The sequence below is a fragment of the Nesoenas mayeri genome (assembly GCF_963082525.1).
Source record: "Nesoenas mayeri genome assembly, chromosome: 31".
NCBI classification, from domain to species: domain Eukaryota; kingdom Metazoa; phylum Chordata; class Aves; order Columbiformes; family Columbidae; genus Nesoenas; species Nesoenas mayeri.
Genome location: NC_137567.1, coordinates 1280545 through 1414352, shown reverse-complemented (window position 1 = coordinate 1414352; position 133808 = coordinate 1280545). Strand labels below are relative to the sequence as shown.

Below are 133808 nucleotides of genomic sequence, written 5' to 3'. Positions count from 1 at the left end.
CTAACCCTAGCCCTAACCCTAACCCTAACCAAACCCAGACCCTGACCATAACCCTGACCCTAACCCAAACGTAAGTTTAACCATAACCCTAAACCTAAACCTAACCCTAACCTAGGCCTAATCCTAATGCTAAGTCTAACCCTAAAACAACCTGAATGCTACCCCTAAGTCTAACCCTAAGCCTAAATGTAACCCTAACCCGAACCCTGACCCTAACGTGAACCCTGACCATGACCCTGACCGTAACGCTGACCAGAACCCTAACATATGTTTAACCATAAGCCTAAACCTCACCATAGCCGTAACCTATACCTAACCCTAACGCTAAGTCTAACGCTAAACCAACTCTAACCCTGACTCTAACTATAATCCTAACTCTAGCCCTAACCCTAACCCTAGCCGGAACCCTAGCCCTAACCTGACTCTGACCCTGACCATAACACTGACCAGAACCATAACATATGTTTAACCATAAGCCTAAACCTCACCATAGCCGTAACCTAAGTCTAACCCTAACGCTAAGTCTAACGCTAAACCAACTCTAATCCTAACCCTAACTATAATCCTAACCCTAACCCTAACCCTAACCCTAGCCGGAACCCTAGCCCTAACCGGACCCTGACCCTGACCATAACGCTGACCAGAAACCTAACATATGTTTAACCATAAGCCTAAACCTCACCATAGCCGTAACCTAAGCCTAACCCTAACGCTAAATCAACTCTAATTCTAACCCTAACTGTAATACCAACCCTAACCTTAACCCTAACCCTACCCCTAAACGTACCCGTAACCCGAATCCTAACCCTAATCCTAAGCTGACCGTGACCATAACGCTTACCAGAACCCTAACATATGTTTAACCATAAGCCTAAACCTCACCATAGCCGTAACCTAAGCCTAACCCTAACGATAAGTCTAACGCTAAACCAACTCTAATCCTAACCCTAACTGTCATCCTAACCCTAGCCCTAACCCTAACCCTAACCAAACCCGGACCCTGACCATAACCCTGACCCTAACCCAAACGTAAGTTTAACCATAACCCTAAACCTAAACCTAACCCTAACCTAGGCCTAATCCTAATGCTAAGTCTAACCCTAAAACAACCCGAATCCTACCCTTAAGCCTAACCCTAAGCCTAAATGTTACCCTAACCCGAACCCTAACCCTAACCCGCACCATAACTTGAAACCTGCCCATGACCCTGACCGTAACGCTGACCAGAACTCTAACATATGTTTAACCATAAGCCTAAACCTCACCATAGCCGTTACCTATGACTAACCCTAACGCTAAGTCTAACGCTAAACCAACTCTAATCCTAACCCTAACTATAATCCTAACCCTAGCCCTAACCCTAACCGTAGTCGGAACCCTAGCCCTAACCTGACCCTGACCATAACGCTGACGAGAACCCTAAAATATGTTTAACCATAAGCTTAAACCTCACCATAGTCGCAACCTAAGCCTAACCCTAACGCTAAGTCTAACGCTAAACTAACTCTAATCCTAACCCTAACTGTAATCCTAACCCTAGCCCTAACCCTAACCCTAACCAAACCCGGACCCTGATCATAACCCTGACCCTAACCCAAACTTAATTTAACCATAACCCTAAACCTAAACCAAACCCTAACCTAGGTCTAATCCTAATGCTAAGTTTAACCCTAAAACAACCCGAATCCTACCCCTAAGCCTAACCCTAAGTCTAAATGTAACCCTAACCGGAACCCTAACCCTAACCCGAACCCTAACCTGAACCCTGACCATGACCTTGACCGTAACGCTGACCAGAACCCTAACATATGTTTAACCATAAGCCTAAACCTCACCATAGCCGTAACCTAAGACTAACCCTAACGCTAAGTCTAAGGCTAAACCAACTCTAATCCTAACCCTAACTACAATCCTAACTCTAGCCCTAACCCTAATCCTAGCCGGAACCCTAGCCCTAACCTGACCCTGACCATAACGCTCACCAGAACCCTAACATATGTTTAACCATAAGCCTAAACCTCAACATAGCCGTAACCTAAGACTAACCCTAACGCTAAGTCTAACGCTAAATCAACTCTAATCCTAACCCTAACTGTAATCCTAACCCTAGCCCTAACCCTAACCCTAACCAAACCCGGACCCTGACCATAACTCTGACCCTAACCCAATCGTAAGTTTAACCATAACCCTAAACCTAAACCTAACCCTAACCTAGGCCTAATCCTAATGCTAAGTCTAACCCTAAAACAGCCCGAATCCTACCCCTAAGCCTAACCCTAAGCCTAAATGTAACCCTATCCTGAACACTAACCCTAACCCGAACCCTAACCTGAACCCTGACCATGACCTTGACCGTAACGCTGACCAGAACCCTAACATATGTTTAACCATAACCCCAAACCTCACCATAGCTGTAACCTAAGACTAACCCTAACGCTAAGTCTAACGCTAAACCAACTCTAATCCTACCTCTAATTGTAATCCTAACCCTAGCCCTAACCCTAACCCTAACCAAACAAGGACCCTGACCATAACCATGAACCTAACCCAAACTTAATTTAACCATAACCCTAAACCTAAACCTAACCCTAACCTAGGCCTAATCCTAATGCTAAGTCTAACCCTAAAACAGCCCGAATCCTACCCCTAAGCCTAACCCTAAGCATAAATGTAACCCTAACCTGAACACTAACCCTAACCCGAACCCTAACCTGAACCCTGACGATGACCTTGACCGTAACGCTGACCAGAACCCTAACATATGTTTAACCATAACCCTAAACCTCACCATAGCTGTAACCTAAGACTAACCCTAACGCTAAGTCTAACGCTAAACCAACTCTAATACTACCTCTAATTGTAATCCTAACCCTAGCCCTAACCCTAACCCTAACCAAACCCGGACCCTGACCATAACCATGAACCTAACCCAAACTTAATTTAACCATAACCCTAAACCTAAACCTAACCCTAACCTAGGCCTAATCCTAATGCTAAGTCTAACCCTAAAACAACCCGAATCCTACCCCTAAGCCTAACCCTAAGCCTAAATGTAACCCTAACCTGAACCCTAACCCTAACCCGAACCCTAACCTGAACCCTGACCATGACCTTGACCGTAACGCTGACAAGAACCCTAACATATGTTTAACCATAAGCCTAAACCTCACCATAGCCGTAACCTAAGACTAACCCTAACGTTAAGTCTAAGGCTAAATCAACTCTAATCCTAACCCTAACTACAATCCTAACCCTAGCCCTAACCCTAACCCTAGCCGGAACCCTAGCCCTAACCTGACCCTGACCATAACGCTGACCAGAACCCTAACATATGTTTAACCATAAGCCTAAACCTCACCATAGCCGTAACCTAAGCCTAACCCTAACGCTAAGTCTAACGCTAAACCAACTCTAACCCTAACCCTAACTGTAATCCTAACCCTAGCCCTAACCCTAACCCTAACCAAACCCGGATCCTGACCATAACCCTGACCCTAACCCAAACGTAAGTTTAACCATAACCCTAAACCTAAACCTAACTCTAACCTAGGCGTAATCCTAATGCTAAGTCTAACCCTAAAACAACCCGAATCCTACCCCTAAGTCTAACCCTAAGCCTAAATGTAACCCTAACCTGAACCCTAACCCTAACTCGAACCCTAACCTGAACCCTGACCATGACCCTGACCGTAACGCTGACCAGAACCCTAACATATGTTTAACCATAAGCCTAAACCTCACCATAGCCGTAACCTAAGCCTAACCCTAACGCTAATTCTAACGCTAAACCAACTCTAATCCTAACCCTAACTACAATCCTAACCCTAGCCCTAATCCTAAACATAGCCAGAACCCTAGCCCTCACCTGACCCTGACCATAACGCTGACCAGAACCCTAACATATGTTTAACCATAAGGCTAAACCTCACCATAGCGGTAACCTAAGACTAACCCTAACGCTAAGTCTAACACTAAACCAACTCTAATCCTAACCCTAACTGTCATCCTAACCCTAGCCCTAACCCTAACCAAACCCGGACCCTGACCATAACCATGACCCTAACCCAAACTTAATTTAACCATAACCCTAAACCTAAACGTAATCCTAACCTAGGCCTAATCCTAATGCTAAGTCTAACCCTAAAACAACCCGAATCCTACCCCTAACCCTACCCTAAGCCTAAATGTAACCCTAACCTGAACACTAACCCTAGCCCTAACCCTAACCCGAACACTGACCATGACCCTGACCGTAACGCTGACCAGAACCCTAACATATGTTTAACCATAAGCCTAAACCTCACCATAGTCGTAACCTAAGCCTAACCCTAACGCTAAGTCTAACGATAAACCAACTCTAATTCTAAACCTAACTGTAATCCCAACCCTAACCCTAACCCTAACCCGAACCCTAAGCATAATCTGACCCTGACCCTGACCGTAACGCTCACCAGAACCCTAAAATATGTTTAACCATAAGCCTAAACCTCACTATAGCCATAACCTAAGCCTAACCCTAACGCTAAGTCTAACGATAAACCAACTCTAATCCTAACCCTAATTGTAATCCTAACCCTAACACTAACCCTAACCCTATCCGGGACCCTAGCCTTAACCTGACCCGAACCCTGACCATAACGCTTACCAGAACCCTAACATATGTTTAACCATAAGCCTAAACCTCACCATAGCCGTAACCTAAGCCTAACCCTAACGCTAAGTCTAACGCTAAACCAACTCTAATCCTAACCCTAACTGTAATCCTAACCCTAGCCCTAACCCTAACCCTAACCAAACCCGGACCCTGACCATAACCATGACCCTAACCCAAACGTAAGTTTAACCATAACCCTAAACCTAAACCTAACCCAGGCCTAGGCCTAATCCTAATGCTAAGTCTAACCCTAAAACAGCCCGAATCCTACCCCTAAGCCTAACCCTAAACCTAAATGTAACCCTAACCTGAACACTAACCCTAACCCGAACCCTAACCTGAACCCTGACCATGACCTTGACCGTAACGCTGACCAGAACCCTAACATATGTTTAACCATAAGCCTAAACCTCACCATAGCCGTAACCTAAGTCTAACCCTAACGCTAAGTCTAACACTAAATCAACTCTAATCCTAACCCTAACTGTAATCCTAACCCTAGCCCTAACCCTAACCCTAACCAAACCCGGACCCTTACCATAACCCTGACCCTAACCCAAACGTAAGTTTAACCATAACACTAAACCTAAACCTAACCCTAACCTAGGCCTAATCCTAATGCTAAGTTTAACGCTAAAACAACCCGAATCCTACCCCTAAGCCTAACCCTAAGCCTAAATGTTACCCTAACCCGAACCCTAACCCTAATCCGAACCATAACCTGAAACCTGACCATGACCCTGACCGTAACGCTGACCAGAACCCTAACATATGTTTAACCATAAGCCTAAACCTCACCATAGCCGTAACCTATGCCTAACCCTAACGCTACGTCTAACGCTAAACCAACTCTAATCCTAATCCTAACTATAATCCTTACCCTAGCCCTAACCCTAACCCTAGCCAGAACCCTAGCCCTAACCTGACCCTGACCATAACGCTCACCAGAACCCTAACATATGTTTAACCATAAGCCTAAACCACACCATAGCCGTAACCTATGCCTAACCCTAACGATAAGTCTAACGCTAAACCAACTCTAATCCTAACCCTAACTGTCATCCTAACCCTAGCCCTAACCCTAACCCTAACCAAACCCGGACCCTGACCATAACCATGACCCTAACCCAAACTTAATTTAACCATAACCCTAAACCTAAACCTAACCCTAACCTAGGCCTAATCCTAATGCTAAGTCTAACCCTAAAACAACCCGAATCCTACCCCTAAGCCTAACCCTAAGCCTAAATGTTACCCTAACCCGAACCCTAACCCGAACCATAACCTGAACCCTGACCATGACCCTGACCGTAACACTGACCAGAACCCTAACATATGTTTAACCATAAGCCTAAACCTCACCATAGCCGTAACCTAAGCCTAACCCTAACGCTAATTCTAACGCTAAACCAACTCTAATTCTAACCTTAACTATAATCCTAATCCTAGACCTAACCTTAACCCTAGCCGGAACCCTAGCCCAAACCTGACCCTGACCCTGACCATAACGCTGACCAGAACCCTAACATATGGTTAACCATAAGCCTAAACCTCACCATAGCCGTAACCTAACCCTAACCCTAACGCTAAGTCTAACGCTAAATCAACTCTAATCCTAACCCTAACTGTCATCCTAACCCTAGCCCTAACCCTAACCCTAACCAAACCCGGACCCTTACCATAACCCTGACCCTAACCCAAACATAAGTTTAACCATAACACTAAAACTAAACCTAACCCTAACCTAGGTCTAATCCTAATGCTAAGTTTAACGCTAAAACAACCCGAATCCTACCCCTAAGCCTAACCCTAAGCCTAAACGTAACCCTAACCCGAACCCTAACTCTAGCCCTAACCCTAGCCCGAACACTGACCATGACCATGACCGTAACGCTCACCAGAATCCTAACATATGTTTAACCATAAGCCTAAACCTCACCATAGCCGTAACCTAAGCCTAAACCTAACGCTAAGTCTAACGATAAACAAACTCTAATCCTAACACTAACTGTAATCCCAACCCTAATCCTAACCCTAACCCGAACCCTAAGCATAACCTGAGCCTGACCCTGACCGTAACGCTCACCAGAACCCTAACATATGTTTAACCATAAGCCTAAACCTCACCATAGCCGTAACCTATGCCTAAGTCTAACGTTAAGTCTAACGCTAAACCAACTCTAATCCTAACACTAACTATAATCCTAACCCTAGACCTAACCCTAACCCTAGCCCGAACCCTAGCCCTAACCTGATCCTGACCATAACGCTGACCAGAACCCTAACATATGTTTAACCATAAGCCTAAACCTCACCATAGCCGTAACCTAAGCCTAACCCTAACGCTAAGTCTAACGCTAAACCAACTCTAATCCTAACCCTAACTATAATCCTAACCCTAGCCCTAACCCTAACCCTAATCAAACCCGGACTATGACCATAACCCTCACCCTAACCCAAACGCAAGTTTAACCATAACCCTAAATCTAAACCTAACCCTAACCTAGGCCTAATCATAATGCTAAGTCTAACCCTAAAACAACCCGAATCCTACCCCTAAGCCTAACCATAAGCCTAAATGTTACCCTAACCCGAATCCTAACCCTAACCCGAACCATAACCTGAACCCTGACCATGACCCTGACCATAACGCTGACGAGAACCCTAACATATATTTAACCATACGCCTAAACCTCACCATAGCCGTAACCTATGCCTAACCCTAACGATAAGTCTAACGCTAAACCAACTCTAATCCTAACCCTAACTGTAATACAAACCCTAGTCCTAACCCTAACCCTAACCAAACCCGGACCCTGACCATAACCATTACCCTAACCCAAACTTAATTTAACCATAACCCTAAACCTAAACCTAACCCTAACCTAGGCCTAATCCTAATGCTAAGTCTAACCCTAAAACAACCCGAATCCTACCCCTAAGCCTAACCCTAAGCCTAAATGTTACCCTAACCCGAACCCTAACCCGAATCATAACCTGAACCCTGACCATGACCTTGACCGTAACACTGACCAGAACCCTAACATATGTTTAACCATAAGCCTAAACCTCACCATAGCCGTAACCTAAGCCTAACCCTAATGCTAAGTCTAACGCTAAACCAACCCTAATCCTAACCCTAACTGTAATCCTAACCCTAGCCCTAACCCTAATCAAACCCGGACCCTGACCATAACCCTGACCCTAACCCAAACGTAAGTTTAACCATAACACTAAACCTAAACTTAACCCTAACCTAGGCCTAATCCTAATGCTAAGTCTATCCCTAAAATAACCCGAATCCTACACCTAAGCCTAACCCTAAGCCTAAATGTTACCCTAACCCGAACCATAACTTGAAAACTGCCCATGACCCTGACCGTAACGCTGACCAGAACCCTAACATAAGTTTAACAATAAGCCTAAACCTCACCATACCTATAACCTATGCCTAACCCTAACGCTAAGTCTAACGCTAAACCAACTCTAATCCTAACCCTAACTACAATCCTAACCCTAGCCCTAACCCTAACCCTAGCCAGAACCCTAGCCCTAACCTGACCCTGACCATAACGCTGACCAGAACCCTAACATATGTTTAACCATAACCCTAAACCTCACCATAGCCGTAACCTAAGCCTAACCCTAACGCTAAGTCTAACGCTAAACCAAATCTAACCCTAACCCTAACTGTAATCCTAACTCTAGCCCTAACTCTAACCCTAACCAAACCCGGATCCTGACCATAACCCTGACCCTAATCCAAAAGTAAGTTTAACCATAACCCTAAACCTAAACCTAACCCTAACCTAGGCCTAATCCTAATGCTAAGTCTAACCCTGAAACAACCCGAATCCTACCCCTAAGCCTAATCCTAAGCCTAAATGTAACCCTAACCCGAACCCTAACCCTAACCCGAACCATAACCTGAACCCTGACCATGACCCTGACCGTAACGCTGACCAGAACCCTAACATATGTTTAAGCATAAGCTTAAACCGCATCATAGCCGTAACCTATGTCTAACCCTAACGCTAAGTCTAACGCTAAACCAACTCTAATCCTAACCCTAACTACAATACTAACCCTAGCCCTAACCCTAGCCCTACCCGGAACCCTAGTCCTAACCTGACCCTGACCATAACGCTGACCAGAACCCTATCATATGTTTAACCATAAGCCTAAACCTCACCATAGCCGTAATCTAAGCCTAACCCTAACGCTAAGTCTAACGCTAAACCAACTCTAATCCTAACCCTAACTGTAATCCTAACCCTAACCCGAACCATAACCTGAACCCTGACCATGACCCTGACCGTAACACTGACCAGAACCCTAACATATGTTTAACCATAAGCCTAAACCTCACCATAGCCGTAACCTATGCCTAACCCTAACGCTAAGTCTAACGCTAAACGAACTCTAATCCTAAACCTAACTACAATCCTAACCCTAGTCCTAACCCTAACCCTAGCCGGAACCCTAGCCCTAACCTGACCTTGACCATAACGCTGACCAGAATCCTAACATATGTTTAACCATAAGCCTAAACCTCACCATACCTGTAACCTATGCCTAACCCTAATGCTAATTCTAACGCTAAACCAACTCTAATCCTAACCCTAACTATAATCCTAACCCTAGCCCTAACACTAACCCTAGCCCTAACCTGACCCTGACCGTAACGCTGACCAGAACCCTAACATATGTTTAACCATAAGCCTAAACCTCACCATAGCCGTAACCTATGCCTAACCCTAATGCTAAGTCTAACGCTAAACCAACTCTAATCCTAACCCTAACTACAATCCTAACCCTAGCCGGAAACCTAGCCCTAACCTGACCCTGACCATAACGTTGACCAGAACCCTAACATATGTTTAATCATAAGCCTAAACCTCACCATAGCCGTAACCTAAGACTAACCCTAACGCTAAGTCTAACGCTAAACCAACTCTAATCCTAACCTTAACTGTAATTCTAACCCTAGCCCTAACCCTAACCCTAACCAAACCCAGACCCTGACCATAACCCTGACCCTAACCCAAACGTAAGTTTAACCATAACGCTAAACCTAAACCTAACCCTAACCTAGGCCTAATCCTAATGCTAAGTCTAACCCTAAAACAACCCGAATCCTACCCCTAAGCCTAACCCTACACCTAAACGTACCCGTAACCCGAACCCTAACCCTAACCTTACCCTGACAGTAAGGATGACCAGAACCCTAACATATGTTTAACCATAAGCCTAAACCTCACCACAGCCGTAACCTAAGCCTAACCCTAACGCTAAGTCTAACGCTAAACCAACTCTAATGTTAACCCTAACTGTAATCCCAACCCTAACCCTAACCCTAACCCGAACCCTAAGCCTAACCTGACCCTGACCCTTACCGTAACGCTCACCAGAACCCTAACATATGTTTAACCATAAGCCTAAACCTCACCATAGCCGTAACCTAAGCCTAACCCTAACGATAAGTCTAACGCTAAAACAACTCTAATCCTAACCCTAACTGTAATCCTAACCTTAACCCTAAACCTAACCCTAGCCGGAACCCTAGCCCTAACCTGACCCTGACCCTGACCGTAACGCTCACCAGAACCCTATCATATGTTTAACCATAACCCTAAACCTCACCATAGCCGTAATCTAAGCCTAACCCTAACGCTAAGTCTAACGCTAAACCAACTCTAATCCTAACCCTAACTGTCATCCTAACCCTAGCCCTAACCCTAACCCTAACCAAACCCGGACCCTGACCATAACCATGACCCTAACCCAAACGTAAGTTTAACCATAACCCTAAACCTAAACCTAACCCAGGCCTAGGCCTAATCCTAATGCTAAGTCTAACCCTAAAACAGCCCGAATCCTACCCCTAAGCCTAACCCTAAACCTAAATGTAACCCTAACCTGAACACTAACCCTAACCCGAACCCTAACCTGAACCCTGACCATGACCTTGACCGTAACGCTGACCAGAACCCTAACATATGTTTAACCATAAGCCTAAACCTCACCATAGCCGTAACCTAAGCCTAACCCTAACGCTAAGTCTAACACTAAATCAACTCTAATCCTAACCCTAACTGTAATCCTAACCCTAGCCCTAACCCTAACCCTAACCAAACCCGGACCCTTACCATAACCCTAACCCTAACCCTAACCCTAACCCTAACCCTAAACCTAACCCTAACCTAGGCCTAATCCTAATGCTAAGTTTAACGCTAAAACAACCCGAATCCTACCCCTAAGCCTAACCCTAAGCCTAAACGTAACCCTAACCCGAACCCTAACCCTAGCCCTAACCCTAACCCGAACACTGACCATGACCATGACCGTAATGCTGACCAGAATCCTAACATATGTTTAACCATAAGCCTAAACCTCACCATAGCCGTAACCTAAGCCTAACCCTAACGCTATGTCTAACGATAAACCAACTCTAATCCTAACCCTAACTGTAATCCCAACCCTAACCCTAACCCTAACCCGAACCCTAAGCATAACCTGAGCCTGACCCTGACCGTAACGCTCACCAGAACCCTAACATATGTTTAACCATAAGCCTAAACCTCACCATAGCCGTAACCTATGCCTAAGCCTAACGTTAAGTCTAACGCTAAACCAACTCTAATCCTAACCCTAACTATAATCCTAACCCTAGACCTAACCCTAACCCTAGCCGGAACCCTAGCCCTAACCTGATCCTGACCATAACACTGACCAGAACCCTAACATATGTTTAACCATAAGCCTAAACCTCACCATAGCCGTAACCTAAGCCTAATCCTAACGCTAAGTCTAACACTAAACCAACTCTAATCCTAACCCTAACAACAATCTTAACCCTAGCCCTAACCCTAACCCTAAACAAACCCGGACCCTAACCATAACCCTCACCCTAACCCAAACGTAAGTTTAACCATAACCCTAAATCTAAACCTAACCCTAACCTAGGCCTAATCATAATGCTAAGTCTAACCCTAAAACAACCCGAATCCTACCCCTAAGCCTAACCCTAAGCCTAAATGTTACCCTAACCCAAACCCTAACCCTAACCCGAACCATAACCTGAAACCTGACCATGACCCTGACCGTAACGCTGACCAGAACCCTAACATATGTTTAACCATAAGCCTAAACCTCACCATAGCCGTAACCTATGCCTAACCCTAAAGCTACGTCTAACGCTAAACCAACTCTAATCCTAATCCTAACTATAATCCTTAACCTAGCCCTAACCCTAACCCTAGCCAGAACCCTAGCCCTAACCTGACCCTGACCATAACGCTGACCAGAACCCTAACATATGTTTAACCATAAGCCTAAACCTCACCATAGCCGTAACCTATGCCTAACCCTAAAGCTACGTCTAACGCTAAACCAACTCTAATCCTAATCCTAACTATAATCCTTACCCTAGCCCTAACCCTAACCCTAGCCAGAACCCTAGCCCTAACCTGACCCTGACCATAACGCTGACCAGAACCCTAACATATGTTTAACCATAAGCCTAAACCTCACCATAGCCGTAACCTATGCCTAACCCTAACGATAAGTCTAACGCTAAACCAACTCTAATCCTAACCCTAACTGTCATCCTAACCCTAGCTCTAACCCTAACCCTAACCAAACCCGGACCCTGACCATAACCATGACCCTAACCCAAACTTAATTTAACCATAACCCTAAACCTAAACCTAACCCTAACCTAGACCTAATCCTAATGCTAAGTCTAACCCTAAAACAACCCGAATCCTACCCCTAAGCCTAACCCTAAGCCTAAATGTTACCCTAACCCGAACCCTAACCCGAACCATAACCTGAACCCTGACCATGACCCTGACCGTAACACTGACCAGAACCCTAACATATGTTTAACCATAAGCCTAAACCTCACCATACCTGTAACCTATGCCTAACCCTAATGCTAATTTTAACGCTAAACCAACTCTAATCCTAACCCTAACTATAATCCTAACCCTAGCCCTAACACTAACCCTAGCCCTAACCTGACCCTGACCGTAACGCTGACCAGAACCCTAACATATGTTTAACCATAAGCCTAAACCTCACCATAGCCGTAACCTATGCCTAACCCTAATGCTAAGTCTAACGCTAAACCAACTCTAATCCTAACCCTAACTACAATCCTAACCCTAGCCCTAACCCTAACCCTAGCCGGAAACCTAGCCCTAACCTGACCCTGACCATAACGTTGACCAGAACCCTAACATATGTTTAATCATAAGCCTAAACCTCACCATAGCCGTAACCTAAGACTAACCCTAACGCTAAGTCTAACGCTAAACCAACTCTAATCCTAACCCTAACTGTAATTCTAACCCTAGCCCTAACCCTAACCCTAACCAAACCCAGACCCTGACCATAACCCTGACCCTAACCCAAACGTAAGTTTAACCATAACGCTAAACCTAAACCTAACCCTAACCTAGGCCTAATCCTAATGCTAAGTCTAACCCTAAAACAACCCGAATCCTACCCCTAAGCCTAATCCTACACCTAAACGTACCCGTAACCCGAACCCTAACCCTAACCTTACCCTGACAGTAAGGATGACCAGAACCCTAACATATGTTTAACCATAAGCCTAAACCTCACCATAGCCGTAACCTAAGCCTAACCCTAACGCTAAGTCTAACGCTAAACCAACTCTAATGTTAACCCTAACTGTAATCCCAACCCTAACCCTAACCCTAACCCGAACCCTAAGCCTAACCTGACCCTGACCCTTACCGTAACGCTCACCAGAACCCTAACATATGTTTAACCATAAGCCTAAACCTCACCATAGCCGTAACCTAAGCCTAACCCTAACGATAAGTCTAACGCTAAAACAACTCTAATCCTAACCCTAACTGTAATCCTAACCTTAACCCTAAACCTAACCCTAGCCGGAACCCTAGCCCTAACCTGACCCTGACCCTGACCATAACGCTGACCAGAACCCTAACATATGTTTAACCATAAGCCTAAACCTCACCATAGCCGTAACCTATGCCTAACCCTAACGCTAAGTCTAACGTTAAACCAACTCTAATCCTAACCCTAACTGTAATCCTAACCCTAGCCCTAACCCTAACCCTAACCAAACCCGGACCCTGACCATAACCATCACCCTAACCCAAACGTAAGTTTAACCATAACCCTAAACCTAAACCTAACCCAGGCCTAGGCCTAATCCTAATGCTAAGTCTAACCCTAAAACAGCCCGAATCCTACCCCTAAGCCTAACCCTAAACCTAAATGTAACCCTAACCTGAACACTAACCCTAACCCGAACCCTAACCTGAACCCTGACCATGACCTTGACCGTAACGCTGACCAGAACCCTAACATATGTTTAACCATAAGCCTAAACCTCACCATAGCCGTAACCTATGCCTAACCCTAACGCTAAGTCTAACGCTAAACCAACTCTAATCCTAACCCTAACTATAATCCTAACCCTAGTCCTAACCCTAACCCTAGCCGGAACCCTAGCCCTAACCTGACCCTGACCATAACGCTAACCAGAACCCTAACATATGTTTAACCATAAGCCTAAACCTCACCATAGCCGTAACCTAGGACTAACCCTAACGCTAAGTCTAATGCTAAACCAACTCTAATCCTAACCCTAACTGTAATCCTAACCCTAGCCCTAACCCTAACCAAACCCGGACCCTGACCATAACCCTCACCCTAACCCAAACGTAAGTTTAACCATAACGCTAAATCTAAACCTAACCCTAACCTAGGCCTAATCCTAATGCTAAGTCTAACCCTAAAACAACCCGAATCCTACCCCTAAGCCTAATCCTACACCTAAACGTACCCGTAACTCGAACCCTAACCCTAACCTTACCCTGACAGTAACGCTGACCAGAACCCTAACATATGTTTAACCATAAGCCTAAACCTCACCATAGCCATAACCTAAGCCTAACCCTAACGCTAAGTCTAATGCTACACCAACTCTAATCCTAACCCTAACTGTAATCCCAACCCTAACCCTAACCCAAACCCTAAGCCTAACCTGACCCTGACCGTAACGCTCACCAGAACCCTAACATATGTTTAATCATAAGCCTAAACCTCACCATAACCGTAACCTAAGCCTAACCCTAACGCTAAGTCTAATGCTACACCAACTCTAATCCTAACCCTAACTGTAATCGCAACCCTAACCCTAAACCGAACCCTAACCCTAACCTGACCCTGACCCTGACCATAACGTTGACCAGAACCCTAACATATGTTTAACCACAAGCCTAAACCTCACCATAGCCGTAACCTAAGCCTAACCCTAATGCTAAGTCTAACGCTAAACCAACTCTAATCCTAACCCTAACTGTAATCCTAACCCTAGCCCTAACCCTAACCAAACCCGGACCCTGACCATAACCCTGACCCTAACCCAAGTGTAAGTTTAACCATAACCATAAACCAAAACCTAACTCTAACCTAGGTCTAATCCTAATGTTAACTCTAACCCTAAAACAACCCGAATCCTAACCCTAAGCCTAACCCTAACCCTAATGTAACCCTATCCCTAACCGGAATCCTAACCGTAACCCTGACCATGACCCTGACCGTAACGCTGACCAGAACCCTAACATATGTTTAACCATAAGCCTAAACCTCACCATAACCGTAACCTAAGCCTAACCCTAACGCTAAGTCTAATGCTAAACCAACACTAATCCTAACACTAACTGTAATCCTAACCCTAACCCTAAACCTAACCCTAACCCAAACCCGAACACTAACCTGAACCCTAACTCTAACCCTGACCCTGACCGTAACGCTGACCGGAACCCTAACATATGTTTAACCATAAGCCTAAACCTCAACATAGCCGTAACCTAAGACTAACCCTAACGCTAAGTCTAACGCTAAACCAACTCTAATCCTAACCCTAACTGTAATCCTAACCCTAGCCCTAACCCTAACCAAACCCGGACCCTGACCATAACCCTGACCCTAACCCAAGCATAAGTTTAACCATAACCCGAAACCTAAACCTAACCTAGGCCTAATCCTAATGCTAAGTCTAACCCTAAAGCATCCCAAATCCTACCCCTACCCCTACCCCTATACCTAACCCTAACCCGACTCTGACCCTGACCATAACGCTGACCAGAACCCTAACATATGTTTAATCATAAGCCTAAACCTCACCATAGCCGTAACCTAAGCCTAACCCTAACGCTAAGTCTAATACTAAAACAACTCTTATCCTAACCGTAACTGTAATCTTAACCCTAACCCGAACCCTAACTCTAACCTTAACCCTAACCCTGACCGTAACGCTGACCAGAACCCTAACATATGTTTAACCATAAGCATAAACCTCACCATAGGCATAACCTAAGCCTAACCCTAACGCTACATCTAATGCTAAACCAACTCTAATCCGAACCCTAACTGTAATCCTAACTCTAATCCTAACCAAACCCGGACCCTGACCATAACCCTAACCGTAACCCAAACGTAAGTTTAACCATAACCCTAAATCTCAACCTAACCCTAACCTAGTCTTAATCCTAATCCTAAGTCTAACCCTAAAACAACCCGAATCCTATCCCTACCCCTACCCCTAACCCTAACATATGTTTAACCATAAGCCTAATTCTCACCATAGCCGTAACCTAAGCCTAACCCTAACGCTAATTCTAACACTACACCAACGCTATGGGAGGTAGACCTGGGGTCCCGTGGTGGTGGGTATACCTGGGGCCCCCGGGGTGGGGGGTGGACCTGGGGGTCCTGGTGGGGGGGTAGACCTGGGGGTCCTAGGGGGTTTTGGAGACCTCCACTTAGCTTTCAGAGTGCCAAGGGACCGAATCCATCTTCAACAGAGGAAAATGCCACGTGTGCGAACGGCCGTCTTCCTGCATCGCCGGGTTCACAGAATCACAGAATCACAGAATCAACTGGGTTGGAAAAGACCTCAGAGATCATCGAGTCCAACCCTTGGTCCAACTCTAGTCTGTTTACTAGATCATGGCACTAAGTGCCATGTCCAACCTCACTTTAAAAACCTCCAGGGACGGCGAGTCCACCACCTCCCTGGGCAGCCGTTCCAATGCCTGACCACTCTCTCTGTAAAGAATTTCTTCCTAATATCCAGCCTAAATTTCCCCTGGCAGAGTTTAAGCCCATGCCCCCTATCCTATTGCTGACTGCCTGGGAGAAGAGACCAATCCCCACCTGGCTATAACTTCCCTTCAGATAGTTATAGAGAGTGATGAGGTCACCTCTGAGCCTCCTCTTCTCCAGACTAAACAACCCCAGCTCCCTCAGCCTCTCCCCATAGGTCTTGTGCTCAAGTCCCTTCACCAGTAGTGTCGCTCTTCTCTGGACCCACTCCAGCACTTCAATGTCTTTCCTGAACTGAGGGGCCCAGAACTGAACACAGTACTCCAGGTGTGGCCTCACCAATGCAGAGTACAGGGGAAGGATCACTGCCCTTGTCCTGCTGACCACGCTATTTTTGATACAGGACAGGATTCCATTGGCCTTCTTGGCCACCTGGGCACACTGTTGGCTCATGTTGAGCTTCCTGTCAATTAGTATCCCCAGGTCCCTTTCTGCCTGACTGCTCTCCAGCCACTCTGTTCCTCTTCAGTGTCTACAGGAACATGAGAAAACACACGCTCGCTAAGCCGTGCCGGCACACGGTATCGTGGGGTAAACGCCGACCCCTTCCGCAACACCTACCTCCTGCTAAGTTCCACGGCGTTCCGTTCGACGCGTCGTGCCGCAGGCGCGGTCACAAACCCCCATCGCTCGTGACGCCTAAGACGGCGAGAAGGAAAAGAACTGCAGCGCCTGGAACGAGTCGCCGGCCCCACGGTCCTCGCCCCCAGCCCGGCTCACCGCAAATGCTCCTCCCAGTCCAAAGGGCCTATGAAGCGCCTGCAAAGTGAGAAGGAAACGCTGAACCCAGTCACCAGGCAATACTGGGCTCCTCCACGCCCTCCGCCGCCTCACCTTCTCGGCTGCCGGCCCGCCTGCGCGTTCACCCCTCGCAGCTCATCTGCGGCACCTGCAGAACCAGAGGCACGTGCTCGGACGCCGCCCGAAAGCGCAGCCTGCCCGCAGACGGTCCCATCTCGCCCTCCCTTACCTGGGCCGCTCGCCCAGCCGGCCGCCCTTGCTTTTGCCTGCCACGCTGTTGACCACGAAGACATTCAGCTACCGCCTCTAAAACACAACCAAAGGACGCTCAGACCCGCACCAGCAACACGGGACCTGAAACCAGCTGCCGCTTCAGCCCAGCACTCCGTGCTCACCTTGCCCGAGGAGCTGCGCTGCCGATACCCAGCTTTCCTCTCTGCTTCACACCTAGGAAAGAGAGAAACGACCCAGCTCAGCGAGAGCCACACGGCACAGCTTCCCTCTGGCGCCACGCACCGACCCACCTGCTTACAGCGCGCAGCTCACCTCCACCATCGCTCTTCCGTGCCAAGTTGTTCCTCTGCATCTGAAATCAAGGTATTCAACAAGTCACCCAGGAGCTCATCAACAGCTTGCCCATCCCACAGGTCTGCTTTCTATTCAGGAATCCCACCAGAATGTCTAAGTCCCAAAGAACACTGGGGAAGGGACAGTCCCCTCCCCTGCCCACAGCTACTCCAACCCAGATGACTGCACAACCTTTGCCTACACAGGTTAACATGTCCACAGATTAACTGTGCACCCCTAGAGCTCCGTTCACCCACCCCTGACTCCACGCCTCCGGGCAGAGCAGCTCCAACCAAATGTGCACGTGCACAGACAGACCCTCCACACAACGTTATAGACGACACCACGGCAACATCACCAAAAACGCTCTATAACAAGAACGATTCCAAACCAGAGACTGCATCGACCAAAAGAACCTGCAGGGAGGCAGCGGTGAGGCGGGGAGCCTCTACTGCGAGCCCAGAAAAAAATAAGAGCCGAACATCATGGCCCCTTAAGAGATGGCGGCGCTGGCGCAAAACACACACAGAGATGGCAGCGCTGGCGCACACACACACAGAGACAGTGGTGCTGGCGCACACACACACAGATACGGCGCAAATACGAGAAGCTGCTGCAAGACTTAAAACCTTCAAGATGCTGGAAAGAAGTGCCACTCCCTTAGACTGGATGGGTAGAAAGCAGAGCGGCTGTTGCAGCCCAGAACTACACCATAAAACACAACTGACCAGAAACGTTCAAGTAAGCAGTTACAATAAAAAAACACCAGGACCCTGGAATTTCCAGGAAAACCCACCGCAGCGCCTCGACGTGTCCAGAGACTGTTGGTGCCGGCTCCACCAACAACGCGTCCAACGAACCCCACGGTGCTGCCGAGGCTGCGGCAGCGTGATGGAACTGACCAGAGCGCGGGGAGGAGACTCAGCCCAGCATGTACCGCACGCAACGTGAAACACCGGGCAGCGCAACTTCATTTCAAAGGAGGAACACACACACGGAGCACAAAGGATGTTCAACGCTCTGTCCTTAACAGCTGCACAGCAACATTGTGACTTGGAGATCTGGTGGCAAATGAGGGAGCTCCACACGTTGCACCTTTCAAACCTGCACACGGAATCATACTTCACCCCACAGGTGACACCAGAAACTAGGAAGCCTCCAAAAAGCATTGACAACCCCACACCCAAACCAGTTCCACTCACCTCCACAACCAATCCTGCTCTACACACATCTCCTTCTCCTTCACGCACCCTTCCACAGCCAGATCCACAGCCGTCTCCTGACGGTCATTGGCTGCACTAAACGCAGTGAACGAAAGCTAAAGGAAATGTATTAAAAACTCCCTGTGGTTTTTTTCGGTGGCATTTTTGGCGTTATTTTTGTTGCGGGACACATTGGGGTATTTTTAATTAAGGAAACTGCTGTTTGTTGAAATAAATAACTTACGCTTTTTCTATGGATAAACAACTTTTAATCCAATTCCTTAATTGTATTCCTTAAACACGTGTTCATTAGAGCACAAGCAAAACAGCGCTGGGTGCGCGGGGGATTCGCTCCGCCCAACACGCACACCTTTAAACAATAAGAGCTGTGCTTAAATACAGTAAGGTGTTACATATTCATAATGACCCCAGGAACGCCTGTACATATCCATAACCTATCCCAGTTCTCATTAAAGTGAGTCTCAGAGAACCATTTCCATAGACGCTCCCCTGTTGGCCTGCGCAGTGCCACTTGGTGAATTTGAGGAGGGGTCTTTGGATGAAGCTCCTTCAGCTTCATCACAGTGAACTTTGTACCTTTGGCTCATTATGTTGAATTGACTGGGACCCGAGCGGCCAAGTCAATTGAAACCAGACTGGTGCCCCTTTTTGCTGTAAATCTTCGTTATCTTGTCTCCTCAAGTTTACAGCTGGTGCAGTAAAACTTCTTATCTTGGCATTCAATGGGGTTCTGTTCTTCTCAACACAAAGCTCTAAACTAAGCATTTATTGTGTGGCTAAGCCTTAAAGAGTTAGTTCGTTAGCAGGCACCCATTATATGTTTAGTTAACTGTCGCGGTTGAGACGGACAAACGACATGGACAAAATGAAAGGAATAGATGCCATTTATTGCTACAAGTGCATTTTCATACAATTCTATCAGTTCATGTGTCTTTTCACTCTTGGTTACAAGTTACAGCACTAACTAATAAATCCTGCAAGAATCCGTCTCTAAAATACCGTAGATCAACAATGACAGTCGTAAGTCACAGAGACTCCTCGTTTTCTCTCTGACTCTCACAACAGTAATAAGTAAGTCCCGGAGGATGGAAAACACCAGGATCGGCTGGGAACAACAACAAAGGTAGGTCAAAGAAGGTAAATGGGGGCTCTCGGAGCAATGGAATGCTTACCTGTTGATAGGGACAGATTCACATCTTGCAAGAGGGGCAACAAGAAACAGGTGACCAAGAAACTGACCAACTGTGTATAACATCCCATTCACGTGAATACTTCATACAAAAGTGGGAGATCACGAGGATCTTGTCCTCTTGGCCCTTTTTGGTCCCTTCTGCTTATGGTGACATTAGGAGAGGACCTTGCTAGTCGTCCCTGCGAACTGAGGCCTAGTGAGAGACTGAATCCAGCTCCAGTTGGCTGCAGAGTCCAGTCCAGGGCTTCAGGTGCCTGCCCTGCAGTTGCTGAGACATTCGAGATTGGTTTTGTATATATTGTATGATTTTCTCTATACCTATTAGTAGCATTAGTAAAACATGGAGGAGCGCGGGACGAGAGCGCGGCGGGGACGAGAGCAGAGCCAGGACAGGAGCGGAGCGGCGGGGACGGGAGCAGGGCGGCGGGGATGAGAGCGCGGCGGCGGGGACGGGAGGAGCGCGGCAAGGACGAGAGGAGCACGGCGGGGACGAGAGGAGCACGGCGCAGATGATAGTAGGGCAGCGGGGTCGGGAGCGCGGCGGCGGATACAAGAGCGCGGCGGCGGATACAAGAGCGTGGCGGTGGGGACGGGGGGAGCGCGGCGGGGACGGGGACGAGAGGGGCGCGGCGGCGGGGACGAGAGCGTGGCAGCAGAGACAGGAGCACGGCAGCGGGGATGGGAGGAGCGCGGCTGCGGGGACAAGAGGAGGACGGCAGGAATGAGAGGAGCACGGCGGGGACGAGAGGAGCGCGGCGCAGATGATAGTAGGGCAGCGGGGTCAGGAGCGCGGCGGCGGAGACAAGAGCGCGGCGGCAAGGACGGGAGCGCGGCGGCGGGGACGGGAGAAGCACGGCGGGGACGGGAGCGGGGCGGCGGGGACGAGAGGAGCACGGCCGGGACGGGAACGGGGCGGCGGGGACGGGAACGGGGCGGCGGGGACGGGAGGAGCGCGGCGGCGGGGACGGGAGGAGCGCGGCGGCGGGGACGGGAGGAGCGCGGCGGCGGGGACGGGAGGAGCGCGGCGGCGGGGACGGGAGGAGCGCGGCGGCGGGGACGGGAGGAGCGCGGCGGCGGGGACGGGAGGAGCGCAGCCGGGACAGGAGGATCGCGGCAGAGACGAGAGTAAGGCAGCGGGGTCTGGAGCACGGCGGAGGGGACGGGGGTCGCGCGGCAGAGGGGACGGGGGTCGCGCGGCCAGGACAGGAGGATGGCGGAGGGGACGGGGGTCGCGCGGCGGAGGGGACGGGGGAAGAGCAGGGACAAGAGCGGGGCACCGGGGACGCGAGGGGCGTGGACGGGAGGGGCGCGGCGGGGACGCGGGTCGCGCGGGGACGGGGGAAGAGCAGGGACAAGAGCGGGGCACCGGGGACGCAAGGGGCGTGGATGGGAGGGGCGCGGCGGCGGGGACGAGAGGGGAGCAGGGACGAGAGGGGAGCAGGGACGAGAGGGGAGCAGGGACGAGAGGGGAGCAGGGACGAGAGGGGAGCAGGGACGAGAGGGGAGCAGGGACGAGAGGGGAGCAGGGACGAGAGGGGAGCAGGGACGAGAGGGGAGCAGGGACGAGAGGGGAGCAGGGACGAGAGGGGAGCAGGGACGAGAGGGGAGCAGGGACGAGAGGGGAGCAGGGACGAGAGGGGAGCAGGGACGAGAGGGGAGCAGGGACGAGAGGGGAGCAGGGACGAGAGGGGAGCAGGGACGAGAGGGGAGCAGGGACGAGAGGGGAGCAGGGACGAGAGGGGAGCAGGGACGAGAGGGGAGCAGGGACGAGAGGGGAGCAGGGACGAGAGGGGAGCAGGGACGAGAGGGGAGCAGGGACGAGAGGGGAGCAGGGACGAGAGGGGAGCAGGGACGAGAGGGGAGCAGGGACGAGAGGGGAGCTGGGACGAGAGGGGAGCTGGGACGAGAGGGGAGCTGGGACGAGAGGGGAGCTGGGACGAGAGGGGAGCTGGGACGAGAGGGGAGCTGGGACGAGAGGGGAGCTGGGACGAGAGGGGAGCTGGGACGAGAGGGGAGCTGGGACGAGAGGGGAGCTGGGACGAGAGGGGAGCTGGGACGAGAGGGGAGCTGGGACGAGAGGGGAGCTGGGACGAGAGGGGAGCTGGGACGAGAGGGGAGCTGGGACGAGAGGGGAGCTGGGACGAGAGGGGAGCTGGGACGAGAGGGGAGCTGGGACGAGAGGGGAGCTGGGACGAGAGGGGAGCTGGGACGGGTGGAGCGCGGTGGGGACGGGAGCAGAGTGGCGGCGGGGCGGGGAGGAGGGCAGGTTTACCCCCCACCCCGGGGGCCCCCAGGTCTACCTCCCCTGGGGGGCCCCCAGGTCTACCTCCCACCCCACGCCCCCAGGTCTCTCAGCAGTCTCATGGAGTCTCTAAAACACTGGGGAAGGGACAGTCCCCTCCCCTGCCCACAGCTACTCCATCCCAGGTGACTGCACAACCTCTGCCTACGCAGGTTAACAGGTTTACAGATGAACCGTGCACCCCTAGAGCTCCGTCCACCCACCCCTGACTCCACGCCTCCGGACAGAGCAGCTCCAGCCAAATGTGCACGTGCACAGACAGACGCTCCACACAACGTTATAGATGACACCATGGCAACATCACCAAAAACGCTCTATAACAAGATCGACTCCAAATCAGAGACTGCATCAACCAAAAGAATCTGCAGGGAGGCAGCGGTGAGGCGAGGAGCCTCTACTGCGAGCCCAGAAAATAATAAGAGACGAACATCACGGCCCCATATGAGACGGCGGCGCTGGCTTAAAAACCACACAGAGACGGCGGCGCTGGCTTAAAAACCACACAGAGACGGCGGCGCTGGCTTAAAAACCACACAGAGACGGCGGCGCTGGCTTAAAAACCACACAGAGACGGCGGCGCTGGCTTAAAAACCACACAGAGACGGCGGCGCTGGCTTAAAAACCACACAGAGACGGCGGCGCTGGCTTAAAAACCACACAGAGACGGCGGCGCTGGCGCACACACACAAGGCTGCTGCACGACTAAGAACTTCTTCCCAGCATCTTGAAGGGCCAGTCCCTTAGACTGGATGGGTAGAGAGCAGAGCTGCCGATGAAGCAGCCCAGAACGATGCCATAAATCACAACTGACCGGAAACATCCGAAAAGCAAACACCATCCACACTCTCGGCTGCTGATACAAGAAAACCAGCACCCAATTGGCGCTACGCCAATCGGCACCGGTGTTCCAGATCCCAGGACGGCACCTGAGATGCCTTTCGTGGTCCTTAAGCACAACGAGACCCCAGCATCGTCTGACAGGCGCAAGGCAGGCTTCCCGAACTACACCACAACGCAGACACAGGCTGGAGCTGCCCTGCCCGGCACACGCTGGCATCGCACTGTAAGGTTCTCGGGGCCCTTTACCCACTCAAAGGGGACTGTTCCTGGACGGCCCTTTCCCTTATCAGAACTTTACCCCTGTCCCTGCGATTCCAGCCCCTTGCCAGCCCCCGTGCCTCCACTTAGCTTTCAGAGGGCCAAGAGACCGAATCCATCTTCAACAGAGGAAAACACCACGTGCAAGAACAGTCATCTTTCTGCATCGCTGGGTTCCTCTTCAGCGTCTACAGGAACACCTAGGAAGCAGAGAAACGACCAAACTTAGCTAGAGCCACACGGCACAGCTTCCCTCTGGCGCCACGCACCGACGCACCTGCTTACGGCGCACAGCTTGCCTCCTCCGTCGCTCTTCCGTGCCAAGTTGTTCCTCTGCATCTGAAATCAAGGTATTCAACAAGTCACCCAGGAGCTCATCAACAGCTTGCCCATCCCACAGGTCTGCTTTCTATTCAGGAATCCCACCAGAATGTCTAAGTCCCAAAAAACACTGGGGAAGGGACAGTCCCCTCCCCTGCCCACAGCTACTCCAACCCAGATGACTGCACAACCTTTGCCTACACAGGTTAACATGTCCACAGATTAACCGTGCACCCCTAGAGCTCCGTCCACCCGCCCCTGACTCCACGCCTCCAGGCAGAGCAGCTCCAGCCAACTGTGCACGTGCACAGACAGACGCTCCACACAACGTTATAGACGACACCATGGCAACATCACCAAAAACGCTCTATAACAAGAACGACTCCAAACCAGAGACTGCATCGACCAAAAGAACCTGCGGGGAGGCAGCGGTGAGGCGAGGAGCCTCTACTGCAACCCCAGAATAAAATAAGAGCCGAACATCATGGCCCCTTATGAGATGGCGGCGCTGGCGCAAAACACACACACACAGAGACGGCGGCGCTGGCGCACACACACACACAGAGACGGCGGCGCTGGCGCACACACACACACACACAGAGACGGCGGCGCTGGCGCACACACACACACACACAGAGACGGCGGCGCTGGCGCACACACACACACACACACACACAGAGACGGCGGCGCTGGCGCACACACACACACACACACACACAGAGACGGCGGCGCTGGCGCACACACACACACACACAGAGACGGCGGCGCTGGCGCAAAACACACGAGGCTGCTGCACAACTAAGAACTTCTTCCCAGCATCTTGAAGGGCCAGTCCCTTAGACTGGATGGGTAGAGAGCAGAGCTGCTGATGATGCAGCCCAGAACGACGCCATAAATCACAACTGACCGGAAACATCCGAAATGCAAACACCATCCACACTTTCAACTGCTGATACAAGAAAACCAGCACCCAATTGGCGCTACGCCAATCGGCACCGGTGTTCCAGATCCCGGGACGGCACCCGAGATGCCTTTCGTGGCCCTTCAGCACAACGAGACCCCAGCATCGTCTGACAGGCGCAAGGGAGGCTTCCCGAACTACACAACAACGCAGACACAGGCTGGAGCTGCCCTGCCCGGCACACGCTGGCATCGCACTGTAAGGTTCTCGGGGCCCTTTACCCACTCAAAGGGGACTGTTCCTGGACGGCCCTTTCCCTTATCAGAACTTTACCCCCGTCCCTGCGATTCCAGCCCCTTGCCAGCCTCCGTGCCTCCACTTAGCTTTCAGAGGGCCAAGGGACCGAATCCATCTTCAACAGAGGAAAACACCACGTGCACGAACAGTCATCTTTCTGCATCGCTGGGTTCCTCTTCAGCGCCTACAGGAACACCTAGGAAGCAGAGAAACGACCAAGATCAGTGAGAGCCACACGGCACAGCTTCCCTCTGGCGCCACGCACCGACCCACCTGCTTACGGCGCACAGCTCGCCTCCACCGTTGCTCTTCCGTGCCAAGTTGTTCCTCTGCATCTGAAATCAAGGTATTCAACAAGTCACCCAGGAGCTCATCAACAGCTTGCCCATCCCACAGGTCTGCTTTCTATTCAGGAATCCCACCAGAATGTCTAAGTCCCAAAAAACACTGGGGAAGGGACAGTCCGCTCCCCTGCCCACAGCTACTCCATCCCAGATGACTGCACAACCTCTGCCTACGCAGGTTAACATGTCCACAGATTAACCGTGCACCCCTAGAGCTCCGTCCACCCACCCCTGACTCCACGCCTCCAGGCAGAGCAGCTCCAGCCAAATGTGCACGTGCACAGACAGACGCTCCACACAACGTTACAGATGACACCACGGCAACATCACCAAAAACGCTCTATAACAAGAACGACTCCAAACCAGAGACTGCATCGACCAAAAGAACCTGCGGGGAGGCAGCGGTGAGGCGAGGAGCCTCTACTGCGAGCCCAGAAAAAAATAAGAGCCGAACATCACGGCCTCTTATGAGACGGCGGCGCTGGCGCACACACACACACACAGAGACGGCGGCGCTGGCGCACACACACACACACAGAGACGGCGCAAATACGAGAAGCTGCTGCAAGACTTAAAACCTCCAAGATGCCGGGAAGAAGTGCCAGTCCCTTAGACTGGCTGGGTAGAGAGCAGAGCTGCTGTCGCAGCCCAGAACTACACCATAAATCACAACTGACCGGAAACATCCAAAATGCAAACACCATCCACACTGATGATACAAGAATCCAGGACCCAATTGGCACCAGCGTTCCAGAACCCGGGATGGCACCCAAGATACACGTTGTGCCCCTTGAGCACAACGAGACCCCAGCATCGTCTGACAGGTGCGAGGCGGGCTTCCCGAACTACACAACAACGCAGACACAGGCTGGAGCTGCCCTGCCCGGCGCACGCTGGCGTGGTGCTGTAAAGTTCCCTGACCCCATTTATCTGCCCAAAGGGGGCTGCTCCTGGACTGCCCTTTTCTGCCTGAGAACTTTAAACCCTCCCTGCAGTTCCCAGCCCCTTCCCAGCCCTCGTGCCTCCACTTAACTTTCAGAGGGCCAAGGGATCAAATCCATCTTCAACAGAGGAAAACGCGACGTGGGCTAACGGGGATCTTCCTGCAGTTGTCACTTTCTCCATCATCACCTACAATAAGGAAAGCAAGGACATGCGTACGATTAGGCGCCCGAATAATATTTATCGGTAGCAGTCTACGAGTCATTGCTCGCCTTGGCTGAGCTCCGGGAGGTACGTTTGAACGATCTACCGGGGGCCGCTGCACGATGCAAAGGTCCTGGAAACAAAACACTCTTCTAGGAGAGGAGATTATATTAACACCTATTAATAGAGCAATACAAACCAAAAAACAACACTCCATCTTCATCATAGTCAGGAATTACTGGAAAATGCAAAGCACCCGGAACTGAATCAGCCAATGAAACACAATGACAAACAACCTTTCTACTACAGCTGCTACTGAACCTTTGCTGAGCCCAAAGCTCTTACCTCAATCGGACACCTCTGCTTCTCCTAAGACGTCTGCCCACGTAGCTGAAACAGCTCAAAAGCTGCCGACTGCTGAAGGAGCAGCAGAGAACCAGCACTGAAGCTGTCCTGGAGCTGAATGAGCTCCCTACCTGGGGACTGGGGCTCAAATACCCTGAGCCCCGCCCACCCCTTCCCACAATCCCCTGGGAAGGGGAGGGATCAATCACCCCAGGCCCCACCCACCACCCTGATCAAATCACCTAGAATCTCACTTGAAGTGACAGCACCTGCAACTTATTACTGCTATTGCATCTACAATGAGACTCAGTATGGATGTCAACTTAGGTTTTCTAGGGAGCAGATAGAAGAGGAGACACAATAACCAACACTCCATCATGATCAGGAATTACTGGAAAGTGCAAAGCACCTGGAACTGAATCAACAAATGAAACAATGACAAACAACCTTTCTACTACAGCTGCTACTGAACCTTTGCTGAGCCCAAAGCTCTTACCTCAAACAGACACCTCCACTTCTGCTAAGACGTCTGCCCACGTAGCTTAAACAGCTCAAAAGCTGCCGACTGCCGAAAGAGCAGCAGAGAACCAGTACTGAAGCTGTCCTGGAGCAGAATGAGCTCCCTACCCGGGGACTGGGGCTCAAATACCCTGAGCCCCGCCCACCCCTTCCCACAACCCCTGGGAAGGGGAGGGATCAATCACCCCAGGCCCACCCACCACCCTGATCAAATCACCTGGACCCTCACTGGAAATGACAGCACCTGCACTCCTGTCGGGCTTTTTCTACGGATAAACAACGTTTAATTGTATTCCTTAAACACGTGTTCATTAGAGCACAAGCAAAACAGCGCTGGGTGCGCGGGGGATTCGCTCCGCCCAACACGCACACCTTTAAACAGTAAGAGCTGTGCTTAAATACAGTAAGGTGTTACATATTCATAATGACCCCAGGAACGCCTGTACATATCCATAACCTATCCCAGTTCTCATTAAAGTGAGTCTCAGAGAACCATTTCCATAGACGCTCCCCTGTTGGCCTGCGCAGTGCCACTTGGTGAATTTGAGGAGGGGTCTTTGGATGAAGCTCCTTCAGCTTCATCACAGTGAACTTTGTACCTTTGGCTCATTAGGTTGAATTGACTGGGACCCGAGTGGCCAAGTCGATTGAAACCAGATTAGCGCCCCTTTTTGCTGTAAATCTTCGTTATCTTGTCTCCTCAAGTTTACAGCTGGTGCAGTAAAACTTCTTATCTTGGCATTCAATGGGGTTCTGTTCTTTTCAACATAAAGCTCTAAACTAAGCATTTATTGTGTGGCTAAGCCTTAAAGAGTTAGTTCGTTAGCAGGCACCCATTATATGTTTAGTTAACTGTCGCGGTTGAGACGGACAAACGACATGGACAAAATGAAAGGAATAGATGCCATTTATTGCTACAAGTGCATTTTTATACAATTCTACCAGTTCATGTGTCTTTTCACTCTTGGTTACAAGTTACAGCACTAACTAATAAATCCTGCAAGAATCCGTCTCTAAAATACCGTAGATCAACTATGACAGTCGTAAGTCACAGAGACTCCTCGTTTTCTCTCTGACTCTCACAACAGTAATAAGTAAGTCCCGGAGGATGGAAAACACCAGGATCGGCTGGGAACGACAACAAAGGTAGGTCAAAGAAGGTAAATGGGGGCTCTCGGAGCAATGGAATGCTTACCTGTTGATAGGGACAGATTCACATCTTGCAAGAGGGGCAACAAGAAACAGGTGACCAAGAAACTGACCAACTGTGTATAACACCCCATTCACGTGAATACTTCATATAAAAGTGGGAGATCACGAGGATCTTGTCCTCTTGGCCCTTTTTGGTCCCTTCTGCTTATGGTGACATTCGGAGAGGACCTTGCTAGTCGTCCCTGCGAACTGAGGCCTAGTGAGAGACTGAATCCAGCTCCGGTTGGCTGCAGAGTCCAGTCCAGGACTTCGGGTGCCTGCCCTGCAGTTGCTGAGACATTCGAGATTGGTTTTATATATTTTGTATGATTTTCTCTATTCTTATTAGTAGCATTAGTAAAACACTGTTAATTTTTCCAACTCTAATGGGGAGAGGAAGGGGCAAAAGGGGGAAGTGAGGGGGAGAGGGGGTTAACAATACATCTGCCAGGGTGTTACTGTCACCCTGCAATCTAAACCCTCGACAAGGGCCAACAGACGGGGGATCCTGAAAGGGGACAAGAGGGAACAATGAGGCCTCTGGGATGTGTCAAGAGCAAACGGGCACGTTTTGAGGGGAATTTAATGGGGCGAAGGTCAAACAGGCACCGTGATGCCACCAAAGAGCCTGCAGGGACCCAAAGGCAGGCAGGGTAATCGCAGAGGAACTGGAAGGAAATGGGTTTCTGAGGGAACCAGGGGGCGAGTAAGCTTGTGAGGGGTCCAGAGGCAAAGGGATGTGTCCTGAGGGGAACAAATCGAAAGGTTCTTACCTCTGACAAGTTCCCGTCTTCTATAACTTCAGCGCAGCATACGTTAACTTGGCAGCTTCTCTTCAAAAGCGAGAAGAGAAAACAGGGACAGGCGTCTGAAAACAAGGCAGAGAACAAAGAGTTTATAAATCCGCTCTTACCTTTTCGTCTGATCTCGACAGAGCGATCTCAGCTCCTCACGCCGCGAGGCACCGCTACCGTCCCGTCACCGGTGACAGCTTATTTGGACCCTAATTCTGATTCGGCTGTAAATCTCCTATTCATTTCTTAGCCTCTTTGTCACAGTTTCCTGATGGTGGTTGGAGGAGACAGCCACCTGGGATCAGAGACATGGCTCCTGTATCGGTCTCCGTCCTTTCCGTGGCTAGTTTTACAGCCAATTTATTTCCAGTTTCCTGATCGGTGTTTCCCTTTGCAACACATGGCGGTGACTTTTCAAGCCATTTTGTGCTGCTACTCGAGTAGCTCCTTCTACATTCAGTGGAACGTTCCGTTTTACCAGCCTGCGAGCCAAGGACGTCCCGCTTTGCCCCACCTCCAGTCCCTATAGAGCTAGTTTTTCTCCGTTAGGTTTCCGTTACGTTAGGCCCAGTCTTGCTGCCTTATGCCGAGGGCTTTCTAAAAGATTCTTGTTCCTCCTGTCAACGGGAAGCACGAGGGAGAGCAACAGGCACAGAGAGAGAAGGCGAAGGCAGGGAGGTAGGAAAGAGAAAGACAGGAAGGTCGGGGGACAGAGCAGCACGTACAGACACAGAGAGGAAGAGAGCAGTGGGGGCGACAGAGCAGCGGGGATGAGAGCGGAGCGGGAACGGGAACGGAGCGGGGACGAGAGCAGAGCGGGGATGGGAGCGGAGCGGGGACGAGAGGAGCGTGGCGGGAACGAGAGCAGAGCAGGGACGGGAGGGCGGCAGGGAGGGGAGCAGAGCAGGGACGAGAAAAGAGCAGGGACGAGAAAAGAGCAGGGACGAGAAAAGAGCAGGGACGGGAGCAGAGCAGGGACGGGAGCAGAGCAGGGACGAGAAAAGAGCAGGGACGAGAAAAGAGCAGGGACGGGAGCAGAGCAGGGACGGGAGCGGAGCGGGAACGAGAGTGGAGTGGGGACGGGAGCATAGTGGGGACGGGAGCGGAGCGGGGACGGGAGCGGGGACGAGAGGAGCGTGGCGGGGACGAGAGTAGGGCAGCGGGGTCGGGAGTGCGGCGGCGGGGACGGGAGCGGGGCGGCGGGGACGGGCGCGCGAGGACGGGAGCGCGACGGCGGGGACGGGCACGTGGCGGAGACGAGAGCAGGGCGGTGGGGACGGGAGCGGGCGGAGACGAGAGCAGGGTGGCGGGGACGGGAGGAGCGCGGCGGGGACGGGAGGAGCGCGGCGGGGACGGGAGGAGCGCGGCTGGGATGGGAGGAGTGCGGCGGGGACGGGAGGAGCGCGGCGGGGACGGGAGGAGCGCGGCGGGGACGGGAGGAGGGGGGCGGGGACGAGACGAGCCGGGGGGGACGGGAGGAGCGCGGCGGGGACGGGAGGAGCGGACGGGGACGGGAGGAGCGCGGCGGGGACGGGAGGAGGGCGGCGGGGACGGGAGGAGCGCGGCAGGGACGGGAGCAGAGCGGGGATGAGAGCGGGGACAAGAGCGGGGCGCCGGGGACGCGAGCGGGGCGCCGGGGATGGGAGGAGAGCGGCGGGGACGTGAGGAGCGGGGCGGCAAGGATGGGGGGAGCGCGGCCGGGACGGGGGGAGCGCAGCGGCGGGGATGGGGGGAGCGGCGGGGACGGGGGGAGCGGCGGCGGCGGGGGGAGCGGCGGCAGCGGGGTCAGGGGGAGCGCGGCAGGGAAAGGGAGCAGAGCGGGGACGAGAGCGGGGCGGCGGGGACGAGAGCGGGGCGGTGGCGGGGACGGGAGGAGTGGGGCGGCGGCGGGAGCAGAAAAGGGACAAGAGCAGAAAAGGGACAAGAGCAGAAAAGGGACAGGAGCGGGTGTACCTCCCACCCTGGGCCCCCAGGTCTCTCGGCACTCTCATAGAGTCTCTAAAACACTGGGGAAGGGACAGTCCGCTCCGCTGCCCAGAGCTACTCCATCCCAGGTGACTGCACAACCTCTGGCTACGCAGGTTAACATGTCCACAGATTAACCGCGCACCCCTAGAGCTCCGTCCACCCGCCCCTGACTCCACGCCTCCGGACAGAGCAGCTCCAGCCAACTGTGCACGTGCACAGACAGACGCTCCACACAACGTTATAGACGACACCATGGCAACATCACCAAAAACGCTCTATAACAAGATCGACTCCAAACCAGAGACTGCATTGACCAAAAGAACCTGCGGGGAGGCAGCGGTGAGGCGAGGAGCCTCTACTGCGAGCCCAGAAAAAAATAAGAGCCGAACATCACGGCCCCTTATGAGACGGCGGCACTGGCGCACACACACACAGAGACGGCGGCGCCGACGCACACACACACGGAGACGGCGGCACTGGCGCACACACACACAGAGACGGCGGCGCTGGCGCAAAACACACAGAGACGGCGGCGCTGGCGCACACACACAAGGCTGCTGCAAGACTAAGAACTTCTTCCCAGCATCTTGAAGGGCCAGTCCCTTAGACTGGATGGGTAGAGAGCAGAGCTGCTGCTGATGCAGCCCAGAATGACACCATAAATCACAACTTATGGGAAAAATCCAAAATGCAAACACCATCCACACTTTCAGCTGCTGATACAAGAAAACCAGCACCCAATTGGCGCTACGCCAATCGGCACCGGTGTTCCAGATCCCGGGACGGCACCCGAGATGCCTTTCGTGGCCCTTCAGCACAACGAGACCCCAGCATCGTCTGACAGGCGCAAGGCAGGCTTCCCGAGCTACACCACAACGCAGACACAGGCTGGAGCTGCCCTGCCCGGCACACGCTGGCATCGCACTGTAAGGTTCTCGGGGCCCTTTACACACTCAAAGGGGACTGTTCCTGGACAGTCCATTCCCTTATCAGAACTTTACCCCCGGCCCTGCCATTCCCAACCCCTTGCCAGCCCTCGTGCCTCCACTTAGCTTTCAGAGGGCCAAGGGACCGAATCCATCTTCAACAGAGGAAAACGCAACAGTACTCTGAGTGCCCTGTGAGTGCTGTGAGTGCCCTGTGAGTGCCCTGTGAGTGCCCTGTGAGTGCTGTGAGTGCCCTGTGAGTGCTGTGAGTGCTGTGAGTGCTGTGAGTGCCCTGTGAGTGCTGTGAGTGCTGTGAGTGCTGTGAGTGCCCTGTGAGTGCTGTGAGTGCCCTGTGAGTGCCCTGTGAGTGCCCTGTGAGTGCTGTGAGTGCCCTGTGAGTGCTGTGAGTGCTGTGAGTGCTGTGAGTGCCCTGTGAGTGCCCTGTGAGTGCTGTGAGTGCTGTGAGTGCCCTGTGAGTGCTGTGAGTGCCCTGTGAGTGCTGTGAGTGCTCTGTGAGTGCTGTGAGTGCCCTGTGAGTGCTGTGAGTGCTGTGAGTGCCCTGAGTGCTGTGAGTGCTGTGAGTGCCCTGTGAGTGCTGTGAGTGCCCTGTGAGTGCCCTGTGAGTGCCCTGTGAGTGCTGTGAGTGCCCTGTGAGTGCTGTGAGCGCTGTGAGTGCCCTGAGTGCTGTGAGTGCTGTGAGTGCCCTGTGAGTGCTGTGAGTGCCCTGTGAGTGCTGTGAGTGCCCTGTGAGTGCTCTGAGTGCCCTGTGAGTGCTCCAACGACTGGGCGTTCTTGCATCACTTATATTCACATAATTCTTAGATACACGTTACAATTTTTGAAAAGTTTGACATACATCTACAGTAGGAAATATTTGATGACAATAGTTATAATTTAGTTTCTTACTGACAGTACCTCTGAGCTCTCGGCTTCTGCACAATGTGTTACTTGGCGCCATCTCCCTCTTGTCACGCAGAAGAGGCTAAAACGTGACAAATGTCCCCTCCTTGTGCAAGAGAGAGCGCAACAGGAAAACCCCTGGTGTCCCGAGGGAGGATCTCTGGGGGTCCCTCGGTGTCCTGGGGGAGGATCTCTGGGGGTCCCCTCGGTGTCGCTGTGGCCCTGGGGGGTCCCCGCTGTCCTTGGAGGTCATGGGGGGGGTCCCCATGACCTCCTCGGGGTGTCCCCCAGCCCCTATAGATTCTGCCCGTAGCCCCTCCTGGACCGCCCCATTCCGCACTGGGGGGGACGGGGCTGTGACCCCAAACAGCGCCGCACCCCCTGACCCCGCCCCCCAGAGAACAGAGACAGGGGTAAAATCCATCACTTTAATAGAGTGGGGGGGCCCCAGCAGGTGACCCTCCCCCAAGACAACACCAAGAGCCCCACGGCCCCCGCAGTCCCACACACCTCGGGGGGGCAACAGGAAATAAATAACAGAGAAGGGGGCCCAAGGACAAAGGGGCGCAGGGGGGAGGGGGTGTCGCCAAGCACAGGGTGCCGGGGGGTCAGGGGTCCCCCAGGTGCTGCGAGGGGGGCGGCTCACGGTGGCTCTTGAGCATGTGGAACTTGAGGCCCTGGGGGGTCCGGAAGCAGCGGGGGCAGCGAGGGCAGCGCAGGGGGGGGGGCCCTCCGCTCCCCCCGGCCCCCCCGTGGTGCCGCATGTGCCACGTCAGCGACGCGCGTTGGCGGCAGCGGAATCCACAGAGCTGGCACCTGGGGGGCAGCGGGTCAGGGGGCGCCCGTGCCGCCCCCTCACTGCAAGGGGGGTCTCCAAGCATCCCCACTCACTCCACGGGAGTCTCTGCGTCCCCATGTCCCCACTCACTCCACGGGGGTCTCTGCGTCCCCATGTCCCCACTTGCTCCACGGGGGTCTGTGCGTCCCCATGTCCCCACTCGCTCCACGGGGGTCTGTGTGTCCCCGTGTCCCCACTCGCTCCACGGGGGTCTGTGTGTCCCCATGTCCCCACTCGCTCCACGGGGGTCTGTGCGTCCCCATGTCCCCACTCGCTCCACGGGGGTCTGTGCGTCCCCATGTCCCCACTCGCTCCACGGGGGTCTCTGCATCCTCATGTCACCACTCGCTCCACGGGGATCTGTGTGTCCCCGTGTCCCCACTCACTCCACAGGGGTCTCTGCGTCCCCATGTCCCCACTCACTCCACGGGGGTCTCTCCGCTGTGTGTCCGTCTATGAACATCCAGGTGGTTTTTGCGCTTGAACGATTTCCCGCAGGTGTCGCAGGGGAACTCGCGTGTGCCTGGGCACGTGGGGACATGGTTGAGGGACACGGGGACATCGCTGGGGGACACTGGGGGACGCTGGGGACTCACCCGAGTCCACGAGCGTTTGCCGGCGCAGCTGTAAGCTCCTCCCAGGGGCCTGGGGACAATTGAGGGGACAACTGTGGGCACACCCTCGGGGATACCCCCATGTCCGTCCCTTGTGCTGCACCAAGCCCGGAGAGCGTGAGGGGGTTCTGGGGGGACACAAGGGAACATGGCGGGGCAGGGAAGGGACACAGGGGCTGTCAGGGGGGCAAGGGGTACAAAGGGTGTTGGGGGGTCTCAGGGAGCACAGGGGGTGTTGGGGGGTTTGTACCTGGCAGCTGCTGCGGAACCGTCCCCGTTTTGGGGGGGGGGCATCACCAATGGGCTCCGGGAGCCCCCCAGAGGGCGGGGGAGGGGCGCGGCCCCGCCGGCTGCGCCGCCTGCGCAGGGGAGGGGAGAGGGGTGAGACCCCCGCTCAGCGCGGGAAGGATTCATCCAGCCCCCTTAACGTGCCTCAACAGCCCCAAACCCCAAACGGCCCCCCAGAACAAACCCCCCAGAACAGCCCCTGGCCCCCAGGTTCCCCCATGACCCCCTGAACCCCCAATGGCCCCCCAAAACCTGCAGGCACCCCCCCGGCTCCCCCACTTCCCCAGGGACACCCCAAACTCTCCCCAGCCAACCTGAGCGGCTCCCGCGGGATCTCGTAGACAATGGTCAACCCGTCCTCCTCGGGAAGGGGGTCCTGGGGGGGCTCCGGGGGGGGCTCGACCATGGGAACTGGCGGCTCCTCCTGCTTCAGCCCCGGCACCTCCTGCTGCTCCTCTGGGGGGACGACTGTGACACAGCCCCCCAGCCCCTCCCCATCCCCATGACACCCCCACCACCCCATCCCCGTGACCCCCCCACCACCCTCAGTCCCTGTGACCCCCCATCCCTGTACCTGTTTTGGGGGGGGGGGGGCCCGAGGGGAGGGCGCCCCCCCCGTCCAGCAGCGCACAGGGCAGCTCGGCCCCTCCCACGTCCAGCTGCAGCCCCCCCAGCGCCTCAAACTGGGGGGTGGCCAGGATGAGCAGGGGGGGGCCCAGCGGGACGGGGGGGCCCAGCGGGACGGGGGGGCCCAGCCCCACACACAGCACAGCCTCCAGTGCCGCCCCCCGCCCCCCACTTGGGGGTTGACCTGGCCCTTCCGCACCCCCCGCTGCTGGGGGGGCCCCCCTGGGTGCAACCTCCGAGCTGGAGCTGCTGCTGCTGCCTGAGGGAGAGACGGGGGGGCTGGGACCCGGAGGGAAGGGAGCCCCGAGGAGGAACCCCCCACGAGGGGCAACCCCACAAAGGAATCCCCAGCCCCAAAGGGGAACCCCCGAGGTGTCCCCTGCACCCCCCACCCCCAGGCCAGGCTCCCCCACCACCGCCGCCCCCCCGCACTGTCACTGCTGTCCCCGCCCGCCACTGCCACCTTCGCTGTCCACCCCCACCCATCATGCCAGCCCCCCAGCATCCCTGCCCCCCCACACTCCCTGCTCACGGTCACCGTCCCCCCGGGACTGTCACTGTCCCTTTACCGCCACTGCCGTCCCCTCCGCCCGCCTCGCCGTCCTGTCCCCTGCCCCCCCACCACTGCCGGCGTCCCCGCCCCCTCACCGCCGTCCCCCCCGCTGTCGCTGTCGCTGTCGCTCTGGGCGCGCGGCGGGTGCAGGTCCTGGAAGTAGCGGTGCCCGCGCTCGCACTGCCACACGGCCGTGCTGCTGAGCCCCAGCGCCGGCTCCAGCTCCGCCAGCCGCGGCTCGGCCGGGCAGCGCCCGCGGTGATCCTGGTACCACAGCGCCGCGTGCCGCAGGCAGTTCACGTTGCGCCGCCGCCCTGGGGGGGAGCCTGACACCCCCAGAGCCACAGACCCCCCCGAGCCCCACGGACCGCCCCCAGGGCCCGCCCTGGGGAGAGCCTGACACCCCCAGAGCCACAGACCCCCCCGAGCCCCACGGACCGCCCCCAGGCCCCGCCCTGGGGAGAGCCTGACACCCCCAGAGCCACAGATCCCCCCGAGACCCACGGACCGCCCCCAGGCCCCGCCCTGGGGAGAGCCCCACACCCCCAGAGCCACAGGCCCCCGAAAGTGGGGAGCCCGACACCCCCAGAGCCCCTCAAAGTGGGGAGCCTGACACCCCCAGAGCCACAGGCCCCCGAAAATGGGGAGCCTGACACCCCCAGAGCCCCTCAAAGTGGGGAGCCTGACACTCCAGAGCCACAGGCCCCCGAAAATGGGGAGCCCGACACCCCAGAGCCCACAGACCCACAGATCCACCCCCCACACCCAGAGTTCCCTGACCCCCCCAGCGCCCACAGACCCCGCCCGGGGGGTCCTGCCCCCCTCGCCCCCTCCCCCCCAGCACTCACTTTTCTTCCGCTTGGGCATTTTGGGGATCTGTTCCCACGGCTTCCTGTGAGAGGGGGCGAGCGGGCGGTCAAACCGGGACCAACCCCCGGTCCCCCGGGGTCCCCGTGACCCCCAGTCCCGCCCGCCCGCGCCGCCTGGTTCCCCCGGTCCCTCCGGTTCCCCCGGTCCCTCCCGTTCGTCCCCTGGCCCGCTCACCCGGGCCGCCCGGTTCCCCCGGTCCCTCCCGTCCCCCGGTCCCTTCCGTTCGTCCCCCGGCCCGCTCACCCGCGCCACCCGGTTCCCCCGGTCCCTCCGGTTCCCCCGGCCCCTCCCGTTCGTCCCCCGGCCCGCTCACCCGCGCTGCCCGGTTCCCCCGGTCCCTCCGGTTCCCCCGGCCCCTCCCGTCTCCCGGTCCCTCCGGTTCCCCCGGCCCCTCCGGTTCCCCCGGCCCCTCCAGTCCCCCGGTCCCTCCGGTTCCCCCGGTCCCTCCCGTTCGTCCCCTGGCCCGCTCACCCGCGCCGCCCGGTTCCCCCGGTCCCTCCGGTTCCCCGGTCCCTCCCGTTCCCCCGGCCCGCTCACCCGCGCCGCCCGGTTCCCCCGGTCCCTCCGGTTCCCCCGGCCCCTCCCGTTCGTCCCCCGGCCCGCTCACCCGCGCCGCCCGGTTCCCCCGGTCCCTCCGGTTCCCCCAGCCCCTCCCGTTCCCCCGGCCCCTCCCGTTCCCCCAGCCCCTCCGGTTCCCCCGGCCCGCTCACCCGCGCCGCCCGGCGCGCTGCCCGCGCTCCAGCCCCAGCAGATAGGCCGCGAGCTTCGCGTCGCTCCAGCCGCTGCGGCGCCGCAGGTCGACCCAGGGCCCGTGCGCCTCGCCCAGGTACACCCGCCGCACGTCGTACTTCTTCCGCGACTCCAGCCGCCGCCGCGCCCGGTCCGACTCCGTCAGCCGCGGCCGCCCCCGCGCCTTCCGCCCGCCGACGGGCTCATCCGCGGGGCCGCCCCCGGGGCCGCCGCCCGGGCCCCGCTCGGCCGCGCTCATGCCGGGCCCGCCGCCCCGCGGCGCGCGATGATGACGCCACCGCCGCGTCGGCTGGACGCGCCGCCTGACGCGATACACCGCCCACGCGCGGGGGGAGCGCGGCCGGCAGCCAGGGAGCGTGCGCGCGCGCTTCCGCCAGGCCCCGCCCAGGGCGCGTCAGGACGGCCCGTGCGCATGCGCGGAGCCCGGAGTGCCCGCTCTCCGCGGAGCGCCTCCCTGCGGCGGCCCCGGGCGCTGCGCCCCCAACCCCGACACAGACCACCCCAAACCTGACACTAAACGTCCGAAACTCAACACTAATCATCCCGAACCCAACACAGGGCACCCCAGAAACGACACTAATCACCCCAAGCCCCACACAGTTCACCCCAAAAGCGACACTAAATACCCCCAAAACGACACAAATCACCCCGAACTGGCGTCGGTTCCTTTATTTCCGCGGAGGCTCCAGCACGGGGGGCTGGGGGGGCCCCGCCCGCAGTCGGAGCCCCGGGGGGGTCGTGGAGGGGTCCCCGCCCCCCAGGCGGAACACGACGGGCGTCTGTCCGAGCACCGGGTTGCTCCGCTGCAGCCCCGCGATCCAGCGGCCCAACGTGCGCCGGTCGCCCGCGCCCGCCATGCAGAGCGCGAACACGGGGCCCTCGAGCACTGCGGGGGCAGGGCGGGGCTGCGGACACGCCCTGCCCCGCCCAGCCCTGCCCGGCCCTGCCCCCTGCCTGGCCCCGCCCGCCGCCTGGCCCCGCCCACCAACCGGCCCTGCCCCACACCTGGCCCCGCCCCGCCCCCTGGCCCCTGGCCCCGCCCCCTGGCCCCGCCCCACATACCCTCATCCACGTCGAACTCGTCGTCGTCCCAGGGCCCGCGCTCCAGGTCCAGGTCCAGGCTCAGCGGGTAGTACAGGCTGCGCTCGGGGTCGGGAGGCTCGGCCTGGAGGGCAGGGGGTCCTACAGGTCCCCCACGTCCCCTGGGACCCCCCCGCTCCCATCCTGTTCCCCCGTTCCCCTTCTCACCCTCGGAGGGGTCCTGGTAGGTCCCCCCGTCACCCCCCTCCCCTGGGTCCCCTCGTCCCCCCTCTCACCCCCAGGGAGGGTTCCGGCGGGTCCCCCCTCAGCACGTGGTACTGGAGCCGGTGGCCGCGCAGCCAGATGGGGAATGGCCCCTCCACGAACACGGGCCGGGCCGGGCTGTGCTGGGCCAGCAGCTCCTGCTGGTCCGGGCTTTGTGCACCTGGGGACAAGAACAGCACCCCAAAGCTGACAGGGAACCCCAACATCCCCAGGGCCGGGCCGTGCTGGGCCAGGAGCTCCCGCTGGTTGGGGCTCGGGGAGCCTGTGGGGGACACCCTGAAATAAATACCCCGGGGACCCCCCACCCACCACCACAGGGCTCCTCCGAACGCCTGGGTCCCTTGCACAGGCCAGCGTCGCCAGCCCCACACGCTGGGTCTCCCCAAACACGAGAGGCCAGAAACGGGACCCCCATGACACGCAGGACCCCCTCAGGGGCCCCCAGGAGCCCCCCACCCCATCACTCACCCATGATGAAGGGCTGGACGGAACCTTCGTCACCCCCCTCAGGCGGCACCGGCTCCTGCGGGGGGGACATGGGGGTCACCAGCCCCCCAGCAACCCGGGGACATCCCTGTGTCCCACATCCCCCTGTCCCCCGTCCCGTCCCCGTCCCGTCCCCGTCCCGCCGCACCTGGAACACGGTGATCCGCGCGTCGGGGTCGCTGGCGATGCGCCGCAGCGCCAGGCGGGCGAGGGGCAGCCCGGGCGGGGGCAGCACGGGGGGCAGCGGGTGGGGGTCCAGGTGCCGCGCGCGGGGCAGCCAGTACAGGAGCCGCTGGCACTTCCGCACGGGGCGGCTGCGCGGCCCGAAGATCCCGAGCAGCAGGAACCGGGTCTCGGCGTCCGGCATCACACCTGACGGACCCAGGCGTCCGGGGGACACGAGGTTCAGGGGACCCAGGCGTCCGGGGGACACGGGGTTCAGGGGACCCAGGTGGCCGGGAGGAGCCCAGACATACAGCCGCCCCCTCCGCAGGGAACCGGCGACCCCCGCCCAGGGGACCCAGGAGCTTAGAGGAGACCCAGCAGCTCAGGGAGACCCAGGAGTCTGGGAGCCCCCTCCCCAGGGAACCGGTGACCCCCACCCAGGGGCTCAGGGGGACCCAGGTGTCCAGGAGCCCCCTCCCCAGGGAACCAGTGACCTCCCCCCACGGGCTCAGGGGGACCCAGGAGCCCCCTCTCCAGGGAACCAGTGACCTCCCCCCACGGGCTCAGGGGGACCCAGGAGCCCCCTCCCCAGGGAACCGGTGACCTCCCCCAGGGGCTCAGGGGGACCCAGGAGCCCCCTCCCCAGGGAACCAGTGACCTCCCCCCACGGGCTCAGGGGGACCCAGGAGCCCCCTCCCCAGGGAACCAGTGACCTCCCCCCACGGGCTCAGGGGGACCCAGGAGCCCCCTCCCCAGGGAACCGGTGACCTCCCCCCACGGGCTCAGGGGGACCCAGGAGCCCCCTCTCCAGGGAACCGGTGACCTCCCCCAGGGGCTCAGGGGGACCCAGGAGCCCCCTCCCCAGGGAACTGGTGACCTCCCCCAGGGGCTCAGGGGGACCCAGGAGCCCCCTCCCCAGGGAACCAGTGACCTCCCCCCACGGGCTCAGGGGGACCCAGGAGCCCCCTCCCCAGGGAACCAGTGACCTCCCGCCACGGGCTCAGGGGGACCCAGGAGCCCCCTCCCCAGGGAACCGGTGACCTCCCCCCACGGGCTCAGGGGGACCCAGGAGCCCCCTCCCCAGGGAACCAGTGACCTCCCCCCACGGGCTCAGGGGGACCCAGGAGCCCCCTCCCCAGGGAACCAGTGACCTCCCCCCACGGGCTCAGGGGGACCCAGGAGCCCCCTCCCCAGGGAACCGGTGACCTCCCCCCACGGGCTCAGGGGGACCCAGGAGCCCCCTCCCCAGGGAACCGGTGACCTCCCCCAGGGGCTCAGGGGGACCCAGGAGCCCCCTCCCCAGGGAACCGGTGACCTCCCCCAGGGGCTCAGGGGGACCCAGGAGCCCCCTCCCCAAGGAACCGGTGACCTCCCCCAGGGGCTCAGGGGGACCCAGGAGCCCCCTCCCCAAGGAACCGGTGACCTCCCCCAGGGGCTCAGGGGGACCCAGGAGCCCCCTCCCCAGGGAACCGGTGACCTCCCCCCAGGGGCTCAGGGAGACCCAGGAGCCCCCTCCGCAGGGAACCGGTGACCTCCCCCCAGGGGCTCAGGGGGACCCAGGAGCCCCCTCCCCAGGGAACCGGTGACCTCCCCCCACGGGCTCAGGAGGACCCAGGAGCCCCCTCCCCAGGGAACCGGTGACCTCCCCCCAGGGGCTCAGGGGACCCGGCTCACCGTGCCGCTCCATCTGCTCCAGCAGCCGCAGCCCGCACTCCTGCTGGCGCGGGAAGGGCCCGAGCAGGCGCTGCAGCGGCCCCCGGGGCAGCCAGGGCCCGCGGGGCAGCAGCCGCAGCAGCCGGTGGTAAAGCGGCCGCTCCCGCGCCACCCCCAGCGCCGGCATCGCCGCCAGCGCCGCCTCCACCAGCTCCAGCCGCCCGCGCCGCCCCGGGGCCGCCTCCAGCGCCGACAGCGCGGCCTCGAACGCGGCGGCGCCGGGGGGGGCGCCGGGGGGGTCACCGAGGGGGTCACCGGGGGAGTCACCGGAGGGGTCACCGGGAGCGCCGCCGGAGGGGCCGCCGGAGGGGTCCCCGTGGGCGTCCCCGTGGGGGTCCCCCCAGGCCGGGTTTCCCGCCGGGCGCTGCCGGAGGCTCCGGGCGGCCTGGGGGAGAACGGGGAAGGGGAGCGGTGACCCCCACGTGACCCCCACGTGACCCCGTGTCCCCCCGTGTCCCCTCCCTCCGCACCTGCGTGACCCCCCAGAGCCCCCGGGGCAGCGCGCGCGCCCAGCGCAGCCTCATGGCCGGAGGTCAGAGGTCGGAGGTCACGGCCGGACCGCGGGATCCCTCCGCTCCGCGGGCGCCGCCATTCGCCGCCGACACCGCCGGGCGGCCGCTTCCGGAACGGGAGGGGCGGGGCCTGCGGCGCAGCCAATCGCCGCGCGCCTCTGGCCTGGGGGCGGGGGCCGGGGCGGTGATTGGCGGTGTGGAGGGGCGGGGCTCGGAGGGGTTCCCCGTGACGTCGCAGGGGCCCCGCGGGTGAGTTCACAGACGGGGTTCCGCCGTGACGTCAGAGCCGGGAATACGCGATGACGTAGGGATGGGGACGCCGGGCACGGGGGGGGGACACGCACAGCCCGGGTTCGCGGTGACGTCACACGGGGCACTGTGACGTCAGAGCTGCAGCAGCTGCTATAAATGGAAATGGCAGCGCCGGACGCCTGGGTCCCCCCAGCTCCTCGGTTCGCCCCCCCCACCCCCGCCCCGGGTCCCTGGGACGCCCGCGTTCCCCCCCGCTCCCCGAACTCCTGGGTCCCCTCAGAACTCCTGGGTCCCCTCAGAACTCCTGGGTTCCCCGGACACCTAGGTCCATGGGACGCGCTCCCGGAGTGGGGGGGAGGGGGTGGTGGGGGACGCATTCCCCGCCCGTGACGAACCGTCCCCGTCCCCCCCCCACCCCCGGAGTCCGATCCGCTGACGGCACCGGGACCGCCCCGCCCCCCCGCTCCAGACTAGGGGGACCCAGGCGTTCGGGGGGACCCAGGCGTCCGGGGGGCAGAGAGGGCTGGGGGGGAGAGCAGGGCTGGGGGGAGGGGAGCTGGGGGGGGGGCGGGGGGGGCTGCCCGGGGCTCCCCCGCCCCCTCGGGATCCCCCCCGCTAAATGTGGAAAAAATGACGCCATCACCCGCCCCGCGGTGACGTCAGCGCGGCGGGCGGCGCGGATTGGCCGCGCGCGGCCCCGGCCCGGGGGGGCTCCGCGACTTTTAAAAGTGGCGGCGGCGCCGGGTCGGGACCGGGACGAGCGACCCGGGACGGACCGACCGACCCCACCGGGACCGACCGACCCGGGACCCCCCCGAACCGGCATCGACCGACCCGCCGGGACCCCCCGAGCCCCCCCGGGAACCCCTGAACCGGGACCCCCCACCGACCCCATGTCCAACGCGAACTTCAACCGCGGTCCGGCCTACGGGCTGTCGGCCGAGGTGAAGAACAAGGTGGGCGGAACGAACGGAACCGGGGGGAGCCGGGGGGGACAGAACCGGACCAGGGGGAACCGAACCCTGGAGGACAGAACCGGGGCGGACAGAACCGACCCGGGCGGGACAGAACCGGGCGGGGGCGGGGGGGCAGGACCGGCCGGAGCGGGCGGGGGGCGGGGGCAGGACCTGGCGCTGTCCCTGGTGCTGTCCCGCACGCCTGGGTCCCCTCCGCGGCGGTGATGCGCACTCGGACGCCTGGGTCCCCTTTGCGGGGGGTGATGGGCACCCGGACTCCTGGGTCCCCTCCGCGGCGGTGATGCGCACTCGGACGCCTGGGTCCCCTTTGCGGGGGGTGATGGGCACCCGGACTCCTGGGTCCCCTCCGCGGCGGTGATGCGCACTCGGACGCCTGGGTCCCCTCCGCGGGGGGTGATGGGCACCCGGACTCCTGGGTTCCCTCCGCTAGGGTGATACGCTCCCGGACGCCTGGGTCCCCCCTGCCGTGCCTCAGTTTCTCCCCGCAGACGCCCCGCGGGCCGCAGCGCGGGAAGGGTTAACCCGGGGGGGCTCTGAGCGGCCCGGTGGGGCTCGGAGGGGCCCCGCCGCCCCCGGCCCCGCCACGAGCCCTTATAAGGTGTCGCAGCGCGGCGGGCGCGCGGCTGCGGGCCGGGACTATATATGGGCAAAGGTTCGGCGGGCCCGGACGCCTGGGTCCTCCCGGCGGGGGGGGCGGGGCGGGGGGGCCCCGGATGCCTGGGTCCTCCCGGGGGGGGCGGGGCAGCCCCGGACGCCCGGGTTCTCCCCACCACCGCCCCTCCTGGCAGTGGGGGGACCCAGGCGTCCGGGGCTGTTCTCACCTCTCCAAAGGGGGCTGAGCCCCCATCTCCCCCGTGTCCCCTCAACTGACCATGTCCCCCAACATGTCCCCTGATGGTTTCCTCTCTGTCCCCTGACGTGTCCCTCATGTTCCAATGGTGTCCCCATGTCCCCCCAATGTGTCTCCATGTCCCCTGATGTCCCCCACCATGTCCCTTGATGTCCCTGTGTCCCCCCTGTCCCCTGCCATGTCCCCGGTGTCCACTGTTCCCCATGTCGCCTGCCGTGTACCTGCTGTCCCCTGCCATGTGCCCTGCTGTCCCCTGTCCCTATGTCCCCTGCCGTGTCCCCCATCCCCATGTCCCCCGCTGTGTCCCCCGTCCCCATGTCCCCTGTTCCCCGTGTCCCCCGCCGTGTCCCCCGTGTCCCCCGTCCCCCGTGTTCCCCGTCCCCCGCGTCCCCTGTTCCCCGTGTCCCCCGTCCCCATGTCCCCTGTCCCCCTGTCCCCTGTCCCCTGTTGCCCGTGTCCCCCGCCGTGTCCCCCGTCCCCAGCTGGCGCAGAAATACGACCCACAGCGGGAGCGGGAGCTGCGCACCTGGATCGAGGGGACGACCGGACGGCGCCTCGGGGACAATTTCATGGACGGGCTGAAGGACGGAGTCATCCTCTGCGAGTATGGCCCTGCCCTTGACCTCTGACCCCTGCCCTGACCCCCTGACCCTGCCCTGACCCCCTGACCCGCCCTTGACCCCAGGCTGATCAACAAGCTGCAGCCGGGCTCCGTGCAGAAGGTGAACGACCCCGTCCAGAACTGGCACAAGGTGAGGGGAGGGGGGTTGGGGATCCCGGGGGGGTCCCAGGGGTGTCCAGGGGTCCTGGGGGTGTCTGGGGGTCTCGGGGTGTCTGGGGGTGCTGGGGGTGTCCAGGGGGTGTTCGGGGGTCCCAGAGGTGTCCAGGGGTCCCGGGGGTGTCTGGGGGTCTCGGGGTTTCCGAGGGGTGTCTGGGGGTGTCCAGGGGCTGTCCGGGGGCTGTCCGGGGGTGTCCGGGGGTGTCCAGGGGTGTCCGGGGTCCCAGCTGCGCTGCCCCCCCAGCTGGAGAACATCGGGAACTTCCTCCGCGCCATCAAGCGCTACGGGGTGAAGCCGCACGACATCTTCGAGGCCAACGACCTGTTCGAGAACACGAACCACACGCAGGTGCAGTCGACGCTGATGGCGCTGGCCAGCCAGGTGACGCCCGCGGCCGCGGGGGAGGGGACAGAGGGGCAAGGCTGGGGGGCCGGGGGTGTTCGGGGTGGGGGGCTGTGCCCATGCCCCCCCAGCGCCCCCTCTCCCCGCCCCCCAGGCCAAGACCAAGGGGAACAACGTGGGGCTGGGGGTGAAATACGCGGAGAAGCAGCAGCGACGGTTCCACCCCGAGAAACTGCGCGAGGGGCTGAACATCATCGGGCTGCAGGTGACACGGACATGGGGGACACGGGGGACACGGGGACACGGGCGACACAGCAGGACAGGGGGGACATGGCGGGACAGGGCTGAACATCATCGGGCTGCAGGTGACAGGGACATGGGGGACACGAGGGACATGGGGGACATGGGGACACAGCAGGACAGGGGGGACATGGGGGGACAGGGCTGAACATCATCGGGCTGCAGGTGACACGGACACGGGGACACGGGGGACACGGGGACACAGCAGGACAGGGGGGACATGGGGGGACAGGGCTGAACATCATCGGGCTGCAGGTGACAGGAAGACGGGGGACATGGGGGGATGTGGGGAACAGGGGGTTTCGTGTCCACTGGATGCAGCTGGTGACAGTGTCCCCCGTGTCCCCCATGTCCCCAGATGGGCACCAACAAGTTCGCCAGCCAGCAGGGCATGACGGCCTACGGGACACGGCGGCACCTGTACGACCCCAAACTGGGCACCGACCAGCCGCTGGACCAGGTCACCATCAGCCTGCAGATGGGGACCAACAAGGGCGCCAGCCAGGTGGGACAGGGACGGACAGACGGGGGAGCGGGGGTACGGGGGGACACGGGCGGGACAGGGGGGAGATGGGGGTCCCCAGACGTGTCTCCCTGAAGAGCCCAAGGGACCCCTGGGGACACTGGGGGACCCTCGGGAGGACAAGGGACCCCTCGGCCTGCCGTCCTGTCCCAGCGCTGTCCCCGTCCCCGTCCCTCTGTCCACATCCCCGTCCCTCTGTCCCCATCCCCATCCCCGTCCCTCTGTCCACATCTCTGTCCCCCTGTCCCTCCGTCCCTGTCCCCAGCGCTGTCCCTGTGTCCCCATCCCCGTCCCTCTGTGCCCACCCCCATCCCTGTGCCTCTGTCCCTCTGTCCCTGTGCCTCTGTCCCTCTGTCCCTGTCCCGATCCCCGTGTCTCTGTCCCTGTGTCCTTGTCCCTCTGTCCGTCTGTCCCAGGCTGGAACGACGGCCCCCCGCACCAAGTGCCAGATCTTTGAACCCTCCCTGGGCACCGCGGGGCCGGCCCCGTGTCTGTGTCCCTGCGTCCCTGACCCCGTCCGTCTGTCCAGGCTGGAATGACGGCCCCGGGCACCAAGCGGCAGATCTTCGAGCCGTCGCTGGGCACCCAGCACTGCGACACGGGCACCATCGGGCTGCAGATGGGCAGCAACAAGGGCGCGTCGCAGACGGGGATGACGGTGTACGGGCTCCCGCGCCAGGTGTACGACCCCAAGTACTGCGGGGGCCCCGCGCTGCTGGGGGAGGACGGGCTGGACGGGCCCTTCGAGCACCAGTGACCGCGCGGCCCCCCCGGCACTGACACCCCCGCACCCCCGCAATAAACACACACGCAAAGCGGCCGCCTCGCGACTGTGGGGACAACGGGGGGACGAGGGGGACGACGCCTGAGACAACGCCGGGGACAATAAACACACGCAAAGGGGACGGGGGACAGCGCAGGGACAGCAGAGATGGGGGGACAACGGGGACAAGTAGTGAGGGAGGACAAGGGGGGACAATGTGGGGGGACAGTGAGACACAGGGACGAGCGGGAGGGACATGGGGTCCCCGAGGGGTCCCCAGGTCTGGGTGGGAGGGGGTGACAACGTGTCCCAGCGCGGCTGCCGAACCAGAGGAGACTCGTTAGCGCTGAGAGCTCGTTAGCGCCACAGACCCTCCCGGGGCCGTCACCACGTGTCCCCACAGACCCCACGTGTCCCCACAGACCCCACGGCGCCAACAGGGACCAGGACACGGACCCCGGCCCGGCCCCGCGAGGGCATTTATTGGGAGGGGGTCTGCCAACCCGCGCCCCCGCGGCGCTCGGGCCGCCCGGTTCGGTGTCCAGGGGACGCGCTCGGGGCCGCCGCCGGAGCCCCCGTGTCTGGGGACAGAAACGGGGAAAACAACGAAAACGCCACGGAGCAGCGCGGGGGGGCGGGGACAGCGGCGCCGGGGGGGTCGGGACGGCGACGTCCCCCGGACAGGGACGTCACTGGTTGGCGGCTTCGCAGGCGTCGATCCAGTCGCTGTAAACGTCCACGGGCTCCGACAGGTCTGGGGGGTCAAGGATCTAACGCAGCTGGGGGGCCCCGGGGGCGCCCCCGTTAGTGCTACAGGACACGGGGGGCGGGGGGCGGGTCGGGGCCGCGAAGGATACAGGTGATGGGCGTCTGGAACTCCTCCAGGCACACGGTGCACGAGATCACCCCGGTGTTGCGCGCGCGGTCCCTGCGGGCGGCGACACGGGCCGCGCGGTGACCCCGGCGGGCCCCCGGTGCCCCTGACCCCCGTGTCCCGCTCCCCCCGCGTCCCCGCCGGGCCCCCCCGCGTCCCGCTGCCCCGTGTCCCCGTTCCCGCCGTGTCCCGTGTCCCCGCCGGGCCCCCCGCGTCCCGCTGCCCCGTGTCCCCGTTCCCCCCGTGTCCCGTGTCCCCGCCGGGCCCCCCGCGTCCCGCTGCCCCGTGTCCCCGCCGTTCCCCCGTGTCCCGTGTCCCGTGTCCCCGCCGTTCCCCCGCGTCCCGCTGCCCCGTGTCCCCGCCGTTCCCCCGTGTCCCGTGTCCCCGCCGCTCCCCCGCGTCCCGCTGCCCCGCGTCCCGCTGCGCGGTGTCCCCGCCGCTCCCCGCGCTGCCCCGCTCACATCTTCACGTCGCAGGACTTCTCGTGGTTGCAGAACGGGCACGTGAACTGCGTCTCCAGCGTCCCCGTCACTTTCTTCTTGGGCGGCGGTTTCCGCTTCGATTTGCGGCGGCCCATGGCGGGGGGGGCGGGGGGGGCGCGGGCGGCGGCGCGACCCGGGCCCTCCGACACCCGGCCGCACCGGAAACGGCGCCCAGCCCAGCCCCGCCCCTTCCGCCCTCCCTCGCATCCATTGGGCGATGGGTGCGCGACCTCCACCCAATCGGCGGCGGGGGGCGGGGCCACGTGGCCGGAGCGCGGCGGTTTCGGGGCGAAACGCGGCGATTTCGGGGCGACCGCCGGCGGCTTCTCCCTCCAAAGCCTTTATTGTGGGGGCTCCCCGGGTCGCGGGGGTCCCGCCCCCGCGCGCAGCCCGGGGTCAGGGGTCAGGGGTCGCGCGGCGGCAGGGTCACGCGGTACAGCACGCGGCCCGTGCTCTCCAGGAAGGTCACGGTGGCCGCGCGCGGGTGCAGCCGCACGTGCGCGAACCCGCCGGGCGCCGCGGGGGCGCCGAAGAAGAAGCGCAGGGCGCCGGGCGGCAGCGCCCCCGCGTGGCGCCGCGACGCCTCCACGAAGTTCCCGGCGCCGCTCACCACGTAGGCCACGCCCCCCTCGTGCAGGAACTGCGGGAACGGGCGGCGCCGGGCGCCCGGGTCCCCTGAGAACTTCCGGTGCCCCCCGGGAGCCGGGGTCCCCACCCCCGAAGGTCCGGGCTCCCCAAAGTTCCGGGCTCCCCCAGAGTTCCGGGCTCCCCCAGAGTTCCGGGCTCCCTCCCGGACGCCTGGGTCCCCGAAGAACTTCCGGTGCCCCCCGGGAGCCGGGGTCCCCACCCCCAAAGTTCCGGGCTCCCCCAAAGTTCCGGGCTCCCTCCCGGACGCCTGGGTCCCCGAAGAACTTCCGGTGCCCCCCGGGAGCCGGGGTCCCCACCCCCAAAGTTCCGGGCTCCCCCAAAGGTCCGGGCTCCCTCCCGGACGCCGGGGTCCCTTCCTGAGCTCCTGGGTCCCGTATCCCGGGACACTGGGGGTTCCGATGTGAGGTTTGGGGGGTCCCTGGACACCACGGGGGCTCAGCGGGGTCCCATGTTCAGTTTGGGGGTCCCTGTACACTATGGGGGTTCAGGGGGGTCCCATGTCAGGTCTGGGGGTCCCTGCGCACTGTGGGGGTTCAGAGGGTCCTGTGTCGGGTTCAAGGGGTCCCCGTGGGGGTTCGGGGTCCCCGTGGGGGTCAGGAGTCCCTGAGGGAGTCCAGGGTGCCTGTGGGGGTTCGGGGTCCCCATGGGAGTTCAGGGCTCCCCGTGGGAGTTCAGGGTCCCCATGGGGGCTCGGGAGTCCCTGAGGGAGTCCGGGGTGCCTGTGGGGGTTCGGGGTCCCCGTGGGGGTTCGGGGTGCCTGTGGGAGTTCAGGGTCCCCGTGGGGGTTCGGGGTCCCCGTGGGGGTTCGGGGTCCTCACCTGCAGGTTGTGGTCGTGCCCGCTCAGGTATGCGGTGGCGCGGTGCGCGCGCAGCAGCGGGCGCAGCAGGCGCCGCAGGCAGCCCGAGGGGCCGTGCTCCCCGGCCGACCAGAGCGGGTAGTGCCCGGCCAGCAGCACGAACCGGTCCCCGCGCGCGGCCGCCAGCCGGCGCCGGAGCCACCGCAGCTGCGCCGCCGCCGCCGCCGCGTCCCGGGGACCCGCGGGGGCCCCCCCGGCGTCGTCCCCCCCCCCGCACAGCAGCACCGTGTCCAGCAGCAGCAGCCGCGCTGACGCGTTGGTGCCGGGCAGGGACAGCCGCAGGCTGTAGAAATAGTGCGGGAAGTGCCTGCGGGGACAGGGGACGCGTGGGGACATCGGGGGACACCCCAGGGACACCCCAGCACTGGGCATGGGCTGCAGAAATAGTGCGGGAAGTGCCTGCGGGGACATGAGGACACTTGGGGACATCGGGGGACACCCCAGGAGCACTGGGGACCCCCTGGGGACAGGGGCAGGTGACCGTGCCCGGCAGCAGGGGTGGCTGTGCCCATGGTGTCCCTCTGTCCCCATGTCCCCCGTCCGTACCACCGCGGCGAGCGCCATCTGTACACAGGGGTGGCTGTGCCCATGGTGCCCCCTGTCCCCCCGTCCCCTTGTCCCCGTGTCCCCCGTCCGTACCACCGCGGCGAGCGCCGTCCGTACGCCATCTGCGCGGTGACGTTCCCGGCATGGTCGTGGTTCCCAGCCAAGACGAACCAGGGAAGGTCCCGCAGCCCCGGGACCGAGAACACGCGCTCGAAGGTGTCCTGGGGACACGGGGACATACGGGACACGGGGGACATGGGAAGGACGTGGGGACACGGGGGGACAGACATGTGGACACGGAATGGGGATGGGGGCGGGGGCACAGGCGGCCACAACCCCCCCCGGGGACATTCAGGTCCTGGAGTCCCCTCGCTCGGGGTCCGTACCTGGAACCGGGGGTCCCACTCGTCCCGCACCCCCTTGTAGTAGAAATTGTCCCCGAGCGCCAGCACGAAGTCGGCGCCCAGTTCGGTGGCCGCGCGGCCCATGGCGGCCGCTGTGGCCACTTCGCGGGGGGTGGCAAAGGGGGGCTCGGGGATGCCCCCCCAGTCACCGACCGCCAGGAACTGCACGGCTCCCCCGGGGTCCCCCCCGGCCGCCGCCGCCGCCGTCACCGTCACCCACAGCAGCGCCAGCATCTGCGGACGGCGCCCGTGGGACCCAGGTGTCCGTGGGACCCGATCTCCACCCAGGTGCCCGGGGGACCCAGCCCCCACCCGTGGGACCCAGGTGTCCGGGGGGGGTCCCCAGCTCCCCCAGGATGTAAAGGGCACCCGGACCCCCCCCGGGCCCACTCACCCTCGTGTCCCCTCGTGTCCCCTCGTGTCCCCGCGGGCGCTTTAAGGGCCCCGAAGGGGAAGTGGGGTCGCGCGCCGGTGCCGCCGTCACCTGATGGTGACACGGGGACACGGGGGGGCCGAGGGGGACCGACCCGGAAAGCCCCGAAATGCCCCAAATCCGCGGCCACGTCACAGCTCACGTGGGACCCGAGTGTCCCCCCCCTACCCCGGGACCCAGGCGTCCGAGCGCCCCCCCCGCCCCGGGGACCCAGGCGTCCGAGAGCCCCCCCCGCCCCGGGGACCCAGGCGTCCGAGCGCCCCCCCCGCCCCCGCCACATTTTCCAGTGCGGCCACGTGTAGGGGGAGAGGGCGGCCGGACGCCTGGGTCCCTTGGGGGGACGGGGCTCCCGAGGAGGTGACACCGCGAGGGTCCCCGCGTCTCACCGTGCGGGGGTCGGGGGTCCCGGCTCCGCTCCGCTCCGGGGACCCGGACGCCTGGGTCCCTCCCGGTGGGGTTGGGGGGGAGCAACGCCCTTGGGCTCTTAAATCGGCGGGGGAGGGGCCCGGACACCTGGGTCCCCCCAGGATTGGGGAGAAATCGGCCCGTTTGGGGGCTGCCCCGCCCCCCGCGACCCCCGGTGACCCCGAGCCCCCCCCGCCCCCCCCCCCGCACGAGCCGGGCCGGGGCGGGTTCGACACTTTTATTTCCTGTTTTTTGCCTTTTTTCCCCATTTTCGCGGGTTTTTCCTCCGCAATCCTCGGTCTGGGGGGGGAGGGGCCGACCTACCCCCGGGAAATGACGTCACTACCACGTGCGGGGGGGGAGGGGCGACCTGGGGGGGTCCCCAAATGTGCAACGCGGGGGGGGGGGGGGGAAAGGGCGGGGTCGCTCTGGGGCCCCTCCCCCCAGTGGGGGTCCCGGGGGGGCCTCGTGCTGGTGGGGGGGCCCCAAATGTTGGGGGCCCCGTTTGCTGGTAGGGGCCCCGGGGGGGGCCAAAATGGGAGGGGGGCAAAAGTGGGGGGGGCCAAAGTGGGGGAGGGGGGAACTGCTGGTGGGGGGGTCCCAAAAGCCCAGGGGGGTCACAGAGGGGGGGGGTCACCCCAGAGCGGGGACCCCAAATCCGGGGTTGTCCGCGGGGGGGGGCGGGGGGGTCTAAGGCAAATTTGGTCCGTTTGACCCCAACAGCTGGGGCTGGGGGGGGCTGGACCCCCCAAAGGTGCAGAAACCCCAAAATGAGCAAAATGGCCCCAAATCCGCCCCCCCCGTGACCCAGAAACGGTAAAAACCACAAAACGGCCGATGGGGGAACCCGGGGGGGGGCGGAACGGGGGACACCGGGGGTTCCCCAAAAAAGCACTTGGAGGGGGGGAGACCCGAAAAGGGGGGGGTTGACCCCAAAATGGGGGGTTTGACCCCAAAGGGGGATTGATCCGGGGGGGGACACAAGGGCTGTGACCCCAGAATGGGGTTTGACCCCAAAGGGGGGACGGGCCCCATGTGGGGGGGGTCTGACCCAAACCGGGGGGGTTTGACCCCAAACCCGGGGGAGGGGGTTTGACCCCGGGGGGGGGGTTTGACCCCGAGTGGGGTTGGACCCCAAAATGTGGGAGTTTTACCCCAAAAGGGGGGGGGTGGGGCCTCGCCCGGGGGTAATTGCACTTAATTAAAAAAACGAGCGGGGGGGGTGGGGGGCCCGAAGCGGGGGGGGCGGGTGGGGGGTCCCGGGTCCCCCCGCCCCCCCCGCTCGCTGTCCTGCAGCAACGGGACCCCCGGGGGGGGCGGGGGGGTCAGGGGGTCACGCGTGTGCGGGGGGTGCTGGTGAGAACACGCGTGTGTGGGGTCACGTGTGCGGGGGGGTCACACGCGTGTGCGGGGTCACGTGTGCGGGGGAGGGGGGGGTCACACGCGTGTGCGGGGGCACGGGGAGCGGGGTTCACACACGTGTTCCCCCGGACGCCTGGGTCCCCCCGAGCGGGGGTGCGGGGGGTGGGGGGGGCACATCAGAGAGGCCGGAGCCTCATCCACGTCACAGGGGGGGGCGGGGGGGGGTCGGGGCCCCCCCGGGGTTGGACGGTGGGGGAGGGGGCCGGGGGGGCTGCGGGTTTGGGGTGGGCTGGGGTTTTTTTTTGTCTTTTTTCTCCTTTTTCCGGCGGTTTCTCCTCGTTCGGGGGCGTCAGAGGAACCAGGACTGGGGGGAGAAGGGGGGGTCAGGGCGGCAGCGACACTGCCCCCCCAGACCCCCAAACCCCCCGCACCTCAGGGGCCCAGGGCCGGGAGTGCCGCAGGGGACCCAGGAGTTCGGGGGGACCCAGGAGTTCGGGGAGACCCAGGCATCCCCGTGGCGCCAGGGCCTCAATGCTCAGCACGTGGCAGCCCCGGCGGGGGGACCCAGGCGTCCGGGAGCCCCGCCCCCGCCGCGTGCCGAACCGGGGCGCGGCTCTGCCACGCCATTGGCTGCCCGGCCACCGCACCACCGCGGCCCGGCCAATGGGGACGCGCCCGCTGCCGCAGCACCCGCAGCCTGCCAAGGCGCGCCCGTGCCAGCCAATCAGGCGCCGCCTGGCTGGCCCGCCGAGGCCCCCATTGGCCGTCAGCCCTGCACCCCCCCCCCCCCATAGCCCATTGGCTCCATGCCTGCGCCGCGGCTGCTCCCGTGCCAGCCAATCCGAGGCTAGCAACACAGGGCAGGCAGCCAATCGGGCGTCGTGCCACGGCGCTGCGGGCCAATGGGGCGCCCCGCTGGGGGCCGCGACCCCCGGCCCAGAGCGGTGCCAAGGGGGGGGGGGGCGCGGTTGCCATGGGCACACTGGGACGGGGCCCCGCCCCCCATTGTCCCTGCCGCTCGTGGTGATGTCACATCTCGTTGCTCCAGCAACCAGAGGGGGGAGGGGAGGGGGGTCCGGTCCCCCGCGTTGGGCATCGGGGGTGGGGCCTGGGGCTGCTCATTAACCGCCTAATTAGCCCAGGATGGGAGGGAGGGGCAGGTGAGGACCCAGGCGTGCCCCGGCAGGGGACTCGGGCATCCGGGTGGGACCCAGGAGTGCAGGAGGGGACCCAGGAGTTCGGGGGGACCCAGGCGTCCGGCCGTACCTGCTGCGGGGGGAGGGTCAGAAAGTCGCCGTCGCGGGGTCCGAGGCCGACAAGGCGGGGGGGGGGGAGGGGCGGGGCCTGGCGCTGCGAGTGCTGGGGGAGGGGGGTCAGCAGGGTCAGCGTGTGACACACGGACACGCGTGACACGTGTGCAGCGCCGGGACCCCCCGCGCTCCCCCACTTGGGCGCCCTGGGCCCCCCCGGCCCCACAGGGGACCCAGGCATCCTGTGCCCCGACCGCCCCCCACCACCGAAAATGGGATTAAAAAAATGGAAAAAAGGAAAAATAACCGGGGAATGTGGTGGATGAGGCGCCGGGACGTGCCGGGACGGACGTGCCGGGGGCGGGGACGGCGATGGCGATGGGGGATGACGCACGGGCAGCCGGGCCGGGCCCTGTCACTCGTGTCACCCCTCGTGTCACCCCTCGTGTCACCCCCGTGTCACCCCCCGTGTCACCCCCCGTGTCACCCCCGTCCCCCCGCTCACCGCGGTGCCACCCGTGTCACCAGCTTCCTGCTGCGCGGCTGCCCGGGCACCCCGGGGCATCGGGGCAGCTGCACCCCCTGCTGCACCCCCTGAACCCCGACCCCTGAACCCCGACCCCTGAACCCCCTGAACCCCGACCCCTGAACCCCGACCCCTGAACCCCGTTACTGCACCCCTGAACCCCACTGCTGCACCCCCTGAACCCCCAGCCTGCACCCTGTAAACCTCATGCACCCCCACACTGCACCCGCTGCACCCCATAAACCCCCTGCACCCCAATGCTGCACCCCAAGCCCCCTGAACCCCACTGGTGCACTCAGTGCAGCCCTAAACCCCACTTGCACCCCTTTACTGCAGCCCTGAACACTCCGAGCACCCAGCACCCCACAAACTGCCTGCACCCCATCACTGCACCCCATCACTGCACCCCTGCACCCCCTTACTGCGCCCCTTGAACCCCTGCACCCCATCACTGCGCCCCATCACTGTGCCCCATCACTGCGCCCCTCGAACCCCTGCACCCCCTGCACCCCATCACTGCGCCCCATCACTGCGCCCCATCACTGCGCCCCTCGAACCCCTGCACCCCCTGCACCCCATCACTGCGCCCCATCACTGCGCCCCTCGAACCCCTGCACCCCCTGCACCCCATCACTGCGCCCCATCACTGCGCCCCTCGATCCCCTGCACCCCGTTTCTGCTCCCCCTGCCCCAGGTCCCGGCTGCGGGTGCAGGGGGTGCAGTGGGAGCACTGGGAGCACTGGGCGGCACTTACGGGGCACGGCCGGGGGTCCCCGGGGGCCGCCGGGGGCTTTGGGGTCCGGCGGGGGGAGGGGCAGCGGCCGGGCCAGGGGGGGGGTCCCCGCAGCCCCCCCAGCGCGGCCCTGCCCCCCGCTCGGCTGCAAGAGAACACGTGACCGGGGGCAGCAGGGACCCGCCAGGGGGCGCTGGCGCGGGGGCGTGGCCCCGGGGCTCATTTGCATACAGGCTCCGCCCCCCGGGTTCGCACGTGCATCGGGCACACCCCGTGGACCTGCCCTGCCAGGCCCCGCCCCTCCGGCCTCATTTACATACAGGCCCCACCCCCAGGGATCAGCTGCGCACAAGCTCCGCCTCCTGCGCCTCATTTACATACAGGCCCCGCCCCCAGGGCGCGCGTGCCCGCGGAGACCGGGCACCAAACTGGGGCCAGTGGCCGAGTGAGACCCAAACTGGGGCCAGTGAGACCCAAACTGGCCCCAGTGCCCCGGGCGTGGGGTCAGGGCCCCGGGGGGGCCGGGCAGCGTCCCCCGTGTCCCCACGTCGGCACGTCCCGTGTCACCACGCCCCCTGCGCCCCACGTCCCTGCAGCAACCCCGTCCCCCGTCCCGTCCCCCGTCCCCGCGGCCCCGCGGCCCCGGTCGCGGTCGCGGGTCCCACCTGCGTCCCCTGCGCGGCGCCGTCGGCGCAGACGAACTGCACAAAGTCCTTGAGCGAGTCCTGGCCGTGGTGGTAGCGGATGGTGGGGTGGGCGAAGTAGGGGCTGGACTGGGGCAGGAGGGACCCGGACGGGAAGTGCAGCGCCGAGGCCGAGGCCCGCGGGCTGCCTGCAGCGAGCCTGAGCGCCGGGGCCGGGACCCAGGCGTCCGGGGGACCCGGGCGTGCGGGGGACCCGGGGGAACACAGGAGTGCGGGGGGACCCAAGAGTTCAGGGGGGGACCCGCGTGACCAGAGGGGAGGGGACCCAGGAGATCGGGAGGGGACCCAGGAGTTCAGGAGGCGCCTCGGGTTGCCCAGGGGGTCTCAGGGTGCCAAGGGGGAGCCGGGGGGCCCCAGGGGGGTCCCGGGGTGCCTGGGGGGTCCCGGGGGGGCCCGGGGGTCTCACCGGGGCGCACTCCGGCCAGCACGGGCAGCGGGTGGTGTCCGAAGGCCACGCGGGGGGCGGCCCCGTGACCCCCCAGCGCGCTGCAGAAATCCAGCTTCCCCGACTTCTTCAGCGCGGGGCCTGGGGGGCCGGGGGTCAGGGGGGCGGCTGCACCCCAGCCCCCCGGGAGCCCAGAGCCCCCGGCACCTCCCCCAGCCCCCCGGGGAGCCCCGGCCCCCCAGCCCCCCCGGGCACTTCCTCCCATCACCCCCAACCCCCCCCGTCACCCGCCGAGCCCCTGACCCCGCATCACCCCCCGGTGTCCCCCCCCCGTGCCCCCATCACCCACCGGTGTCCCCGTCGCCCCCCCAGCCCTGGCTGCTCCCGGGGGCCGGGGACCGTCCCGGCGCGGGGTAGAAAACGTCGTCCCCGGGTCCCTCCATGTCGCCCTCGTCCAGGGCCTTGGGGCGCTTGGGGCCGCTGTGGGGACAGGGGGGTCACTGAGGGGCGCGTCCCCCAGGGAGCGGGGCCGGGGCTTCGGGGGTCCGTACCCGGTCGGGGGGGGTCCCAGCGGCCGCCGTCCCAGCGCCACGGGGCTGATGTTGTAGAAGCCGCCCGGGGTCTCCAGATCGGCCAGCGAGAAGTTTGGGCCCGAGGCCGTGGCCACCGGGGCTGGGGACACGGGGACAAAACGGGGACGTGGGGACCCGCGCGGGACCCCCCCGGGCCCCCCGTCCTCAGCATCCCCCACGTCCCACGCCGTGTCCCCCCCGGCCACACTTACTCTGGGACACCCTCACCAGCTCCGTCACGTTCCAGACGCCCGATGTCACGAAACAGTCCTGGAAGGTCAGGTGCCCTGGGGACGGGGGACACGGGGACATGGGGGACACCGGGGGGACACCGGGGGGACACCGGGGGGACCCCGGGACTCACCGTTGGGCAGTGGTTTGATGTCGGCGTCGCCCTGGGGGTTTGAGCTGTCGGATTGTCCAGAGTCTGTGGGGGACACGGGGTCAGGTCCGGACGCCTGGGTCCCCCCCGGACGCCTGGGTCACCCCGGACGCCTGGGTCCCCGTCGCACCCCGGGGAGGAGGGGCGGCCCCGGACGCCTGGGTCCCCACGCTGAAGGGCCCCTTGTTCCCGCGGGGTCGTTCGGGGTGAACGTCCTTGGGGACCTCGGTGGCACCCGCGGCCCGGGGGGGACCCCAGTGTCTGGGCGCCCCATGCGGGACCCAGGCGTCCGGGCAGCCCCCCCCCCGCCGCCCAGGGGGACCCAGGCGTCCGGGCGGGGGGGCCGCGGGGCCGGGCCAGGGGCCAGGAATGCGCTGGGCCCCCGCCAGCCGCTGCGCCAACAAAGCCGCCATTGTCTGCGCCGCCGGGGGGGCCCGGACGCCTGGGTTCCCCCCAGCCCCCCCCACCCCACGGTGGCCCCCCCCCCGCGAGCGTGTCCCTCATCCACCCCGGACACCTGGGTCCCCCCAACTCCCCCATGTCTGGGGGTCCTGTCGTCCCCCAGGTTCCCCTCCCACCCCGTCCCGGGACCCAGGCGTGCGAGGGGGGGAGGGGCGGGGGGTGAGGGGTCAGCAGGCGCGTGCAGGGTCGCGACCTCTGCCGGGGGGGTGGGGGAGGTGTCGCGTGGCGGGCGCGTGCTGCCGCCCCTCCCCCCCGCCCGCCTGGGTCCTCCCAGGGCTCCTGGAGAGGGGAGGACACCCCGGGGGGCCCCGGGACCCCCGTCCTGCAGCCCCGCCCCCCCGGGCCTCAGTTTCCCCCCGAGCTGTACACAGCGGGTCCCGGTGTCCTGTCCCCCCCGTGTCCCCCCCGTGTCCCCCCGTGTCCCCCTCGTGTCCCCGGCGGGGGGTTCAGGTGCTGTTGGGCAGCTGCACCCCCGCCTCGCGGGGCCCCTCCCCCCGCACCTGCGGCACCCGGACCCAGGCGTTCGGGAGGGACCCAGGCATCCGGGCGGTGCCAGCAGCGACCGCGTGTCCCCCCGGGCCCTATGGATCCTGTGACCCACACATGGCCCCTATAGACCCACCCGGAGCCCCAGCGGCTCCGGCAGAGCCGGATGGATCCTATAGGGCCCTGCAGAGCCCCACGCAGCCCTGCAGAGCCCTATAGAGCCCTACAGACTGACAGAACCCTATAGGGCCCCATAGAGCCACACAGAGCCCTATACAGCTCTACATAGCCCTACAGAGACCTACAGACCAGCAGAACCCTATAGAGCCCCATAGAGCCACACAGAACCCCACAGAGCCCTACAGATTCACAGAAAACCCTGCACAACCCTACAGAGCCCTATACAGCCCTATAGAGCAACACAGTCCCATAGAGACCTATAGAGCCACGCAGAACCCTACACAGCCCCATGGAGCCCTATAGACCAGCACAGCCCTATGGAGCCCTATGGCTTCACCAGCACGGGGGGGCAGCAGGGGACACCGGGGGACGCGGTGACACCGGGGGACGCCGGGGCCCGTCCGTCCCCGTCCCGCTGCCGCAGCGCGGTCCCGGTGCCAACAGGCGCCATCTTAGCGGGGGAGGGGGGGTTGGCACCGCGCCCCCAAAACCGCAGCCAAGGGCGGGGGGAGGGGCGGGGGCTTGTGCCAAACGGGGGGGGGCGGGGCCCCCATGGACGTGGGGCCGCAGGGCAGGAAAATCCCCCAAACCGCCCCCCCGCCCCAGTGCGAGGGACCCAGGCGTCCGGGCACCTCGGCGAGGACCCAGGTGTCCGGGAGCCAACGCCGAGCGCCGGGAAAGCGAAACAAACCCCCCCGTTCCGGCCCCAAAATGACACGTCCCCCCCGCACGCGCGCGTGGGGCACAAGGGGCGGGTGCGCGGCGCACACGCGTGTCCTGGCAGGAGCGCCCGGCGGGAGCCCGCGGCACAAACGGTGCGCGGCACAAACGGTGCGCGGCACGATGCACAGCGCGCGGCACAATGCGCGGGGCACAATGCATGATGCAAGGGGCACAATGCGCGCGGCACAATGCACGGGGCACGATGCACAGGGCATGGTGCACAATGCGTGGCATGATGCACGGCACAATGCATGGTGCATGGTGCACAATGCGCGGCATGATGCACGGCACAATGCACGGTGCATGGTGCACAATGCACGGGGCACAATGCGCGGCACAATGCACAGGGCATGGTGCACAATGCACGGGGCACAACGCACGGGGCACAACGCACGGTGCATGGGGCACAATGCACGGGGCACAATGCACGGAGCACAACGCACGGTGCATGGTGCACAATGCACGGGGCACAATGCACGGGGCACAACGCATGGTGCATGGGGCACAATGCACGGGGCACAATGCGCGGGGCACGGCTCCTGGTGCACAGCAGAGCACGGTGCACTCACGGCTCTCAGTGCGCAGCAAAGCCCACGGCACAGCCCGGTGCACAGCTCCCGGTGCGCGGCACAGCTTGCTGCCCAGCTCCTGATGCACGTCTGAGCACAATGCACAGCCCCCGGTGCACGATTCACGGTGCACAGCTCCCGGTGCACAGCTCCAGCGCCCTGCACACAGCTCCCCGTGCGCATCCCGCTGCTCATCCTGGTGCACAGCACAGCTCCCAGTGCACACAGCTCCTGGTGCACATCCCGGTGCACATCCTGGTGCACATCCCACTGCTCATCCTGGTGCACAGCACAGCTCCCAGTGCACACAGCTCCTGGTGCACATCCTGGTGCACCATTCTTGGTGCACCATTCCCGGCGCACATCCTGATGCACATTCAGATGCACCATTCCCTGTGCACATCCCGGTGCGCCATTCCCAGTGCACCACTCCCGGCGCACATCTGCACCACTCCTGGCGCACATCTGCACCGTTCCTGGGGCACATCTGCACCGTTCCCGGGGCACATCTGCACCGTTCCTGGCACACCACTCCCGGCGCACATCTGCACCGTTCCTGGGGCACATCTGCACCGTTCCCGGGGCACCACTCCCGGGGCACATCTGCACCGTTCCTGGGGCACATCTGCACCGTTCCCGGGGCACATCTGCACCGTTCCTGGGGCACCACTGCCGGGGCACATCTGCACCGTTCCTGGGGCACATCTGCACCGTTCCCGGGGTCACCTCCGCGTGCCGCAGCTGCCGCGCACCCCGCGCTTCGCCCGCCGGCACCGCTTTGCGCCACCCCCGCCCCGCTCACCGTGCACGTGCACGAAATAGGCCAGGTAGAGGTCGAGCTCCTTGACGGCCACGCCGATGTGGTGCGGCTGCACGCACAGCCCGGGGCTGGCGCAGTGCGGCGCCTTGGCCAGGCGCTCGCCGTCCGTGCTCTCCAGCGGGACCCCCTTGAACAGGATCACCATGACCAGGTCCAGGCGCCACACCTTGTCGGCCTGGCGCAGGCAGTCGATGCGCCGGATCTTGCCCTTCTGGTCGGGGTTGGACAGCACGCAGCACGGCGCCTTCTTGCCGGTGACCGACAGCACGAAGTCCTCGCGGCACTCGGGCCGGATGTCCTTGCGCAGCTTGGCCAGGAGGCGCGAGGCCCATTTCTGCTTCACCTCGGGCTTCTCGCCCAGCAGCTCGTCCTTGACGGCGCGTTCCTCCTCCTTGGACATGCGCTTCTCGTGCTTCTTGAAGTACTTGCGCTTGCGGGCCTGCAGGTTGAACCAGGTGTAGGAGAAGGCGCGGACGTGCGGGAGCAGCGCCTCGATGAACGGGTGGAACTCATCCTGCAACGGGGGACAACGGGGTGAACCCCAAAACCCTGCACCCACGGCACCCCAACCCAGCGCCTCGATGAACGGGCGGAACTCATCCTGCAACGGGGGACAACGGGGTGAACCCCAAAACCCTGCACCCACGGCACCCCAACCCAGCGCCTCGATGAACGGGCGGAACTCATCCTGCAACGGGGGACAACGGGGTGAACCCCAAATCCTGCACCCACGGCACCCCAACCCAGCGCCTCGATGAACGGGCGGAACTCATCCTGCAACGGGGGACAACGGGGTGAACCCCAAATCCTGCACCCACGGCACCCCAACCCAGCGCCTCGATGAACGGGCGGAACTCATCCTGGAACAACAGAGCGGGGTGAACCCCCAAATCCTGCACCCATGGGACCCCAACCCAGCGCCTCGATGAACGGGTGGAACTCATCCTGCAACGGGGGAGAACAGGGTTAGGGGTGCAGCCCCAGACACCCTGAACCCAGCACCTCAATGAATGGGTGGAACTCATCCTGGAATGAGAACAGGGTGAACCCCCAAATCCTGCACCCATGGGACCCCAACCCAGCGCCTCGATGAGCAGGCGGGACTCATCCTGGGAGCAATGGCAGAGCAGGGTTGGGGGTACAGGACAGGACCCCCGGATCCAGCACCCCATGAATGGGGGGACTCATCCTAGAATGAGACCAGAGTTGGGGGGACCCCAAAATCCTGAACACATGGGGACCCCAAATCTGCACCAGGAGCTCCCATGGGGACCCCAAATCTGCACCAGGAGAACTGGAGACCCCCAAATGCTGCACTGGGGGGACCCAAATCTGGGTGATGCCCACACTGCATGGGAACTGGAGCACCCCAGAAACGAGGAGCACTCCCGGAAACGGGGAGCACCCCCAGACCCACCAAAGCACCCCCAGAACCGGGGAGCACCCCGGATGCAGCAGAGCAGCCCCGGCCGCGGCCGCACCCAGCGCGGGGTCCCCGGGGACACCCCGTCCTGCACGGGGACAGGATCGGGCCCCGCGGGGACGGCGATGGGACGGGGGGACCCGCGCGGTGTCCCCAGTGCCCCCGCAGCCGCCTCCATCCCCCGGCGCCCGGGGACGCTCCCGCTGCCGTCGGGTCTCGGCTGCCCCGGGCACGTCCCCAGCGCCGGTCCCGGTGCCACCGATCGCGTCCCCATCGCTCCCCGGCCCCGCCGGTCGCGTCCCCACCGGTTCCAGGCGCCACCGATCGCGTCCCCATCAGTCGCCGGTGCCACCGATCGCGTCCCCGCCGGTCCCGGCTCCCGCCGCCCCCTCCCGTCCCCACCGGTCCCCACCGGTCCCCGCTCGCCGGTGCCGCCGGTGCCGCCGGATCCCGGTCCCGTCCCGTCCCCGCTCGTACCATCGCGGCGGCTCATCCCGGCCGTGGGCGGCTCCAGGCGGGCGGCACCGGGGGCGACACGGGGGTCGCGGGGCCGGTCGGGGCGCGGGGGGCGCGGGCGGCGCGGGGCGGGCCCGGCGGGGGCAGCGCGGGAGCCGCTGCCCGGGGGTCCCGGAGCCGCCGCCGGAGCGCGCGGAGCCGCCGCGGCCCCTTTTGGCACCGGGACCGGCGCGGCGGCGGCCAATGGGAGCGCAGCGCGCGGGGGGAGCGGCCGCCCCATTGGCCGGGCCGGGGGGGGGCGGGGCCGGGGGGGGGCGGCGGAGTTCGGGGCCGGGACACGGCGGGGTGGGGGGGGGCACCGGGGGAGCGCGAGCCCGAGGGGGCAGAGCCCCGTGCCCCCCCCTCCCGGGGCCCGCGCCCCCGGCGCCTCGTGCCCACCCGCGCGGACCCTCGTGCGCGGCGCCGCGCGAGGGAGTCGCGCGAGGGGGTCGCGCGAGGACGCTCACGCGAGGGCCCCGGCGGGGGCCCCGGGGGGCGGCCCCGGGATTGGCCGCTTTCCCCGGCCCCGCGGCGGCCCCGCGCGGGGCGGCCGAGCCCGCGGTTCCGCCCCAACCCCGGCGCTCGCAGCCAACACCCCCCCCCCCGCCGTAATTAATTCCCTCTGTGCGAGGAAAAGCCCAAAATTCGGCGCTGGAGCGGCGGGGCCCGGGGGGGGGGGGGGGGGGGCTCTGCGCGACGCTGCCCACGCGCCGTCCGGCCCCAAAACGCGCGGGTTTCACCCCAAACCCGCAGCGGGGCCGCGCGGGCGTCGCTCCCGGCCCCCTCCCCGCTGGCTGCAGGGGACCCAGGCGTCCGGGTGGACCCAGGTGTCTGGGCCCAGCAGCACTCGCTGCGGCACGGGGAGGGCTCCCGGACGCCTGGGTCCCCTCCCGGACGCCTGGGTCCCCTCCGCACCTCGGGGAGGGCACTGGGCCAGGTCAGGCTGGTGGGTGGGGGGTCGGTGGCCCGAACGCCTGGGTCCCCTCCGCACCTCGGGGAGGGCACTGGGCCAGGTCAGGCTGGTGAGTGGGGGGGTCAGCGGCCCGAACGCCTGGGTCCCCTCGTGGCGTCGGCGAAGACAAAGAGCCGCCAGGTCAGGCCTGCGCCGCCCGGATGCCGGGGTCCGCCCGAACGCCTGGGTCCCCTCCCGAACGCCTGGGTCCCCTCCCCGCCCCTTCACAGGGGAGTCATGGAAGGATCTAGAGGCTCCACAGCCGGTGCCTGCCCGGACGCCGGGGTCCCCTCCCGGACGCCGGGGTCCCCCCCGGACGCCGGGGTCCGCGCCAGGGCGGGGTCCAGCCGCGCTGCCATTGGCTGCGCCGGCCCCGCATTGAGCCGCAGTGGCGGCGAAGCCACGTCGCCGCGTCCGCAGCTGCGAGCGCCCGGCAAAGCGCCAGCGCGGGGGGGCGGCGCGAGCGCCAGGAAAGGCCCAGAAAACACAGAAAAGAGGGAAAAAAGGCAGCGAAAAAAACCCGCACGAGCAGCCCCCCCCCGCCCCCCCGCCCCGCCCCCGCCCGCTCCCCCCGGCCCGCGGCGTCGCCAGAGAAAACAGCCCAAAGAGCCGGAATTGCCGCCAAAAATCCCCCCGGCGGCCCCAGCGCCGCTGCCAAGACCCTCCCGGGCGGGGGGGGGGAGGGGGGTGGGGGAGGGGGCGGCGGGGACCCCCACGAGGGACCCCAGCAGCAGGCCGGGACCCAGGCGTTCCGGGGGGGGGGGGACCCAGGCGTCCGGGGGGAGGACCCAGGCGTCCGGGTGGCCTCGGAGAGAACGTGCCGGATGGTCCTGGCAAGGGACCCAGGAGTTCGGGAGGGACCCAGGTGTCCTGTGCGGGGGGGTGGGGGCGGGGGGGGGGGATGGACCCAGGTGTCCGGGTGTGCGGAGGAACCTCCCGCCCCCTCTCGCGGCCACGTGGAGGACCCAGGCGTCCGGGCCGCCCCCCCCGTGGCCTCGCGCCAGCCGGGCCGGGGTCCCCGCGCCGCAGCCGCCGCCAAGAAAGCTTTTTGTGGCACATCAATAATTCAGGGCCCCCCCGGCCCAGCCCGGGCTGCTCCATTATTGATGGCGCGGGGGGGCGGGGGGGCGGCCGCTCGAGCACACGCACCCCCGGCCTCGTCCGCACGTTTTACACGGTTTGCACGTGGGGGGGTCGGCGCCGCCCCCGCCCCGATTGCATCAGCCGCCGGAGCCCCACGCGTGTCGCACGGGGCCCTCGCACGCGGAACACGCGTGTCGCGCACCTGCGCGGGGGGGCTGGGGGCACACGTGTCGCGCACACGCGGGAGCGGCTGCCACGTGTGCACGGCGCTGGCACACGCGTGTGCGGCCCCGCCGACCCCCGCGGCCCCCGCGGCCCCGCACACGCGGGTCATGTTCTGCACCGGGACGCGCGCGTCGCACCCGAGGGACGCGGGGACACACGAGGGACACACGAGGGACACACGAGGGACACATGAGGGACACACGAGGGACACGAAGGACCAGCCCCATGAGCAGCTGGGACTCGGGCCATAGGGGACAGCGGCCATAGGGGACAGCGGCCATAGGGGACAGGACGGGCGCACCAGCGGCCACCGAGGGCCGGCCCGAGCCTGCAGGGGGCAGGAGCTGCTGCTGCACGTGCCGCTATACACCTATAGATCCTGCTATAGGAACCGCTATAGATCTATAGATCCTGCTATAGGAACCACTATAGCAACGGCTGAACGAACCGCTATAGGTCCCGCTATAGGTCCTGCTATAGGTCTCGTGGCTGCTGCACCAGCCGGGGGGGACGGTGGCACCGGCACAAACCATCCGGCCCCGGGGGAGCAGCCGCGGGGCGCGCGGCACCATCGCGCCGTCGCACACGCGTGTGCACACGAGGCCGGGGCTGAGCACACGTGTGCGGACACGGGGACACGTGTGTCCATGGCGGGGGGAGCGCACACGCGTGTCCGTGGCGGGTCCTGGCGCGCGCACACGCGTGTGCGGGGCGGGGGCTCCAGAGGCGCCTTTGGCCGCTCGCCCGGGCGCCGCCGGCCGCCAAAACCGCCCTGAAAAGCGGGAGGAAAGGGCACCGGGGGGCGGGGAGCAGGGGGGCCGGCGGGGGGGGCACCCGGGGGGGCCGGGAACCCCCGGGCGACAAACGGGGACCCCAAAGAACGAACGGGGACCCGCAGCCCCCCCGCCCGCTCCCCCCGCACCGGCCAGAACCGGAGCCCCCGCCCGCCCCCCCCGGCCCCGCAGCGGGAACGGGTCGCGCTCCCCCCCCCCACCCCGCACCCCCGCTCCGAGTTCGCCCCCCCGGCCCCGGCGCCCCCGTACCTGGGTCAGGCAGTACGGGGAGTACATGGCGGCGGGTCAGCGGCGCCGGGACATGGCGGGGGCGGCGCCGGGGGTCCCGGGTCGGGGGTTCGGGGGTTCCGGGGTCCCGCTCCGGGGGGCCGGGGCTGCCGGGCGTCCCGCTGCGGGGCCGGGGGTGTCCGGGGGTGTCCGGGGGTCCCGGTTTGGGGGGTCCCGGTTCCGGGGGTGCCGGTTCGGGCGCGCGCGGGGAAAGTTTGCGCGAAGTTGGCGCGCGACGCACTTTTGCCGCGGGAAGGGCCGCGCCGGCCCCGCCCCCCCGGATAGGCCCCGCCCCCGGAGCCGCCCCCTCTGCCGCGCGCCACGCCCACACCCGGCCACGCCCATTCGCGGTCGCCAGGCTACGCCCACTCTCGGCGAGGCCACGCCCTCCTGTGCACCGGTCACGCCCCCCGCGCCTGCGGACACGCCCACGTCGGGACGGACACGGGGAGACATTGGGGGACATGGCGGGGGGCACTGGGGACGTGGGGGGACACGGGGAGACACTGGGGACAGGGGGAACGTGGGGAACATGGGGCGACACAGGGGACACTGGCCCCCCCCGTCCCACCTGCGCCCCCGGCGGGGGTCCCGGGGGCCGCTGTGGGTCCCCACGGGTGACAGTGACAGCGCAGCCTCATCTGTCACTCTGGCTGCGGCCGCGTCCCTGCGCCATCTGTCACCGCGCGGTGCCAGCGCTGGCACGGCCGCTGTCACCGTCACCGTCACCGTCACCGTCACCGTCACCCCTCCGCTGCCGGCACCGCGGGGGGGTCCCCGCGGCCCGAGGGGACCCAGGCGGCCGAGTCCCCGTCAGCCCCCGCGTGTCCCCTTCCCCACCGGCTGCTCGGGGGCCACCGGTGACAGATGCGACACCGGTGGCAGATGCGACACCGGTGGCAGATGCGACAACAGTGACAGTTGAGTCCCTGTGCCAGATGTGCCGCTGCCGCAGCTGGAGCCGAGCGGGGGTGTGGACGCGTGATGGGGGGGGGGGAACGGGGGGACACGGGGGGCTACGGAGGACACGGGGGGACACGGGGGACACGCGGCGGGACACGCGGGGACCCCCCCCGGTGACCCCGTCCGGGGGTCTCGCTCGCGGGGCCGCACGAAATCGAAGGAGCCGCAGAGGCCCCAAAACGGGGCGAAACTGCCCGAAAACGGGCGGCGTTCCAGCCCCGCCCCTCGGGCTGGGGGGGGAGGGGACTCGGACGCTTGGGTCCCCGGCTGGCGGGGGGAGGGGGCGGCTCGGGGAGCGTTTTGGGGCGATTTCGGGGGTTTTTGGCTCACGGAGGGTTCTGGCGGCTGCCGAGGCCTGGAAGCCATTAGGGCCCCCCCGCCCCCCCGTGGGGCCCGCGCGGGGAGCGATCCCGGGGCCCCGCCCCCCCCGGCAGGGACCCAGGCGTTCGGGGGGGCCCAGGGGGCGGGGCCGGGGGTTAACGGCGCCGATCCGCGTTTGGCTGCGGCTGAACGGGGGGGGGGGAGGGGGGGGGGGTGTGAGGAGGGGAACCCGCGCGTGCCGAACCCCCGCGGGGGGAGGGGCGGCGGCTTCGCAGCGCGCGGAGCGACCCCCCCCAACCCCCACCCCCGCGTCCCCCGGACACCGACGGGGCTCCCGGGACCGCGGGGCGAGACCCGGGACCGGAGCCCCCGTTACGAGACCCCCGCGTTTCGAGACCCCGTTATCCGACCCCCGTTATCCGACCTCCGTTATCCGACCCCCGTTATCCGACCCCCCGTTATCAGACCCCCGTTATCAGACCCCCCCGTCATCAGAACCCCGTTATCCGACCCCCCGTTATCCGACCCCCCGTTATCCGACCCCCGTTATCCGATCCCCGTTATCCGACCCCCCGTTATCAGACCCCCCTTTATTCGACCCCCCCCGTTTCGATCCGCCCCCGCTATCGCAGCCCCGCCCCGGCCCGTCACCTCCCGTCCCGGCTTCCGCCCTCGCCTTCAGCCGCTTCCGCCCTCACTCCCCGTCGCTTCCCGCGCAAGATGGCGGCGCCCTTGCGGCGGGCGCTGGCGGCGGCGCTGACCCCGGCCCGGGGCTACCGGGCGGCCCCGCTGCCGCTGCGGCCCCGCCCGGCGCCCGCAGACCCGGCGCGGCGGTTCGGGCGGCTCGGGGAGGCCGCGGGGGTCCCGGCCGCGTCGCTCTGGCCCGGCCCCGAGCGGCTGCGCGAGGCGGAGGCGGCGGAGCGCGAGTGGGACCCGCCGCTGCGGGAGCGGCAGGAGGCGCTGCGGCGGCAGGAGCGCGAGGCGGCGCGGGAGCGCGAGGAGAGGTGGGGGGGCAGGGGCTGCCAGCGGGGGAACCGGCACCGGGCGCGTCCGCAGCGCGGGGGTCCCTCTGCGCCCCGTGTCCCCGTCTCGGGGTCCCTCCGTCCCCACGTCCCTCGTGTCCTCATGTTCCTATTCCGGGGTCCCTCTGTCCCTCCGGTGACCCCCCGTGACCCCCGTTTTCCCCGCAGGGCGCAGCGCGTGGCCGCGGCCCTGGCCGCGATGCCGGCGCGGGTGCGCGCGTGGCGGGAGGAGCGCGCGGCGGCGCGGGAGCGCGCGCGGGCGGAGGCGGAGCGGCGGCGGCGGCTGCTGGAGGGGGCGGGGCTGGCGCTGGCCCCGCCCCGCCCGGGAGCGCCCCCGCGCGGCCCCGCGCAGGCGCAGGCGCTGCTGGCGGAGCTGGAGCGGCGCGAGCGGCGGGAGGAGAAGCGGCGGCGGCGGCGCGAGCGGGACGAGGCGGCGCGGAGCGCGTTGGCCGCCGCGGAGGCCGCTGCTGCCGAGCGGCCCCCCCCGGGACCGGCGGGGGCTCCTGAACCCGCCCCGGGACCCATCGGGGGCTCCTGAACCTGCCCCGGGAGCCCCCGGGACCGGCGGGGGCTCCTAAACCCGCCCCAGGGGCTCCTGAACCCGCCCCGGGACCGGCGGGGGCTCCTGAACCCGCCCCGGGACCCATCGGGGGCTCCTGAATCTGCTCCGGGATCCCCCCGGGACCGGCGGGGGCTCCTGAACCCCCCAACCTGGGGAGCGGTTCCTGAGCCCCCCGGGGGTGTCCCCTCCCCCCCCGCATCCCGACACCAAAATGGGTTTAAAATTCTGCGTTTAATCTTCCCCCCCTCGTGGTTCTTCCCGCGCCGCCCCCTCCCCCCAGGGTCCGCGGGCGGGGGGGCCGGGGGGGGATGGGATGAAGCGGTTCTTGCCGAGCCCCCCTCCACCCCCCCGCAGAGGGGGGTCCGGGGGCTCCACCAATCGGCTGCGGCTCCCGCGGGGCGGGGCCGGGCGGGGCCGCCCCCCCGGGTCCCTCAGTCGTCGTCGAAGTTCTGGCTGAGCAGGAAATTGGCCGCCAGGTTCTCGTTCTTCTCGCAGGCGAAATACGCCTGGATGACCAGGCTCTCGGGGAAGCCCAGCGCCTTGAGCTGCGGGAGCGTTCACTCTGAGCCCTACTGATGTCCCCGTGCACCCCCGGGCCCCGCACTGCCTCCCAGCGCCTTGAGCTGCGGGAGCGTTCACTCTGAGCCCTACTGATGTCCCCGTGCACCCCCGGGCCCCGCACTGCCTCCCAGCGCCTTGAGCTGCGGGAGCGGCGCGTTCACCCTGGGCCCTACTGATGTCCCCGTGCACTCCCGGGCCCCGCACTGCCTCCCAGCGCCTTGAGCTGCGGGAGCGTTCACTCTGAGCCCTACTGATGTCCCCATGCACCCCCGGGCCCCGCACTGCCTCCCAGCGCCTTGAGCTGCGGGAGCGGTGCGTTCACTCTGAGCCCTACTGACCACAGCCCCGCACTGCCTCCCAGCACCTTGAGCTGCGGGAGCAGCGCGTTCACCCTGGGCCCTACTGATGTCCCCATGCACCCCTGGGCCCCGCACTGCCTCCCAGCGCCTTGTGCTGGGGAGAGAAGAGTGTTCACTCTGAGCCCTACTGATGACTGTAAAACACCTCCACAGGTCAGCCCCAGCATTAACTCTGGCCCTACTGATGCCCATGATGCACCCACACAAATCAGCCCCGCTGTTAACTCTGGTCCCTACTGACAACTGAAACACACACACAGCTCCACCGTGCTGTTAACCCTGGTCCCTACTGACCCCGCGTCCTTACCCTCTCTATGGCTTCTTTTTCCTGCGGCGTCACCTGGATGTAGTTCATCTGGGGGGACTCGTCGCCGATGGCGCCCACCTCCCCCTCCAACTCGCCCAGCTCGCCCAGCGGCTCGTTCAGCATCTGGATGAACTGCTCCTGGTGCTGGCTGATTTGCTGGGGGGGCAGGGTGGGTTGGGGGTTCATGGGGGTCCCCAGGGGGCTCCTGGGGGTTCACAGGGGTCCCGGGTTCTCCTGGCCCAGCTGCTGCAGCAGCGCGGGGGGCGGGTTGGGGGGTGTTGGGGGGTTCGGGGGGGTCCCGGGGGGTTCCGGTACCTGCAGCAGCTGCGGGTTCTCCTGGCCCAGCTGCTGCAGCAGCGCGGGGGGCGGGTTGGGGGGTCTGGGGGGGCTCGGGGGTCCCGGTACCTGCAGCAGCTGCGGGTTCTCCTGGCCCAGCTGCTGCAGCAGCGCGGGCAGCAGCGCCGGGTTCTGCTGGATCACCTGCCGCATGTTCTGGAACTGCGGCTGCTCGCGCAGGAACTCCAGCGGGTTCTCCCCTGCAGGCGGCGCGGGGGCGGGGCCGGCTCAGCCACGCCCCCCGGGAGCAGCCACACCCCTCAAGCCCCGTGCCCCGCCAGGCCACACCCGCTAAGGGGCGGGGCAGTCCAGGCCACGCCCCCACTCTGTAAACCCACCAATGACCCAGGTCCAGCTCCACCAGGGTGGGGCTTAGCCCTGGGCCCCACCCACAAGGGGACGGACCTCAAGGCCACTCCCCAACAAAATCTCAAACCCCACCCCCTGGGGGAGGGGCTACAAGCCCCACCCAAAGAGGCGGAGCCTCCAGCCCAGCCAGACACGCCCCATGGGGGTGTGGCCAGTCACAGCCCCACCCAGTGGGTGTGTCCAATGTAAGCCCCACCCAGTGGGTGTTTCCTGCCCCACCCAGGCCCCGCCCTGGGGGTGTGTCCCACCCAGGCCCCACCCACTGACCTTCAGGCACCGGCTGCTCGGGGGAGCGACTCTCCTGCACGGGGCGGCGCTCGGGCTCGGGGCTGCCCGGGATGCCCTGGGGGGTCAGCGGGTTCGGGGGGGTCAGCGGGTTCGGGGGGGTCAGTGGGCTCGGGGGGTCCCGCCCCCCCCACCCTCAGCAGACTCTCCACAGCCCCATGGGGGGGGCAGTGCAGGCTCAGGAGGATTCAGGGGGGGGCTCGGGGGGGGTCGGTGGGTTCAGGGGGTGTCAGTGGGGGTGAGGGGGGACCAGTGGGGGTTTGGGGTGTCGGGGGGGGTCAGTGGGGGTCAGAGGTCGGGGGTCAGCTCACCGTCAGCAGGTACTCCACGGCGCGGTGGGGGTTGTTGAAACTCGCCCTCAGCGCGGCCACCACGCGCTCGCGCTCGTAGCCCATGGACGTGATCTCGGCCAGCATGGTCTCGTACTCCGAGCCCGTCACTGCGGGGGGGCGGCGCTGGGACCCCGACACCCCCCCCCCTCCCCGTCACTGCGGGGGGCGGCGCTGGGACCCCGACACCCCCCCCCCCTCCCCGTCACTGCGGGGGGCGGCGCTGGGACCCCCGACACCCCCCCCCCTCCCCGTCACTGCGGGGGGCGGCGCTGGGACCCCGACACCCCCCCCCCTCCCCGTCACTGCGGGGGGCGGCGCTGGGACCCCAACACCCCCCCCCCCCTCCCTGCACCCCCAGCGTGACCAGGACCCCAAATTCCACTGGCCCCATTTCTGGGCCTCGGTCCCCCCGCCGGGCACCCCCCAAACCTCCCCCAAGAGCCCCCGGGGCTCCCCCCAACCCCCCTCACCCAACGACCCCCCGCGTCCCCCATGCCCCACCATGTCCCCCCCCGTCCCCGTGTCCCCCCATCCCCATGTCCCCGTGTCCCCCCGGCCCATGTCCCCCCGTGCCCCCCGTGTCCCCGGCACCCACCGAGGGTGGACGCGGCGTCCGCCGAGCGCCCGGCGCTGCCCGGCGGGGGGACGGAGCTGCGGGACAAAGGGCGACGTGGCGGGCGGGGCCGAGCGGGGGCGCCGCCCAACCCCCCGCGCACCCCCAACTCCCCCATGTACCCCCCATGTACCCCCCAACCCCCCGCGCACCCCCAACCCCCCATGTACCCCCCATGTACCCCCAACCCTGCACCCAGAACCCCCCATGTACCCCCAACCCTGCACCCCCAACCCTGCACCCCCCAACCCCCCACGCACCCCCAACCCCCCCATGTACCCCCCAACCCCCCGCGTACCCCCAACCCTGCACCCCCAACCCCCTGCGTACCCCCTATGTACCCCTCATGTACACCCCATCCCGCCGTGCCCCCCCCGCCCCGCCGTGCCCCCCCCACCCCCCCCATCCCGCCGTGCCCCCCATCCCCCCGTGCCCCCCCCGCCCCGCCGTGCCCCCCCCACCCCGCCATGCCCCCCATCCTGCCGTGCCCCCCATCCCGCCGTGCCCCCCCCGCCCCGCCGTGCCCTCCATCCCGCCGTGCCCCCCATCCCGCCGTGCCCCCCCCGCCCCGCCGTGCCCTCCATCCCGCCGTGCCCCCCATCCCCCCGTGCCCCCCGCCCCGTTTCCTCACCCGGGCGGGGGCTCCGCGGGGGCCGCGGGGGCGGCGGGGGCCGGGGGCTCCTCGCTGGGCGCGGCCGGCGGGGGGGGGGCGGTGTCGGCGGCCGGGGGGGGCCCCGGGGCCGGGGGGGGCTCGGCGGGGGCGGCCTCAGGGGCGGCGCCCGGGGGGGCCTTGGCCTGCGGGGACGGTTGGGGGTCTGGGGTCTGGGGGTCTTTGTGGGGATCCAGGGAGGTTTGGGGGATCCAGGGGGTTTTGGGGCGTCCAGGGGGATCTGGGGGCTCCAGGGAGGTTTTGGGGGACTCCGGGGGGCTCTGGGGGCTCCAGCGGGATCTGGGGGGTTGGAGGGAGGTCTAGGGGGTTCCAGGGGGGTTTTGGGGGCTCTGGGGATTTTGGGGGGCTCTGGGGGGGTCCAGGGAGTTTAGGGGGGGTCCAGGGAGTTTTGAGGTCTCCAGGGGGTCTGGGGGTCTCCAGGGGTTCCGGGGGGTTTTGGGGGGTTCCGGGGGGTCCCGGGGGGTCTCGGGGTTCGGTCCCACCTTGGTGACCATGACCACCACGAAGTTCCTCTCGTCGATGCGGTACTCGCGGATCGGGACGTCGTCGCTCAGGATCTTCCCGGCGTAGATCAGCTTCTGCCCGGCCACCGGGAACGCGTCGCGGCCCTTGGCCGCCTCGATCTTCTCCTTCAGCGCCCGCACCTGCTCCCCAAAACACACAGTCACCCCAAAACCACCCAGCGCCGCCTCGATCTTCTCCTTCAGCGCCCGCACCTGCACCCCGAAAACAGAGTCACCCCAAAACCGCCCTTGGCCGCCTCGATCTTCTCCTTCAGCGCCCGCACCTGCTCCCCAAAACACACAGTCACCCCAAAACCACCCAGCGCCGCCTCGATCTTCTCCTTCAGCGCCCGCACCTGCTCCCCAAAACACACAGTCACCCCAAAACCACCCAGCGCCGCCTCGATCTTCTCCTTCAGCGCCCGTACCTGCACCCCAAAACACACAGTCACCCCAAAACCGCCCTTGGCCGCCTCGATCTTCTCCTTCAGCGCCCGCACCTGCTCCCCAAAACACACAGTCACCCCAAAACCACCCAGCGCCGCCTCGATCTTCTCCTTCAGCGCCCGCACCTGCTCCCCAAAACACACAGAGTCACCCCAAAACCGCCCTTGGCCGCCTCGATCTTCTCCTTCAGTGCCCGCACCTGCACCCCGAAACACACAAAATCACCCCAAAAACACACAGAGCCGCCTCGATCTTCTCCTTCAGCGCCCGCACCTGCACCCCAAAACACACAAAATCACCCCAAAACCGCCCTTGGCCGCCTCGATCTTCTCCTTCAGCGCCCACACCTGCACCCCAAAACACACACAGTCACCCCAAAACACACAGTCACCCCAAAACACACACAGTCACCCCAGAACCACCCAGAGCTACCTCAATCTGCTCCTTCAGCGCCTGCACCCCAAAACACAGTCACCCCAAAACCACACAAAATCACCCCAAAACCACCCAGAGCCACCTTGGTCTTAACCTTGAGCACCTGCACCTGCTCCCCAAAACCATACAGAGTCACCCCAAAACAGAGTCACTCCAAAACAGAGCCACCCCAAAACCACCCAGAAAACCATCTCAAGCTCCTCCTCGAGCGCCCCCGCCCGGGGGACCCAGAAGCACACAGAGTCACCCCAAAATACGGGCACCCCAGACACCCCCACAGTCACCCCAAACCCTTCGCTCTCCTCGAGCGGCCCCGCCCGGGGACCCCGAAAAAGCGAGAATCACCCCAAACTGCAGAATCGCCCCAAACTGCAGAATCACCCCAAACCCGCAGAATCACCCCAAACTGCAAAATCACCCAAAACTGCAGAATCGCCCCAAACCCGCAGAATCGCCCCAAACTGCAGAATCACCCCAAACCCGCAGAATCACCCCAAACTGCAGAATCGCCCCAAACTGCAGAATCGCCCCAAACTGCAAAATCACCCAAAACTGCAGAATCGCCCCAAACCCGCAGAATCGCCCCAAACTGCGGAATCGCCCCAAACCCGCAGAATCACCCCAAACTGCAGAATCACCCCAAACTGCAGAATCGCCCCAAACTGCAGAATCGCCCCAAACCCGCAGAATCACCCCAAACTGCAGAATCACCCCAAACTGCAGAATCGCCCCAAACTGCAGAATCGCCCCAAACCCGCAGAATCACCCCAAACCTGCAGAATCGCCCCAAAGCGCAGAGTTGCCCCAAAACCGCAGAATCACCCCAAAAGCACAGTGACCCCAACCCGCAGAGTTGCCCCAAACCGCAGAATCACCCCAAAAGCGCAGAATCACCCCAAACCTGCAGAATCGCCCCAAAGCGCAGAGTCGCCCCAAACCGCAGAATCACCCCAAAAGCGCAGTGACCCCAAACCGCAGAATCACCCCAAAAGCACAGTGACCCCAACCCACAGAATCACCCCAAAAGCGCAGTGACCCCAAACCGCAGAATCACCCCAAAAGCGCAGTGACCCCAAACCGCAGAATCACCCCAAAAGCACAGTGACCCCAACCCACAGAATCACCCCAAAAGTGCAGTGACCCCAAACCGCAGAATCGCCCCATACCCGCAGAATCACCCCAAAAGCACAGTGACCCCAACCCGCAGAATCACCCCAAAAGCACAGCGACCCCAACCCGCAGAATCACCCCAAAAGCGCAGCGACCCCAACCCGCAGAATCACCCCAAAAGCGCAGCGACCCCAACCCGCAGAATCACCCCAAAAGCGCAGTGACCCCAACCCGCAGAATCACCCCAAAAGCGCAGTGACCCCAACCCGCAGAATCACCCCAAAAGCGCAGTGACCCCAACCCGCAGAGTCGCCCCAAAGCGCAGAGCGGCCGGGCCCGGCTGTTCCAAGGCCGGGTCACCCACCCCCCGGAACCCGCGGAGCCCCCGGGACCAGCCCGGGGGGGGCGGGATCCCCCGGGAACGGCCCGAACCGCCGGGGGCCCGAGGAGCCGCCGAGGGCGGGGGGACGGACACGGGGGGGAAAACGGACACGGACACGGGGGGACACGGACACGGGGGGACACGGACACGGGGGGGAAAACGGACACGGGGGGACACGGACACGGGGGGACACGGACACGGGGGGACACGGCCCCGGCCCCGAGGAGCAGCCGCGGGCGCCGCAGCTGCCGCCCCCAGGGCCCCCGGTTCCTCCGCCGGTCTCAGTCCCGGTTCCACCGCCACATCCATCCCCGGTTCCCCGGTTCCCCCGGCCCCGTCCCGGGGGGGGTTCGGCCCGGCCCGGGGCGCTGCCCCCCCGCCCCCCGCCTCCCGCACCGTCTCGTGCGGCTCCATGCGGATCTTGAACGTTTGCTGCTGCAGCGTCTTCAGGGTGACGGTCACGGCCATGGCGGCGGCTCCGGCGGCGCCACAACATGCAACTCACGCCGCCGCCATCTTAGGCGCCTCGCCGCTTCCGCCACGTGACGCGCGGCCGGAACTGCGTCACCCGGGCCCCGCCCCATCGCACCCCCGCCGCGCCCCCCCTCCCCGCGCGGATCACGTGACGCGGCGCGCGGCGGCACAAAATGGCGGCGGCGGGAAGATGGAGGCAGCGGAGCCGGGACCACCGTTAATTTAATAGAAACCGGAGCGCGGCGCCCGTACAGCCGCGAGGCCCCGCCCCCCCGGTGCCCCCCCCCGCCCCCCCGGGCCCGGCGCCCGTTCCTGAGTCCTCGCCCCGCGGGCCCGGCGGGGCCATAGAGTCCGGGTCTCACAGAGACAGAGCGGCCCCGCGGGCAGCGGCGCCGCGCGCGGTCACAGCTCGTCCCGCGGCGCCGCCTCCTCGGGCTCCGGCTCCTCCTCCTCCTCCTCCTCCTCCTCGTCCCCCTCCCCCTCCTCGTCCTCGTCCTTGTCCCCGCGCTGCTTCTCCTCCTCCTCCTGCCGCCGCCGCTGCTCCTCGTCCTGCTGCTCCTTCATCTTGCGCTCGGCCTCCTGGGGCACGGGGGGGGTCATAGGGGTCCCACGAGGGGGGGGGGTCCCACGGGGGGGGGTCACGGGGGTCCCACGGGGGGAATCAGAGGGGGTCCCGTCCCCTCACCTTGGTGGCCCCCCAGGTCTCGTTCCCGATCTCCTCCGCAAACTTCTCGTCATCCGTGATGAGGAAATTGTCAAAGATGGTTCCGGACTTGACCTGCGGGGAAGGAGGGTCAGGGGGGGTCGGGGGTCCCCGGGGGGGTCGGGGTCCCCGGGGGGGGTCAGAGTGTCAGGGGGTCCCGGGGGTCGCGGGGGCCGCACCTGCCAGAGGTCGAGGCCGATGGCGCCGAAGCTGTCGAAGGCGTAGAGCTGGGGGTCCGGGCTGTACTCGGGGTTGTCGATCTCGGGGTGCACCCACTTGCCCTTGTACTGGGGGTTGTCGATCTGCCGGGGGCGCCACTCGCCCTGGGGGGGCCGGGGGGTCAGGGGGGGCCCTGGGGGGGGTCGCAGCCCCTCCCCGGCGCCCCCCCCCGCCCACCTTGTACTCGGGGTTCTGGATCACCGGGGGCTCCCACTCCCCGTCCATCTCCTCGTCCCAGTCCTCGGGCTTCTTGGCCTCGGGGTCCGGGATGTGCTCGGGCTTGTCCCAGTCCTGGGGAGGGGGGGTCAGGGCACTGCCGCTCCCACGGCCTCCCCGCACCCCAGAGCCCCCCAACAGCCCCCTGCGGCCCCCCCACACCCCAGAGCCCCCCACAGCCCCCAACATCCCCCCCCACACCCCAGAGACCCTCACAGCCCCCCCCCCCACGGCCCCCCCGCACCCCAGAGCCCCCCACAGTCCCCAACATCCCCCCAGGCACCCCAGAGCCCCCCAACATCCCCCCATGGCCTCCTGCACCCCCAGAGTCCCCCAAAACCTCCCCATACCCCCTCAATTTGGGCTTGATCTCAGGCTGCTCATCCCAGAGCCCCCAAACCCCCCAGAGCCCCCCAACACCTCCCCACATCCCCCCTGAGCCCCCCAGAACCCCCTAAAACACCCCAGAGTGCCCCCCTTTCAGGCTCGGTGTCCTCAGGGTCACTGATGTCGGGCCACTTGTCCTAAAGCCCCCACACCCCCATATCCCCCAAGACCCCCCCCCAGAGCCCCCTAAGACCCCCCCCAGAGCCCCCTAAGACCCCCCCCCACGGCCCCCACCTCGGGCTTGGTGTCCTCGGGGTCGTCGATCTTGGGCCGCTCGTCCCAGTCCTCGGGTTTCTGGGCCTGGGGGTCCTTGATCTTGCGGGGGGGCAGCAGGTCCCAGTCGTCCTCCAGCGCCCCCGACTCCACGCGCGCGTTGTCGATCTTCACCTCGTACGTGTTGTCCGGGCGCAGCACCAGCGTGTACAGGTGCGTGAACTCGTCGTCCTGCGCCAGGGGGCGTCAGGGCCGTGGGACCCCCCACCACGGCCCCGCGGCCCCCCCGACCCCCCGAGCCCCCCAACCTTGCAGCGAATGTCCTTGTTGATCAGCACGTTCTTGCCCTTGTAGTTGAGGATGACGTGAACCTTCTTGGTGCCGGGGCCGCAGATGTCGGGGCCTGGGGGGGACGGGGGTCAGGGGGGGCCCCACAGCCCTGGGGTACGGGGGGTTTAGGGGTGCAGGGGGCTCTGAGGCTGCGGGAAAACGTGGGGATGACTAGGGGGGCTGTGGGGGGGTATGGGGAGGTTTTGGGGTGCAGAAACACAGGGGGATGATTAGGGGAGCTCTGGGGGGGGTACAGGGAGGTTTTGGGGTGCAGGAAAACATGGGGACGATTGTGGGGGCTGTGGGGAGCTTGGGGGGGGTTGGGGAGGTTTGGGGGTGTGAGAGGCTCTGGGGGGGCTCTGGGGACACTAGAGGTTGCAGGAGCCCATGGGGATTATTGGGGGAGCTCATGGGGGTTTGGGGAGGCTTTGGGGGCGTGGGGGCTCTGGAGGGTCTGGGGAGGCTTTGGGGGGTCTGGGGAGGTTTAGGGGGGGGCACAGGAAGGCTCTGGGGGCTGCAGGAGGACGGGGGGCCCGGGGGGGTCGGGGCGCACCGAACATGATGTTGTACTCCGAGTCTCCGTGCATGTCGTCCTGCGCCAGCCCGGCCGGGAACAGCTTCACGTACCCGCCGCCGCAGTCGATGTTCTGCTCGTGCTTCACCGTGAACTGCAGCACCAGCGTCCGGTCGCGGTTGCTGAACGGCTCGAAGCGCGAGGAGATGGCGTAGAAACGCGCGTCCTGGCTGGTCTGCAGCCCTGCGGGACGGCGGCGCTGGAGGGGCCCGGCGGCGCTGGAGGGGCCCGGCGGCGCTGGAGGGGCCCCGCCCCCGCCCCCCCGGGGGTCCCAAACCCGCCCCGCCCCGGGGGTCCCGTCCCCCCCCCCACCCGGGGGTCCCCGCACCTTTGTCCTTCTCGGCGTCCCCGTAGAACTTCCCGGCCGTGAGCACGAACCGCCCGTAGTCGGGTTTGTGCTTCGATTCCACCCACCGGCTGGTCCAGGTGTCTGGGGGGGGAGCGATCAGGACCCCCAGAACCAACCCACGGATGGAGCTGCCCCCCCCAGACCCTCTCTATGGACAGAGCTGCCCCCATCAATCCCCCCCAGACCCTCCCCATGGTTGGAGCTGCCCCCCCAGCCCCCCTGACCCTCCCCATGGTCGGAACTGCCCCCCTCAATCCCCCCCAGACCCTCCTCATGGTCGGAGCTGCCCCCCCAGGACCCCACCGGGGACTCAGCTCCCGGGGCCTCTCTTGGGGGGTCCCAGGACACACAGGCCCCCAGTTCCTGTCGTGCCCCCTCATGGGGTGCCCCCCCAGCCCCCAATGTCACCCCCCATCAGGAGCCCCCGACGGCCCCACGCGCTGCCCCCCAAGTTCGTGTCCTCCCAAGGCCCCAGGATGGGCCACACGCTGCTCCCCAGGACCCCCCAACTTCCTCCTGCCCCCCCGCTTCCTTCGGAGCCCCATCTCTCTCCAGCCCCCCCCCATTCCCCCCGCCCCAGATGTCCCGGCCCCCCCGGATCTCCCGGCCCCCCCATCTCCCGCAGTTCCACCCAAGGCTGGACCAGACACCCCCCCCCCCCAGGTCCCTTCACCTCAGGGGACCCCGCCGGCCCCGCCCCCGGGACCCCCCTCACCGCCATCCGTGAACTCCTCCCGGAAGAACTGGGTGGGCCCGGCGGCCGCCAGCGCCAGGAGGGCGCCGAGCAGGGCGGGGAGGCTGCGGCGGCTCATGGCGGCGACGCGCTCGCTGCGGCCCGGCGGCGCCCGGCACTGCGGAGGGGGCGCGGCGCCGCCCGCTTTTATCACCTCGCCGCCCCGCGGCCCGCCCCCGGCGCCAGCCCATTGGCCCGCGCCCGCGCGGGGCGCGCTCCCATTGGCCGGCCGCCCGCTGGCCGGCGGCGGCGGCGCCCCCGAACGTTGGCGTCCCAGATGGCCGCTTCCCATTGGCTGAGCGCGGCAGCCAATCAGGAGCGACCACGCGTTCGGCGGGAGACGCCCCCCCCCTCCCTCGCGCCGCGGGGAACGTCACCGAGGTCACGTGAGGCCCTTAAAGGGCCAGGACCCCGCGGGCACGTGGGGCCGCCGGTAACGGCCCCGGGACAGCGGGACACCGGACACCGGACACCGGGACACCGGGACACGGCGCCTCCCGCTCGTCTCGGGGTTTCCGACCTAATCGGGCGCTGTGATGTCACCCGGCGCAGTGATGTCACAGCGGCGCCGATGAGCCCCGGGGGCTGTTGTCACGGCAACGGCGTCGCCGTGGCGCCACGCGGGTCCGTGGCCGCCGTGGCCGCGGTGACGGGTGCGGGGGACACGCGGGGTGTGGCGGGGGAGCCGGGCGCCTCGTGACGTCACTTCCCCCGCACCCGCCGCGCCGCCCGTCCCGCGGCCACACTCAACATGGCGGCCCCGCCACGCCCGGGGGGTGCCCGCGCGCCCCGCCCCTTCCGGCGCCGACCCGCGCGGTTCCGGTGCTCGCGCCGCGCGGTTCCGGTGTTCCCGGAGCGGTCCCGGTGTCCCGGTGTCCCGGAGCAGCCCCGGTAGTCCCGCTGTTCCCGGCGGTCCCGGTACTCTCCGCAGTCCCGGCGGTCCCGGTAGTCTCGGCAGTCCCGGCGGTGCCGGCGCCGCGATGTCGCCCGGCGTGGCCGAGCTGCTGCTGCAGCGGCTGGAGCGGGAGCCCGCGGGGCCCGGCGGGGGCCTGTGCAGCCTGGCGGCCGCGGCCGCGCTCGGCGTGGAGCACCAGGCGGTGGTGGGCGCCGTCAAGAGCCTGCAGGCGCGGGGGGAGGTGCGGACCGGACCGGACCGGACCGGGAACGGGAACGGGAGGGACCGGGAGGGACCGGGGAGGGACCGGGAGGGACGGCGGGACGGGACCGGGAGGGACAGCGCGGTGGGGAACGGGAGCCCAGGACCGGTGCTGATCCCGGCACTGAACGCGGTGCCGGCGCTGCCCGGTCCCAGCGGCCCCGGTGCCCGTCCCGCCCTGCGGCGGCTCCGGCGCCCCCGTTCCCGGTTGTTCCCCGTTCCCGGTTGTTCCCCGTTCCCCGTTCCCGGCCATTCGGTCCCCAGCCATTCCTCATTCCCGGTTGTTCCGTTCCCCGTTCCCGGTTGTTCCGTTCCCCGTTCCCGGCCGTTCGGTCCCCGGCCGTTCCTCATTCCCGGTTGTTCCCCGTTGTTCCGTTCCCGGTTCCCGGCCGTTCCTCATTCCCGGTTGTTCCCCGTTCCCGGTTGTTCCGTTCCTCATTCCCGGTTGTTCCGTTCCCCGTTCCCGGTTGTTCCCCGTTCCCGGCCGTTCGGTCCCCGGCCGTTCCTCATTCCCGGTTGTTCCGTTCCCGGTTCCCGGCCGTCCGGTCCGTCCCCGTCCCCACGGCCGCCCCCCGCAGGTGATCGAGGCGCAGCCGCGCTGCAGCCGGCGCTGGGAGCTCAGCCCCGAGGGCCGCGAGGTGCTGCGGGACGGGAGCCCCGAGGTGCGGCTGCTGCGGAGCCTCCCGCCCGGGGGGCTGCCCCCCGGAGAGGCCTCGGTGAGCACGGGGGTCACGAGAGGTCAGGGGGGGTCAGAGGGGGCTGCCCCCCGGAGAGGCCTCGGTGAGCACGGGGGTCACAGGGGGTCAGGGGGGTCAGGGGGGGCTGCCCCCCGCAGAGGCCTCGGTGAGCACAGGGATGGGGGGGTCAGGGGGGGTTCCGGGGGTCAGGGGGGTTCCAGGGGTCCGGGGTCACCGCGGTCACCGGGACCCTCCCGCTGCCCGTCCCGCAGAAGCTGCCCGGCGGCGCCGTGGGGTTCAGCAAGGCCATGGCCAACAAGTGGCTGCGCCTGGACAAGGGAGCGCCCGGCGGCCCCCGCGTGCTGCCCACGGTGAGTGACACGGGGACATTGGGGACACTGGGGACACCGGGGACAGGGTGACCCCGCGTGCTGCCCACGGTGAGTGACAGTGGGACAGGGTGACCCCGCGTGCTGCCCACGGTGAGTGACACGGGGACATTGGGGACATTGGGGACACTGGGGACAGGGTGACCCCGCGTGCTGCCCATGGTGAGTGACACGGGGACATTGGGGACACTGGGGACACTGGGGACAGGGTGACCCCGCGTGCTGCCCACGGTGAGTGACACAGGGACATTGGGGACATTGGGGACATTGGGGACACTGGGGACAGGGTGACCCTGCGTGAGTGACACTGGGGACACCGGGGACACCGGGGACAGGGTGACCCCGCGTGCTGCCCACGGTGAGTGACACGGGGACAATGGGGACACCGGGGACACGGGGCTGTCCCCTGGGGGTTCCCTGGAGCGCCCTGGGATGGGGGAACTGAGGGTCCCATTTGTCACCCCGTGTCCCCAGGTGCCGGCGGTGCAGGACACGGTGCAGGATGGGCCCATGTGGCTCTGTCCCCATTGTCCCCGTGTCCCCAGGTGCAGGACGCGGTGCAGGACGCGGTGCAGGACGGGGTCCGCGTGGCTCTGTCCCCATTGTCCCCGTGTCCCCGTCCCCAGGTGCAGGACACGGTGCAGGACGCGGTGCAGGATGGGCCCGCGTGGCTCTGTCCCCATTGTCCCCGTGTCCCCAGGTGCAGGACGCGGTGCAGGATGCGGTGCAGGATGGGCCCATGTGGCTCTGTCCCCATTGTCCCCGTGTCCCCGTCCCCAGGTGCAGGACACGGTGCAGGACACGGTGCAGGACGCGGTGCAGGATGGGCCCGCGTGGCTCTGTCCCCATTGTCCCCGTGTCCCCGTGTCCCCAGGTGCAGGACGCGGTGCAGGATGCGGTGCAGGATGGGCCCATGTGGCTCTGTCCCCATTGTCCCCGTGTCCCCGTCCCCAGGTGCAGGACGCGGTGCAGGACGCGGTGCAGGAGAGCCTGCGGCGGGTGCAGCGCGGGGAGGCCGAGCAGCTGCCCGAGCGCGAGCTCGCGGAGCTCAAGCGCAGGAAACTGCTGCTGGAAGTGTGAGCGGGGCCCGGCGTCCCGGGTTTGGGCGTCCCGGGTTTGGGGTGTCCCGGGTTTGGGGCATCGCCAGGTTTGGGGTTTCCCCGGGTTTGGGGTGTCCCGGGTTTGGGGTGTCCCAGGTTTGGGGCATCGCCAGGTTTGGGGTTTCTCCAGGTTTGGGGCGTCCCCGGGTTTGGGGCATCCCCAGGCTGGGGTGTCCCCTGACCCCCCTGCCCCCCCAGCACCCTCAAGTCGTACTGGATCACCAAGGGCAGCGCGTTCAGCACGGCCGTGACGCGGCAGGAGACGGAGCTGACGCCCGACATGATCGTCACGTGAGTGACCCCGCCGTGACCCCACCCTTGACCTCGCCGTGACCCCGCCCTTGACCTCGCTGTGACCCTGACCTTGACCCCGCCGCCCCCCCCAGGGGCTCGTGGCGCGCCCGGCCGTTCAAGCCGTACAACTTCTCGGCGCTGGGGCTGCCGCCCGCCTGCGGACACCTGCACCCGCTGCTCAAGGTCCGGTCCCAGCTGCGCCAGATCTTCCTGGAGATGGGGTGAGCAGGTCCCCAGCGTCCCACGCTGTCCCCGGGTTGTCCCCAGGGTCCCCACGCTGTCCCCGGGGCGTCCCCGTCCCCTGACGCGGTTCCCCCAGGTTCTCGGAGATGCCCACGCAGAACTTCGTGGAGAGCTCGTTCTGGAACTTCGACGCGCTGTTCCAGCCGCAGCAGCACCCGGCGCGCGACCAGCACGACACCTTCTTCCTGCTGGGTGGGTGCCGGGGCCCCGTTTAAACCCTGGGACCCCCCGGCCCCCCCGCGCCGCCACTGACCCCTGTGCCCCTAGACCCCGCCGAGGCCCCCGCGCCGCCCCCCGCCTACGCGGCCAAGGTGAAGAAGGTCCATTCGCAGGGCGGCTACGGCTCGCAGGGGTGAGGGCCCGCGGGCGGGGGGGCGGGCGGGGGTCCCCGCCGTGCCCCCCCCGCTGAGCCGCCCCCCCAGGTACAAGAGCGAGTGGCGCATGGAGGAGGCGCGAAGGAACCTGCTGAGGACGCACACGACGGCCGCGAGCGCGCGGGCGCTGTACCGGCTGGCGCGGCAGGTCGGGGCGCTGGGGGGTCCAGGGGGGGTCCGGCGGGTCCGGGGGGCTCGGGGGGCTCAGGGCCATGTGTGACCCCTCCCCAGGAGAAGTTCTGCCCCGTCAAGCTGTTCTCGATCGACCGCGTGTTCCGCAACGAGAGCCTGGACGCCACGCACCTGGCCGAGTTCCACCAGGTGGAGGGGCTGGTGGCCGAGCGGGGGCTGGGGCTGGCGCACCTGCTGGGGCTGCTGCGGCAGTTCTTCGGGAAGCTGGGTACGGGACCCCCCCGAGCCCCCATGGACCCCCTGAGCCCCCCTGGACCCCCCTGAACCACCATAAACCCCCTGAGCCCCCATGGACCCCCCTGAACCACCATGAACCCCCTGAGCCCCCATGGACCCCCTGAACCACCATAAACCCCCTGAGCCCCCATGGACCCCCCTGAACCACCATGAACCCCCTGAGCCCCCATGGACCCCCCTGAGCCCCCATGGACCCCCTGAACCACCATGAACCCCCTGAGCCCCCCTGGACCCCCCTGAGCCCCCATGGACCCCCCTGAACCACCATAAACCCCCTGAGCCCCCATGGACCCCCTGAGCCCCCATGGACCCCCCTGAACCACCATGAACCCCCCGAGCCCCCATGGACCCCCTGAGCCCCCATGGACCTCCCTGAGCCCCCATGGACCCCCTGAACCACCATGGACCCCCTGAGCCCCCATGGACCTCCCTGAGCCCCCATGGACCCCCTGAGCCCCCATGGACCCCCTGAACCACCATGGACCCCCTGAGCCCCCATGGACCCCCCTGAACCACCATGAACCCCCTGAGCCCCCATGGACCCCCTGAGCCCCCATGGACCCCCCTGAACCACCATGAACCCCCCGAGCCCCCATGGACCCCCTGAGCCCCCATGGACCTCCCTGAGCCCCCATGGACCCCCTGAGCCCCCATGGACCCCCTGAACCACCATGAACCCCCTGAGCCCCCCTGGACCCCCCTGAGCCCCCATGGACTCCCCTGAACCACCATAAACCCCCTGAGCCCCCATGGACCCCCTGAACCACCATGAACCCCCTGAGCCCCCATGGACCCCCCTGAACCACCATGAACCCCCTGAGCCCCCATGGACCCCCTGAACCACCATAAACCCCCTGAGCCCCCATGGACCCCCCTGAACCACCATGAACCCCCCGAGCCCCCATGGACCCCCTGAGCCCCCATGGACCTCCCTGAGCCCCCATGGACCCCCTGAACCACCATGGACCCCCTGAGCCCCCATGGACCTCCCTGAGCCCCCATGGACCCCCTGAGCCCCCATGGACCCCCTGAACCACCATGGACCCCCTGAGCCCCCATGGACCCCCCTGAACCACCATGAACCCCCCGAGCCCCCATGGACCCCCTGAGCCCCCATGGACCTCCCTGAGCCCCCATGGACCCCCTGAGCCCCCATGGACCCCCTGAACCACCATGAACCCCCTGAGCCCCCCTGGACCCCCCTGAGCCCCCATGGACTCCCCTGAACCACCATAAACCCCCTGAGCCCCCATGGACCCCCTGAACCACCATGGACCCCCTGAGCCCCCATGGACCCCCCTGAACCACCATGAACCCCCTGAGCCCCCATGGACCCCCTGAGCCCCCATGGACCCCCTGAACCACCATGGACCTCCTGAGCCCCCATGGACCTCCTTGAGCCCCAATGGACCCCCTGAGCCCCTATGGACCCCCTGAGCCCCCATGGACCTCCCTGAGCCCCAATGGACCCCCTGAGCCCCCCTGGACCCCCCGAGCCCCCACGGACGCCCTGAGCCCCCGAACCCCCGCGTCCGCAGGGATCACCCGCCTGCGCTTCAAACCCGCCTACAACCCCTACACCGAGCCCAGCGTGGAGATCTTCAGCTACCATGAGGGTGAGGGGCGGGGGCCCAAAGCACCCCCAGAACAGGGGGGACACCCCGAGTTCCGTGTGCCGAACTCATGTCCATGGGGCGGGGGGACACTGGGGTGACATTCTGGGGGGCAGCTCAGCCTCATTCTCCTCACTCGGATGGGGGAGGTTGGGGTGACCCTGGAGGGGTTCTGGGGTGGGGATTTGGGGGTTGTGGGATGGGGATTTGGGGTCCCCCTTTGGGGGGTCTGGGGGTCATCCTGGCGGGGGGGTCTCATTCTCTGGGGCACTGGGGGGGCCCCTGATCTCACCCCCGGGTGGGGGGTCCTGTCTCACCCCAAGAGTCCCTGGGGTCCCATCTCAGCCCGGGGGGTCCCGTCTCAGCCAGGGGGTTTCTGGGGGTCTCTGGGGTCCCAGTCCCACCTCGGGGGTCTCTGGGGTCTCTGCCTCATGCTGGGGGTCTCTGGGGGTCTCTGGGGTGTCTGTCTCTCTCTGGAGGTCTCTGGGGGTCTCTGGGGTGTCTGTCTCTCTCTGGGGGTCTTTGGGGTGTCTCTCGTCTCTGCGTCACCGGTGGTCCCGGTGCCCCCAGGCCTGGGGCGCTGGGTGGAGCTGGGGAACTCGGGCGTGTTCCGCCCGGAGCTGCTGCTGCCCATGGGGCTCCCCGAGAACGTCGCGGTCATCGCCTGGGGGCTGTCGCTGGAGCGGTGAGTGGGGCCGGGGACGCCCCATCGCCCCATTGCCCCCATCGCCCCATTGCCCCCATCGCCCCATCACCCCATCGCCCCATCACCCCGTCCCCGCCCCCATTGCCCCATTGCCCCATCCCCCCATCGCCCCCTCCCCGCCGCCCCCGCTGACCCGCCGACCCGTCCCCAGCCCCACCATGATCAAATACGGCATCAACAACATCCGCGAGCTGGTCGGGCACCGCGTCAACCTGCAGACGGTCTATGACAGTCCCCTGTGCCGCATGGACGCCTGAGCGGCCGCGCAGCCCAGCCGGGGGACGCCCGAGAGCTGGGGACGCCCCGAGACCCTGGGGACACCCCCAGAGCTGGGGGACACCCCGAGAGCTGGGGAGACCCTGAGAGCTGGGGAGACCCCCAGAACGGCCGGGGACACCCGAGAGCTGGGGACACCCTGAGAGCTGGGGGACACCCGAGAGCTGGGGGAGCCCCCGAACTGGGGGAGCCCAATAAAGGCCCTTTTCCAGACGGAGCCGGGGTGTGTGTGTGTGGGGGGTATCGATCCCAGAGCCAGTGTGTGTGGGGGGGTATCGATCCCAGAGCCGGTGTAGGGGGGGTATCGATCCCAGAGCCGGTGTGTGTGGGGGGGGGGGCTATCGATCCCAGAGCCGGTGTGGGGGGGGTATCGATCCCAGAGCCGGGGTGTGTGTGGGGGGGGTATCGATCCCAGAGCCGGGGTGTGTGTGGGTGGGGATATCGATCCCAGAACGGGTTTTATGGGTCCTGGGGAGGGGGATCGATGGCGGGCGCCCGTGGCCCCACACGGGGGGGAGCTGCACCCGCCGCTGCTCCAGCCCTCAGCGCGGCCCCTGCCCCCCCGGGTGCCTCAGCGCCCCCGGGACAGCGCGATGGGCCCCGGTGCCCCCCCGGTGCCCCCGGTGTTCCCCCGGTGCCCCCCCGGTGTCCCCGGTGCCTCCGGTGTCCCCCGTTCTCCTCCGTTCTCCTGCGCTCTCGGCATGTCCCGGCGCCATCGCAGCTTCGTCTCTTCCGCGTCCGGCCCTCCCTTCCCGCCATTTCTCGCGCTGCCTCTGATTGGCCGCCCCGCGGCCCCCGGCGGGCGCCCATTGGCCCGCACGGATGCTCGTCGCCGGGAAAGCCCCGCCCTGCTCCCGCGGCGGGCGCCCATTGGCCCGCGCGGGTGCTCGTCACCGCTGAGGCCCCGCCCGCGCTCTCCTCAGGGCTCCGGAGGGTCCCGGTCCCGCGTCCCCCCGGTGTCCCCGCGGTGTCTCCGGCGCCCGCGGTGTCTCCGGCGCCCGCGGTGTCCCCGGTGTCCGCGGTGTCCGGCGAATGTCGCGGAAGGAGCGCGAGGAGCCGGAGGGCGAGGCGGGGGAGGGCGGCGGCCCGTCCCCGTGCGGGGATGAGCCCCCCGGCGAGGGCCCGGACAGGTACGCGGGTCCCGCGCAGTCCCGACCGGGGAGAGCGGGAGCGGGTGTGGGGAGCGGCGGCCCCGGGCCGGGGGCGCCGGGGGCAGCGGGGGAACCGGGGGCAGTGGGGCCGCGTCCCCGCTCTCGTGAGCAGGACCCAGCGCTGCCCGGTAATTAACGTGGCCACCAGGGACCAGGGGGGCTGAACCGGGGGTGTCCCCGTCCCCACGGGGGTGTCCCCATGTCCCCGTGTCCCTGTCCCCCACGTGTCCCCGTGTCCGCGGGCAGGAGCCCCTCCCGCGGTGCCCTGACATGTCCGTCCCTGTCCCCGTGTGTCCGTCCGCATGTCCCCATCCCTGTCCCTGTCCTGTCCCCGTGTGTCCGTCCCCGTGTCCCCGTGTGTCCGTCCCCGTGTGTCCGTCCCCGTGTGCCCATCCCCGTGTCCCCGCCCCGCCCGTGTCCCGTGTCCGCAGGCCGGAGCCGCCGTCGCCGCCGCTGGACGGCCGTGCCGCGCGGTTCTTCGCGGCGCTGGAGGGGAGCGTGGCCGCCCTGCAGGAGCGCGCGCAGCGGCTGATCCGGCGCGTCAACGAGGGGCGGCGGGACGACCAGGGGCTGGTGAGCGGCCTGCGCGAGGGGCTGCTGCTCAAGGTGCGCGCGCGTGGGCGCGCGTGGGGGCGCGTGGGGGCCGGGCGGGGCGGGGGGGCCGGGCAGCCCCGCCGAGCCTCCCGCTCCGTGAGCCGCTGTGCCCGAACCGGCAGGGGGGCTGTGCAGAGGGACCCCGGCCCCTTGGGGTCCAGCTGCCCGTGTCCCGCGCTGGGTCCCCGCTGTCCCCGCTGTCCCCGTGTCCCGCGCTGGGTCCCCGCTGTCCCCGCTGTCCCCGCTGTCCCCGTGTCCCGCGCTGGGTCCCCGCTGTCCCCGCTGTCCCCGCTGTCCCCGTGTCCCGTGCTGGGTCCCCGCTGTCCCCGCTGTCCCGGCGCAGCTGCGGCTCCGCAGCCCCGGCAGCTGCGGCTCCCGGTCACCGGCGCTCGGAGCCACCGCGGCCACCGCGGCGCAGCTGCCGAGGCCGAAAGCGACCGGGAGCAGCGCCAGGAGCGGGGCCACAGCTGAACCCCCCCCGGGGACCCCAGCCGCCTGCGTCCCCACCCCCGGCTCGAGCTCTGTCCCCGTTTGTGCCTCCCCAGACTGATCCGTGTCCCCATTTGTGCCCCCACATCAATCTGTGTCCCCATTTGTGCCCCCACATCAGTCTGTGTCCCTGTTTGTGCCCCCCACATCAATCTGTGTCTCCATTTGTGTCCCCCACATCAATCTGTGTCCCCATTTGTGCCCCCACATCAATCTGTGTCCCTGTTTGTGCCCCCCCACATCAATCTGTGTCCCTGTTTGTGCCCCCACATCAATCTGTGTCCCCGTTTGTGCCCCCCACCCCACATCAGTCCGTGTCCCCCCAGATGGAGCTACGTCCCCATTTCCAGCCGTGTCCCCTCATTTGTGCCCCCCAGACTGAGCTGTCTTCCCCCCATTTCGAGCCATATCCCTGTCGTTCTGAGCTGTGTCCCCACGATGTCCCCACGGTGTCTCCACAATGTCCCCGTGTCCCCGCACATCTCATCTCTCTCGGAGCAGCTGGAGGAGCGGCTGTTCCCGCTCCACACGCTGCACTCCCAGCGGCTGCAGGACCCGTGTTCCCGCTATTTCACTGTCCCCACGGTGTCCCCACGTCCCCATTGTCCCCCCACGTCCCCGCGGTGTCCCCACGTCCCCATTGTCCCCCCACATCCCCACGGTGTCCCCGCGGTGTCCCCGCAGGTGTCGTCCCTGGCGGAGCAGCTGGAGGAGCGGCTGTTCCAGCTGTACGGGCTGCACACCGAGCGGCTGCAGCGGCGGCTGCAGGAGCTGGCGGAGCTGCTGGAGCGGGTGGCGCAGGCCCAGGCCGAGCTGCGCCGCGTGTGCCGCACCGTGGAGGCCGCGTACCGGGAGCTGTGCCTGCAGCACGAGGCCTGAGCGCGCAGGACCCCAGACCCGCCCACGGGGACCCCAGACCCATAGGAGCTCCCCAGACCCATAGGAGCCCCCCAGACCCATAGGAACCCCCCAGACCCATAGGAGCCCCCCAGGCCGCGTACCGGGAGCTGTGCCTGCAGCACGAGGCCTGAGCCCCGTGGGACCCCAGACCCACCCATGGGGACCCCCCAGACCCAACAGGGACCCCAGACCGCCCAGGGCACCCCCAGACTCATAGGAACCCACCAGGGCACCCCCAGACCCACCAGGGCACTCCCAGACCTGCCAGGTTCCCCCAAAGCCGCGTTCCCCCGAAGCCACGGGCCCCAAACCCCGGCGCCGCCTCCCCCGGGCGTTCGTTTCCGTTGCTGTTGCAGTTCGGGTTGAGAACAAATAAAAAGAACAATGTTGAAACGGCCCAGTTTTGGTGAATTTGGGGGGACCGGGGCTGCACCCCCCACCAGCACCTTCATTAGCGCTAACGAGGCCGGTGCTAACGAGCAGGGGCGGCTCTCACGCCGTTTATTGGCTGCGAGGGGGACAGAGAGACCGGGACGGGTCCTGTTGGGGACACTGGGTCCAGGTGGTGACACCGTCTCCTCGCGCCCTCCCCACAGGTGACATCCGGCCCCACAGCGGTGACAGGAGGCTGGTGACACCCCCGGTGCCGCAGGTACCGCCCCCCCGCTGTCCCCTGGCTGTGCCCTGGTCACCCCCCGCGGTGCTGGCGCCCTGTCCCCCGCTGTCCCCTTGGCGTCCCCCGCTGTCCCCTTGGCGTCCCCGCGCTGTCCCTTTGGCGTCCCCGCGCTGTCGGGGGCGAAGGCCGCGATGCCGGTGATGGCGCGTCCCAGGATCAGCGCGTGGATGTCGTGGGTGCCTGCGGGGACACGGCGGTGCCACCACCCGGGGTGGCCCCCATGGCCGGGGTGGCCCCTGTCCCCCTGGCCCCCATGGCCGGGGTGTCCCTGGTGTCCCCCTGGCCCCCATGGCCGGGATGTCTCCGTGTCCCCCGTGCGGGGTGTCCCCGTGTCCCCGTACCCTCGTAGGTGCTCACGGCCTCCAGGTTGAGCATGTGCCGCACGACCTGGAACTCGTCGCACACGCCGTTGGCGCCCAGCAGGTCCCGCGCCGCGCGCGCCACCGCCAGCGCCTTCGCGCACGAGTTGCGCTTCAGCATGGACACGGCCTCGGGGGCGGCCCTGGGGACACGGGGGGACACGCGTGGCACGTGTCACCCGTAGGACGTGCCACCCGTAGGACGTGTCACCCGTAGGACGTGCCACCCGCTGTCCCCCCCTCGCCACCGCCAGCGCCTTCGCGCACGAGTTGCGCTTCAGCATGGACACGGCCGGGGGGCGGCCCTGGGGACACGGAGGGGACACCAGTGTCCCCACAGTCCCCCCACTCTGGGACATGTCCCCCACTGTTTCCTGTGTCCCCATGTCCCTGTGCTCCCCCTGTCCTCATGTCCCCCGCCGCGTCCCCCGCCGCGTCCCCCGCCGCGTCACCCACCGTCCCTCGTCCCGGAGCCGGCCCAGCTGCACACACGCCTGCAGCCCCAGCGCGATCTCGGTCACCATGTCCGCCAGCTTCACCTGCACCAGCTGGTTCCGCGCCAGCGGCCCCCCGAACTGGGACCTGCGGGGGGGCGGCTGGGAACGGGACCCCCAAACCCCCCAAACCCCCCGAACTGGGACCTGCGGGGGGGCGGCTGGGAACGGGACCCCCAAACCCCCCGAACTGGGACCTGCGGGGGGGCAGCTGGGAACGGGACCCCCAAACCCCCCAAACCCCCCAAACTGGGACCTGCGGGGGGGCGGCTGGGAACGGGACCCCCAAACCCCCCAAACCCCCCGAACTGGGACCTGCGGGGGGGCGGCTGGGAACGGCACCCCCAAACCCCCCGAACTGGGACCTGCGGGGGGGCGGCTGGGAACGGGACCCCCAAACCCCCCGAACTGGGACCTGCGGGGGGGCAGCTGGGAACGGGACCCCCAAACCCCCCAAACCCCCCAAACTGGGACCTGCGGGGGGGCGGCTGGGAACGGCACCCCCAAACCCCTCAAACCCCCCGAACTGGGACCTGCGGGGGGGCGGCTGGGAACGGCACCCCCAAACCCCCCAAACCCCCCGAACTGGGACCTGCAGGGGGGCGGCTGGGAAAGGGACCCCCGGGACCCCCAAACCCCCGGGCCCCCCAAACCCCCGCCCCCCCCGCACCGGTCCAGCACGTATTGCCGCGCCGTCTCCAGACACGACTCCGCGGCGCCCAGCGCCCCCCAGGCGATGCCGAACCGCGCGTGGGTCAGACAGCGCATGGGGGCCTGGGGGGCACGGGGTCAGGGGGCCCCGACCGCCCTGACCCCAGACCCCTGTGCCCCAAACCCCTGTGACCCCAAACCCCTGTGACCCCCCACACCTCCCCGAGCCCCCCAAAACCCCAGGTTCCCTCACACCGTGGCAGGACTTTCTCCTCAGACACCCCCCAAATCCCTGCACCCCTCGTACCCCCACCGCCCCCCGTGTCCCCACCGCCCCCTGTGTCCCCACCGCCCCCCTGTGTCCCCCCATGTCCCCAGTGTTTCCACCGCCCCCTATGTCCCCCCATGTCCCCAATGTTCCCACCACCCCCGTGTCCCCACCGCCCCCCCGTGTCCCCCCCGTGCCCCCCCGTGTCCCCCCATCGCCCTCTGTGTCCCCACCACCCCCCGTGTCCCCACCGCCCCCCGCGCCCCCCCGCCGCGCCCCCCCGCGCCCCTCACCGCCAGCCCCACGGCGCCGGGCAGCACGCTGTCCTCGGGCACCTCCACGTCGTCCATGACGATGGAGCCCGTGGCCGACGCGCGCAGCGAGAACTTGCCGTCGATGCGGGGGGTGCTGAGCCCGCGCAGCCCGCGCTGCAGCAGGAACCCCCGCACGCGCCCGTCGCCCTCGCACACGCCCCACACCACGAACAGGTCGGCGACCGGCGCGTTGGTGATCCTGGGGTCACAGGGGTCACGGGGGTCACGGGGGTCTCAGGGGGTCCAGCAGGCCCCCCCCGCAGCAGCCGTCCCCGGGCTGTGGGGGCGCGGGGGGCGCGGGGTCGGGGTCCCCTCACCAGGTCTTGCAGCCCCGCAGGGTGTACGTCCCCGCCCCCGCGTTGTGCCGCGCGCGCGTCTCCATCCGCGCGGGGTCGCTCCCGTGGTTCGGCTCCGTCAGCCCGAAACAGCCCAGGAGCTCCCCCCGCGCTGGGGGGGGGTCAGCGGGGACCCCGGGCCTCCGGGACCCCCCAGAGACCCCTGGGACTCCCTCATATCCCCGGGACCCCCTGGGATGCTCCCGATGCCTCCGGACCCTCCCAGCCCCGCCTGGACCCCCTGCAGAGACCCCCTGACTTCCCACCCCCCCACGCTCACCCGGGGGAGGCAGCAGCCGCCCCCGCTGTTTTGGGGTCCCCACGCTCACCCAGGGGGGGCAGCAGCCACCCCGCTGTTTTGGGGTCCCCGTGCTCACCCAGGGGGGGCAGCAGCCGCCCCCGCTGTTTTGGGGTCCCCACGCTCACCCAGGGGGGGCAGCAGCCACCCCGCTGTTTTGGGGTCCCCACGCTCACCCGGGGGGGCAGCAGCCGCCCCCGCTGTTTTGGGACCCCCCCGTGCTCACCCAGGGGGGGCAGCAGCCGCCCCCGCTGTTTTGGGACCCCCCGTGCTCACCCAGGGGGGGCAGCAGCCGCTGCCGCTGTTCCGGGGTGCCGAACTCCAGGATGGGGTGCATGACGAGCGACGACTGCACGCTCAGCAGCGAGCGGAACGCGCTGTCCACGCGCTCCAGCTCCCGCGCGATCAGCCCGTACCCCACGGACGACGTGCCCGCGCACCCGAAACCTGCGCGCAGCGTCACCACGGGCCCACAGCCTGGGGACACCAGCACCCACGGGACCCCCAGAGCCCCCCGGGACCCCACACAGCCTGGGGACACCAGCACCCATGGGACCCCCCAGAGCCCCCCGGGACCCCACACACAGCCTGGGGACACTCACCCACGGGACCCCCAGAGCCCCCCGGGACCCCACACAGCCTGGGGACACCAGCACCCACGGGACCCCCAGAGCCCCCCGGGACCCCACACAGCCTGGGGACACCAGCACCCATGGACCCCACACAGCCTGAGGACACTGTCACGCACGGACCCCCAGAGCCTCCCGGGACCCCCACACACAGCCTGGGGACACCAGCACCCGCGGGACCCCAGGAGCCCATGGGACCCCCAGGGCCCCCCCAAACACACCCTGGGGACCCCATCACCCCACCAGCCCAACCCCACGGACAAGGTCCCCACGCAGCCCTGGGGACAGTGTCAGGGACACCTGGGACCCCCAGACCCCCCGGGACCCCCCTAGAGCCCCTGGGACCCCCTGACCCGGGGGACAGTGTCAGGGACACCTGGGACCCCCAGACCCCCCGGGACCCCCCCAGAGCCCCTGGGACCCCCCTGACCCGGGGGACAGTGTCAGGGACACCTGGGACCCAGACCCCCCCAGGACCACCCCCAGAGCCCCTGAACCCCCCGACCCGGGGGATAGTGTCAGGGACACCTGGGACCCCAGACCCCCCGGGACCCCCCCAGAGCCCCTGGGACCCCCCCAGACCCCCCGGGACCCCCCAGACCCCCGGGACGGTGGCACCACCGACCCCGGCACCCCGCTCTCCCCTCACCTTTGATGGTCGGGCCCAGCACCCCCAGCGCCCCCAGCTCGGACAGGACCCCCCGGTCAAACTCTGGGGGATGGGGGGGGTCAGGGGGGTCAGGGGGTCCCCCGGGGTCAGGGGGGTCCAGGAGGGGGTCAGGGGGTCCCCCGGGGGTCAGGGGGGTTTGGGGGGGTCCAGGAGGGGGTCAGGGGGTCCCCTGGGGTCAGGGGGGTTTGGGGGGGTCCAGGAGCGGGTCAGGGTGCGGGTACCCCTGTGGCGGTGAGGTCATGGGGGGCAGAGGGGTCAGGGGGTCCCCCGGGGGTTTGGGGGGGTCCTGGAGGGGGTCAGGGTACCCCCGTGGCGGTGAGGCCAGGAGGTCCCGGGTGGTCAGGGGTCGGGGGTCGGTACCCTCGTGGCGGGGGGGTCAGGGGGGTCAGGGGGGGTCAGGGGTCGGGGGGGTCAGGGGGGGTCAGGGGTCGGGGGTCGGTACCCTCGTGGCGGGGGGGGTCAGGGGGGTCTGGGGGGGTCAGGGGTCAGGGGTCGGTACCCTCGTGGCGGGGGGGGTCAGGGGGGGTCAGGGGTCGGGGGTCGGTACCCTCGTGGCGGTGCGCGCGCAGCACGCGCGGCTGCAGCCGCTCGCGGCAGAAGCGCCGCAGCTCGTCCCGCAGGAGCCGCTCGGGGTCCGTGAGCAGCGAGTCCAGGCACAGCGGGTCCCGCCACTCGAACCGCGCTGCGGCACCGGGTCAGCACCGGCGGCACCGGGTCAGCACCGGCAGCACCGGGTCAGCACCGGCAGGACCGGGACAGCACCGGGTCAGCACCGGCAGCACCGGGTCAGCACCGGCCGGCACCGGGTCAGCACCGGGCGGCACCGGGTCAGCACCGGCAGGACCGGGTCAGCACCGGGTCAGCACCGGCAGGACCGGGGGCAGCACCGGCAGCACCGGGTCCGCACCGGCAGCACCGGGATGGCGGGGGCAGCGGGGGCAGCACCGGGTCCGCACCGGCAGCACCGGGATGGCGGGGGGCAGCGGGGGCAGCACCGGGGAGGTCAGCACTGGGGTCAGCGGGGGGGGCCACCAGGGGGGTCAGCACCGGGGGCAACCGGGTCACCAGGGCAGAACCGGGGGGGCACCGGGGTCAGCGGGGGGTCAGCACCGGGGTCAGCGGGGGGGTCACCGGGGGGAGACGCCGGTGGAAGGAACCGAGGGGGTCAGCGCCGGGGGAAGGGACACCGTGGGGGGAACACGGGGGGGAGGGACACAGCGCGGGGGGACACACCGGGGGGGGTCCGGGGGACACACCGGGGGGGGTCCGGGGGTCAGCAGCCGCAGCCCCACGCGTGTGGTTCCCCCCTCCCCGCAGCGATGGGGGCGGTGGAGGGTCCGGTCCCCCGTCCCCACTCACCCTGCGCGGGGGGGGCCCGAGCCCCCCCAGCGGACGCCGCTCCGGACCCGGCGCAGCAGCGGGACCGCGACTCGGAGCGCCATGGGGGCCTGGGGGGCGGCGGGGTCAGGCCCCCGGGACCCCCCGGACCACAGAGACCCCCCGAGAGACCCCCCGGGACCCCCGAGCCGCCCCAGACACCCCCGGGACCTCCAAGGACCCGCGGGACCCCAGAGAACCCCCCAAAGACCCCTACGGACCCCCGAGACGCCCCAGAGAACCCCCTGGGACCCCCAAGGACCCCCGGGCCGCCTCCGCGCCCCCCACGGCCCCGGGACCCCCCCGGGACCCCGAACCCGCGCTCGTCCCGCACCGTGCGAGTTCGGTGAACCCTCGGCCGTGACGTCACGGGGGCGGGGGGGCGTGTCGGGGGCGTGTCGGGGGGGGGCGTGGCGTTAACCCGCGCGTGTCCGGGCCGGGGGTTCGGGGGTCGCGGGGCCGCGGCGCGTGGCGCGCGTGCCCCGCCCGGCAGGAGGCGCCGCGCGCGCTGCTGTACAGACGTTTATTGGTCCCCGGGGCCCCCCCCGCCCCCCCAGTCCCGGGGGGGGGGCCGTTGGGGGGGCGTTTGCATAGCGAGAACGGGGGTGGTGACGTCACACGGGGGGGGTGTCACAGTATTAACCCTTCGCGTCTGGGGGGGGCCCCGCATGCCTGGGGGTCCCCCCGCTATTTACAGCCGGGGGGGGGGCGGACGGGGGCGCTCAGCGGGCGGGGAGGGGCCCGCAGGTGCGGGGGGGGGCCCGGCGCCCCCTCCCCCTCCCCGGGCGCCACCACCACGATGGGCACCGGGGGCCCCCCCCGCGCCCCCCCCGCTCGTGCTCCTGCACGGGGCTCAGCGCCTTGGGCGGCTCGGGGGGGGCGGGCGGGGCCCCCCCGGCGCGGCGCGCGGGGGAGCGCGGGGGGGGGCCCCTCGGCTTCCCCGTCCCACTCGGCCAGGCTCTGCAGCTCCGGCTTGCGTGGGCGCCCCCCCCGGGCCCGGCGGGCGCTCGGGGGGGCCCCGGCGGGGGTGCGGGTCGGGCGGGGACGGCGTGTGCGCCAGCGGGGACAGCGGGAGGCTCCCGGCCGACTTGCAGCGCGCCGCGCGGTGCTGCCGCTGCAGCTTCGGGCTCAGGCCCTGCAGGGAGCTGGGGCGCAGGTGCGGGCCGGCGGGGGACGGCGGCGCGCTGGAGCCCGGGGAGCTGCTGGGCGGCGACGGGCCTGCGGGGCGGGGCGTCAGCGGGGAGGGGACGGGGGACGCGGGAACCGGGGGACACGGGGGACGGGGACACGGGGGCGCGGGAACCGGGGGCACCGCGGCTGCGGCTGCGCAGCGACCGCCCGGCCCCGCCCCCGTCCCCATGGCCCCGCCCCCGTCCCCATGGCCCCGCCCGTTACCTTGACCCCGCTCCGCCCCGTTCCCGTGGCACCGCCCGTTACCTTGACCTCCTCCCGCCCCCGTTCCCCTGGCCCCGCCCCGTTCATATGCTCCCGCCCCTTTCTGCTGACCCGCCCCGTTCCCTGGCCCCGCCCCGTTCCCTGGCCCCGCCCCGTACCCGGTTCGCTGGCGCGCGGCGGGTGGGCGGGGTCCCGCGCGCGCGCGTGCGTGGGGGAGGCGGGGAGACTGTCGGACGAGGAGAGCGAGCGGCTCAGTGACGTCAGCGAGCGGCTCGTGTGCAGCAGCGACGCCTGGCGGGCTAGGTGGCGGAACAGCGCGCTGCGCCGCCTGCCGGCGGGAGGGCGTCAGCTCCGCCCCGCCGGCCCCGGCCCCGCCCCCCGCCCCCGGCCCCGCCCCCACCTCTCGGGGCCGCCCCCGCCGCCCGTGCGCCGGTTCCTGCGGGCCATGCGGGGGCGCGCGCTGCGGCGGCGGGCGGGGCCCAGGCGGATGGACGTGTTCTCCAGCGGCGTCGTGGTCACCAGCACCTTGGAGCCGCTCTGCGGGGGGCGTCAGGACACGCCCACCGCGCCGCGCCAGCCGCACCGCACCAGCCACACCCTGCTCTGCCACGCCCACCGCGCCGCGCCCACCACGCCCTGCTCTGCCACGCCCACCGCGCCGCGCCCACCACCCCCTGCTCTGCCACGCCCACCGCGCCACACCTACCACCCCCTGCTCTGCCACGCCCACCGCGCCACACCTACCACCCCCTGCTCTGCCACGCCCACCGCGCCACGCCCACCGCGCCGCGCCCACCACGCCCTGCTCTGCCACGCCCACCGCGCCGCGCCCACCACCCCCTGCTCTGCCACGCCCACCGCGCCACGCCTACCACCCCCTGCTCTGCCACGCCCACCGCGCCACGCCCACCGCGCCCTGCTCTGCCACGCCCACCGCGCCACGCCCACCGCGCCCTGCTCTGCCACGCCCACCGCGCCGTGCCCACCACCCCCTGCTCTGCCACGCCCACCGCGCCACGCCCACCACACCCTGCTCTGCCACGCCCACCGCGCCGCGCCCTACTCTGCCACGCCCACCGCGCCACGCCCACCACGCCCTGCTCTGCCACACCCAGCGTGCCACACCCACTGCACCAAGCTCTGCTCTGCCACGCCCACTGCACCACACCCACCACGCCCTGCTCTGCCACACCCAGTTCTGCCACACCCACCATGCCACGCCCACCGCGCCACGCCCTGCCTTGCCACACCCTCCACGCCACACACTGCAGTGCCACGCCCACTGCACCACCCCCGCCACACCCCGCCCCACCCCCGCCAGCGCCCGCCCCCTTGCGGTGACCCATCCCCCACACTGTGACTCCCACCCTGGCCTTGACCCCCGTGACCTCAGAACAACCTCTCAGCCCCGGTGACCCTGGTGACCCCCGTGACCCCTGACCTTGAGGATCAGCTCCACCACCTCCGTGTGCACCAGCCCGTGCACGGGCTCCCCGTTCACGTGGGTGATGAGGTCACCGGCACAGAGCCCCGCCTCCTGGGCGGGGCCGCCCTCCTCCACGTGCTGCCGGACCACAATGCACCGCGGGAGTTCCCACAATGCACCGCGGGAACACAGTGCCCCATGGCCCCGCCCCCACAGCTCTGTACCCCCCCACTGTCCCCACTGTCCCCAATGTTCACAGTGTCCCCAATGTCCCCACTGTTCCCACTGTCCCCACTGTCCCCCGTGTCCCCATTGTTCCCACTGTCCCCATTGTCCCCAGTGTCCCCACTGTCCCCAGTGTCCCGTGTCCGCACCCAGACGATGTGCTGCACGCTGTACACGTCGCTGTCCCCCACTGTCCCCATTGTCCCCATTGTCCCCACTGTCCCCCGTGTCCCCATTGTCCCCACTGTCCCCCGTGTCCCCATTGTCCCCACTGTCCCCACTGTCCCCAGTGTCCCCATTGTCCCCACTGTCCCCACTGTCCCCGCACCCAGACGATGTGCTGCACGCTGTAGACGTCGCTGTCGCCCATTGTCCCCTGTGTCCCCATTGTCCCCACTGTCCCCACTGTCCCCGCACCCAGACGATGTGCTGCACGCTGTAGACGTCGCTGTCGCCCATTGTCCCCATTGTCCCCACTGTCCCCATTGTCCCCACTGTCCTCGCACCCAGACGATGTGCTGCACGCTGCAGACGTCGCTGTCGCCCATTGTCCCCACTGTCCCCATTGTCCCCATTGTCCCCACTGTCCCCGCACCCAGACGATGTGCTGCACGCTGTAGACGTCGCTGTCGCCCATGTAGACGCGGATGGCGCGCAGCGTGAAGCCGAAGCGCCGCCCGGGGCGGGGGATGGCGATGGGCGAGCCGGGGGGGGCGGCCACGGCGGGGGGGGCGAGTTCCCGGCCCGGGGACGAGTCGCGGGACGACGGGTCCGAGGACACGGAGCGCGGGGACATGGGGCTGCCCAGGGGGGACGAGCCGGGCGCCTCTGCGCCCCCCCTTGGCACCGCGACCTCTGACCCCTGAGCCCCCTTGGCACCGCGACCTCCGACCCTGACCCCTGACCCCACGGCACCGCGACCTCCGACCCTGACCTCTGACCCCCCCTTGGCACCGCGACCTCTGACCCTGACCTCTGACCCCCCCTTGGCACCGCGACCTCCGACCCTGACCCCTGACCCCACGGCACCGCGACCTCCGACCCTGACCCCTGACCCCCACGGCACTGCGACCCCTGACCCCTGACCCCCCCTTGGCACCGCGACCTCCGACCCCTGACCCCTATGGCACTGCGACCTCTGCCCCCTGGAACCCCAACACCCCCCATGGACCCCCAACGCCCCCCCCAGAACCCCCAATTCCCCCATGGACCCACCCCCCCCCCCCCCTAGTGCTCCCCCCACCCACGGGGACCCAGGAGAGACACCCCCCCCCACCCTCCAGGGGGACCCGGGTGACCAGGGACCCCGCAGCCTGCCCCTCCCCCACCCTTGGGGACTCAGGTGTCCGGGCAGCATCGAGGGGAGGGGGGACCCGGGGGAGGTGGGGGTCTGGGGGTCCCAGGGTGGTCTGGGGGTCCCAGGGGGCTCCGGGTGGTCCCAGGGGGCTCCGGGGGGTCCCTGGGGGCTCCGGGGGGTCCAGGGGGATCCCGGGGGGTTTGGGGGTCCGGGGGGTCCCGGGCGCACCCACCGCTGGGGATCGTGACCGAAAGCGCCGTCGCCGATGCCGATTTGGTGACTTTCCCGGGGCCGCGGGGGCTGCGCTTGTCCCCGCCCCCCCCCTCGGGAGGGGCCGCCCCCGGGGGGCGCGGCCGCCGCGGCCCCAGCTCGGCCCGGGGGGGGGCGCGGTCCCCTGCGGGACACCGGACCGTGGGGACCCAGGCGTCCGGGAACCCCCAGGGACCCCCCACCCCCCACAGGGGACCCAGGCGTCCAGGAACCCCCCCCACTCCCCACAGGGGACCCAGGCGTCCGGGAACCCCCCACCTCGCAGGGACCCAGGTGTCCGGGACCCCACCACCCCCGCAGGGACCCAGGCGTCCAGGAACCCCCCACCCCGCAGGGACCCAGGCGTCCGGGAACCCCCCACCCCGCAGGGACCCAGGCGTCCGGCGCTGACCTGGCTCGTCGTGCCCGTCGGGGGGTGCATCTCGGGGGGCCGTGGGGCGGGGGAGGGGTCCCGGTCCCGGTCCCGGGTCCAGCAGCGCCGAGAAGCGGCGCCGGGGGCCCGGGGGGGGAGGGGAGGAGCTGCTGTCCCCCCCCGCGTCCCCCCCCTCGGCCCCCGGGCGCCTCCTGTGGGACACGGGGGGGCTGAGCACAACCACCCCGTGTCCCCATGTCACCCCCGTGACCCCCTGTGACCCCCCCCGTGCCCCCCCTCATGTCCCCTCTGTGTCCCCCCCCGTCCACTCTGTGCCGCCCCAGCCCCTGGTGCCCCCCCCGGTGTCCCATCTCCCCTCCCCTGCACCCCCCCCCCAGCCCCAGCTCGGGTGACCCCCACCCCAGCCCCCCCCTGCTCACAGCTCGGGTGTCCCCCCGCCCCCCCCCCTGCTCACAGCTCGGGTGACCCCCACCCCCACCCCCCCCCGCTCACAGCTCGGGTGACCCCCACCCCCACCCCCCCCGCTCACAGCTCGGGTGACCCCCACCCCCACCCCCCCCCGCTCACAGCTCGGGTGACCCCCACCCCCACCCCCCCCGCTCACAGCTCGGGTGACCCCCCGCGCCAGCCGCGGTCCCGGTCCCGGTCCCGGTCAAGGTCGCGGTCGCGCCCGTCGTGTCGTCCCCTCGTCCCCTTGGGCTCCTGCGAGAGCTGCTCCAGGCTGCTGTAAACCTGCGCACGGGGGCGCACGGGGGTTTGCACGGGGGTTTGCACGGGGTTTGCACGGGGGGTTGCACGGGGGGTTGCACGGGGGGTTGCACGGGGGGTTGCATGAGGTGCACGAGGGTCATGTGGGGTTTGCACGGGGGTTTGCACGGGGGTTTGCACGAGGGTTTGCACGGGGGTTTGCATGGGGGTTTGCACCAGGGTTTGCACGAGGGTTTGCACGGGGGTTTGCACGGGGGTTTGCACGGGGGTTTGCACGGGGGTTGCATGGGGGTCACATGGGGGTTTGCACACACGGGGTCACACGAGGGGTCACGGGGGTGCACACGAGGAGCCTGAATGGGGACACACGGAGTCCTGTCCCCCCCTGTCCCCACACCCACTGTCCCCATGTCCCCGTCCCCCCAAGTTCCCCCGTGTCCCCCCATGTCTGCTCTCCTCTGTGTCCCCCGTGTCCCCTGTCCCCCCATGTCCCCCCATGTCCCCCCGTCCCCGCCGTCCCCCTCGTCCCCCCCGTGTCCCCTATCCCCCCCGTGTCCCCCCCGTCCCCCCCGTGTCCCCCCACCTTGCTGAAGCGCGGCGAGCAGGACGAGAACTGCCGGATCTCCACGGGCTCGTCCTCCGTCGTGTCCTCGTCCTCGTAGGAGGCGGCGTGGGGGAAGCGCTCGGAGCGCGCTGCGACACGGGGTCAGGGGTCAGGGGTCACGGGGTCAGGGGTCACGGGGGTCACGGGGTCAGGGGTCACGGGGCCCTCACTGTCGAAGTAGCTCGTGTCCTCCTCCGACTCCAAGTGCGGCACAAATTCGGCCTTTTGGCGCAGCAGCCCCGTCCAGTCCAGCCCCGCGAAGAACGCGTGAACCTTGACCTCCTGCGCGCCCCCTGCGGGCAACGGGGGCAGGGGGTCAAGGTCAGGTCAGGGCCACACCCGCCCCCTGCGGGCAACGGGGGCAGGGGGTCAAGGTCAGGTCAGGGCCACACCCGCCCCCTGCGGGCAACGGGGGCAGGGGGTCAAGGTCAGGTCAGGGCCACACCCGCCCCCTGCAGGCAAGGGCGGGGCCGGGCCGGGGTCAGGGGGTCAAGGTCAGGCCAAGGTCTCACCCGCCCCCAGGCGCCGCAGCGGGTCGGGCTGCAGGAGGCGCCCAATCAGGTTTTGCGCCTCGGGGGGCAGCGACTCCTCCCCCTCGGGCCACAGGATCTCGTCTGGACACACGGACGCACGGACACGGGGACACACGGACACGGGGACACACGGACACGGGGACACGTGAGCGCGGGGTCACGGCTGCCGACACCCCCGCGGCCCCGTGTCCCCGTGCCGGGGGGCACCCGAACCCCCAAATCCCCCCCGTGTCCCCGTCACAGCACCCCCGAGTCCCCTACCCGAGACAACCCCCCGTGTCCGTCTGTCTGTCCTACCCAAGATGCCCCTGTGTCCGTCTGTCCTACCCAGATGCCCCCTCTGTGTCCATCTGTCCTGCCCGAGGTGCCCCCGTGTCCGTCCGTCCGTCCTACCCAAGATGACCCCATGTCTGTCTGTCCTACCCGAGATGCCCCCCCCGTGTCCGTCCGTCCGTCCTACCCGAGATGACCCCGTGTCTGTCTGTCCTACCCGAGATGACCCCGTGTCCACCTGTCCTGCCCGAGGTGCCCCCGTGTCCGTCCGTCCATCCTACCTGAGATGACCCCGTGTCTGTCTGTTCTACCCGAGATGACCCCGTGTCCATCTGTCCTACCCGAGGTGCCCCCGTGTCCGTCCGTCCGTCCTACCCGAGATGACCCTGTGTCCATCTGTCCTACCCGAGATGACCCCGTGTCCGTCTGTCCTACCCGAGATGACCTGCCCGAACAGCTCCTCGGGGGTGTCCCCGAAGAAGGGGACGCAGCCGACCAGGAACTCGAAGAGCACGACGCCCATGGCCCACCAGTCCACGGGCTTCCCGTAGCCCTGGCGCAGGATCACCTCGGGGGCGATGTACTCGGGGGTGCCGCACACCTGCGGACACACGGACACACTGACAGACACACGGACACACGGACAGACACACGGACAGACACACGGACACACCTCGGGGGCGATGTACTCGGGGGTGCCGCACACCTGCGGACACACGGACACACGGACACACGGACACACTGACAGACACACGGACAGACACACGGACACACCTCGGGGGCGATGTACTCGGGGGTGCCGCACACCTGCGGACACACGGACACACTGACAGACACACGGACACACTGACAGACACACGGACAGACACACGGACACACCTCGGGGGCGATGTACTCGGGGGTGCCGCACACCTGCGGACGGACACACGGACACACTGACAGACACACGGACACACTGACAGACACACGGACAGACACACGGACACGCCTCGGGGGCGATGTACTCGGGGGTGCCGCACACCTGCGGACACACGGACACACTGACAGACACACGGACACACCTCGGGGGCGATGTACTCGGGGGTGCCGCACACCTGCGGACACACGGACACACTGACAGACACACGGACAGACACACGGACACACGGACAGACACAGGGACAGACACACGGACACACCTCGGGGGCGATGTACTCGGGGGTGCCGCACACCTGCGGACACACGGACACACTGACAGACACACGGACAGACACACGGACACACCTCGGGGGCGATGTACTCGGGGGTGCCGCACACCTGCGGACAGACACACGGACACACTGACACGGACAGACACACAGACACACTGACAGACACACGGACACACTGACAGACACACGGACACACCTCAGGGGCAATGTACTCGGGGGTGCCGCACACCTGCGGACAGACACACGGACACACTGACAGACACACGGACACACCTTGGGGGCGATGTACTCGGGGGTGCCGCACACCTGCGGACACACAGACACACTGACAGACACACGGACAGACACACGGACACGCAGACACACCCAAACACACCTGCAGGGGCCAGTGTGACATGGACACAACCGGACACACAGACACAACGGACACGCACAGACGGACACGGACACACCCGGACACACCTGGACACACCCAGCCCCACCCCCTGGACACACCCGGTCCCAGCCCCGCCCCCCGGCCCCGCCCACCTGCTTGTCGCGGAACTCGCGCGCGTCCTTCTCCAGGTGCCCCTCGTACAGGTTCGTGGTCAAGCTCATCAGCCCCATCTTGGAGAGCCCGAAATCCGTCAGCTTCACGTGGCCCAGGGACGTGATCAGGAGGCTGCGGGGGGAGGGACCCAGGCGTCCAGGGGGGACCCAGGCGTCCAGGGGGGACCCAGGCGTCCGGGGGGGACCCAGGCGTCCGGGGGGGACCCAGGCATTCAGGGGGGACCCAGGCATCCGGGGGGGACCCCGGCGTCCGGGGCCGTACTTGTCGGGCTTGAGGTCGCGGTGCACGATGCCGTAGTTGTGCAGATACTCCAGCGCCAGGACGGTCTCGGCGAAGTAGAGCCGGGCGAGCTCCAGCGGCAGCGCCCCGATGTGCTTGAGCAGCGTCGCGCAGTCCCCGCCTGCGGCAGCGCACGGGCGTGGGGCGCGGGGACACGACACGGGGCACCGGGGACACGACACGGGACACGGGCGTGGGGCGCGGGGACATGACACGGGGCACCGGGGACACGGGACATGGGACATGGGCGTGGGGCGCGGGGACATGACACGGGGCACCGGGGACACGGGACATGGGACACGGGCGTGGGGCGCGGGGACATGACATGGGGCACCGGGGACACGACACGGGACACGGGCGTGGGGCGCGGGGACATGACACGGGGCACCGGGGACACGGAGCACCAGGGGACTTGGGGACATGGGACACCGGGGGACACCAGGGGACACCGGGGGACACGGGGACATGGACACATGGGGGGACATGAGGACATGGGGACACAGGGACACACACCAAGGAGGACACAGGGAGACAGGGGAGCTCATGGGGACACACACGGGGTCATCATGTTGGCCCCACATCCCAGTGTCCAGCCCCATATCCCCCCATGTCACCCCGTGTCACCCCGTGTCACCCCATACTGCCCCGTCTTGCCCGGATCGTCCCGTATCGCCCCTATCGCTCTGCATCGCCCCGTCTTGCCCCTTATTGCCCCCATATCGCCCCCATCACCCCATATTGCCCCATATTGTCCTGTATCGCCCTGTATCACCCCCCATGGCCCCAATGGCCCCCATGGCCCCTATGACCCCCATCACCTCCCATGGCCCCAATGGCCCCCACAGCCCCCATCGCCCCCACGGCCCCCATCGCTCCCATCACCCCCTATTCCCCCCATGGCCCCCGTCACCCCCATGGCCCCCATTGCCCCCCATCGCCCCCACGGCCCCCATCGACCCCATCACCCCCCATGGCCCCCACGGCCCCCATCACCCCCCATGGCCCCCATCGACCCCATCGCTCCCGTCACCCCCCCTTGCCCCAATGGCCCCCATTGCCCCCCATGGCCCCCACGGCCCCCGCGCACCTTCCACGTACTCCATGACCATGCAGAGGTGGCGGCGCGTCTGGAAGGAGCAGAAGAGCCCGACCACGAAGGGGTTCTCGGCGAACGTGAGGATGTCGCGCTCCACGAACGCCTGTTCCACCTGGTTCCGCAGCAGCAGGTTCTGCTTGTTGATCTTCTTCATGGCGAAGCGCTGCCGCGTGGCCACGTGCCGCACCAGGTACACGGCCCTGGGGACACCGGGGACACCGTGGGGACACCGTGGGGACAGCGTGGGGACAGCGTGGGGACAGCGTGGGGACACCATGGGGACAGCGTGGGGACAGCGTGGGGACACCATGGGGACAGCGTGGGGACACCGGGGACACCGTGGGGACACCATGGGGACAGCGTGGGGACACCGTGGGGACACCGTGGGGACAGCGTGGGGACACCATGGAGACAGCGTGGGGACAGCGTGGGGACAGCGTGGGGACAGCGTGGGGACAGCGTGGGGACACCCCAGCGCTGCCGCGTGGCCACGTGCCGCACCAGGTACACGGCCCTGGGGACACCGGGGACACCGTGGGGACACCGTGGGGACACCGTGGGGACACCATGGGGACAGCGTGGGGACAGCGTGGGGACACCATGGGGACAGCGTGGGGACAGCGTGGGGACACCGTGGGGACACCATGGGGACAGCGTGGGGACAGCGTGGGGACACCCCAGCGCTGCCGCGTGGCCACGTGCCGCACCAGGTACACGGCCCTGGGGACACCGGGGACACCATGGGGACAGCGTGGGGACACCGTGGGGACACCATGGGGACAGCGTGGGGACACCGTGGGGACACCCTGAGAGGGTGAAATGGGACCCTGGGCACACCTGGGGGGTCACTGAACAGGCATCCTGGGGACACCCCTGGGGACACGTGGGGACACGTGGGGACACGTGGGGACACCGGGACCCCCCGCCCCCGCCCCTCCCCCTCACCCGTAGGCCCCGTTGCTGATCAGTTTGATGGTCTCGAAGTCGCTCTCGCCCGGAGGCTTCTTGGGCCTGGGGGGGACGGGACCGCGGCCCTGGGGGACACGGGGACGTCACGGGGACGTCACGGGGACATGGGGGGACATGGGGGGACATGGGGGGACATGGGGGGACATGGGGGGACATGGGGGACCCACCTCGGCCGCCTCCTCGGGGGTGTTGCTGCCGCCGCTGTCGGGATCCTCGCGCTGCAGCACCTCTGGGACACGGACAGCGTGGGGACACGGGACACGGGACACGGGACACGAGACATGCATGGGGACACGGGACACGCGTGAGGACACGGGACACAGGACACACATCGGGACACGGGACACAAGTGGGGACACGGGACACAGGACACGCGTGGGGACAAGGGACACGTGTGGGGACATGGGACACGGGGATAGCGTGGGGACACGGGACATGCGTGGGGACACGGGACACAGGACACACATCAGGACATGGGACACGTGTGGGGACACGGGACATGGGGACAGCGTGGGGACACGGGACATAGACACACATGTGGACACAGGACAAGGAACACGCGTGGGGACACACGTGCACCCCCGCACGTAACACCCCACACGCCCCGTGCGCCCACACGCGTGTGCACTCACGGGGGTCACACACTCGTGCACTCAGGGGGGTCACACTCATGCACTCACAGGGGGGTTTGCACACTCACACTCACGGGGGGGTCACACGCTCACGCACTCGGGGGGGTCACACACACACTCACAGGGGGGTCACACTCACACACTCACGGGGGGTTTGCACACTCATGCACTCACGGGGGTCACACACTCGCACTCGGGGGGTCACACACTCGTGCACTCACCGGGCAGCCCCCGCAGCCCCAGCTGCCCCGTCAGGTACCGCGGGACGTCCCCCCGCAGCCCCCGCGCCGGCGGCTCCGCGCTCAGCGCCTGCAGCTCCGCCGGATCCAGCTCCTGCACGGACCCGCGCACGGGACGCGTCAGCGTGCAAGGGACGCGTCAGTGTGCAAGGGACACGTCAGTGTGCAAGGGACACGTCAGTGTGCACGGGACACGTGTGCAAGGGACGCGTCAGTGTGCAAGGGACACGTCAGTGTGCACGGGACACGTCAGTGTGCACGGGACACGTGTGCAAGGGACGCGTCAGTGTGCAAGGGACGCGTCAGTGTGCAAGGGACGCGTCAGTGTGCAAGGGACATGTGTGCAAGGGACGCGTCAGTGTGCAAGGGACATGTGTGCAAAGGGGGGTGGGGGGGTCAGTGGGTGGGGGTCCCGGGGTCCCGGGGTCCCGGTCTCACCAGGCACTCGAGCAGCCGCGCGGGGCGGGAGATGATGATGAGCAGCCGCTTCACCAGCTGCGCGATGAAGGCCAAGTCCTCGGACTCGGAGCGCTCGTACGCCTGGGACATGGGGACGCGGGGTCACGGGGGACGCGGGGGGTCACGGGGGGTCACGGGGGGTCACGGGGGCCCCCCGGACCCGTCGGGTGCCCCCGGGTCTGCGTTGGCTCTGCCGGCTGCTCCCCGCGGGTCCCGCTGGTCGGCGTTGGCCACCGCTGGTCCCCGTTGGGTCCCCTTGCCCCCCATGGGTTCCCATTGAACCCCACTGGTCTCTGTTGACCCCCATTGATCCCCGTTGGTCCCCGTTGACCCCCACTGGACTCCGTTGACCCCCACTGATCCCCATTGGGTTCCATTGACCCCCATTGGTCTCCATTGACCCTCATTGATCCCCATTGGGTTCCATTGGCCCCCATTGGTCTCTGTGTATCCCCATGGATCCCCATTGGGTTCCGTTGACCCCCATTGGACTCTGTTGACCCATATTGGGCTCCATTGCCCCCCGTTGGGTCCCATTGCCCCCCGTTGGGTTCCATCACCCCCCATTGCCCCCGTTGCCCCCCGGCGCCCCCCGTTGCCCCCCGCGGCTCACGTCCTGCAGCAGCCGCTCCATGTTGTCCTGCAGCTGGCAGAAGTAGCCGGCGCTGAGCAGCCCGTGCCGCGCCTTGGCCAGGCAGTCGCGCGCCAGCTCCGCCAGCTGGTGCTGGATGAAGCTCAGCGCCCCGTCGGGCAGGGGCGCCCCCCCGGGCCCGCAGCCGCGCACGAACTCCTCCAGGCGCTCCTGCATCTGCGCCGCGGCCTGCGGACGGGACGGGGACCGTCACCCCCGGGACCCCCCGGGACCCCCGGGAACTGTCACCCCCGGGACCCCCCGGGAACCCCCCCAGGAACCGTCACCCCCGGGACCCCGGGACCCCCCGGGAACCCCCCAGGAACCGTCACCCCCGGGACCCCCCGGGAACCCCCCCAGGGACCATCACCGCCAGGGACCCCCTGGGACCCCCCCACCCCAGTGCCACCCCCTCCCCCGGCCCCCCCGGCCCCCCCACCTTGGGCAGCCGCTCCCGGTACACGTGGTTCATCAGCACCATCTCGTTGTCGTGGGACGACGGCGACCGGCCGGGGCTGGGGGGACAACGGGCCCAGGGTCCCCAACTGTCCCCAACCGGCCCCAGTGACCCCAACTGACCCCACAACCGGCCCCAGGGTCCCCAGTGTCCCCAACCGCCCCCAGTGTCCCCACCCCTATAGTGACCCCAAACCCCATAGTGACCCCAACCCCTTTTGTGCCCCCCATGATCCCCGCTCCCCATGTCCCCCGTGACCCCATGACCCCACCCCCACAGTGACCCCACAATGTCCCCAAAGCCCCGTGTCCTCTCCCCAGGGGCCCCGAGTCCCCCCGTGACCCCGTGTCCCCCACCCCATGTCCCCCTGTGACCCCCATGACCCCCCTGTGACCCCGTGTCCCCCACCCCATGTCCCCCTGTGACCCCCATGTCCCCCCCATCCCACGGTGACCCCCGTGACCCCCCGTGGCCCCACCTGAGGCTGCGGGAGCGCGGCCGCGGCCCCGCCCCCCCCGGGCCCCGCCCCCGTCCCGCGCGAGCCCGTCGGAGCTGCCGAAGTGGCGGGAGAGGAAGCGCAGCTCCTCGGGGGGTGGGGCGCGCGGGGCAGCTGGTGCAGCCGCTCCTGCGACGAGCACGAGGACTGCGGGGGGGTCACGTGTCACCGTGTCACCCGTGACACCATGTCACCAGTGACACCCCCCGGATACCCCCCCGACACCCCCGGTGCAGCCGCTCCTGCCACGAGCACGAGGACTGCGGGGGGGGTCACGTGTCACCGTGTCACCCGTGACACCATGTCACCCGTGTCACCGACACCCCCGTGACACCCCCCCGACACCCCCCCTGACACCCCCCCGGTGCAGCCGCTCCTGCGACGAGCACAAGGACTGCGGGCGGGGTCACGTGTCACCGGTGACACCGACACCCCCTGTGACACCCCCCCCTGACACCCCCCAGACACCCCCCCTCGACACCCCCTGTGACACCCCGGTGCAGCCGCTCCTGCAACGAGCACAAGGACTGCGGGCGGGGTCACATGTCACCGGTGACACCCACAGTGTCACCCACAGTGTCACCCACAGTGTCACCAGTGACACCCCCCGGACACCCTCCCAACACCCCCTGTGACACCCCCTGTGACACCCCCGTGCAGCCGCTCCTGCGACGAGCACGAGGACTGCGGGCACAGGGCCACATGTCACCAGTGTCACCGTGTCACCAGTGTCACCCACAGTGTCACCCACACTGCGCCCCACACCACCGCCCCCAGGCCCCCACAGACCCCCCCGGACACCCCATGGGGACCCGTGTCCACCTGGGACGAGTGTCCCCGCGTGTCCCCTCCCGTGGGGTGTCCCTGTGTGTCCCCACCCGGGGTGTCCCCACGTGTCCCCACGTGTCCCCACTCACCGACACGGTGGAGCTGGGGGTGTTGGTGCCATAACCGGAGGACGGGAGCGAAGCCAGAGACCAGCGGCGCCCATCGGGCCTGGGGGTCAGGGACCCAGGCGTCCGGGAGAGCACCCCACCACCCCCCCGGACGCCTGGGTCCCCTCCAAGATGTCTGGGTCCTCCCCAGTCCCGAACACCGGGGTCCCTCCCGGACACCTGGTCCCTCCCGAACACCTGGTCCCTCCCGGACGCCTGGGTCCCCTCCCGGACACCTGGTCCCTCCCGGACGCCTGGTCCCTCCCGGATGCCAGGGTTCCTCCCAGACACCTGGGTCCCTCCCGAACGCCTGGGTCCCTCCCGGACGCCTGGTCCCCCCCGAACGCCTGGGTCCCTCCCGGACGCCTGGGTCCCCTCCCTGACGCCTGGGTCCCTCCCGGACGCCTGGGTCCCTCCCTGATGCCTGGTCCCTCCCGGACACCTGGGTCCCTCCCGGACACCTGGGTCCCTCCCCGACACCTGGGTCCTCCCGAACACCTGGTCCCTCCCAGACGCCTGGTCCCTCCGGACGCCTGGGTCCCTCCCGGACGCCTGGGTCCCTCCGGGACGCCTGGGTCCCTCCCGAACACCTGGTCCCTCCCAGACGCCTGGGTCCCTCCCGGACGCCTGGGTCCCTCCCGAACACCTGGTCCCTCCCGGACGCCTGGGTCCCTCCCGGACGCCTGGGTCCCTCCCGGACGCCTGGGTCCGCTCACCGGCGCGAGGAGAAGGAGAAATGCGCGGGGTTGCTGGGGAGAAGTTGCGGGGACTGTCCAGGGGGCTGTTCCCTGGGGGGGGGGGGACACGCGGTGACGTCAGCGCCGCCCCGCCCCGACAGGCCCCGCCCACAGCGGGGGGCGGGGCCAAAGGGACGCAAGTGACCCGGGGGGGTGGGTTTGGGGTGTTTTGGGGTTCGGGGTCTCACCGATGTGTCCCGGGGGTTCTAGGGGGGGGTGGGGGGAGGGGGGATGGTTTTGGGGTGTTTTGGGCGGTTTTGGGGTGTTTGGGGGTCTCACCGATGTGCCCCGGGGGTTCTGGGGGGGGTTGGGGGGAGGGGGGGGTGGTTTGGGGTGTTTGGGGCGGTTTGGGGGTCTCAACCATACACGATGTGTCCCGAGGGTTCTGGGGGGTGTTTTGGGGTGTTTTGGGGTGGTTTGGGGCGGTTTTGGGGTGGTTTGGGGTGGTTTGGGGGTCTCACCGATGTGTCCCGGGGGCTCTGGGGGGTGTTTTGGGGTGTTTTGGGGTGGTTTTGGGGTGTTTTGGGGTGTTTGGGGTGGTTTGGAGGTCTCACCGATGTGTCCCGAGGGTTCTGGGGGTGTTTTGGGGTGTTTTGGGGCGGTTTTGGGGTGGTTTGGGCGGTTTTGGGGTGTTTGGGGTGGTTTGGGGGTCTCACCGATGTGTCCTGGGGGCTCTGGGGGGTGTTTTGGGGTGTTTTGGGGTGTTTGGGGTGGTTTGGGGGTCTCACCGATGTGTCCCGGGGGCTCTGGGGGGTGGTTTGGGGTGTTTTGGGGTGGTTTTGGGGTGTTTTGGGGTGTTTTGGGGTGGTTTGGGGGTCTCACCGATGTGTCCCGGGGCTCTGGGGGGTGGTTTGGGGTGTTTGGGGCGGTTTTGGGGTGTTTTGGGGCGGTTTGGGGGTCTCACCGATGTGTCCCGGCAGCGGCGAGTGCGGGCGCGGGAGGGTGGGGGAGGTGCTGCTCAGGATCAGGCTCTTCCGGTTCGCGCGGCAGCTGGGGGGGAGGGGCGGGGGTCCGTGGGGAGGGGCGGGACCCCCCGCGGCCCCTCCCCCCCACGCCCCTCCCCCCGGGCGCGTCCAACGAGGCCCCGACCCCGGGGGGGGGAGGGGGATGAAGATGAGGATGATGATGGGGGGGAGGGGGACAAAGGTGACGAGGATGAGGATGAGGATGAGGATGATCGGCCCCCCCGGTGGGGGTGATGGGGGGGGTGATGCTGATGATGAAGATGCTGCTGATGGGCGGGATGAGGATGAGGATGGGGGGGGCAGGGTGATAATGATGCTGATGAAGATACCGCCGGGGGGGGATGATGATGATGATGATGCTGATGATGATGATGATGGGGGGGGATGATGATGCTGATGAAGATGCTGCCGGGGGGGATGATGAAGACGATGATGCTGATGAAGGTTCCGGCGGGGGAGGGGGATGAAGATGATGCTGATGCTGATGAAGGTTCGGGCGAGGGGGATGAAGATGATGCAGATGCTGATGAAGGTTCCGGCGGGGGGGGGGGATGAAGATGGTGATGATGCTGATGAAGGTTCCGGCGGGGGGATGAAGATGATGCTGATGAAGGTTCGGGCGGGGGAGATGAAGGTGATGAAGATGCTGATGAAGGTTCCGGCGGGGGGGGATGATGAAGATGATGATGCTGATGAAGGTTCCGGCGGGGGGGGATGATGAAAGATGATGATGCTGATGAAGGTTCCGGCGGGGGGGGATGATGAAGATGATGCAGATGCTGATGAAGGTTCGGGGGGGGGGCCGTTCCCGGTACCTCTTGCTGCGGCGGAACATTCTGCAGCCGCCGCCGGGGGGGGACGCGGCGGCCGCGGCTGCAATGGGCGGGGGGGCGGGGCGGGGCGGGGCCGGGGGCGGTTTGGGGGATACGGGCGCGGGGGGGCGGTGTGGGGGGGGCGGTTTGGGGATGCGGGGGGGGGGGCAATTTAGGGGATGCGGGGGGGGGTCTCACCTGCTGCTTTTCCGCGGCAGCGGCAGCTCCTTCTGCAAAATGGGGAGAGTGGGGGGGCTGGTCCCTCCGGACCCCCCCGGACCCCAAAACGGCCCCACCCGCAGCGCTGGGGGCGCCCCGGGCCCGGTCCCGACCCTCGGTTCCGAACACCTGGTCCCGACCCCCCGTCCTGGCCCCCCCGGACCTGCAGCCGCCGCCGCCGCGTCGCTCCCGCCTCGTCCATGGCGCGGGGGGTCCCGGTCCCGCCGCCCTGGCCCCCCCTCAGCCGCCCGGCGCCATCGCGGGACCCCCGCCTGGCCCCGCCCCGCCCCGCCTGGCCCCGCCCCGCCTGGCCCCGCCCCGCCGGCCCCGCCCCGCCGGCCCCGCCCCTCCGGCCCTGCCCCGCCTGGCCCCGCCCCCGGGGACCCCAGGTGTTCGGGGTGGGGGGGGGGCGGCCACACCCTGGACGGGGAAGCACCCCCATACACCACCCCACCCCCCCCCCCCCCGCGCTGTCCGCGGTGCTGAACCGGCCTGGACGCCGGGTCCCTCCCGGACGCCTGGGTCCCCCCCCGGACGCCTGGGTCCCTCCCGGACGCCTGGGTCCCCCTGATTCACCCCCTAATCCCCGGGACCGGGGCTGCGGTGCTGCCGGGGCCATTAATGAGGGGGGGACACACACCCCCCCCCAACCCCCCCGGAAAAACAGCCCTCACTGCTCCTCGTTAACAAAAACCAGCTGTTGGCTTTATTGGGGTCCCGGGCCGGGGATCCGGGGGGCTCCGTTTCCGGGGGGGTCGCGTTTCCGGTGGGTCCCCGTTTCCGGGGGGGTCCTGTTTCCGGGGGTTCCCGTTTCCGGGGTCACAGGTCGCTCAGGCCCCGCAGGCTCCGCTCCTGGAAGAACCGGTGGGGGGCGCGGGGGGGGCGGGGGGGGCCCCGGAAGTAGCGCGAGAGCAGCGTGGGGGGGGCGGGGGCGGCCGCAGGGGCCTCGTCAGCCCTGGGGGGGGGGCGGGGTCAGGGGACCGGGGAGCACAGGGACCCCCCACCCCCCCGCACCGACGGACCCCAAACACAGGGACCCCAATGTGACCCCCCCCATCACGTGACCATGTCCCCCCCGTGACAGTGACCCCCCCGTGTCCCCCCATGTCCCCGTGTCTCATCATGTGACTGTGACCCCCCCGCTCCCGCAGCAGCTCCCCCACCGTCCCCCATGTCCCCCCCATGTCCCCCTGTGTCCCCATGTCCCCCCATGTCCCCCCATGTCCCCATGTCCCCCCCCGTCTCACCACGTCACCACCGCCCCCCGCTCCCGCAGCAGCTCCTTCGCCGTCCCCCGTGTCCCCGTGTCTCATGTCCCCCCGTGTCCCCCCCTGTCCCCCCCCGTCTCACCAGGTCACCGCCGCCCCCCGCTCCCGCAGCAGCTCCCTCGCCGTCCCCCGTGTCCCCGTGTCCCCGTGTCCCCGTGTCCCCCCATGTCCCCCCCCGTCTCACCAGGTCACCGCCGCCCCCCGCTCCCGCAGCAGCTCCCTCGCCGTCCCCCAGCTGAACCGCACGAACCGCGGGAACCCGAACACGGGCTGGAGCTGCCGGCGCAGCCACGCGCGCGTCTGCGGGTCTGGGGTCACGGGGTCAGGGGTCACAGGGTCAGGGGTCACAGGGGTCAGGCTGGAGCTGCCGGCGCAGCCACGCGCGCGTCTGGGGTCACGGGGTCAGGGGTCACAGGGTCAGAGGTCACAGGGGTCATGGGGGGGTCATGGGGTCACAGGGGTCACAGGAGTCATGGTACCCTCATACCATTGAGGTCCCCCCATCCCCCCACCTCCTGTACCGTGGGGTCCCCTCCCCCCTCACCGTTGGGGTCCCCCATCCCCCTCACCGTTGGGGTGCCCCTCCCCCCGTACCGTTGGGGTCCCCCATCCCCCTCACCATTGGGGTGCCCCTCCCCCCGTACCGTTGGGGTCCCCCATCCCCCTCACCGTTGGGGTCCCCTCCCCCCTCACCGTTGGGGTCCCCCATCCCCCTCACCGTTGGGGTCCCCCATCCCCTGTACCGTTGGGGTACCCTCCCCCCTCACCGTTGGGGTCCCCTCCCCCCGTACCGTTGGGGTCCCCTCCCCCCGTACCGTTGGGGTCCCCTCCCCCCGTACCGTTGGGGTGCCCCTCCCCCCTCACCGTTGGGGTGCCCCTCCCCCCGTACCGTTGGGGTCCCCTCCCCCTGTACCGTTGGGGTGCCCCTCCCCCCGTACCGTTGGGGTGCCCTCCCCCCGTACCGTTGGGGTACCCCGACCCGTAGTCGCGGGCCATGTCGGGGTCCTCGGGGAAGCGCCAATGAGCGACGGCGCGATCGCGGGCGACCTGCGGCACGGGGGGCACAGGTCACGGGGGGCACGGGGGTCACGGGGGGCACGGGTCACGGGGGGCACGGGGGTCACGGGTCATGGGGGGCACAGGGGGTCACAGGTCACGGGGGGCACAGGGGTCAGGGGTCACAGGGGTCAGTGGGCACAGGGAGTCGGGGTCCTGCCACCCACAAAACTCCTTGTCCTGGGGGGTCCCGCCTTGGTGTGGATGCCGGGGGGTGATTTGGGGGGGTGTTTTGGGGGGGTCAGTGATTTGGGGGGGTTATTGGGGTCCCACCTTGGCGCAGATGCTGGGAGGTGTTTTGGGGGGGTCAGTGTTTTGGGGGGGCTGTTTTGGGGTCCCACCTTGGCGCAGATGCTGGGGGGTGTTTTGGGGGGTTAGTGTTTTGGGGTCCCACGTTGGCGCAGATGCTGGGGGCTGTTTTGGGGGGTGATTTGGGGGGGTCAGTGTTTTGGGGGGGCTGTTGGGGTCCCACCTTGGCGCAGATGCTGGGGGGTGATTTGGGGGGGTCGGTGTTTTGGGGTCCCACGTTGGCGCAGATGCTGGGGGGTGATTTGGGGGGTGTTTTGGGGGGGTCAGTGTTTTGGGGGGGCTGTTTTGGGGTCCCACCTTGGCGCAGATGCTGGGGGGTGATTTGGGGGGTGTTTTTGGGGGGTCAGTGTTTTGGGGGGGCTGTTTTGGGGTCCCACCTTGGCGCAGATGCTGGGGGGTGATTTGGGGGGTGATTTTGGGGGGTCAGTGTTTTGGGGGGGCTGTTTTGGGGTCCCACCTTGGCGCAGATGCTGGGGGGTGATTTGGGGGGTGATTTTGGGGGGTCAGTGTTTTGGGGGGGCTGTTTTGGGGTCCCACCTTGGCGCAGATGCTGGGGGGTGATTTTGGGGGGTCAGTGTTTTGGGGGGGCTGTTTTGGGGTCCCACCTTGGCGCAGATGCTGGGGGGTGATTTGGGGGGTGATTTGGGGGGGTGTTTTGGGGGGGCTGTTTTGGGGTCCCACCTTGGCGCAGATGCTGGCTGCGCTGACCACGGCGAAGGTGCCGTCGGCTTTGGGGCGCACGGTGACCCCCAGACCCGGGAAGCGGCTCCGCAGCTTCGCCGCGTATTTGTCAGCGGGACCCACCGTGTCCACGAACACCTGGGACCCAAAATCACCCACTGACCCCCCGGCACCCACTGACCCCCCAAATCACCCACTGACCCCCCCAAATCACCCACTGACCCCCAGACTCATCATCCCTGCCCCCCCCAAACCCCCGCACCCCAAAACCTCCCACCAAAGCTCCCCAGTCCCCCCAAACCCACCTGAACCCCTCGAAGTACCCCCAGCCCCGCACTGACCCCCCCAAACCCCGCGCTGCCCCCCCAGCCCCGCACTGACCCCCCCAGCCCCACACTGACCCCCCAAACCCGCGCTACCCCCCTAGCCCCACACTGACCCCCCCAGCCCCACACTGACCCCCCAAACCTGCGCTGCCCCCCCAGCCCCACACTGACCCCCCAAACCCGCGCTGCCCCCCAGCCCCGCGCTGCCCCCCAAACCCGCGCTGCCCCCCCCAGCCCCGCGCTGCCCCCTAAACCCGCGCTGCCCCCCAAACCCGCGCTGCCCCCCCCACCTCCGCCACGTTGACCCCCCCGTCCAGCGCGAACTGGATCAGCCCGGCGGCCGCGTCCTGGGACAGCTCGTTGAGATTGAACTTGGCCCTGGGGTCAGAGGGGTCAGAGGGGTCACGGGGTCATGGAGGGGTCACGGAGGGGTCAGGGGTCACGGAGGGGTCATGGAGGGGTCACGGGGTCACGGGTTCTGGGTGTTTCAGGTCACTGCACCCCGAGCTGGTGGAAGCGTGGGGGGGGCTCAGGGCAGGTTTGGGGTTCAGGGGGTTTCAGGGTCTCACAGCTGCAGGGGGGGCGGGGGGGGGCAGTGGGGGTCAGGGGGGGTCACTGGGGGGGAGGGGAGGTCACAGGGGTCACGGGGGGGTCACCGCTGCAGCTGCGGGGGGGCGGGGGGGGCGGGGGGGGGGCAGTGGGGGTCAGGGGGGGTTCACTGGGGGGCAGGGGAGGTCACAAGGGGTCACGGGGGGGTCACGGGGGGGTCACCGCTGCAGCTGCGGGGGGGGGCAGGGGGGTCACCGGGGGGCGGGGGAGTGGGGGGGGTCTCACCGCTGCAGCATGCAGGCCGAGATGCGCTCGGGGGGCAGTCGGGGGGCAGTTGGGGGGCAGTTGGGGGGCAGGGGGGGTCTCACCGCTGCAGCATGCAGGCCGAGATGCGCTCGGGGGGCAGCAGGTGCAGCCCCCACCCCACGGTCTCCGCCGCCTCCAGCCGCGAGAACCGGCGCTCGCGCTCCGGCTCCGACAGCGTCTTCGAGTCTGGGGACCCCCAGACCTCAGGGACTCCCAGACCTCAGGGACCCCCGGGACCCCCAGGACCCCCCAGGGACCCCCCAGACCTCAGAGACCCCCGGGACCACCCCGGGACCCCCAGCCCTCAGGGACCCCCCGGGACCCCCCGAGCCCCCCGGGACCCCGAGCCCCCAGGGACCCCCCAGCCCTCAGGGACCCCCCGGGACCCCCTCGGGACCCCCAGCCCTCAGGGACCCCCAGACCTCAGGGACCCCCCAGGACCCCCCCGGGACCCCCCGGGACCCCGAGCCTCCAGGGACCCCCCAGCCCTCAGGGACCCCTCGGGACCCCCCCGGGACCCCCAGCCCTCAAGGACCCCCCGGGACCCCCTGAGCCCCCCGGGACCCCCCAGCCCCCACCCCCCGGGCTCCCCGAGCCCCACCTGCCACCCCCAGCGCGCGCAGCTCCTCCACGGCCTCCAGGGGGCAGTAGCACATGGCGTAAACCATCGGGCCTGCGGGGGGGGGGGTCAGCGAGGAGCCCCGGGCACCGGGACCCCCGGGACCCCCAATACACCGGGACCCCCGGAACCTCCGGACACCGGGACCCCCGGGACCCCCAATACACCGGAACCCCCGGGCACCGGGACCCCCCGAATACACCGGGACCCCCGGAACCCCCGGACACCGGGACCCCCGGGCACCGGGACCCCCCCAATACATCGGGACCACCGGGCACCGGGACCCCCCCAATACACCGGGACCACAGGGCACCGGGACCCTCGGAACCCCCCGGACACCGGGACCCCCCGCAACACTCGATGCACCGGGACCCCCTCACGCACAGCGCGGTTCACCGGGACCGTCCCCCCGCACCGGATCCCGCCGTTCACAGCCCGGGCCCGCCCACCCAGCACCGCCCCCGGTGCCCCTGGTGTCCCAGCACCGCTCCCCCAGCACCGCCCCCGGTGCCCCGGTCCCGCTCATCCAGCACCGCCCCCCGTGCCCCCGGTGCCCCGCCCCCCCGGTCCCGCTCACCCAGCACCGGGCCCCGTCCCGCCTCGTCCACGCCGAGCGCGCAGGGCCGGGTCCGGCACAGCGCGGGCACCGGGGACCCGAACCGGCCAACGGCCGCGGGGTCCCGCTCCAGCCGCTCCAGCGCCATGCGGGGCTTCCGGGGGCGGGGCTTCCGGGGGCGGGGCCGAAGGGTTTCTGGTGGGCGGTGCTTCTTGTGGGCGTTACTTTCCAGGGGCGGAGCTTCTGGTGGGCGGTGCCTGAAGAGGCGGGGCTTTGTGTGGGCGGGGCTTTAAGGGGCGGAGTTTGAAATGGGAGGGGCTTAAAGGGGCAGGCCTTGAGATGGGCGGGGCCGGCGCGCGGTCCCCGGGAGGGGGGGGGGGGGGTGATGTGCAGGGGGGATCCGGAAGACACGACCCCGCCCCCCCCCGCGGTTTCCGGGAAGCGCCGCCGCGCGGGGGGGCGGCGGGAACGCGGGAGGTTCCCGGAACGGCGGCGTCGGCCCATATATGGGCATGGAGGCGTCAGCGGGGAAAGCCCCGGCCACACCCACTTCCGCTGACGTCGGTGGCGCGGGAGGATTCCCGGGGAGGGGGGGACACTGACCCCCCGAACTCAGCGCAATTAGACCAAAAATCACAATTATTGTTAATTAAATACAAAGGTACAAAAACACGCGACCGAGCGGCCCGGGGCGGGGGGGGATTGGGGGGCGGCCCCGAGCCCAGCGGGGGGGGATTGGGGGGCGGCCCTGAGCCCAGCGGGGCGGCCCGGCCCGGCCTGCAGGTCCCGCGGGGGGGCCCGACCCTCGAGTCCCCAGGCCGGGGTCCCAACATCCATCAGAGTCCGTGGGGGGTCCCCCTTTCCCCCCCTGCCCATGGGGGTTCCTGATCTCCCCTCGTGTCCGTGGGGGGTCCCACTTCCCCTCGCAGCCGTGGGGGGGTCCCGCTGTCCCTGGGCTCCCAGGGGGTCAGACCCCCGCTGTCCGTGGGGATCCCGGTGTCCGTGGGGGGTCCACGAGGTCCCCGTTTCCCCGGTGTCCATGGGAGTGTCCCAATCCACGGTGTCCGTGGGGGGTCCCTGGGGGGGTCAGCCCCCTGGTGTCCGTGGTTTTCCCATTTCCACAGTGTCCATAGAGCGTCCATGAGGTCCCTGATCCCCGGTGTCCGTGGGGTCCCATGGGGGGTCCCAGTGTCCGTGGGATGTCCCGGTCACCGTGGGCGGGTCCCGATCCGCGGTGTCCGTGGGGGGGTCCCGGTGTCCGTGGGGGGGTCCCAATCCCCGGTGTCCGTGGGATGTCCCGGTGTCCATGGGGGGGTCCCGGTGTCCGTGGGGGGGTCCCGATCCCCGGTGCCCGCGGGGGGTCCCGGTGCCCGCGGGGGGCTCAGACGCCCAGCGCCGCGCTATGGGGGAGGGGGCAGCCGGACCCCGCGTGCTCGCGCACGGACCCGCGCAGCCGCCGCACGTGCGCGCGCAGCCCCGCGGCCGCCGCCGCCAGCGCCGCGTTCTGCGCGCGCAGCCCCCGCACGCGCTGCTCGAGCCGCTGGATCCGCTCGAGCTTCCGGCGGCGGCAGCGGCTCGCGGCCAGCCGGTTCCGCAGCCGCCGCCGCTCCGCCGCCGCGCGCTCCGGCGACCCCGCGCGCGCCGCCGCGTCCGCCGCCGCGGGCCCGAACGCGCCGCCCGGGGCGCCGCCGCCGCCCCCCCCCTCCCCCCGCGCCCGGCGGCGGCGGCGGCTCCGGCAGCGCCACGTTGGGCGGCCCCGGCGGCGCCAGCTCGTCCAGCGCCTGCGCGAAGCCGCCGGCGAACGCGTCGCGCTCCCCCGGGGGCGGGTAGAAGAAGCCGCCGCTGGCGGCGCCGCCGAAGAAGCCGCTGTCCGGGCACGGCGCCGCCTTCAGCCCGCGCAGCGGCTCCGGGAACGGCGGCGCGGGCGGCAGCGGCGCGAAGTCCGGCCCGGGCGGGCAGAGGCCGCCGGGCAGCGGCGGCGGCGAGCGGAAGAACGGCGGCTCCATGCGCGGCGGCGGCGGCGGCGGCCGGGGCTCGAACCCGCGGCCCGCGGTTATACCCGGCGGAAGCGCGGCGCCATTGGCTGCGGCGCCGCGGGGACACGCCCCCTCAGGCGGGACACGCCCTCTCAGGCGGGACGCGCCCCCGCGCGCGGAAGGGGCGGGGCCGGGGATAAGTCCCGGCGCATGGCGGGGACTCCGGCGTCCGGGAAGGACCCAGGCGTCCGGGAGGGACCCAGGCGTCCGGGAGGACCCCGCGGCGTGTCCCGTCCTGCCCGGGCGGGGCCGCACGCGCCCCCTCCCCCCCCCGCCCCGTCTGGGCCTCATGTTAATGTGACCCCTCTCCCTCCCCGCCCCGGGCTTTCCGGGGGACCCAGGCGTCCGGGAGGGACCCAGGCGTCCGGGCCCCGCCCCTTCCCGGCGTTGAGGGGAATTTAGGGGATTTTTGGATCCGTCTGAGTTTCCCCCCCAACTTCTGCTTCCCCATCCGCCGGGACCGCCCCAAGGACCCAGGCGTCCGGGAGGGACCCAGGCGTCCGGGTCCCCCCGCCCCGGTTCTGCCCCCAACAGGGGAAACTGAGGCAGGACCCGCACTCCTGGGTCCCTCCCGAACGCCTGGGTCCCTCCCGCACGCCTGGGTCCCCCGGGGCCGGTGACGCAACCGGAGTCACCGAGTTCGTCGCTGACGTCACAGTGACGGCGCCGCCGCTTCCGGGCGGGGGCGGCGCTGAGTCACCGCGGCAGGCGGGGGCGGGGCCGGCCGCTCTGGCCGCTCTCGCTGCCCCTGGAGGACCGGAGGGGACCCCGGGGTCCCTGTGCCCGCCGGATCCCGCAACGACGCGGCGGCCCCAGCGCTGGGCGGGATGGTTGTTTATTGGGGGGCTCTGGGTGTCCCCCCTACACCAGCTCCTCGGCGCTGCGGGGCGGGAACCAGCCCGTGTCCGCCCCCCGCAGCCCCGCGGGGTCCCCCGGGGGGGGCTCCAGGAGGTCCCCGGGGTCCCCCGGGCTGTCCCCGATGTCCTCGAGCAGCTGGAGCTGCAGCTCGTCCTTGGGCAGCCTGTGGGACGGGGGGTCACCCCAAAACACGGGGGTGCGGGGGGGCAGGGAGGGCTGGGTCACCCCCGCCCGGACTCCTGGGTCCCTCCCGGACACCTGGGTCCCCGGGGCCGTCTGGGGTCAGGGGGTCGCGGGGGGGTCCCCACTCACGTGATGTCGAAGGCGGAGCCCCGGAAGGGGGGTCCCCGCGGGGTCCCCGTGTCCCAGTATCGGTCGCGCTCCAGCGGCGGCAGCTCCATGGCCACCTCGTCCATGGCCAGCATGGACACCTGCGCCGGACGCCTGGGTCCCTGGACACCTGGGTCCCTCCCGAACACCAGGGTCCCTCCCGAACACCAGGGTCCCCTCCTGAACACCAGGGTCCCTCCCGGACGCCTGGGTCCCTCCCGGACGCCTGGGTCCCCGGGGTACCTGGAAGTTGCGGTCAATCAGCGTGTTGGTCTCGAAGTCGTCGTCGTCCTCCCCGAAGGGGTTGATGAGCTGCTCGGCCACCTGCGGGGCCACCGTGTCCCCATGTCCCCATGTCCCCTGTCCCCATGCCCCATGTCCCCATGTTCCCCCATGTCCCCCCATGTCCCCCCATGTCCCCCCATGTCCCCATGTCCCATGTCCCCATGTCCCCCCATGTCCCGTGTCCCGTGTCCCCCTGTCCCCCTGTCCCCTGTCCCACCTTGAGCCAGCCCACGTAGAAGAAGAACTGCAGGAGGGTGAACAGCGGCACCCCCATGTCCCCCATGTCCCCCCATGTCCCCCATGTCCCCCCATGTCCCCTGTCCCCGTCCCACCTTGAGCCAGCCCACGTAGAAGAAGAACTGCAGGAGGGTGAACAGCGGCACCCGCAGGTCCAGCTCGTGCCCCTCGTAGCCCTGGGCCGGGTCCAGGAACTGCCGGCCCACCAGGCACGTGGCGAAGAACGCGTACACCGCGATGGTCACCACCTGCAACGGGGACACCCGGCACCCCTGTCACCCCTGTGTCACCCCTGTCACCCCTGTGTCACCCCCTGACACCCCTGTCACCCTGACACCCATCGTGTCCCCATGTCCACCAGGCACGTGGCGAAGAACGCGGACACCGCGATGGTCACCACCTGCAACGGGGACACCCGGCACCCCTGTCACCCCTGTGTCACCCCTGTCACCCCTGTGTCACCCCTGTGTCACCCCTGTCACCCCTGTGTCACCCCTGTCACCCCTGTGTCACCCCCTGACACCCCTGTCACCCTGACACCCATCGTGTCCCCATGTCCACCAGGCAGGTGGCGAAGAACGCGGACACCGCGATGGTCACCACCTGGGACAGGGACACCTGTCACCCCATCACTCCTCACCCTGTCACCCCTGTCACCCCATCACCCCTGTGTCACCCCTGACACCCCTGTCACCCCTGTCACCCCCTGCCCCCCAGTGCTCCCAGTGACCTGCGTGTACACCAGGGGAACCCCCGTGTCCCCATGTCCCCCGTGTCCCCCCGTCCCCATGTCCCCATGTCCCCGTGTCCCCCCCATGTCCCCATGTCCCCATGCGCCGGCACCTGCGTGTACACCAGGGGATCCCCTGTGTGTCCCCGTGTCCCCCCCGTGCCCCCATGTCCCCCCCGTGTCCCCCCGTGCCCCCGTGTCCCCCTCGGTGTCCCCATGTCCCCGTGTCCCCCCCATGTCCCCATGTCCCCGTGCGCCGGCACCTGCGTGTACACCAGGGGATCCCCTGTGTGTCCCCGTGTCCCCCCGTGCCCCCGTGTCCCCCCCGTGCCCCCGTGTCCCCCCCGGTGTCCCCATGTCCCCGTGTCCCCCCCGTGTCCCCGTGTCCCCGTGCGCCGGCACCTGCGTGTACACCAGGGGGACGCTGATCCAGTCGTAGTGGAACAAGAGGCTGCAGCGGCTGCGGAACCGGTTCAGCTCCTGCGGACGGGGTCGGGGGTCGGGGGTCAGGGGTCAGAGGTCAGGGGTCAGGGGTCGGGGTTCAGTTCCTGGGGACGGGGTCAGGGGTCGGGGGTCAGGGGTTGGGGATCCCAGGAGAGAGTTGAGGGGGATCCCCGGGGGCTGGGGGGCGGCTCGGGGGGGGGTTGGGGGGTTTGAGGTGTTTTGGGGGGTTTTGGGGGGTTTTGGGGGGTTTTGGGGTTCTGGGCACCTCCAGCAGGGTCTGCAGGGCGGGCCCGTCGCGCAGCCGCCCCTCCCCCCGCGCGCGCGCCGCCAGCGCCGAGAACCAGACGCACGGAACCCAGAACCGGTTGTGGGGCGAGCGCAGGCGCTCGAGGCGGCGCCGCTCGGGCAGCGTCAGGAACCCTGCGCGGCAACAGTGACGTCACCGTGACGTCACCACGGCCCCGTGACGTCACCACGGCCCTGTGATGTCATTACCTGCCCTATGACACCACTGCCACCCCATCACGTGACTGCAACCCAATGATGTCACCATCAGCCGCGTGACGCCATCACCACCCTGTGACATCACCTGTGACATCACCACAGTGTCCCCAACACTCACCGGCCTCCACAGGCAGCACCAGCAGCACCAGCCCCCGTGACGTCACCCCATGACATCACCGTGACATCACCCCGTGACATCACTGCGGTGTCCCCATGATGTCACCGTGGTGTCCCGCGACTCACCGGCCTCCACCAGGTGCTCCATGGTGGGGAAGCGTTTCCGCGCCGCCGGGCTGACCGCGCGCAGCACCAGCAGCACCAGACCCCATGACGTCATCATGACATCACCCCATGACGTCACTCACCGGCCTCCACCAGGTGCTCCATGGTGGGGAAGCGTTTCCGCGCGGCCGGGCTGACCGCGCGCAGCACCAGCAGCGCCGCCAGCGCCGCCCAGCGCAGCAGCGTCCGGCGCAGCAGCCGCCCCCGCGCGTCGCCCCCGCGCAGCGACCCGGCCACGGCCACCGCCAGCCCGTCGGGGGTGGGCACCGCGCGGAACTGCCCCCACCAGCGCTCCAGCACCACGGCCACGTAGAAACCTGCGCCCGGAACACGGGTCGGCGGGGACGCGGGGACACAGGGACACTGGGACATGGGGACACAGGGACACGGGGACACTGGGGACATGGGGACACAGGGACACAGGGACACGGGGACACGGGGACACTGGGGACACTGGGGACACTGGGACATGGGGACATGGGGACACTGGGACACTGGGAGCACTGGGGACATGGGGACACGGGGACACTGGGGACATGGGGACACTGGGGACACGGGGACACTGGGAACCACCCCCGGACTGGGACACTGGGGACACGGGGACACTGGTCCTGGGGGTCCCAGGGGTTTTGGGGTTCCCAAGGGGGTTTCAGGGGATCCTGGGGTCCCAGGGTTGGGGTCCAGGGGGGATTGGGGGTCCCAGGGTTGGGGTCCCAGGGTTGGGGTCTGGGGGGCTCTGGGGGGGGGTTTGGGGTCCCAGTTTTGGGCTCCTGGGGTTTTGTGGTCCTGGGGGGTTGGGGGGTCCCAGGGGGTTGGGGTCCCAGTTTTGGGGTCCGGGGTGTTTTGGGCCACGGGGGGTCCCAGTTTTGGGGTCCAGGGGGTCTTGGGGTGCGGGTTTCGGGGTGCGGGGCCCCGTCCTCACCGAGCACGAAGGACACGGGGATCAAATCGGCGGATTTGTCGCAGTACAGAACCAGCTTCTCGAAGAGCCGGCGCTGGGGCTCGCTCAGCACCAACCTGCGCGGGCCCGGCTGTCCCCAACGGTCCCCAAGTGTCCCCAGTGTCCCCAAGTGTCCCCAAGTGTCCCCGTGTCCCTGTGTCCCCTGTCACCTGTAGGTGGCGCTCGGATCCCCGTCCCCACAATGTCCCCATGTCCCCGTGTCCCCACGGTGTCCCCATGTCCCCATATGTCACCTGTAGGCGGCGCTGAGCGCCCCGTCCCCACGGTGTCCCCATGTCCCCGTGTCCCCATGTCCCCATATGTCACCTGTAGGGGGCGCTGATGGCCCCATCCCCATGGTGTCCCCATGTCCCCATGTCCCCGCGGTGTCCCCGTGCCCCCATGTCCCCATATGTCACCTGTATGCGGCGCTGATGGCCCCGTCCCCATGGTGTCCCCATGTCCCTGTGTCCCCGTGGTGTCCCCGTGTCCCCATGTCCTCGTGTCCCCATGTCCCCGTGTCCCCATGTCCCCATCTGTCACCTGTACGCGGCGCTGATGGCCCCGTCCCCATGGTGTCCCCATGTCCCCGTGTCCCCATGTCCCCGCGGTGTCCCCATGTCCCCATCTGTCACCTGTACGCGGCGCTGATGGCCCCATAGGCCGCCAGGAAGAGCAGCAGCTCCCGGTAGAGCAGTTTGTAGATGCTGCCGCGCCAGAGCAGCAGCAGCCGCGAGAACCCGCCGAAGCGCGCCGTGGCCACGCGCCCGCTGTACGTCACCGTCATCCCCGCGGACACACGGACACACGGACACACGGACACGGCACCTGCGACACGCGCCCGCTGTACGTCACCGTCATCCCCGCGGACATGCGGACACACGGACACACGGACACGGCACCTGCGACACGCGCCCGCTGTACGTCACCATTATCCCCACGGACACGCGGACACACGGACACGGGACAGACACACGGACACGGCACCTGGGACACACGGACGCGGGACTGACACACAGACATGGGACCTGGGACACGCGCCCGCTGTACGTCACCGTCATCCCCATGGACACGCGGACACGGGACGGACACACAGACACATGGACACCGCATCTGCGACGCGCCCACTGTATGTCACCGTCATCCCCACGGACATGGGACGGACACATGGACACACGGACACACGGACACAGCACCTGGGACACGCGGACACGGGACTGACACACAGACATGGGACCTGGGACACACGCCCGCTGTACGTCACCGTCATCCCCGCGGACACGTGGACACACAGACACGGGACGGACACACGGACACAGGACCTGGGACACACAGACACGGGACTGACACACGGACGTGGGCCCTGGGACACCCAGGGACACCCGGGGACACTGGGGACCCCCTGGGGACACCCGTGGACCCCGTGGGACGCTGGGGACACCCGGGGACACCGTGGGGACCCCCTTGGACCCCCTGGGACCCCGTGGACCCCGCGGGCCGCTGAACCCCGCGCCAGCGCCCCCTCACCTGCGGGTCCCGGCTGCGGCGGCTGCGGAGACACCGGCCGAGCCGGCGCCTTAAATCCCCGCGGCCCAGCCCGGGGGCGGGGGGGGCGGGGGGGGCGGGGCCTGGGGGGGGGATGGGGACAGGGACCGGGACACGCGGGTCCCGGGGGACACGCCCGGCCCTCCCCCCCCGCCCCTCCCCCCCCAGCGGCCGCTCCGGTCCGGCCGGTCCCGACCCCGCGAAACTGAGCCGGGGGCCGGACGCCTGGGTCCCTCCCGAACGCCTGGGTCCCCCCCGAATGCCTGGGTCCCCCCAGACACCTGAGTCCCTCCCAGACACCTGCGTCCCCCGAACGCCTGGGTCCCCCAGCAATGCTGGCTCTGTCCCTCGGACGCCTGGGTCCCTCCCGAACGCCTGGGTCCCTCCCGAACGCCTGGGTCCCCCAGTGGCGTTGGCTCCGTCCCCGCAGCCTCGCGCCAGCGCTGAGGTGACAGGGACAGATCACAGTGGGACATGGGGACGGGGGGGGCGGGGGGGCCGAGCGCTAACGAGGGCCCCGCTAATGAGGGCCCCGCTAATGAGGGCCCCCGCGTCCCCCGGGCCCGCGGCCAGGGCTGCTGACATCACCACCCTCCCTGGGGACCCAGGTGTCCGGGCCCCCCCATCGGCACCCCCCACGTCACCCCGGGGACCCAGGCGTCCGGGCCCCCCCATCGTCACCCCCCACGTCACCCCGGGGACCCAGGCGTCCGGGCCCCCCCCCCCCTTGTCACCCGAGTCCCCTGTGTCCACTTCCCAACTTTATTATTTACACGAGGTCCCTGGGGGTCCCGGCTCAGCCCCCCCGGCCCGGGGACACGGGGGGACACGGGGGGACATGGGGGGACACGGGGGGACACGGGGGGGACACGAGCAGCCCTGGGGGGACACGGTGCTGGTCGGGCTGCCGGGGGGGGGGGCGGAGCCCTCCAGCCCCCCAGGGTTGGCAATGGGGGTCGGGGGGGGAGGGACTCCAGCAGGGGGGCGGGGTTTGGGGGGCCGGGGGGGGGGGTTGGGGGTCCCGGGGGTCATTTGGGGCTGGGGGGGCTGAAGGGCTCCAGCAGGAGGGCGCTGAACGTGTTGACGCGCTCAGCACCGCGAACCTCGTGGGGCAGCAGCGGCAGCTTCACGATGTGGAAATCCTCGTACAGGTCCTCCATCTGCAACACCCGAATCAGCCCCAAATACACCCAAAATACACCCAAATACACCCCAAACACCCCCAAATACACCCCAAACACCTCATACAGGTCCTCCATCTGCAACACCCGAATCAGCCCCAAATACACCCGAAATACACCCAAAATACACCCCAAATACACCCAAATACACCCCAAACAGCTCGTACAGGTCCTCCATCTGCAACACCCGAATCAGCCCCAAATACACCCGAAATACACCCAAAATACACCCCAACATACACCCCCCGAAACAAACACCTCATACAGGTTCTCCATCTGGAGTCACCCGAATCACCCCAAAATACACCCCAAAATACACCCCAAACACCCTCAAATACACCCCAAACACTCCCCGAAACAAACACCCCGTACAGGTGTACATCTGGGGGGGGTTACCCCAAAAAACACCCCCAACCCCCCCCTCAGCTCCCCAAATACTGACGCAGGACACCCCAGTACCGACCCCCGGCCCCCCCGGCCCCGGTTACCTGCTCCGGGCTGCGTGTGGCCGCGCACACGGGGCACAGAGACCCCCCGACCCCCCCAGACCCCCCGGACCCCCAGCCCCCCCGTCCCCGTACCTGCTCCGGGCCCTGGGCTGGATGCGTCCGCCCCGCACACCCCGCACGGGGACACCCCCGCACCCCAACACCGACCCAGCGCCCCCGGACCCCGTTACCTGCTCCAGGTACTTGGCCCGGACGCGGCGCCGGTGCCGCGGTTGCCGTGGTTACCTGGTCCAGGTACTTGGCCCGGACGCGGCGCCAGTGCCGCGGTTGCCGCGGTGCCGCGGTTGCCGTGGTTACCTGGTCCAGGTACTTGGCCTGGATGCGGTGCCGGTGCCGCGGTTGCCGCGGTGCCGCGGTTGCCGTGGTTACCTGGTCCAGGTACTTGGCCTGGATGCGGTGCCGGGCCTCGCACATCTTGCACGGGCGCCGCGGGTCCGGGAACACCAGCTGGTTCACCACCACGTTGTGGGTGTCGATGCGGCACTTGGCCAGTTCCTGGATCAGCCGCTCGGTCTCGTACAGCGACAGGAACTCGGCGATGCACACGCAGATGAACGTCGTCTGCTCCTGCGACGGTGACAGTGACACGGTGACACAGTGACAGTGACAGTGACACACGGACACAGTCACACCGCCCCCGTCACCCCAACACCCTCATCCCCTGTACAGCGACAGGAACTCGGCGATGCACACGCAGATGAACGTCGTCTGCTCCTGCGATGGGTGACAATGGCAGTGACGGTGACAGTGACACGGTGACACACGGACACAGCCACACCACTCCCCGTGTCACCCTGACACCCCCATTCCCTCTACAGCAACAGGAACCTGGTGACACAGGCGCAGATGAACCTGGTCTGATCCCGTCCCCAAAGGTGACACAGGGACAAAGGGACAGGGACAACGGGACAGGGACAACGGGACACTGCTCCCCATGTCCTCCCACACTCCCGTCCCCCACACGGTGACAGAAACACGGACACAGACAAACTCCACCTGCTCCCGTCCCCCTACGGGGACAACGGCAGCCCCCGGTGCCGCAGGCCCGGGGAGGAGGTGACACGGTGACACGGTGACAAGGTGACACCGTGACGCGGTGACACGGCCCCAGTGCCCCGTCCCCGCCCGGCCCCGCGGCGCTGGGTCCACACAGGAATGTGTCCCGACCGGCCGCTCGCGGTCTCGGCCCCAGGGCCCCGTGTCCCTTCCCGTGTCCCCTCCCGTGTCCTCATGTGTGTCCCAACCCCCTCCCCGTGTCCCCTCCCGTGTCCCCTCCCGTGTCCCCTCCCGTCACAGCCCCGTCCCCAGGCCACGGCCCCTCCTGTGTCCCATCCCCCTCACAGTGTCCCCATCCCCCAACGTCCCTGGTGTCACCAGTGTCCCCTACCAGGTCCCTAAACTGCTCCGTCATGGAGCGGATCCCGTCCCTGCCCCTGTGTCCCCATGTCCCCCCCGGTGTCCCCAATGTCCCCATGTCCCCATGTCCCCCCCGGTGTCCCCATGTCCCCGTGTCCCGTACCGGGTCCCTGAACTGCTCGCTCACGGAGCGGATCCCGTCCCTGTCCCCATGTCCCCCATGTCCCCATGTCCCCCCGGTGTCCCCGTGTCCCCGTGTCCCGTACCGGGTCCCTGAACTGCTCGCTCACGGAGCGGATCACGGGCAGCGTCTCCTCCAGTTTGGACGCCAGCTGGTCGGCGTTCATGTCCCCCAGCCCCAGCATGTTGCACATCTGGGGGGCGACAGCGGTGACGGGGGCGCAGGGCACCGGGACCCCCCGGGGACATCCAGGGATCCCCCAGACCTCCCAGACCCCCCGGGACCCCTGGGGACCCCCCAGACCCCCCGGGACCCCCCTGGGACCCCCTAGACCCCCCCGGGGACCCCCCGGCCCCACCTGTGAGATGAAGGGGCTGATCTGGTTCTTGATCTGCATGAGCCGGCCCAGCCCGCGCTCCACAATCGTGGGGAAGTTGAGCAGCCGCAGCGTGTGGCCCGTGGGCGCCGTGTCGAACACCACGACCGAGAAGTTCATCCCCTTCACCAGCCTGGGGGGTGTGGGGGGCGGGGCTGTGACCCCCCCGGGACCCCCTGAACCCCCCTGGGACTCCCAAACCCCCCAGAGCCCCCTTAGAGCCCCCAGAGCCCCCGCACCCCCGTGTCAATCACCACCGAGAAGTTCATCCCCTTCACCAGCCTGGGGGGTGCGGGGGGCGGGGCTGTGACCCCCCGGGACCCCCCTGAACCCCCCCGGGACCCCCAAAGCCCCCAGAGCCCCCGCACCCCCGTGTCAATCACCACGACAGAGACGCTGCCCCCATTGCCCAGGCCTGGGGGTGTTGGGGGACACAGGACCCCGTGACACCCCTGTCCCCCTGTAATCCCTGTCCCCCCATGACCCCTGTCCCCCCGTGTCCCCCCCTGTCCCCCATCCCCCCTGCCCCCGCACCTCATGACCTCTGCGTAGCTCATGGCACTGACCCCTGACCCCTGACCTCATGACCTCTGCGTAGCTCACGGCGCTGACCCCTGATCTCATGACCTCAGCGTAGCTCATGGCAATGACCCCTGACCTCATGACCTCTGCGTAGCTCATGGCGCTGCCCCCTGCCCCCTGACCTCATGACCTCGGCGTAGCTCATGGCAATGACCCCTGACCTCATGACCTCGGCGTAGCTCACGGCACTGACCCCTGCCCCCTGACCTCATGACCTCGGCGTAGCTCATGGCCTCGTCGATGCCCGGGAAGGCGCTCATGGCCTCCTGCATCATCTTCTTGCCCATGCTCAGCACCGTGTCCTCCTCGAAGAACTCGTCGGGCAGCTCGGCCACGCCCAGGCTGGGGTCGATCTCCTGCGGGGGGTCAAGGGTCAAGGGTCAGGGTCAAGGGTCAGGGTCGATCTCCTGGGGGCAGGGGGATTTGGGGACTCAGGGGGATTTGGGGGTCAGGGGGTTCTCGGGATCAGGGTCAGGGTCAGGGGTTCAGGGTCAGGGGTCCAGGGTCAGGGTCAGGGTTAGGGCATTGGGGTCAGAGATCTGGGGTCAGGGTTGGAGTCAGAGTCGGAATGAGGGGTCAGGGTTGGGGTCAGGGGGTCAGAGGTCCGGGGTCACGGTCAGGGTTGGGTCAGGGTCAGGGTCAGGGTTGGGGGGTCAGTGGTTGGGGTTGGGTTCAGGCTCAGGGTCGGGGTCAGGGGTCAGGGTCGGGGTCAGGGGTCAGTGCGGGGCGCACCATGGCGAACAGGTTGTCGTAGCCCTTGACCTTGGTGGGCACCTTGGAGAACTTCTGGTCGAAGGCGTCGGAGATGTTGTGCGCGGGGGTCCGTGGAGATGATGAGCACGCTCTCCCGCACCCGGCACAGCTGCACGGCCAGGCTGCAGCTGGACGGACGGACAGACACGGGTCAGACAGACAGACAGACACACCCGGCACAGCTGCACGGCCAGGCTGCAGCTGACGGATGGACAGACAGACAGACACGGGTCAGACAGACAGACAGACAGACACACCCGGCACAGCTGCACCGCCAGGCTGCAGCTGGACGGACAGACAGACAGACGTAGGAACATGGGGACAAGCTGCAGCTGGACAGACAGATGGACGTGGGGACGTGGACAGGCTGGACAGACACACGGACACGGGGACACCGCCGGGGGTCTCTCATGTGGGGACAAGGGGGGAGGCAGCCCGGGGGCCCGATCCCGATGGGCCCGATCCCGATCCCCGCGGGCCCGATCCCGATCCCGGTGGGCCCGATCCCCGCGGGCCCGAACCCGGCGCGGCCGCCGCACCTGCAGGTGGTTTTGCCCACGCCGCCCTTCCCGCCCACGAAGATCCACTTGAGGCTGCGCTGCTCGATGATGTTGGCGAGCGTGGGCTCCAGCGGCTCCACGTCGGGCGCGTCCTCGAACTCCTCGGCCTCCGCCGCCCACCCGCCCGCCGCCGCCATCTTCCCCGGGAGCGCCGCCCGCGCTCCCATTGGCCGCGGCCGCGCCGCGCCGGCCCGCCCCCGCGCGCCATTGGCCGCCCGGCCCGCCCGTCCGACGCGAGGGGGGGGGTCTCCGCGCGGCGAGCGTTGCCTTGGCGACGCCCGCCGTGCCGC

At 66.9% G+C, this 133808-nt stretch overlaps 15 protein-coding genes across 30 annotated transcripts; 3 read left to right on the top strand and 12 right to left on the bottom strand.

The window, feature by feature from the left end:
• Positions 1-34049: 34049 nt before the first annotated feature.
• ZNF653 (zinc finger protein 653) lies at positions 34050-38632 on the bottom strand. Of its 4 annotated transcripts, none has more exons than XM_080361426.1 (9): positions 38104-38632; positions 37372-37415; positions 36619-36837; positions 35918-36229; positions 35658-35799; positions 35306-35414; positions 35038-35086; positions 34865-34964; positions 34050-34419 (listed from the first exon to the last, which is right to left on the bottom strand). In XM_080361426.1, the coding sequence occupies exons 1-9, from the start codon at positions 38379-38381 to the stop codon at positions 34212-34214; spliced, it is 1461 nt and encodes a 486-aa protein (XP_080217552.1). In that variant the 5' UTR covers positions 38382-38632; the 3' UTR covers positions 34050-34211. The 4 variants fall into 4 exon arrangements, with proteins under 4 accessions (XP_080217552.1, XP_080217554.1, XP_080217555.1 ...); XM_080361429.1 differs by having other exon boundaries at positions 34232-34419; positions 34865-34894; XM_080361427.1 differs by having other exon boundaries at positions 34304-34419; positions 35038-35183.
• Positions 38633-38777: 145 nt separating this feature from the next.
• Positions 38778-42429, bottom strand: ECSIT (ECSIT signaling integrator). The gene is made up of 7 exons (XM_080361425.1): positions 42283-42429; positions 41774-42197; positions 40083-40306; positions 39917-39971; positions 39460-39608; positions 39206-39308; positions 38778-39029 (listed from the first exon to the last, which is right to left on the bottom strand). Exons 1-7 carry the CDS (start codon positions 42334-42336, stop codon positions 38812-38814), a joined length of 1227 nt encoding a protein of 408 aa, XP_080217551.1. The 5' UTR covers positions 42337-42429; the 3' UTR covers positions 38778-38811.
• A 93-nt stretch (positions 42430-42522) lies between these two features.
• On the top strand, positions 42523-47161 carry CNN1 (calponin 1). Of its 4 annotated transcripts, none has more exons than XM_080361413.1 (8): positions 42523-42573; positions 43240-43532; positions 44886-45007; positions 45089-45155; positions 45426-45563; positions 45679-45789; positions 46183-46329; positions 46877-47161. In XM_080361413.1, the coding sequence occupies exons 2-8, from the start codon at positions 43470-43472 to the stop codon at positions 47102-47104; spliced, it is 876 nt and encodes a 291-aa protein (XP_080217539.1). In that variant the 5' UTR covers positions 42523-42573; positions 43240-43469; the 3' UTR covers positions 47105-47161. The 4 variants fall into 4 exon arrangements, with proteins under 4 accessions (XP_080217539.1, XP_080217541.1, XP_080217542.1 ...); XM_080361415.1 differs by having other exon boundaries at positions 42530-42573; positions 43306-43532; XM_080361416.1 differs by lacking the exon at positions 43240-43532 and having other exon boundaries at positions 42540-42573.
• Positions 47162-47566: 405 nt separating this feature from the next.
• Positions 47567-48688, bottom strand: ELOF1 (elongation factor 1). 2 transcript variants are annotated; one of them, XM_080361408.1, is made up of 3 exons: positions 48446-48688; positions 47968-48038; positions 47567-47853 (listed from the first exon to the last, which is right to left on the bottom strand). In XM_080361408.1, the coding sequence occupies exons 1-3, from the start codon at positions 48559-48561 to the stop codon at positions 47591-47593; spliced, it is 450 nt and encodes a 149-aa protein (XP_080217534.1). In that variant the 5' UTR covers positions 48562-48688; the 3' UTR covers positions 47567-47590. The 2 variants fall into 2 exon arrangements, with proteins under 2 accessions (XP_080217534.1, XP_080217535.1); XM_080361409.1 differs by having other exon boundaries at positions 47567-47864; positions 48446-48636.
• A 157-nt stretch (positions 48689-48845) lies between these two features.
• Positions 48846-51798, bottom strand: ACP5 (acid phosphatase 5, tartrate resistant). The gene is made up of 5 exons (XM_080361406.1): positions 51741-51798; positions 50904-51155; positions 50611-50738; positions 49933-50278; positions 48846-49106 (listed from the first exon to the last, which is right to left on the bottom strand). Exons 2-5 carry the CDS (start codon positions 51153-51155, stop codon positions 48870-48872), a joined length of 963 nt encoding a protein of 320 aa, XP_080217532.1. The 5' UTR covers positions 51741-51798; the 3' UTR covers positions 48846-48869.
• A 1604-nt stretch (positions 51799-53402) lies between these two features.
• NFIX (nuclear factor I X) lies at positions 53403-66434 on the bottom strand. Its single transcript, XM_080361402.1, is given in 11 exon segments — positions 53403-53485; positions 54388-54452; positions 54454-54480; positions 56296-56462; positions 56741-56860; positions 57069-57199; positions 57271-57391; positions 57504-57578; positions 57656-57718; positions 60896-61427; positions 66135-66434. Coding segments are annotated over 10 exon segments (1311 nt in total). The 5' UTR covers positions 66162-66434; the 3' UTR covers positions 53403-53485; positions 54388-54404.
• A 1697-nt stretch (positions 66435-68131) lies between these two features.
• GADD45GIP1 (GADD45G interacting protein 1) lies at positions 68132-69260 on the top strand. The gene is made up of 2 exons (XM_080361435.1): positions 68132-68440; positions 68627-69260. The coding sequence occupies exons 1-2, from the start codon at positions 68157-68159 to the stop codon at positions 68994-68996; spliced, it is 654 nt and encodes a 217-aa protein (XP_080217561.1). The 5' UTR covers positions 68132-68156; the 3' UTR covers positions 68997-69260.
• RAD23A (RAD23 homolog A, nucleotide excision repair protein) lies at positions 69233-76271 on the bottom strand. 3 transcript variants are annotated; one of them, XM_080361430.1, is made up of 9 exons: positions 76126-76271; positions 73335-73496; positions 72814-72977; positions 72165-72220; positions 71549-71676; positions 71220-71295; positions 70563-70783; positions 70248-70403; positions 69233-69565 (listed from the first exon to the last, which is right to left on the bottom strand). In XM_080361430.1, the coding sequence occupies exons 1-9, from the start codon at positions 76195-76197 to the stop codon at positions 69452-69454; spliced, it is 1149 nt and encodes a 382-aa protein (XP_080217556.1). In that variant the 5' UTR covers positions 76198-76271; the 3' UTR covers positions 69233-69451. The 3 variants fall into 3 exon arrangements, with proteins under 3 accessions (XP_080217556.1, XP_080217557.1, XP_080217558.1); XM_080361431.1 differs by having other exon boundaries at positions 70653-70783; XM_080361432.1 differs by lacking the exons at positions 72165-72220; positions 72814-72977.
• A 237-nt stretch (positions 76272-76508) lies between these two features.
• CALR (calreticulin) lies at positions 76509-80149 on the bottom strand (the record flags this gene model as incomplete). The annotated part of the gene is given in 10 exon segments (XM_080361364.1): positions 76509-76782; positions 76889-76981; positions 77086-77229; positions 77303-77416; positions 77963-78172; positions 78250-78344; positions 78825-79028; positions 79174-79275; positions 79910-80092; positions 80095-80149. Coding segments are annotated over 10 exon segments (1377 nt in total). The 3' UTR covers positions 76509-76605.
• Positions 80150-80767: 618 nt separating this feature from the next.
• FARSA (phenylalanyl-tRNA synthetase subunit alpha) lies at positions 80768-87397 on the top strand. 7 transcript variants are annotated; one of them, XM_080361391.1, is made up of 13 exons: positions 80768-81027; positions 81662-81799; positions 82033-82131; positions 83104-83225; positions 83448-83540; positions 83636-83764; positions 83863-83978; positions 84054-84138; positions 84209-84308; positions 84392-84560; positions 86128-86205; positions 86682-86887; positions 87060-87397. In XM_080361391.1, exons 1-13 carry the CDS (start codon positions 80908-80910, stop codon positions 87135-87137), a joined length of 1533 nt encoding a protein of 510 aa, XP_080217517.1. In that variant the 5' UTR covers positions 80768-80907; the 3' UTR covers positions 87138-87397. The 7 variants fall into 7 exon arrangements, with proteins under 7 accessions (XP_080217517.1, XP_080217518.1, XP_080217516.1 ...); XM_080361392.1 differs by having other exon boundaries at positions 80768-81063; positions 86773-86887; XM_080361390.1 differs by having other exon boundaries at positions 80768-81063.
• Positions 87398-90790: 3393 nt separating this feature from the next.
• Positions 90791-97059, bottom strand: GCDH (glutaryl-CoA dehydrogenase; the record flags this gene model as incomplete). The annotated part of the gene is made up of 12 exons (XM_080361359.1): positions 90791-90826; positions 90975-91174; positions 91336-91496; positions 91810-91935; positions 92518-92621; positions 93060-93279; positions 93398-93527; positions 93990-94160; positions 94992-95054; positions 95560-95694; positions 96724-96742; positions 97033-97059. 12 exons carry the CDS (start codon positions 97057-97059, stop codon positions 90791-90793), a joined length of 1392 nt encoding a protein of 463 aa, XP_080217485.1.
• Positions 97060-97111: 52 nt separating this feature from the next.
• Positions 97112-114361, bottom strand: MAST1 (microtubule associated serine/threonine kinase 1; the record flags this gene model as incomplete). The annotated part of the gene is given in 32 exon segments (XM_080361358.1): positions 97112-97303; positions 97305-97392; positions 97394-97607; positions 97943-98112; positions 98185-98321; positions 99226-99348; positions 100031-100263; positions 100965-101126; positions 101394-101566; positions 101980-102107; positions 102667-102776; positions 102858-102980; positions 103200-103301; positions 103929-104094; positions 105212-105344; positions 105495-105633; positions 106600-106808; positions 107554-107642; positions 107745-107806; positions 108431-108542; positions 108887-108988; positions 109521-109727; positions 109978-110053; positions 110474-110504; positions 110507-110600; positions 110603-110638; positions 111409-111487; positions 112143-112182; positions 112185-112214; positions 113068-113153; positions 114139-114170; positions 114323-114361. Coding segments are annotated over 32 exon segments (3717 nt in total).
• Positions 114362-115607: 1246 nt separating this feature from the next.
• On the bottom strand, positions 115608-119977 carry RNASEH2A (ribonuclease H2 subunit A; the record flags this gene model as incomplete). The annotated part of the gene is made up of 7 exons (XM_080361357.1): positions 115608-115735; positions 116390-116474; positions 117474-117611; positions 118090-118177; positions 118717-118840; positions 119256-119327; positions 119851-119977. 7 exons carry the CDS (start codon positions 119975-119977, stop codon positions 115608-115610), a joined length of 762 nt encoding a protein of 253 aa, XP_080217483.1.
• A 2749-nt stretch (positions 119978-122726) lies between these two features.
• On the bottom strand, positions 122727-127262 carry BEST2 (bestrophin 2; the record flags this gene model as incomplete). Its single annotated transcript, XM_080361356.1, has 9 exons — positions 122727-122886; positions 123036-123154; positions 123297-123377; positions 123671-123823; positions 124708-124785; positions 125015-125169; positions 125619-125852; positions 126458-126552; positions 127111-127262. The coding sequence occupies 9 exons, from the start codon at positions 127260-127262 to the stop codon at positions 122727-122729; spliced, it is 1227 nt and encodes a 408-aa protein (XP_080217482.1).
• A 1666-nt stretch (positions 127263-128928) lies between these two features.
• GET3 (guided entry of tail-anchored proteins factor 3, ATPase) lies at positions 128929-133698 on the bottom strand. The gene is given in 8 exon segments (XM_080361404.1): positions 128929-129180; positions 130080-130277; positions 131333-131440; positions 131606-131756; positions 132413-132561; positions 132938-133024; positions 133026-133086; positions 133498-133698. Coding segments are annotated over 8 exon segments (1074 nt in total). The 5' UTR covers positions 133686-133698; the 3' UTR covers positions 128929-129048.
• Between the last annotated feature and the right edge of the window lie 110 nt (positions 133699-133808).

What these genes read in the sequence shown, in the direction of transcription:
- GADD45GIP1 (XM_080361435.1), top strand. Translation starts at nt 68,157, where the DNA reads ATGGCGGCGCCCTTGCGGCGGGCGCTGGCGGCGGCGCTGACCCCGGCC. An exon ending in GCGCGGGAGCGCGAGGAGAG is followed by an intron (nt 68,441 to 68,626) that starts GTGGGGGGGCAG and finishes TTTTCCCCGCAG; the next exon opens with GGCGCAGCGCGTGGCCGCGG.
- ACP5 (XM_080361406.1), bottom strand. Translation starts at nt 51,155, where the DNA reads ATGCTGGCGCTGCTGTGGGTGACGGTGACGGCGGCGGCGGCGGCCGGG. An exon ending in AGTGGGACCCCCGGTTCCAG is followed by an intron (nt 50,739 to 50,903) that starts GTACGGACCCCG and finishes CCGTGTCCCCAG; the next exon opens with GACACCTTCGAGCGCGTGTT. An exon ending in GGCACGACCACAACCTGCAG is followed by an intron (nt 49,107 to 49,932) that starts GTGAGGACCCCG and finishes CCGTTCCCGCAG; the next exon opens with TTCCTGCACGAGGGGGGCGT.
- FARSA (XM_080361390.1), top strand. Translation starts at nt 80,908, where the DNA reads ATGTCGCCCGGCGTGGCCGAGCTGCTGCTGCAGCGGCTGGAGCGGGAG. An exon ending in GCCCCCGCGTGCTGCCCACG is followed by an intron (nt 82,132 to 83,103) that starts GTGAGTGACACG and finishes CCCCGTCCCCAG; the next exon opens with GTGCAGGACGCGGTGCAGGA. An exon ending in CGACACCTTCTTCCTGCTGG is followed by an intron (nt 83,979 to 84,053) that starts GTGGGTGCCGGG and finishes CTGTGCCCCTAG; the next exon opens with ACCCCGCCGAGGCCCCCGCG.
- ELOF1 (XM_080361408.1), bottom strand. Translation starts at nt 48,561, where the DNA reads ATGGGCCGCCGCAAATCGAAGCGGAAACCGCCGCCCAAGAAGAAAGTG. An exon ending in AAGTCCTGCGACGTGAAGAT is followed by an intron (nt 48,039 to 48,445) that starts GTGAGCGGGGCA and finishes CGCCGCCCGCAG; the next exon opens with GGACCGCGCGCGCAACACCG. An exon ending in GTTCCAGACGCCCATCACCT is followed by an intron (nt 47,854 to 47,967) that starts GTATCCTTCGCG and finishes GACCTGTCGGAG; the next exon opens with CCCGTGGACGTTTACAGCGA.
- ZNF653 (XM_080361426.1), bottom strand. Translation starts at nt 38,381, where the DNA reads ATGAGCGCGGCCGAGCGGGGCCCGGGCGGCGGCCCCGGGGGCGGCCCC. An exon ending in GCAAACGCTCGTGGACTCGG is followed by an intron (nt 34,965 to 35,037) that starts GTGAGTCCCCAG and finishes CCACGTGCCCAG; the next exon opens with GCACACGCGAGTTCCCCTGC. An exon ending in AGCGGAGAGACCCCCGTGGA is followed by an intron (nt 34,420 to 34,864) that starts GTGAGTGGGGAC and finishes GCTGCCCCCCAG; the next exon opens with GTGCCAGCTCTGTGGATTCC.
- ECSIT (XM_080361425.1), bottom strand. Translation starts at nt 42,336, where the DNA reads ATGAGGCTGCGCTGGGCGCGCGCGCTGCCCCGGGGGCTCTGGGGGGTC. An exon ending in CGCGGATCACCGTGTTCCAG is followed by an intron (nt 39,972 to 40,082) that starts GTGCGGCGGGAC and finishes TCCCCCCCGCAG; the next exon opens with GAGCCGGTGCCGCCTGAGGG. An exon ending in CGCCGGAACCCTCCCTGGGG is followed by an intron (nt 39,309 to 39,459) that starts GTGAGAGGGGGG and finishes CCTGCCCTCCAG; the next exon opens with GCCGAGCCTCCCGACCCCGA.
- CNN1 (XM_080361413.1), top strand. Translation starts at nt 43,470, where the DNA reads ATGTCCAACGCGAACTTCAACCGCGGTCCGGCCTACGGGCTGTCGGCC. An exon ending in CGGCCGAGGTGAAGAACAAG is followed by an intron (nt 43,533 to 44,885) that starts GTGGGCGGAACG and finishes CCCCGTCCCCAG; the next exon opens with CTGGCGCAGAAATACGACCC. An exon ending in CCGTCCAGAACTGGCACAAG is followed by an intron (nt 45,156 to 45,425) that starts GTGAGGGGAGGG and finishes CTGCCCCCCCAG; the next exon opens with CTGGAGAACATCGGGAACTT.
- RAD23A (XM_080361430.1), bottom strand. Translation starts at nt 76,197, where the DNA reads ATGGCCGTGACCGTCACCCTGAAGACGCTGCAGCAGCAAACGTTCAAG. An exon ending in CCGTGGAGTACCTGCTGACG is followed by an intron (nt 71,296 to 71,548) that starts GTGAGCTGACCC and finishes CTGACCCCCCAG; the next exon opens with GGCATCCCGGGCAGCCCCGA. An exon ending in AAAAAGAAGCCATAGAGAGG is followed by an intron (nt 69,566 to 70,247) that starts GTAAGGACGCGG and finishes ACGCTCCCGCAG; the next exon opens with CTCAAGGCGCTGGGCTTCCC.